Source organism: Sciurus vulgaris (genome assembly GCF_902686455.1).
Source record: "Sciurus vulgaris genome assembly, chromosome: 13".
NCBI classification, from domain to species: Eukaryota; Metazoa; Chordata; class Mammalia; order Rodentia; family Sciuridae; genus Sciurus; species Sciurus vulgaris.
Window position 1 is genome coordinate 25580956 of NC_136474.1, and position 120022 is coordinate 25700977.

At 51.1% G+C, this 120022-nt stretch overlaps 2 protein-coding genes across 13 annotated transcripts; both read left to right on the forward strand.

Annotated features, from left to right (window-relative positions):
* Nucleotides 1–5068: 5068 nt before the first annotated feature.
* Nucleotides 5069–81431, forward strand: FGD3 (FYVE, RhoGEF and PH domain containing 3). Of its 11 annotated transcripts, none has more exons than XM_079108946.1 (20): nucleotides 5069–5247; nucleotides 18106–18247; nucleotides 19798–19845; nucleotides 20416–20567; nucleotides 21114–21588; nucleotides 27310–27399; nucleotides 28079–28215; nucleotides 29935–30091; nucleotides 60709–60847; nucleotides 61566–61624; nucleotides 62780–62926; nucleotides 64138–64230; nucleotides 65806–65885; nucleotides 67061–67091; nucleotides 67571–67678; nucleotides 68679–68741; nucleotides 75788–75910; nucleotides 78183–78323; nucleotides 79591–79731; nucleotides 80334–81431. In XM_079108946.1, the coding sequence occupies exons 4-20, from the start codon at nucleotides 20551–20553 to the stop codon at nucleotides 80571–80573; spliced, it is 2241 nt and encodes a 746-aa protein (XP_078965072.1). In that variant the 5' UTR covers nucleotides 5069–5247; nucleotides 18106–18247; nucleotides 19798–19845; nucleotides 20416–20550; the 3' UTR covers nucleotides 80574–81431. The 11 variants fall into 11 exon arrangements, with proteins under 11 accessions (XP_078965072.1, XP_078965073.1, XP_078965075.1 ...); XM_079108947.1 differs by lacking the exon at nucleotides 5069–5247 and adding an exon at nucleotides 12121–12421 and having other exon boundaries at nucleotides 20419–20567; XM_079108949.1 differs by lacking the exon at nucleotides 5069–5247 and adding an exon at nucleotides 12121–12421 and having other exon boundaries at nucleotides 19798–19843.
* A 15097-nt stretch (nucleotides 81432–96528) lies between these two features.
* On the forward strand, nucleotides 96529–118267 carry SUSD3 (sushi domain containing 3). Of its 2 annotated transcripts, XM_079108956.1 has the most exons (6): nucleotides 96529–96645; nucleotides 107143–107294; nucleotides 109483–109671; nucleotides 111232–111379; nucleotides 111877–112029; nucleotides 116874–118267. In XM_079108956.1, the coding sequence occupies exons 2-6, from the start codon at nucleotides 107249–107251 to the stop codon at nucleotides 117064–117066; spliced, it is 729 nt and encodes a 242-aa protein (XP_078965082.1). In that variant the 5' UTR covers nucleotides 96529–96645; nucleotides 107143–107248; the 3' UTR covers nucleotides 117067–118267. The 2 variants fall into 2 exon arrangements, with proteins under 2 accessions (XP_078965082.1, XP_078965081.1); XM_079108955.1 differs by lacking the exon at nucleotides 107143–107294 and having other exon boundaries at nucleotides 96531–96645.
* Nucleotides 118268–120022: the final 1755 nt, after the last annotated feature.

A 120022-nucleotide genomic window follows, 5' to 3' on the forward strand; every position in this document is an offset into this window, starting at 1 on the left:
TCTTGGATTCTAGGTCCCCGATCTTCTCCCCTAAGCAGAGGAAGTGCCTGAAATTGAGGTTTTGTAACATGTCATCTTCTGAGGAAGAGTTGGTCCAGGTTTTAAACATCACAGTCCCAGGACATGGATGCCAATGTCACCCTCACCATTCTGGAAACATGGATAGTTGCAGGGAAGCCCAAGTGGAAACATGGCCTGTTTCCCTGTGCCTAGGTCACCTGGTCTGCATGGCTGGCAGTGGGTTGTGGATCAGGTGTGTTCGCAGAGCACAGGAGCGTGCACAGAGCTGGAAAGCAGACCAAGAGGGCCTAGGTGCTACAGGGATGTCATTTCATCAACTCCTGCAAAGCTGAGTGAGGGCCTCGCAGAGGCAGCAATGCAGGTGTCAACGAAGTGTCTTTCCCCTGCCATAGACGCAGCATCGGCAGGGTTTACCTCCTGGCATCCCTGCCCCAGCCTCAGTGGTCACCTCTACACCACTGGTCAGCGTCCTCAGGTCTCAGCCCTCAAGATGAAAGCTGCTGCCATTCTTGGAGGAGCTGGGAAGTGGGGGGATGGGACATTCCTGGGGAAGGGTTTTCCTGCCTGGGCTTTCCCAGGTGCTGATGGGGCCAGCCAGGGATCAACCAGTCTGGAGTCCTGTGGTCAGCCAGGGAGCCAAGCATTGGCCTTTACAAACCAAGCAGGGAAACAGTTCACGGGAACTGTCACGAAGCCCAGCAGTTTGGGGGACAGGGGCTTTCTTTATCCATTTGGTTCATGCGTCTTTAGTATCTAAAACACTTTTTCTGTTTATTTTTCTAGGTATGTTCTCTTAGAAAATTCTGGGTTCTTGATGAGCATGCTGGCACATGCCTGTAATCCCTGACAGGCTGACACAGGAGGATCGCAAGTTCGAGTCTAACCTGGACAATTTAGTGAGGCCCTGTCTCAAAATAAAAAATGCAAAAAAGGGCTGGGGATGTAGCTCAGTGGTAGAGCACTTCAGAGTTCAACCCCTCACACCAGAAAAAATTAAAAAAAGAAAACTCTGGGTTCATAGTCATAGAACCGTGAGATTGAGGAGTACATGTAAGGCACGTGTACACGTGATGTGCAAGTATACACATACACATGTGTGTGCAGACACGTTTAATAAAGGAATCCACTGGGCTATCTTTAGACCCAATAGATAAAGCTTGGAGTTAAAACCTGTGTGGACAAGTGTAGGGATGCGTATGCATGTGTATGTATGTGTGTCCACACGTGGCCCCACTCACCCTGGCTATCAGGATGGGAGCCTCAGTGGCACTCAGGTGGGCTGGCTCCAGAGCCTTCTAGGGCTGGAGCTGAGGTCAGTGAGACCAGGAACCAGGAAGGAGAATCTGGAGCTGTCTTGCAGGGGGACCCTCATCACTCACCTCCCCTGGAACTGCTGTTCTGGAAGCATCCTACACTGCTGATGGGGATGAGCCCAAGCAGGGATGGCGAGTCTCATGACTGGAGCAGAGACTGCCATCCAGCACTGCCACATGCCAGCTGTGTGGCCTCCGCTGAGGAGCCACCCTGCTCCTCCGAGCCTCGTTTCTTCATCTGTGGACTAGAATTGAAGAGGCACCTTCCTGAAAGTCAATGACCTCCTTATGCAATGGCCTGGCATGTGCCAAGTGTTTGAAGCTGTTCATTCGTTATTCAGCATGGAAATATTGAGTGAGCACGTCTTATCTAATTGTGTGTTAACTCCATGATAATACCTTAGTCCTTCTTTTTGACCAACTCATACAGAAAACAATCCTGCTTTGAGGCAGGTTTTCGTCTCCAGGGTTTGGTCTCGTCTGTCAGTGTCCTGGCAGGTTGATTCGGTGTCTGGGAGGAAGGCTGCCATGTCTGGACAACAGGCCTGGCAGGTCTGACCCACAAGTGCCTCCTGACTGTGTCTACATGCTCAGGTGCATTCCCAGCTCAGCAGACTGACTTGGGAGTTTAGAATAAGTTGGGGCCACGACCTGCTCCTTCTCTTCCAAGTTAGACCCAAGATGGGTGACAGGGAGAGGGCATGGGGCTGAGTTTGCTGGGGCCACAGGAAGTCCCCATTCATGCTTCCCTATAAGATGTCAAAAGAATGTGGTAAGTGCTGAAAAAAAAAAAGGACAGTCAGTGTGTTTGGCACTCTAGAGACAAGGCATTATCAGCCTTTGTGTCCTTTGATAGCAAAGGAGAAGAGTCCCACAGGCACGGGCAGCTTCTGGGATCTTTAAACCCAGTATATAAAGCTCCGAGTTGAAACAAGTCTGACTTTTTTTTTTTTTTTAGATTTTGAATAGGTTTTATTTTTCCCCACATTTTTTTATTAGTGCATTATTGTCATGACTGACATTTTTCTGCATGCCACAAGGAGACCCACAACACTCAAGTAAAGTTATTTTTTCTTTGCTGAGGCTTTGGAAGACAAAAGTCCACCACAGGCTTGGGCCCTGAGTTCTGAGTGACACGTGGCCAGCACCCTTGGCAGGGGGTGGGGGGACTTCCCTGTAGGGCAGCCATGGGGTGGGTCCTGGAAATTTGGGAAACCCTCACATCGCTTCCCTTGAAAGCGTTTGGAGTTGTGCAGAGGACTTTCTCAGAGAAGTGACTCAGTGTTAGTTTGGGGTAAAAAGACCCAAATTAGAATAAGTAAATGAAGCCATGTAGGGAAAGTGCCTAGAATGTACCGAGTGCTCTGAAAACAGAGGAGATTCCCTTCTTCCTCGGTGTTTGTTTCTTACACTATTTTTCATCACAAGAAGAGGAGAAAGAGGGACATATGAACACGGTGCCCCGTATGCACTGGCCCCCACCCAGCTGCATTTCCAGAAATCGGCTTCACAGAGGGGTAGCCGCAGCTTCTACACTTCTGACTTTTTTCCTCTGTTGCTACATAACCCTCCTGTTTTTCTTGGCAGTCACATAATACTTGGCGCATCAGCTCTTTAGGAGCAGAAGGCTCTTCAGGAGACAAAGGCATCTATCCTGGACCACAAGCCAATGCTTTTATTTGCGGGGATTTCCCTGGCACGGCAAAGGCCAGATGGGGACATCTAAAGCTAGCCAGAGCTGTCTCTAGGAGAAGGGATGAGGAGAAAGCATTTTCCTGGTGCCAAGCACCTCCCCTAGGCGTGGCCTCCTGTCCTAACACTGTGTGGAGTTGCCTACTGTGCGAGCCCCTTAGTGACTGTAACAGCAGCCCTGCTGGGGTTGGCACTATAACATCAGGGTGCGGGCCACCTGGCCATACTGCCTGTCCTTCCCCAACACAAAATTCAAGAACAAGTCAGAAATGTGGGCCTGCAGGAGGGGCCCCAACTCGACAGACCCATGTCTTGGGTGTGTAGAGAACATGGGATCCAGAGGGGCGGAGGTCCCCATGCTGTGGGCGGTGTGACATCTTGGGCTTGCAGAAAATGATCCATCTTTAAAATAGCCGTGTGAGTGTGTAAAAGTGAGTCATTGTTCACAGTCATTATCCAGGACAGCAGCTAGGGCTGGGTGGGGTCTGTGGCTCAAGGCTGGGGAGGAAAGAAGTACCCACTGGAGAAGGGAGAAAGTATTTCATCACTAGTTTTCACCCTCTTCACTCCCTTCAAGGGTTAAAGGGGTGGAGGGTGGAGAAGCCCCAGGAGAGAAACATGCAGGAGCCATGGTGGACTTCGTGGGAAGTCCTCCTGGCCATAGGAGTGTAGTTATTAAGAAGAGAAAATTTGTAATAGGTTGCAGGGTGAAAAAAAAATATGTAAAACAACATGCAGGTTAGATTCTCGTTAAAAAACAAAATGCACATGTAAATGTTGGAGTCATGGCAGTAGCAGCTGGCATTAAGTAGGATGGCGGTAAACTGGGCTCTGCCTCGGAACCATGGGTGTTAGTAACCCATGGAATCCTCCAGTAGCAGTGGGAGGCCCCACCTGAAGACCTCCACTCCAAGTGGAGGATAATGAGGTTATTTGCTCAGCCTGGAGGCTGAGGCTTGGACCTGGCTTCTCCTGCTCTTAGGGACATCCTTTTCCTTTAAAATATTTTCTTTTCATTGCATTTATTTTTAATTGCAAAAGTAACATAGTAGGACGTTCTTATGCAAGGTATTAAACACCACACACACACACACACACACACATACACACTTTGTAGAAGTAAAGATTGCTGAATTTCTGGTCTCCTCTGTGTCCTATCAGCAATCCTGTGGGGGGTACCACAGTGGGTGTTTGTGGATCTTTGGACAGTTCTCTGATGACTTCTGAATGTTCAGTGAGATGGTGGGCGTGCGGATGAAGGGACCATACCTGGGAAGCTCTGGGATTGGAGACTGACAGCCAGGCTGCTCTGGTCACCTAGAGCTACCACTTTATGACCTCTTTCAGTCGGCTGGCAAGCATTGTAGGGGTGGCTTCCTACAGGGACAACTTGCCTTCCCCACTTAAAACCAGTGCATGCCATGGCAGGGACAATCAGGGCTCCTCACTCATTCCCCTGCCTCTGTGCCCTCCACATGCATCTCACACACACACACACACACACACACACACACACACACACACACTGGTGTACCATTCAGCACAAAGATCTTAAACAGAAGCACATTTCCCAAGACAGCCTCCCTATGCCAGGAGTCAAGTGTCCACACACTATGAAAGGGCTTACCGGCAAAGCAGGAGTATTTCACGACCCCTGCAGCCTCAGGACTCTCTAAAGAGTCTGCCGGAGGTAGTGGGTGGGGTGGGGTAGTGGTATCGAGATAAATAGGTAGCTGCCCTCCCGGATCTTCCCTGAGCCCCAAAGCCACAGGGACCCAGTCTGCTCCTCCAGACCCCTGGCTGCCTGCTCACCACCAGGCCAGCGCCTGCCGCGTTACCATGGGGACCAGTCTGCGGCATCCTAGCTGAGTGCCCGCCCCTTCTCACTAACTCTCCACGTGCTGGCTTTGTCAGGGCGCAGTGTGTGTCTGCAGCTGTGGCCAGCAGAAGACGAGGGGCTGCCAGGGAGGCAGGACCACCCGGCCGTCCTCTAGCCAGCTTCAGTTCTGGGCTGATCGGCACCTGGAAGCTCCCTCCAACCCTTGGCGTCCCTGAAAAGACTCTCCCTGCATTCTGGCCCCAGGTGACCCACCCGGGGCTCCTCCGGAAGCTGTCCCTGGGCAGGAGCTCTGGCCAGCCTCCAAGTTTCCCCTGCTCAGGCCCGTGGGGCGCGACGGGCTCTGCTTGTTTTTAAAAAGATATTCATCCCCAAGGGAAGGTGGTGAGTCTGTTAGATTTCGGGTGGCTCTGGGATACTGTGGGGGTCATTTTCTCCACTACTGATTTTCCAGTGGGTGGAGCTGGTGGGATCCTTCCTCAGGAGGGGGTGGCTGCCTGGTGTGTAATTCGAAGAGGGGTTTTAATCTGCCACTGCCCTCTGAGCACGCTTGAGTGAGGCTGGGCTGTTAGGAGACCACCATGGCTGTCCTTGTTGTGGTTCTGGGGTCCCTGGCTCCCGGACAGAACGATCTGTATATTTATTCAATGATATGTACTAGGTTGGAGGTTGTGATGAGATAAGATTTGATTTCTTTCTGGATTTCCCCATCCTCACCCCACTCTTCCTACTTTTTTTTTTTTTTTCAAATGAATGGGAAGGGAAAATAATGTGCTTAAAAAATATACCATTGTCTGTGAGGTTCCCATGACAACAGTACCCATGTCAGATGCCAGGATTGTTTTTTCTTTTTGTTAGTGTTACTAATGCTTCTTGACATCTCCCAAGTGTCACTTCTTACAAGGGAGAAAATAAACAGGCGTGAAAAGGGCTCTTTTGCATTGCTGCGTGAAAGTTCAAAGTTCATTAAGGAAACTGGCTCCTGGGATGATCAGGGGCGAGAATGTTATAGGAAGACGATGCGGCAGTGGCCCCTTTTATAGTTTGTGCCTCAGATCCCTGTGCACTCCAGATTGTTCTGGGCTCTTTTGCAGTTTGTTTCCTGTGCTCTACATTCGTGAGTTAGGACAACTAAAATGACGACATTTTCCAGATGACTGGGCACAGAGGCATCATCTTCTCAAATCAGTTTGAAGCAAAAGAACGATGTATGTGCTGGTCTGAGTCCCTGTGTGCACGAGTGGATAGGGATGAATTTTGTAGAGTGTGAAGATGACAGCAAACCCCCGCCTAGTGAGGTTGTCACAGACTTCACTGTGTGCCGAAAGATTAGGTGTTTCTCAACAGCAGCAAATCCTGGCTGTTCCCTAAAGCCTGTGGCTTTCCCTTCTCTGGCCTCTGTGCTGGCTCAAGGGGACATCCTCTGAGGGCCAGCTGGCTTTGGGGCCTGAGGGACAGGGTTCCAACCTTGCTCACCCAGGGCTGGCAGCTTGCTCCCACTCCATCTGCTCTGGGGTCAAGCTGTGTCCCAAGGGCAACTCTTCATCCTCAGGCCTCATGACTCACAGAGACACTGGTGGGTCAGTAGGGCTTGAGCTGGGGCCAGAGGCCTGTTTCCTTATCTAAAAAATGAGGGCTCGTCCCTCGGGGTCCTTAGTGAGGCTTGTGGATGACCACAGGCTTCTTTGGGGTTGTTGGGAGCCTGGAGCTGTGTAGGTGTTACCCAGGAAACTGGATCTCACATGGTCTAGGGGGTCAGAGGGGAGCATATCCACCTGACACTCTGCAGCACATGCCACTGTGGGGTTGGTGCCTGGAAGGGGGTTAGGAATCTGTCCCTCCCCTGCAGTGTAACCATGCACAAGCACCCCGGTTTCCCCAGCTGTAAATGGGGTCATGTGTCCCCACTGGCAGCTTTCTGTGGGGTAGCGGAGCCAAGGGTGCATTTGTACCCTGTGTGGCCTGCAGCAGAAGTCTCACATCTACAGCTGTGTCTGACAAGCTTCCCCTGCCCTTGAGGGACACCAAGCCCCTCTGTTCCCTTCTCAAGTTTGTGAGCACGGGGGCATCTCAGTTCTGCAGCTTCAGGTCAGTGCTGGCCTTCGTGGGTCTCCAGGGCATTCTGGAGAGGGGGGACACAAAGGGAGGTGTTTGGGGATGCTCGGGGATGGGATGGGTTTGGAGTGGGGGCTTGGCTCAATGTTCCCAGTCACCCAGGCCTCCAGGGGTGCATCTGAGGCCCGTGATATGTCTGCGTGGCCAATGTTCCCATGAGACAGAAGGTGCTCGTGTGCAGAGATATGCCCAGGAAGATCAGAGGGTTAATATTGTCCTACCCCTACCAGCTCCCATCCTTGGGGTACTTGTTGCTATGCTGCATGTGCCGTGAAGGATGTAGTCACCTGTCCTACCGTGGCCTTTTGAGTAATTTGAGTAGTTCTCACTGTCCCTGTGCCTGCAGAACCCGGTGCCTTCTGCAGGGTCTCAGCCAACCAACTAGCCAACTGCTGACCCGTGAACCAACTAACAAACCAACTTCTTTCCTCCCTCCCTCAGGACAGTGCTGCTGTGGGCATCCTTAGGTGTCCCTCATTCTGTCCTTTCTAGTGATCTTCTTCCCTCAAACCAAACCTCCCTAAAAGAAAATCCTCTAAATGCGCATGTGCTATTGGATTCTGAATAGGCTTTGGTTAGTCAGGAGCAGAGACTAAGGACTGAACAATAAAGGGTGGATCCAAGTGATGGTGAAAATACCACTTGGCAGAATTTGATGTCTGGATTGGACATCGAGAGCATAGGAAGGGCCCCTGCATCTCTCTGGGCTCTGGAACCTTCCTGGTTGACGCTGCGCAGCTGCCCCATAACAATGCTGGAATTATCCTCTATTCAGGGCCTGATTGAGTGGGGGCGTGGCCACCCCTTTAATGGCTTAGTTTTTATGTATCACTCTCTATTTACGCATTGATAATTTTTTCTTATGGCATTAAAAAAGAAAGTACCAGGCACAGCTTTTGCATAAGGGTAGACACATCAGAGCTTTTTGTTAAAGATAAGGAACAATTGCTTCCACTTCAAGCTCAAATATTACAGCTGACTACCAGAGCCGCCCTGTAATTACGCCCCCTGTCTGGGGAGCTCTCAAAATGTCACTTGTCCCAGTGTTGAAGCTGGATTACCTCTCTGGTTCAGTGCTAAAGGATCCTTTGGCTAAGAGGATTAAACTGTCAAATACTTTTTAATGCAGCTCTTCCTCCTCCTCCTCCTCCTCCTCCCCCTTCTTTCCCCCCTCTTCTTCTAAAGAAGGAAAATGAGGGATGAAGAATGAGTTACTCACTGCTTTCTGCATTTTACAAGCATTTCTCCAGGGAACCCCTCAGTGGCCTGGCGTTGAAGGACACTTGCTCTGTGTTGGGGCGAAAGGGTTCATCCAACACCACTGGTCTTGACTGAATTTGCACACAGGCCTCGGGGGTCCCAGATCTGGGCTTGTCCACCCTCCAACTGCCCAACCAGGGAAGGCACCTGAAGGTAAAGGTGATTAAAAAGTTCAGGAAATATCATCTATCTTTGAGTCAAATGTAATTTCAGTTTAATGCAACCCTGAAAACTTTTTGCAAAAAAAATGTGTTTTTGGAAAACAAAATTACACTCAGCGTCCTTCCTTTTTGGTTTCTTGACCACATTTTTCCTTAGAGAGATTTAGGACAGCTAAGTAGAAATTAAAATTTCCATATGTAAACAGACATGGAGACAGCTGGCTTTCATTGTGTGAAGAGCTCTGGGCTGGGAATCTTGGATGAGTGATGAGAGTTTCATTCTCTTATTTTTCAACAGATTGGCATTTCTCTTGATGACAAATATCATAAATGCTCTTTGTTGAAATTTATATGTTATGTGAAAATTCCCGGAAGCTCACCACCCAGACAGCTACGTAAGCTGGTCCAAGCTGCCTCCGGGAGTTTTTGCTTCTCTGGGTCTAGTCTATCATTAAGTCCAATGTCTCGGGGTGCTGACAAAAGTGCTCCCCATCCAATTGCGTTGGCATATTCAGAAGTCTTTCCACCCGACAGACCAGGGAGGGACTCGAACCGTGGTCCTTGCGTATGCTAGGTGAGCGCTCTCCAAGAGGAGCCATCTCTTCAGCTTCTCCAAATGTGTTGGAAATGACCGCTCTGGTTCTCACCCGACTCCTGGCCTGCTGGTCTGATATTTCTCTTGTCTTTTCCAAAGATGAGAATAACTGGTTCCAGGAAGGGTTCCAGGAAGGATGTGGGATCTGTGGCTCTCAGTTCCCCAAAATAGGTGGGTGATTGGAAGCAGTCAGCCTCTGAGCACCATGCCCCCGTGGCTGGAGTGACCGTGACTCTAACAAATGAGCAAAAGGGCCAGTACTGGGCCCACTGTGCTCAGGAGGAGTGGCAGACTCAAGGGCCTTTCCTTCTGTGGCACTGTCTTCAGAGCCCGAGGTATATTCCTCTATATCCAGTAGCTGCTCCCAAAGGATTGTTGACTGACTGACTGAAGGCATTTGACTTCCCTTCATGGCAGCTGCAGACTGTCTCCCAACCAGTGGACAATCCCCAGGGACACTCTCTAAAAGAGTGGATGCTTCTTCTCCTTGGCAGTCGCTGCCCTCCTGTTCCTACTATCCTGACCTCTGTAGTTCCACCCAGGTCCCTGGGGGTACCCACCTTTACAGATGGGTGTAGACCAGAAGCCTATCTGTCCCCAAGTCATTGCTGGTTTTCCTGGTAGGGAGGGCTTAGGGTGTCCCTTGGAAAGAACACGGATCCAGGAGAGCCCCCTTCCTCATTGGAGCCGCCAACTCTAGGCAGTGAACTGTTGGGGGAAGATGAGTGCAACCCTGAGGGAGGGGCAGGCTGAGGGGGACACCTGGAGGAGAGTGACCCTCCTCTGAAGAGTCTCCAACTCCACAGAGTGATTCAGGGTCCTGGAGACCAAATAGCACAAATGGATCTTCACTGTGGCCTTCAGGAGTCTTCTGTGGTCCCTAGGAGACATTCAGGGTTGAGGACCCATTTGGACCATTGAGACACGAACACAGTAATTAGAGAAGTTGGAGTGCACACTGTTCTCCCCGGTGGGTGCTTCTCTGCTGTGAGCTGAGCCTCCCTTCTTCCAACCTCAGGCCATCCCTTGCTCTTCCTGATGAAAATATTGCACTGCTTAACTCTTGCTGTCTAAAAAATTACCTAAAATGTGGTGGTTTAAAACAATAGTAAATGCTTATTAACTCTGTTTAGTTTGGTGGGTTAGAAATTTGAGTGCAGCTTGGCTCTGGCATGGGGTCTCACGTGACTGCAGATCAGTGGCGGCCTGGGCTGCAGTCTCATCCGAAGGCCCATCTGGGGCTGAAGATCCGAGTCCTAGGTGATTCACACATTCATGGCAAGTGGTGCTGGCTGTTCCCGTGTGGGCCTCTCCTCAGGGCTGCTTGGGCATCCTCCTGGCATGGTGGCTGATCTCCACCCCGATTCCCACCTCTACAGAAACTGCAGTGTTTTGTGTGACCTGGTCTCGGAAGTCACCTTTGTCATTTCCGCAGGTCCTATTGGACACCAATGTCCATGGGTCAGTCCTATTCATGATGGGAGGGGCTACACAAGAGTGTAGCTATCAGGATGGGGCAATTGTTGGTCCACCCACAATAATTTCTTTTCAGATGGTGCCACCTCTAGGTAGAGGCACCATTTCCTCCCCTCACCCCTATTTAGGAACAAAAGGACACTTGACCTCAGTTCTGCTTTTAAGCTATGGATTCCCCAACACCCCACACTGCCTTTGTGCCCTCACCTATGACAAATCTTCACCTTGTGGGTCTTCACACCTGGCCTGCCACTGACTTCCCTAAGGCATCCTGACTTCCTGAAGTCAAGGCCGTACTCCTGGTGAGCCCTGATCTAGGTCCCTGGTCCTGATGAGATCTCATACCAGCCTTCTGGCTCAGGATATATCAGCAGAGGGGCAGCTGTCCTGAGAGTGATCTCTATCCTTCCTGGCTTGTGTTAGAAGCATTGAATGGTCCAGGGCTGCCTCCTGGTGTGGGAGCTGTCCCCTCAGGGCATGGACGCTAAGGCTTTAGGGCCTGGGCACTGGAAAGTTCAGCAGTGGTGATTCAGATGACAACTGCTGAGATTCCTTGAGCACCTATCAAAGAATGCCATGGGCCCGGTTGTCATTCCTCACAATTCCAACACGTATGTCCTGTGTTTTGCCCATTTTATGGAGAAAGAAATGAGGCTCTGAGCAGCTCTGAGATGTGCCTAAGTTCATACCACTTGTGAGCCTGGGCACAGCAACTCTGCATCCTCAGACAGGGGCCCAGCAGAGTCAGACAGAATCTGGGGACAAGCTCTGCATCACCTGCATCTCCAGGGTGGACACACAAGGACCTTCACTGCATACTTGTCAAGGGGAATGAATACATGCTCCGTCATGCATCACTAGAACGTTCGTCCAGTCCCTGGTCAAAAGGAAGATGACCTGGGAGAGTGAAAGGGGTGGCATCTCCCAGCCTCGCATCTTCATACCGCCCAACGAAAACCAGTCAACATTCGGAGGAGCTGAGTTGTGGGTGTGAGACTCCGTTTCCTGCCAGGATAGACATTGTTGGGGAACTCATGAAGCACCCCTCTATTTCACACTCTGTTGAAATGTTCCAGGAAGTCACTGTGGGTTGCAGAAATGGCCCTTTCCCAGGTCCCCTTATGCTTTCTGCAGTCGTAGCTTTGGTTTTGTTTGTCACACACCCACAGGACATTTCCCTGGTTCAAGGAGCTGCCACAGGTGCTTTGAGGATGGCTGCTTATGAGAACCCCCTCATGCCCTGCAAGGGCCTTCATGATCACCCACCTCTGACAACAAGGAGACCAAGGCCCAGGGAAATTGTTTTAAAAATAAAAATAAATTTAGAGCTGGATTAAGAGGGCATTAGTACAACCAAGTCAGATTTTGCAGTCTAAGTCTTTCAGAATCCCTGTTTTATTTTTTATAGACTTTCTCCCTAAAACAAGGGAGTCTCCTGGGGTATAGTTGGGGGCTCTGTCTAGGTCCTCTGGTGGCACCTTGAAATAATCTGCTTGAGGCGGGGCTTCTCCATTTTTCAACCTTGTGTGGCTATTTCGATTTTTCCACCCACAAAGGTCTGGAAGGCTCTGACAGGGCTTCTGGGTCTGTCGGGTCTGGGCCAACCCTGCTGGACTCCTCCCCACCAGAGACATCTGTGGCTGCAGAGGCAGAGGCAGGAGGGTGGTGGTGGTCCTGGCCCAGCGCACCTAGGGTCCCTAGAAGCGCAGTGGGCCAGTACAGCTGTGGCTGAGGACTGTGCTATCGAGGTCACCCCCACCAGCCAGCAAGTGAGGGCCCTCCAGAACCACCAAGCCAAGCTCTTCTCATGCTGCGTAATGATACGGAAATGCAAATACGCCATCATTTTGTGACCCATGTTGTGGAAATTGGAAAGAGGAAGTTGTGCTTTGCTGTTGCATGAAGTTCGGCCCCGGAGGAAACAAACACTAGCCTGGAAGAACGTCGAGCGGTGAGTGGGGATCGGCTCCCTATCTTCGCTGAGCCCTAAGGGGTGGGAGGTTTTGTGAGGGAGACTTTGGGGTGGTGGAGGCATTTGGAGCAAAGCAGAAGCCATTTGAGATTGGTGTTTTCAAGGCAGGAAGCTCCTCCGTGGTACTGAGCGGTGTCTCAGGCAGCGGGACCACAGCCCAGGCCCCTCTCATATCATCCAGGCTCAGGGGCAATACAGGTGTCCCTCTCCTTGAGCCCAGGAAGGTAGTCCCAGATGCAGGCCTTCTCACTCAGTGTGGCTCCAGAAGCTTCCTCTGAAGTCCAGGGTTTAGACATTAACAGACAGGGCTCTACTAGTGAGGTGCTACCAGGAAGGGAAACGGAGCCCACCAGGGCCTCCAGGGGATCCCGGGCAGCCTGGGGCAATGGGGAGGTCACCTTAGAGGCAGGCGGCCCAAACGCAGGGTCGCAGCAGCAGCAGTAGCAGCACAACTTGATGCCACAGTAATTGTGCACATTGTGCAGACAGGACAACGATGCCGGAGGGTCCAGGGCAAGTTCCGGGATCGCTGGCCTCTGGATCTATGGAGTTTGCAGAGCGGGTCCTTATAATTGGAGACGACCATATCATTTCCATTTTTCCTGAGGTTGGTGAGAGATGTGGGGGAAAGGGCACCTGAAGAGGGACAGAAAGGAGGGCCTGGGGTTTTCTAAGACCCCACCGAAGCCAGGGAGCCAGGCACAGGGCAATGGGGGATAGGAAGCTCTGTCAGAGCCATTCCTAGCACTGCGACTTTGGGCTCAGACTCTGCTTTGATTTCCTTGTCTCCAGAATGAGCTCTGAACAGCTCCAGGTTCACTGAGGTTCAAGATCAGTGTGGCTCTGCTGCTATTCAGATTGGCCCTTCCCAGCGCCCAGAGGGGCTGTTGGAAGCCTTTTTTACAAGAGAGGAAATGGAGACAGTGCACTCTGACAGCTTGCCCCAGGCACCCTGGCCTCTGAGTTGACTGGCTGGGCCTCCACACAAATTTTCTGAGAGGACAAGTTGTTCAGCAGCCTGGGGGCTGGGTGGGGCAGGCCACAGTGGGGAGGGGAGGAAGTGGCTTGTCTCAGATGGGCTGTTACCAGTGCTGGGGCCCAGGTTCCGGTCTTCAGGGGGGCTGGCGCCTGTCTGCACAGAGACTAGCACCTCACACTGCGTCCGGCCCCTCAGAGGCACACTGTACTGTGAGTTCTGCACAGAGACCTGGAGCATGTTGTTCTTTGAGGTTCAAGCTGGCATGGCCTCGTTTTGCGAGGCCTCCCATAGCGTGAGGGTCTAAGGTTGTGCTTGGCTTTTCTGCCTTGTGCCCTCAAGAGTGGCTCATGGGCTAGAATAACGACCTCGGGAATCTCTGAATGTGTGCTGGGCGCTCCCACTGCACCCTCCTTACCTGCCCCAGGTGGGCCTATCATGATCCCCATTTACAGATGGGGAAACAGGCTCCATAGTAAAAGGAGTGACCAAAGGAGTCCAGTACAGCATTGGGCAGATGCGAGGTCCAGATGAGACAGGGTTTGCGGAGTGCTCGCAGCTACAAGGAGGCTCAGGGGTGAGCGTGTGCGGCAAACAATGAACAAGGACAGAAGAAAGCACAGAGCGGCCACTGCAGAGACAGCCTGTCCCTACCTGTCCCTGGACAGGATGAGTGACAATAAGGAGGGGCCAAGCCAGCCCAGAAGGAGACGAGAGATGAGGGGACCTTCATTCCCTGCCATCATCTGCCTCTGGTCACTGGATCCTCCCTTCTGCAGATGTCTGTGGGTCCTGGTAGGTGACGAGGGAGTTGGTGTCCCCTGGGGGAAATGGGCCACCACCAGGCTCGAATGCATCTTTGCTGATAGCAAAGAATAGGGAGGGGGCAGACGCTGTGTGAAATGAGGGCAACCATGTGACAGCTTGGGGACAAGCCTACTGTAGCCTGGTGACATGTCCCTGTGCGCATGGCACCTCTGGCTCTGCAGGGGTGAATGCTTGACCTCCCTGTGTCCTGCTCTTTTCCCTGGGTTCCCTGAGTCAGGTGCCAGGACTGTAATCAACAGACTGTCTGTGTGGCTTCCAGGGACCCACGTATGGATCCTCCATGCATCCTACAACATTTTAAAAATCAGAATACCAACTGGGGCCCCTGTCTGCTGGCTCTGGGGGATCCATCCTGGCCCTACCAGTCTCTGCCCCTCTCCCACCTTTTTGGGACCCCTGCCCACTCAATGCAGCCTCCACGTCACCTGGCTTGCTCACTCTTCCTGCCTTTCCTGCTGTCTGCAATGCTCTTCCCTCTACCTGAGCCCCAGTGAGGGATGACGCACACTCAGATCCATGAAGTGGGATGACCTGGTCACTTAGGTCCTGTGAAGTGGGGTAGTCTGGTCAACTAGGCCCTGTATTCTGTCTGATGATGGACTTTTAAGATCTATGCAGGTTCTGTGGGCCGGGGGTGGGGAGTCACATTTTGTTCTTACGAATTGTAAATGTGACTTAGTGAGGTGAATTTGCCACCTGGACCTCCCTGTCTCGGCTGTGGCCTGACTGGTCACTGTGTGTTTAGATAAGACGGTGAGATGACGCTGGCCTAGCCGGGACTGCTTGGAGGTAAAATGAGCCTTTCGTGATCACAACATGGATTTTGTATTTTTGAAATGTGGATTCAGTCAAAGCACATTTTTGTGTATGGGAAAGTTCATTTGAGAAGGGATATAAAAACTCCTGGCTCTGCCAATTCCAATTAATTCATTTATTTATTCACCAAAAATATCGAGTCCTACATACCAGGCCAAGGGCTGCAGGAAGGAGACGAGGCTCTTCCTACATCACTTACATCCCAAGAGGGAAGAGGACAAGGAGGGGGAATGTGTGAGGGAAGGAGATGCTCCAAGGGAGAGCAGGATGTGGGGACAGGTGCCGGTGGAGGGCTGTCTCTCTAGGGAGCAGAGAGCTGGATAAAACAGGGAGTGAGTGGGGCCAGTCCTTAAAGCCACACAAGCCACACAAGGAGGGGGCTTCTGGAAGGAAGTTGGATCCAGGAGAGGTCAAAGTGGACGAGTATTGGAGAATTTCAGTTTAGATTGGAGGCTACTGAGAAGTTCTTGTTTATTTATCTTGTTTCATCTACTTTTTTTTTTGGAGGGGGGTTAACAAGAATTGAACCCAGGGGGCACTTTACCACTGAGCCATATCCCAGCCCTTTTTATTTTTTATTTCGAGATAGGGTCTCACTAAATTGCTTAGGGGCCCTCTAAGTTGCTGAAGCTGGCTTTGAACTTATGATCCTCCTGTCTTAGCCTCCTGAGTTGCTGGAATTATTCATTTACTTTTTTTTAAAATGGGAATTATCAAACATCATTGGAGGTGGAATTGTCAGGAGCCTAGGATGCTCACCAGGAGAGGTTGCCTGAATGTATGGAAAGAAAGGAATTCAGGATCTCTCCACCCCTACAGAGGGACCTGAGGGGCTTGGGAATTGCAGGGTAAATTATTTGCTCCCAGTACTTATTATGAAAAATTTTCAGAGGTATAACCATGCTCAAATAATTTTGCAGGGAACACCTGTGTGCCCACCCCTGAGATTCTACTTGCTTTACCATACACCTAGCTACTTACACAGGGAAGGAGTCTTATTTTATTTTAAAGGTCGAATCTTAATTTTTCTGATTGCTTTTTTTTAATGTATGACAATGAACAGTAATGTTGCATTCATGGCTGTAATGTTGGTATTTATGTTCCTTCTCAATGAAAGAAAACAAAATAGAAACTAAATATAGGAAATAAATATAGACTATAAAAGTAGAAAATTTAAAGAGCAAATAAAAATAAAGCAAACAAGAAGTTTCAAGTAAACATAAAAGTAAGAAGATGAGGTAAAAATGGTACTGCTTTTGGTTTCCTGGACACAGCAACCCTGTGTGAAGGGGGCCCTGTCAGTGGACATGCTAGAACTTCTTGCTGCATTTCCATGTATTGACCCTCATGCGTTCCTGGGCTTACAATCCATAAGTTTCTGCTATTCCAACCTTGGGCAAAAATCGTTATTTCTGCACATTTTGCATGATTTTACCATGTTCTGCTGCAGTTGAATAGAATTTGCAGCCTCTGCTTTGTCAGAGGCCTGGAGATGCCTTAGGAGATTGAGGCTGGGGGACGCTGGGCTTGTCCCCAGTTGTCCAGACAGTGAAGGGTAGAAACAGGGTCACACTAGGTGCAAACCCTGGGCCAGTGATGACTATACTGCCTCGAGATGGAAACAAGGCATTGAGGTTGGTCGTGCCATGTTCAGCAGCGGAGGCAGGGGCTGTCAAGTCCCCAGGGAGATCCCAGGAAATGGGCCTGGAGTCAGAGCAGGGGAAAGTCCAGGCACTACCTCCTATGAGGCTGGGGTTGTCTGGAGCCTCTGGTTAGCTTGACTGACCCTCCTGAACGGGCAGGGGTCTCTATTCCTGCCCTTTCCTCTCCCTCTGCATTTGTCACCCAATGAGGTGTCCTTGGTCTCAGGAATGTTGACTCACCAGAAAATCATTCCTGCATTTCCTACAGTCATTGACTGAGCCCCTAATAATAAGAGGGCTACCAGGATGGAGCCCCTATGCTGAGCTGCCATGCGGGCTGCCTCAGGACAGTCTGGACTTGACCTTGCAGAGGGGACCTGGGGAAGGAGGGCAGTGGCATGGGGCTGGGGCTAGGTGCTCAGGCCTTGGAAAGGGGTTGGCAGATGTGCACCCAGCACGACCTCATCCTCTGCAGACCATGCTTCCATGTGGGCATGTGTGCAGCAAAGGTGGTGAGAGACCCTAGGTGCCAGGCACCCTTGTGAGGAAGTGCAGGTGCCTGAGTTGCTGTCATCTTGGTGTGAATTCACAGACCATTTTTTTTCCTCTTCCCAGTAGAAACTCCATCCTCATTAAACACTAACTCCCTCTTCCTCCCTCCCCTGACCTCTGGCAGCCACCATTCGACTTTCCATCTCTGTGAATTTGGCTACTTTTCAGGCCCTCAGATAATTGGAATGATATGCAATTTGTCCCTGTGTGTTTGGCTTATTTCACTCAGAATGATATTCTCGAGATTCATCCCCGTCGTTGCCTATGTCAGAGTTTTCTTCCTTATTAAGGCTAAATACCATTCCGTTGCATGGATAGACTGCATTTTGCTTATCCATTTGTGTTGGTCAGCTTTTCATTGCTGTAACAAACACCTGAGATAAATCAACTTACAAGGAGGGAAGGTTTATTTGGGCTCATGGTTTCCGAGGTTTCAGTCCATGGTCACTTGGCCCTGTTGCTTTGGGTCAATGGTGCCACAGTACATCATAGTGGGGGCACATTAGTGGAAGAGGCCTATTCACCTCATGGCAGGCAGAAATTAAAAAGAGAGACAAGAAAAAGCTGGGGTTCCCTTCAAGGGCAGACCCCCAATGAGCTAACTCCTAGCCCTAGGTCCTGCCTCCTAAAGCTTCTACCACTTCCCAATAGCACCACAGGATGGTGACCAAATGTTTAGCACGTGGACCCTCGAGAGACATTTAAAATACAAAGTATAGCAGATTCGCACAGTTTTAAACAGTACACGTAGCTTTTAGAGGTGGTAGTGTGAGCTGGACTTGTGAGTATCTGACCATAGCATTTGAACAGAGGCAGATACAGTATTGTCTCCTTTTCTCCCCATCCAGCTTGCCCTTGTGCCCCTTTCCTGTTCTGACCCCCACCCCAATTCCAAGGCATGAGGCACCCCACTGAGTTCTCAGCAGTGAAGACAGAGGACCCCAGCTACATCAGTGACTACCAGAGCATTTCCCAGGCTGAGACCCCGAGGTGAGTACTCAGTGCTTCTGGGCACCTCTGGGTCATGAGGCAGCATTAATTTGGCTGGCCATCGATCATCTCACACAGCATGGTCAGGGTATCCTGCGCCTTGCTTGCTCACTGCTGATAGGATCTTGCTGGGGTTTAATGTAAAGTCACTAAACTAAGTCAGGAAAAGCTGAGCTGGGATCACAGTGACTTGCAGCCGGCAACCACTCTGTCATCATCATTCAAATACAGACATAATAAATATTTTTATGTTCCTGCCTGCTATTTCCATCATCTGTGTCAGTTATGGGTCAGTTTCGATTGATGGAGTATTGTTTTGTTTGTTTTGCTTTGATTTCTCATTATGGCTTGAATAGTCCCTTTGTGTGTCCAGTAATTATTGATTGGATGCTAGACATTGTAACTTTTGCTGGGAGCTGAGCTTTTTTCTTCTTTTCTTTTCTTTTTTAATTCCTTAACCATTTTTGAGCTTTCTTTAGGGATGCAATTGAGTCGTAAACAGTTTGGCCTTCCTGTTAAGATTTTTTAGGTGGGACCAGAGCAATGGTCACTGTAGGGTTAATTACCCCCGACTATTAAGGCATGTCCCTCCTGAGCCCTGGACCTAAGGCCCTGCCAACCTTGGGACTTTTAAGACTGGCTGGTAGAAACAGGTATTAATTTGGCCAGTGTGAGCTTCAAGGAATGTTCCCTCTGGTTCTTTCAGGCCATTCCTTCTCCAGTCTCATTTGTTTGCTCACATACACCTGCTGAACAGTCCTCGAGGGACCCCTTTCAGATCTCCAGGTTCTTGTGTGGCTCTCTCCTCTCCAGAGCTCTTTTCTGTAAGTCTCTGTCACCTTGGTCTCCCAGACTCCTACTTGGAGAGTACCCTTCTCCACTCCTCAGCCCAGAAAGGTCCACAGACGGTGAGCTGGAGCAACAGGGAGGCTTTTCCAATTTGTTCCTCCCTCTCAAGAGTCACAGAGCTTTGCTGCCTGACATATAGTGTCTTGTCCACGTTGTGCTGTTTCAGGTGAGAATCAGTCTGTTTTCTGTTGTTCCATCTTGACCAGAAGCATCATTCCTCCGAGGTGGGGTTGAACCAGACCCTGCCCTGCCGGACAGCTGCCTCTGGACACAACCCACATTCCTTCTGTGTACTTTTATCACGGTGTCATGTCTGACTTCTGGAAACTTGAGTTTATCTCCCATGCTATGAGAAGAATGCAGCAAAACACGTATTTTCTGTTGGGAAATCTTAATATTTCTGTCCATTAAGCTAGTTAAGAATGTGGCAGTAGCCAATGATAAATGTCCACCTGAAGTCACTTGAAGAAAGGTCCACTCAGAAGTAGTCTTACCACAGGAAAGTAAATGCTCAGGAGTTTGTATGGGTGGGGAGGAGCTCTGTCCAGGCATCCATTGGCTCCCACAGCCACAGGGGACGCCACTGGAACTGGCCCTGCGATGGGCTGTGTGCTGTGTTCTCTGGGAGGTGAGGCGGCCGGGTGCAGGCTCAGGGTAGACAGCTGGTTTCTGCATTGATTGCAGTTTATTGTGCTTCGCAGTGAGGAAGGAAACATGTAAAGAAGCTCCTGGAAGAAGAATATCTGGGTGTGAGTGTGTGCAAACCAGTGTGTCAGTGTGAGCATGTGAGAGAGCTAACGTGTGTGCGTGTGCTACTGAGTGTGTTTGTGATCAAGGTAGCTACTGTGTGAATGTGAATGTGTGTGGGAGATACTGTGTGTGTGTGCGTGTGAGTGTGAGTGTGTGTGTGTGTGAGTGTGAGCGTGTGTGTGAGTGTACAGGGGAGCAGCTGTGCGCCTGTGTCCCAGAAGGTGTCCAGGTGAGGAAGGGGTGTGGGCCGGGGAGAGGTGTGGTGGTACCCCTGGCTCTCCTCATCTGGGTACTTCCTGCATGTTTTTCCTGGTTGCAGGGCACTGCCCACACATGGGGTGTGGCCACTGGTGCCCTTCTCTGCAGTGCGTGTGGCTCTGGAGGTCAAGGATAGGCTGTGCTGTGTCCTGCGTCCATCTGAAGACCCCTGTGCCCAGCCTGGGGGTCTGCTGTGCCAGGTGCAGGCCTGAGCTGCCCTTCTCTACCCCCTGCTTTTAGAACGGGGTCCTGGGGCTGCTCTGAGTGCCAGCTGGAGGGGTGGCTTTCATTCTCCTCCACTGCTTTTCCAGTAGGTCCCAAATGGTTCCAGTTCAAAACTGCTAGGCAAAAGATCTCCAGGGAGTCGACACCTCAGCTGGCCAATCCCGGGACCCAGCAGGAAGCAGACACTCGCCTGTTAACCTTCAGTGCCCTCACGGAGGGGCATGGCATCAGCTAAGGGGTAAGAGACCATCACCGAGCCAAAGGACTCGGCCCATATCCTGGGCAAGACCCACCTCCCCACCTCCCGTCTGGCCCTCCTGCAGGGAGGCAGTGGGACTGTCACTCACCCATGCGACAGGCAATGGCAGTGGCCAGGGGAGGAGGTGAGGGTGCTGGGGATACCAGTCTCGTCTCCTGGGAGTATCATCAGTTCCCAAAAACCGTGGACACAAAGGTGATCATAACCGGAAGCCACTGTGCTGTGCTCCGGCTGTCACTGCTTTGCGTGCGTATTTTGAACTGACTGAGCACTGGGTGGCCTTACCCCACAGGAACGTCACCATTGCATGGAGGATGACTTTGTTTTTCAACGTAGAAGAACTTTATTTTAAAAGAAAATATTTTCCATGTGCCATTCTCAGACAGCCTATCCAGACAGGACCCTGCTGGGGTCCACCAGGGTGTGGACATTTTGAGAGCAGCCCCGCCGGCCTCCTCGAGGCTGATTTTGTCTTGGAGCTGCTTCCGGGGACTCCACTGAGCTGGGTTCATTTCTCCCCGACAGCCTCCCACAGAGTCCACGGAGTTCTGCTTCCAGGATGGAATCGGGTGAGGGATCCTCAATGTCCCTGGAAGCTGTTACTCCTTTAGGGGTGCCCAGTGCTGGGCCTGGCAGCTCCTCCCTAGGGAAGCTGCGAGAGCTTCCCATCGGAATTGGCACCCACCAAGGGGACCCTGACGGCCCGGCTGCAGCAGGAGATGGCCCTTCCAACACCTGCCCCTTGGGGGAGCCAAGAACCATCACGAAGATCCCCAACCGGGACAGTGGGATCGACAGCCCGTCCTCCAGTATCACCTGTGAGAACTTCCCCTGCGAGGAGGGCAGCGAGGTCCCCCCAGGTCCTACCATGCTGGGGCTGCACCCTGAGACCGCTGTGGACAGTCAGGCGTCACAGGACAGCCCCCAGGAGGAGGCTGACAGTGATGTGGGCGAGGAGCCTGACACTGCGAGGGCCGAGGAGGACATTGGCCTGGCCCAGGTAAGCCTCTCTTCCTCCATCTCAGGTTTGGTCTGCTGGGTGCTCCTGGGGAAGGGCTGGAGATTTGCCGTCGATGACATCTGTGCCTTGTTTTCCAATAAGAAGCATACACGCGGGGAGGTTCCTGGGATGAGGTCTGCTGGGAAAAACCAGGCCAGTCCCCCCCTGAAACCTTGGGCGATGACCTTAATCCTGAGCCTCAATTTCTAGGTCTGCATGGTGGGCACATCCCCCACCCAGGAAGGGGTGAAGGTCAGTGTTACTGGAGGTACCATCCACCAATGTGGAAGGCAGCAGGAGCATCATCCATTTTCTAAATACGGAAACTGAGGCACAGAGAGCATAGTATTTGCCCAGGGTCACCCACAGGGCATGGCCCAGGCTGAGTGCCCTGTGCTCCCAGAGACGAGGCAAGCTGCCAAATGACCAGGTCCAGGAGTCATTTGACCGGGTGGGGCCTGCTGTCTCCTGGTAGCAATTTTGTGCTAACCGTGTGGGCTTGGCAGGTGAAAGGCAGCTGTGCCTACGCCACTGTAAGCCAACTTTGCAGAGGGAAGGCTGGCTTTGGGGCAGAAGGCCCTCCTGGCTGTCTGCTATCTGGCCCTGGGGTGATGAGCACAGGCAGAGAGTGGCCCAGAGGTAAGAGCCCCCAAAAGGAGCTGGTGGGTGTGGACTGGAGTTAGTTGATTTGCATTTGTAAGGTGTGATAAAAGGTGAGTTCTTTACTATCTCTACGAATTGGTGGGCCTAGGGGTGGGGGTGGGGTCAGTCCCTGCAGGGTCAGAAAGACCTAGAATACAGAAAAGAAAGGGTGCAGCTAAGGCAGGTCACACCACCCAAGACTCTCAAAGTGCGCTCCAGCCCAGCCTGAACCAACTGACTCAGCCTCCTGGGGACTGGGAAAACTGCAGACCCTCAGGCCTGCCCACTGGTTCTGGGGAAGGACTAGGTCTCAGTATTCATAATAGAAAGACTCCAGTGGCTTGGGAGGCTGAGGCAGGAGGATCACAAGTTGGAGGCCAGCCTCAGCAACTTAGAGAGGCCCTCAGCAACTTAGCGAGACCCTGTCTCAAAATAAAAATAAATAAATAAAAAAGGCTGGGGGTGTGGCTCGGAGGTTAAGCTCCCCTGGGTTCAATTCCCAGTACCAGAAAAAAAGGAAAGACTCCAGTGCCTCTGTGACCCACACCAGGTCCTTGGGGCTAGTGTTGGCCAAGGAGCCCAGGACCCTGTGCCTCGTCCCTTGTTTTAGTTGGCTTCCATCACTACAAACACCCGAGATAATCAACTTACAAAAAGAAAAGGTTTATTTTGGTTCATAATTTTAGAGGCTTCAGTCCATGCCTGCCCATCAGTCCTGGGGTGGCCCATCTTGGCAGGGTCATTTGCCGAAGCCACTCACCTCATGGCAGGGAAGTGAAAGGGACAAAGAGGATGGGACTGGGGTCCCACAATCCCCTGGGGGGGCAGTTCCCCGCTGGGCTACAGACCTCCCACCTCTTAATGCTTCCACCTCCTCCCAGGAGCACCGAGCTGGGGACCTAGTCTGTAACACAGGAGCCTTTGGGGGACATTCCAGGTCCAACCGCACTCCCCCACTCAACCTGGGTCACGTTAGGAGACTGTGTGGGGTAGGGGTGACACATGCATACCCGTCAAGCTCAGCCGCTAGAAGTGAAAGTCATCAGGGGGAGGCAATTGGGAAAGTTTGGGGACACGTGCAGTAGCACTCTTCTTGGCCCCGTGGTTGCCCAGCTCAGGGGGACGTGTGAGGTCGCCTGGTCAGATGTGAAGCAGCCATTCCCACAGGGACTGGAGGGGTTCCAGGGGACTGGAGACCACTAGGGGAACAGGAGGGCTGGACTGGCACTCCTGGATTCACGAGAGTCGGGCCAATTCCCAGAGAGGAATTTCTCCCAGGTGAATCTCCACCCGTCCATCACCCTTCATGTTTTTAAAAGGGTGGTGTTCTTCCAGGGTTAGCAAAACACTTGAGGCTCCATCAAACTTCAGCATTTAGCACTCTGAGTTTTCTGTCCCCCGGTAAGAGCAGGGTGAGGCATTGAGAATGATAATTCCTTAACGTTTGGTAGATTTCACCAGTAACACCATCTGGCCTTGGACTTTCCTTTGTTGGGAAATTTTGAGTACTAATTTAATGTCCTTGCTCATTATTGATCTTCTTAGATTTTCTATTTCTTCATGATTCAGTCTTTATAGGTTATGTGTTTCTAAGCATTTATTTCTTCTAGATGGTGCAGTTTGGTGGCATATGATTGTTATGATCTTCTCATGATCTTTTTTTTACCATGGTATCAATTGTAGCGTTCCTTCTTTCTGATTTTAATTATTTGAGGTTCTTCTCTCTCTCTTTTTTTTTAAGTTTATCTAGATCGGGGTTTTCTTAACTTTGTTGACCTTTCAAAAAAAAAAAAACCCTTTTTTTAAGATTTCTTTTTTAGTTGTTGATGGAATTTATTTTATTCATTTTTTATATGTGGTGCTGAGAATCGAACCCAGTGCCTCACACATCCTAGGCAAGTGCTCTACCACTGAGCTCCAATACAACCCCAGCTCATCAACTTGGTTTTCTCAATTTTTTTCTATTGTTTTTTCTATTCTCTGTCTTTATCTCTGTCTGATCTTTACTATTTCCTTCCTTTGGCTAGCTTTGGGTTTAGTTTGCTCTTTTTCTAGTTTCTTGAAGGTAAAGTTAGACAGTTGCTTCAAGAACTTTCTTGAATATTTGCACATATTTACAGCTAAAACATTCCCTCTGTACCATCCATAGGTACATTAGCATTTCATTTAATTTCAATGTATTTTTAAAATATATTGTGACTTCTTCTTTTACTCATTGGTTGTTTGAAAGTATTAGTTAACTTGTACATATCTGTGGATTTTCATTGTGCTACTGTTTTCTAGTTCTAGATTATTCTATCCATCCAGGTATTTGCCTTTATTGAAGGACCTTATATTATCATATTCTGTTTATCATCCTTCATCAGTTTTTGGAGAGCAGGTCTAGTGGTAAAGAGCTCCCTTAGCTTTTGTTTTTCTTTATCTGGGAAAGTCTTAATTTCTTTTTTATTTTTTAAAGGCAGTTTTGCCTGACCATATATATATATATATATATATATATATATATATATATATATATAATTTTTTTTTTTTTGGTACTAGGAATTGAACCCAGGGGCACTTAACTACTGAGCCACATCCCACATCCCCAACTCTTTTTTGTATTTTATTTAGACACGGGGTCTCACTGAGTTGCTTAAGTCATCATTAAGTTGCTGAGGCTGGCTTTGCACTCGAGATCCTCCTGCCTCAGCCTCCCAAGTCTCTGGGATTATAGGCATGTGCCACCGCACCCTGCTCTGATGCTATATTCTTGATTGACAGTTTTTTTCCTTTCAGCACTTTTTTTTTTCTTTCCTGGTACTGGGAATTGAACCCAGGGAAGCTTAACCACTGAGTCACATCCATAACCCTTTTTATTTTTTATTTTGAGATAGGATCTCCCTAAATTGCTTAGGGCCTTGCAAAATTGCTGAGACTGGCTTGAACTTGTAATCCTCCTGCCTCAGTCTCCAAGTTGCTGGGATTACAGGCATGCACCAACATGTCTGACTCTTTCAACATTTTGAATTTATCATCCCACTCCTTTCTGGCCTACGAAATTTCCCTTGAGGAATCCTCTATTACTCTTATGAAATACCTATATATAAAATAATTGCTTTTTTTCTTGCTGCTTTCAAGATTTTCTTTGTCTTCAACTTGGGACAGTTTGATTATAAGCATGTCTCCATGAGGTTCTCTCTTGATTTATTCTAGTTGAAGTTCTTTGAGCTTCTTGAATTTGTCCATTTCTTTTCTCAAATTATTTCAGCCATTATTTCTTCAAATAAATTCTCTGTTCCTTTCTCTTTCTTATCCTTTGTGGTTCCCACATGCATATGTTGGTCCATCTGATGGACTTTAAGTCCCTTAGTGTCTTTCTTTTTTCTTTTATGGTTTTTATGCCTTTGTAATATTTTCATTTTGCTCATGCATCACTTCCTGATTTTGTTTAGTTTCCTGTGTCCTTTTAGTTCATTGAGCACCTTTGTAAAAAAATATATAGATATTTGTTCTCAAGCAGCTTATTAATGTGTGGGTTTTTTTAGGGTTGGTTTTGAGGTTTTTATTTATTCCTCTGATTAGGCCATATTTCCCTGTTTCTTTGTGTGCTTTGAATTTGGTGGCAGGGAGGGGGTGACTGAAACCTGGGCATTTAAAAAAACAATTGCCTCTCGCAATCTTTGTGTTCTGGCTTTATGGAGGGAGTCCTTCATGAATTAGCCCAGTCAGAGGTCCTAGAACCTCTCAAACCTACTCCCATCTCTTGGTACCTTGGCATCTGCCTGCAGAACTGAGGATCTAATGTACTGTTAGGCTTAGTTTTCTGTGCCTTTCAAACTCTGATCTCATTAGTTCTGCACTCAGATAAGACAGAGTCCAGTCCCTTGGGCAGCCCTCAGACAAGCCAGAACCATGGGTATTTATTCTTGTCCTGCAGGAGGAGCCCTGGTATGGGAGTTGCCTCCCAGTTGTTCCCTGCTATGTTGTATTGGGAGAGGAGTACTAAACGGCACTTCTATGGACTGAATGTGTACTCCCAAGTTTACATGTTAAGACGTAATCACTAAAGTGATAGTACTGAGAGGTGGGGCCTTTTTGAGGTGAATAAGTCATGAGGACAGAGCTTTCATGGATGGGATTAAGGCTCTTATGAAAGGGAGGGAGGAAGGGCAGGGGCTGTAGCTTAGTGGCAGTGAACTTGCCTAGCATGCCTAGCATGAGCCCAGGGTTCGATTCTCAGCACTATAAAAACTAAGAAGTAATAAAATAAAATGAAGAAAGGAAATTTATGGGTTCATTTTCCTCTGCTCTTCTGCTACTTGAGGACGCAGCATTTACCCGCCTTTTGACCTTCTATCCCTTTGTCATGTGCGGGCAAGCATTCAAGTCATCATTTTGGAAACAGAGACTGTGACCTCATCCAACACCAAATCTGCTGGTACCTTGATCTTGGACTTCTAGTTTCCATAACCGTGAGAAATAAATTTCTGTTTTTTTATAAGTTACCATTCTCAGATATTTTGTTATTGCAGCACAAAGAGACTAAGGCAGGCATGCCAAATGCCACATGCCACCAATTTTCTTACACTTTCCGCGGGAATCCCTTCTTGATTTTACAATTGTGGATGCTATGGCTTCTTCACTGGTCTTTAGCTTTCTCCTAGAGATTTTCTAGTCTGTATTACTGTTCAGTCTGTGTTTCTCTGGAGGAAGGAGGGCCTGCAGCTTCTTAGACTGCCATTTGATATTGCTCTGCAATTACTTTGTAATTTTTTTATTTTCTAGTGCTGGGGATCAAACCTAGGGCCTCATGTATGCTAGGCAAACACTGCCACTGAGCTACATCCCCAACACTGCAATATAGATTTTCTGTGGTCACTGCATCTTCTCTGCAGTCACAGCTCCAGGAATGGAGAGTCATCTCTGGAGTATGGTTGTTTTGGGGGGACCAGTTGTGCTTTTCCTGGATCCCTCTGGGGAAATAGCATCCATGAGAACCGACGCCTGTCCCAGTCCCAGTGGCCTACTTTGGTCCTATTGGCTCCTGGTCATCCTGGTGCACTGCAGGTAACCCAGCTGCTTTCCTCCTCCCTGCAGTATTCTGACCCGCAGAAGCTGTTCCATATTGCCCAGGAACTCCTGCACACCGAGGAGACCTACGTGAGGCGGCTGCACCTGCTGGACCAGGTAGCTCTTGGCTCAGGGACTGGGTTTTGTCCACTTGCAGAATTCCTGTGGGCAGTTTCAAAGACGAATTCTTCATCCTTACAAGGATTGGGCATTACAATTGGAGTACAAAATGCTAAAATTCAGACAAACTTAAGTCTGGTCTAGAAACATACGTTTTACTTTCAGTGCTGGTGGCTTTGGGGCAAAGGTTCTGTCCAATCACCTTTGGGACTCTTCTTGGTGGTTGATAATCTGAGCATGGAAATGACTGCTGGGTATTTTTTTTTTTTTTGGCATATATAAGTTGGGGTGGGAGAGTTCATGAGGTAACATGGGGCCTCTGAGCACAGGAAATAAAGTGCCCGGGGAAACCAAGACTTGACAGGGTGTGTTGCTTCTGCGTGAATCTCAGAAGCCAAGGAAGGAAATCTTGACCTTTCATTTCTTGTGAGAAGGGCAAGAGGAAGATGTCTTGGTCCTTCCCCAGGGGCTGCTCCTGTGTCACCCACAATTCTGAGTCATAAATAAGCTTGTGTTAAGACCACCAGGATTTTCAAGCCAGTTTGACAAAGGAGGACAATGACTCTGGCATTCATTAAGAAGACAGGGTGGAGACTTTGCCCAGTGCCCCCTACTCTCACGGAACTGCCCACTGTGGCCCATGCTCCCTGGTTGACGTGAGCTTCTTCATGCCCAGGTTTTCTGCACCACGCTGAGGAAAGCGGGGATCCCCTCAGAAGTCACCACTGGCATCTTCTCCAACATCTCCTCCATCTACCGCTTCCACAGCCAGTTCCTGCTGCCTGAGCTGCAGCGGCGGATCACGGAGGAGTGGTGAGGACCATCCAGGGCCACCCCCGCCCTGTTCATGTGTTTAAGAACCAGGCAGGCACCTGGGGGAATTGTCTCATGGTGGCCTGGGCGCCTCCCTTCTCTGTTTGGTCCTAGGTCCAATCCCAGGCCCACCCTTCCTTGATGGGCCACTTAGAGTTTTCGGGGCCTTAAGTTTTCAGGGGGAGGTACCAGAGATTTAATTCAGGGGCACTTGACCACTGAGCCACGTCCCCAGCCTTATTTTATATTTTATTTAGACAGGGTCTCACTGAGTTGCTTAGCGCCTCACTTTTGCTGAGACTGAATTTGAACTTGAGATCCTCCTCCTCAGCCTCTTGAACCGCTGGGATTACAGGCATCTACCACTAGGCCAGGCCCAAGTCTTAAATTTTGAGGAAGCCAATGATACAAAATGAGGGCTTTTAATACCACTCAGGGATCCATGGAATTTAAATGAGGCTTGATATCCAGAAACACAAAATGGTGAGCCAATGGTGCTAGTCGGTCTCATTTTTCCTGCTACCATGTACTCCCCCTTAGCTTTTAAAAAGAATGAGATTTTCTACCCCTCAACAGTGGGTCACAGATCTTCCTCCTTCGGCCCCTCAGCTGTCCCATTTTTAGCAAAGGGACAGCTCGGTTATAGACACAATTAATGAAAAATCACAGATAAGGCCCCCAACCCACCACTTCTCCTTATTGTGTGCACCCCCATCCCAAATTCTGGGAAACCTAAAGATTGGCTTAGGGTCCCTGCTGTCTTCCTCCTTCACAGGCCTGGCTTCCTCTTGGTGTCCCCAGAGCCCAGAACCAGGGGGCTTGACTGGGGGTTCGTTCACCTGTAGCTCAGGGTGGGGATGAGTCACTTTGTGAATATTCAGAAGGACAGAGTCCAGCTGTGGAGCAGGTTACACTGTGTCCCCAAGGTGGTCAGGACTGGGTGTGTCCTGGCTGACAGAGTCCATGCCCGTTAGAGACAGACTCTGCTTTCACGCTGCCGAGATTCAACCGTAGTGTATCAGGCAGCCTCCTCAGCTCCCTTTCTGACAAAGGTACAGGGGTCCAACCACTGATCCACCCTCCCTGGGTTGCTGGGCCTTTCAATCAAACCCACATGTACACTTTCAAAGGAGCACCCCAGCTGTGGCTGTGTGCCTAAGGCCTTTTCCTTTCCTTGTAGTTATTTACTTAGAATAAATCTCCAACAGAGAGTTCCAAAATCAAAGACTATTAGTATGCTTTTCACTTCTCGCAACTTTTTTGCAAAGCCCTGTCTCAGCAGCAGTATGTATGATCAGTACTGCAAAGTGCTAGTGTCCTGTGACTTTGTCAGCACTGGATAGAACCATGGTTTCCAACCTTTGTTCACTTAAAAGGTGTGAAATTGATCCTCTTATAAACCGTGCCCTGTTCCTCTACTGTGAGTGCTCCCGTGTTTGGGCTCTGGTTCTCAGCCTGAGCTGTTGAGGTGTTTAATAGACATCTTCTCCTTAAATATCCAGCAACATGTTATATTCTACCCTCCAAAACAAAGGGGAGGAAACAGGCTTGGGGCAGGTGACCCATGTGCCCACCATCACACAACACAGGGACTCAGGTTGTTGCCCTTGGCTGCCCCATATACCCCGATACAGTTCATGGGTGAAGTTCATGTCCACTAACCTCAGGAGCCCCCTCCCACCCTGGCTGCTTCTCTGATGACCTTACTCCTCTACAAAGGGACACAAACCCCCGACTTGGGGACATCTTGCAGAAGCTGGCTCCATTCCTGAAGATGTATGGAGAGTACGTCAAGAACTTTGACCGGGCAGTGGGGCTGGTGAGCACGTGGACCCAGCGCTCCCTGCCATTTAAGGATGTCATCCACAGCATCCAGGTAGGCGGCTGCAGTGTGTGGGCACAGATGTCCTCGAGGCTCCTGGAGCTGGGTGTGTTTGGAACACGGAGAAAATCAGTGAAATTATGGGATGTGTCCTGGTGTCCCATGGACACTTTGATCTGACTCCCAGGGATAAATTCTCATTCCCATTTCACAGATGGAAAAATCATGGCTTAGTGACACAAATGATTTGTTTGATAGCACCTGGATTCAGAGAACTGTCTCTGACTCCAGGCATCCCTTAGTGTGTAGGGCAGGCATTGAGAAGGTGTCCTTTTGATCTTTTCTTTTTTTTTTTTAATTGTAAACAAATGGGATACACGTTGTTTCTCTGTTTGTACATGGAGTACCATTTGTGTAATCATAAATTCACATAGGGTAATGTTGTTTTCATTCTGTTATTTTTTCCCTTCCCCCCACCCCTCCCACCCCTCTTTTCCTTCTATACAGTCCTTCCTTCCTCCATTCTTGCCCCCCTCCCTAACTCTAACTATAACCCTAACACTAACCCTAACACTAACCCCTCCCACCCCTCATCATCTGCTTATCAGAGAGATCATTTGGTTTTTTGAGATTGGCTTATCTCACTTAGCATGATATTCTCCAATTTCATCCATTTGCCTGCAAATGCCATAATTTTTCATTCCTTATGGCTGAGTAATATTCCATTGTATATATGCCACAGTTTCTTTATCCATTCATCAATTGAAGGGCATCTAGGTTGGTTTCACAATCTGGCTATGGTGAATTGAGCAGCTATGAACATTGATGTGGCTGTATCTCTGTAGTATGCTGATTTTAAGTCCTTTGGGTATAGGCCAAAGAGTGGGATAGCTGGGTCAAATGGTGGTTCCATTCTAAGTTTTCTAAGGAATCGGATCTTTTCTTTTTCTTTGTCTGCACACAGCCTGTTTACAACCCCTGTGCCCTTGTCTCCTGACGTGTTGATCTTTTTCTTACTGATTCACAAAGTTTTGTATGTTAAGAACATCGACTTTTATCTATCACACCTGTCATGATTTATTTTTCCCCATCTTTTATTTTTTAGCTTTATGGTGGGAATGACCATATAGAATTTTTGGTTTTTAAGTACCTATGTTCACCAATTAAAAAAAAAAAGTTGTTTTTTTTTTTTTTTTCCACATAAGGGAGTTTATTAAGCAAACAGAGTGTCTCCCTGCCCGGTAAGAGAGAAAATGAGAGGAAAAGAGAAAGGAAAGAGAAAGGGCACACGCTAGAGAGGGTGGAAAAGCGAGGAGGAGAAAGAAAGTGAGTCGGGGGAGAGAAAGCATGAGAAAAGATCGAGTTATGCTTTTTTAAAAGGTAGATCAATATAGTGTCCCATGTGCATGGGAAGAACCCAGGTCCGTAGTCCGCTGCTTGTCCCAGCACAGTAGTGACCCTGAGTGTGCACGCACCACACATCTCTTCCCCTGGCCTCACTGTAGCTTGGAGGGGTCGTGGGCCCTGAGTGCTCACTGCTGGGTATGGAAGCAAGGCCTGGATTTGGGGTGGCCCCTAATACCTTTTCACCGGGCCATCTCACGAAGGCCGTGGTTTCCTAGTGCCCCTGACTCAGTAGCGGAGTCAGGCCCTAGAGAAGACAGCCATGGCCTCCCCCTGAGCCTCTCCTTTCCCCTTTGGCCTCTCTCCTCTCTGGTTCTCACCCTGGCTGTATCCAGGGAACAGCCATGTCCAGCCTCCATGAGCTGTATTTTTGCTGACACAGCAACTCCCAAAGGACACTCTCGTCACTCACCCAGCTTGCATTGTCCACAGATGCGGTGACAGCCAGGCCTCCGGGGCAGACAGGGACCAGCCTGAGTGTGATTTCTCAGAGGAGGGAACATTTTGGCTGGTGGAGGTGCTGGCTTCCTGAGTCCTACAGGGGGACCAGGACAAAAGTCCACTTTCCAAGACACAAGTGACAACAAGTTTTCTTTCCCAGAAAGCGTGTTTCCCTTAAAGTCATATTATCAATCAATGCACCATAAAGTATCCAGAGGAACCACGACTGGGGTCCCCTCCGCTCCTCCCTGACCCAAGCTGCACGTGGCCTGAGTGTCCTTCCTAGTCCTGCTGCTTAGGTTTGCCGTTTCCATCTCTTTCCCCTCCTCTGCCTCCTCCTCCCCCTACACTGTCATCATCGTCTTAGCGCAATAACTGAGGAAGCTGACCTCTGGCTAAATTTGCATTGGCCAGTTGAGCTCTGACTTGGTTATTTGAGAAAGAACAGAAAAAAGATTAAATTGGGGTTCATTTGGTTTGTTCCCCAGGTTGTCCGTCAGCCACATCTCCCCTCTAGGTCTCAGAATGCAGGAGGGGGAGGGACACTGGGGAGCTTGCTTTCTTCCTGGGAGATGGGACACTACTCAGGCAGCCATGCACCATGACATGTGTGCCATGGAGCTCCTTCCTGAGATGAAGACAGATGCTCAGCCTGGTACAGTCTGCTGTCCCCACGTTGGGCAGGCCAGCTTGTTGCATCTGGAAGGTCCCCAGTGATAAGAGGCTTTCAGGATTGGGAGGTCAGACAAATGTGTCTAATGACGGTACCAGCACTTCATTGTCTCAAGCAGCATCTGCCTGGCAGACATGACCCACAGTCACATGTCCCCATACCCTGGGCAGACCTCTGGTGCTGAACCAGGCAGGCTGTGGGAAGGTCTACCCCTTGGTACCAGCCTGGTCTAGTTATTCTCTGCAGGTGACATTGACCCCCAGGGACCTAAACCGTGTCTGTAGACATTGATGTTGTTCCTGGTATCAGGTGGGTGGAAGCTGGAGATGCCCTGCAGTGCACAGGACAGTCCACAAAGTTTCTCACCCAAATGTCCATAGGCCAAGGCTGAGAAGCCCTGGAGTGGACAGAACAGGATAGCACCACGGTCAATTTTCCTGTGGCCTCTGGAGATTTCCTTTGTGCAATCCAAGGCACATTTAAAGTAAAACTTTTATTTTTAAATAATTTTAAACATTTTTTAAAAGTTGCAAAAATGACAAACTGTTACAAACCTGTAGCATTTTTTGTCCTGTCCATTATTCTCTCTAGACACATAGGTATGGTTGTTATTTTCCAAGTCTTTGAAGACTAAGTTACACTGTTAGCCTTTTTCCTTAAATGTGAATGAGAATGTTCAGCACAGGGATCAAACCAGGACTTTTGCACTGATGTCACACTACTCCGAAATGCACGCCCAAATGTCACAGCTGACCCAGTGATGTTCTTTTCCTTCCTTCCTTCCTTCCCTCCCTGGTCCATCACCCAAGCCAAGACCACACATTGTGTTCATTTTCAGGTTTGTCTCCTTTCTACCAGAACAGGCTTCTGTCCGCAGACTGTCCCTCAGTTTGGGTCTGTGAGCTGTTTGTCTGTGATTCAACTCAGCGGTTCCTTTTGTGAGTTTCACTGGAGCGAGGCTGTGTTCTCACTGCGTCCTGCCTGGCCAGATGCCGTTCCCATGTGCCCCACTTCTGAGATGCTCATTTGATTAAGGGCGTGTCTGCCAGGTCTCTCCATCAGGAAGTTAGATTTTTCCTCCCTATTATTAAGCTACCTCCTAGGGAGACACCTTGATGCTATAGGAGTACTCTCTTCATCATTCTTGATGATTCTCAAACAATTGTTTTCATGAAGTTGTAAATGAGAGTGTTTCTAGCCCTGTTGTATTCAGTCTTACCTGAGTTGAAAACCGTGTCATTCTGGGTCCTGAGGCAGGTGAGGCCATTGAGTTGCTGGCAAGGGAATGGTGGAGCAGGTGGACAGTGCAACAGAAGCAGCAGGTCCTCTTAGCCAAGACATTGGCCTTATGAGCATGGTTGAGAGAGGAGCAAAGAAGGTGGTGTGGGGCTGGGGATGTGGCTCAGTGGTTGAGTGTTTGCCTAGCATACATGAGGACCTAGGTTCAATCCTCAGCACCACAAACACACACAAAAAAGAAGGTGATGTGGCCTCGGGGGTCCCAGATCTGGGCTTGTCCACCCTCCAACTGCCCAACCAGGGAAGGCACCTGAAGGTAAAGGTGATTAAAAAGTTCAGGAAATATCATCTATCTTTGAGTCAAATGTAATTTCAGTTTAATGCAACCCTGAAAACTTTTTGCAAAAAAAATGTGTTTTTGGAAAACAAAATTACACTCAGCGTCCTTCCTTTTTGGTTTCTTGACCACATTTTTCCTTAGAGAGATTTAGGACAGCTAAGTAGAAATTAAAATTTCCATATGTAAACAGACATGGAGACAGCTGGCTTTCATTGTGTGAAGAGCTCTGGGCTGGGAATCTTGGATGAGTGATGAGAGTTTCATTCTCTTATTTTTCAACAGATTGGCATTTCTCTTGATGACAAATATCATAAATGCTCTTTGTTGAAATTTATATGTTATGTGAAAATTCCCGGAAGCTCACCACCCAGACAGCTACGTAAGCTGGTCCAAGCTGCCTCCGGGAGTTTTTGCTTCTCTGGGTCTAGTCTATCATTAAGTCCAATGTCTCGGGGTGCTGACAAAAGTGCTCCCCATCCAATTGCGTTGGCATATTCAGAAGTCTTTCCACCCGACAGACCAGGGAGGGACTCGAACCGTGGTCCTTGCGTATGCTAGGTGAGCGCTCTCCAAGAGGAGCCATCTCTTCAGCTTCTCCAAATGTGTTGGAAATGACCGCTCTGGTTCTCACCCGACTCCTGGCCTGCTGGTCTGATATTTCTCTTGTCTTTTCCAAAAGATGAGAATAACTGGTTCCAGGAAGGGTTCCAGGAAGGATGTGGGATCTGTGGCTCTCAGTTCCCCAAAATAGGTGGGTGATTGGAAGCAGTCAGCCTCTGAGCACCATGCCCCCGTGGCTGGAGTGACCGTGACTCTAACAAATGAGCAAAAGGGCCAGTACTGGGCCCACTGTGCTCAGGAGGAGTGGCAGACTCAAGGGCCTTTCCTTCTGTGGCACTGTCTTCAGAGCCCGAGGTATATTCCTCTATATCCAGTAGCTGCTCCCAAAGGATTGTTGACTGACTGACTGAAGGCATTTGACTTCCCTTCATGGCAGCTGCAGACTGTCTCCCAACCAGTGGACAATCCCCAGGGACACTCTCTAAAAGAGTGGATGCTTCTTCTCCTTGGCAGTCGCTGCCCTCCTGTTCCTACTATCCTGACCTCTGTAGTTCCACCCAGGTCCCTGGGGGTACCCACCTTTACAGATGGGTGTAGACCAGAAGCCTATCTGTCCCCAAGTCATTGCTGGTTTTCCTGGTAGGGAGGGCTTAGGGTGTCCCTTGGAAAGAACACGGATCCAGGAGAGCCCCCTTCCTCATTGGAGCCGCCAACTCTAGGCAGTGAACTGTTGGGGGAAGATGAGTGCAACCCTGAGGGAGGGGCAGGCTGAGGGGGACACCTGGAGGAGAGTGACCCTCCTCTGAAGAGTCTCCAACTCCACAGAGTGATTCAGGGTCCTGGAGACCAAATAGCACAAATGGATCTTCACTGTGGCCTTCAGGAGTCTTCTGTGGTCCCTAGGAGACATTCAGGGTTGAGGACCCATTTGGACCATTGAGACACGAACACAGTAATTAGAGAAGTTGGAGTGCACACTGTTCTCCCGGTGGGTGCTTCTCTGCTGTGAGCTGAGCCTCCCTTCTTCCAACCTCAGGCCATCCCTTGCTCTTCCTGATGAAAATATTGCACTGCTTAACTCTTGCTGTCTAAAAAATTACCTAAAATGTGGTGGTTTAAAACAATAGTAAATGCTTATTAACTCTGTTTAGTTTGGTGGGTTAGAAATTTGAGTGCAGCTTGGCTCTGGCATGGGGTCTCACGTGACTGCAGATCAGTGGCGGCCTGGGCTGCAGTCTCATCCGAAGGCCCATCTGGGGCTGAAGATCCGAGTCCTAGGTGATTCACACATTCATGGCAAGTGGTGCTGGCTGTTCCCGTGTGGGCCTCTCCTCAGGGCTGCTTGGGCATCCTCCTGGCATGGTGGCTGATCTCCACCCCGATTCCCACCTCTACAGAAACTGCAGTGTTTTGTGTGACCTGGTCTCGGAAGTCACCTTTGTCATTTCCGCAGGTCCTATTGGACACCAATGTCCATGGGTCAGTCCTATTCATGATGGGAGGGGCTACACAAGAGTGTAGCTATCAGGATGGGGCAATTGTTGGTCCACCCACAATAATTTCTTTTCAGATGGTGCCACCTCTAGGTAGAGGCACCATTTCCTCCCTCACCCCTATTTAGGAACAAAAGGACACTTGACCTCAGTTCTGCTTTTAAGCTATGGATTCCCCAAACCCCACACTGCCTTTGTGCCCTCACCTATGACAAATCTTCACCTTGTGGGTCTTCACACCTGGCCTGCCACTGACTTCCCTAAGGCATCCTGACTTCCTGAAGTCAAGGCCGTACTCCTGGTGAGCCCTGATCTAGGTCCCTGGTCCTGATGAGATCTCATACCAGCCTTCTGGCTCAGGATATATCAGCAGAGGGGCAGCTGTCCTGAGAGTGATCTCTATCCTTCCTGGCTTGTGTTAGAAGCATTGAATGGTCCAGGGCTGCCTCCTGGTGTGGGAGCTGTCCCCTCAGGGCATGGACGCTAAGGCTTTAGGGCCTGGGCACTGGAAAGTTCAGCAGTGGTGATTCAGATGACAACTGCTGAGATTCCTTGAGCACCTATCAAAGAATGCCATGGGCCCGGTTGTCATTCCTCACAATTCCAACACGTATGTCCTGTGTTTTGCCCATTTTATGGAGAAAGAAATGAGGCTCTGAGCAGCTCTGAGATGTGCCTAAGTTCATACCACTTGTGAGCCTGGGCACAGCAACTCTGCATCCTCAGACAGGGGCCCAGCAGAGTCAGACAGAATCTGGGGACAAGCTCTGCATCACCTGCATCTCCAGGGTGGACACACGGACCTTCACTGCATACTTGTCAAGGGGAATGAATACATGCTCCGTCATGCATCACTAGAACGTTCGTCCAGTCCCTGGTCAAAAGGAAGATGACCTGGGAGAGTGAAAGGGTGGCATCTCCCAGCCTCGCATCTTCATACCGCCCAACGAAAACCAGTCAACATTCGGAGGAGCTGAGTTGTGGGTGTGAGACTCCGTTTCCTGCCAGGATAGACATTGTTGGGGAACTCATGAAGCACCCCTCTATTTCACACTCTGTTGAAATGTTCCAGGAAGTCACTGTGGGTTGCAGAAATGGCCCTTTCCCAGGTCCCCTTATGCTTTCTGCAGTCGTAGCTTTGGTTTTGTTTGTCACACACCCACAGGACATTTCCCTGGTTCAAGGAGCTGCCACAGGTGCTTTGAGGATGGCTGCTTATGAGAACCCCCTCATGCCCTGCAAGGGCCTTCATGATCACCCACCTCTGACAACAAGGAGACCAAGGCCCAGGGAAATTGTTTTAAAAAATAAAAATAAATTTAGAGCTGGATTAAGAGGGCATTAGTACAACCAAGTCAGATTTTGCAGTCTAAGTCTTTCAGAATCCCTGTTTTATTTTTTATAGACTTTCTCCCTAAAACAAGGGAGTCTCCTGGGGTATAGTTGGGGGCTCTGTCTAGGTCCTCTGGTGGCACCTTGAAATAATCTGCTTGAGGCGGGGCTTCTCCATTTTTCAACCTTGTGTGGCTATTTCGATTTTTCCACCCACAAAGGTCTGGAAGGCTCTGACAGGGCTTCTGGGTCTGTCGGGTCTGGGCCAACCCTGCTGGACTCCTCCCCACCAGAGACATCTGTGGCTGCAGAGGCAGAGGCAGGAGGGGTGGTGGTGGCCTGGCCCGCACCTAGGGTCCCTAGAAGCGCAGTGGGCCAGTACAGCTGTGGCTGAGGACTGTGCTATCGAGGTCACCCCCACCAGCAAGTGAGGGCCCTCCAGAACCACCAAGCCAAGCTCTTCTCATGCTGCGTAATGATACGGAAATGCAAATACGCCATCATTTTGTGACCCATGTTGTGGAAATTGGAAAGAGGAAGTTGTGCTTTGCTGTTGCATGAAGTTCGGCCCCGGAGGAAACAAACACTAGCCTGGAAGAACGTCGAGCGGTGAGTGGGGATCGGCTCCCTATCTTCGCTGAGCCCTAAGGGGTGGGAGGTTTTGTGAGGGAGACTTTGGGGTGGTGGAGGCATTTGGAGCAAAGCAGAAGCCATTTGAGATTGGTGTTTTCAAGGCAGGAAGCTCCTCCGTGGTACTGAGCGGTGTCTCAGGCAGCGGGACCACAGCCCAGGCCCCTCTCATATCATCCAGGCTCAGGGGCAATACAGGTGTCCCTCTCCTTGAGCCCAGGAAGGTAGTCCCATGCAGGCCTTCTCACTCAGTGTGGCTCCAGAAGCTTCCTCTGAAGTCCAGGGTTTAGACATTAACAGACAGGGCTCTACTAGTGAGGTGCTACCAGGAAGGGAAACGGAGCCCACCAGGGCCTCCAGGGGATCCCGGGCAGCCTGGGGCAATGGGGAGGTCACCTTAGAGGCAGGCGGCCCAAACGCAGGGTCGCAGCAGCAGCAGTAGCAGCACAACTTGATGCCACAGTAATTGTGCACATTGTGCAGACAGGACAACGATGCCGGAGGGTCCAGGGCAAGTTCCGGGATCGCTGGCCTCTGGATCTATGGAGTTTGCAGAGCGGGTCCTTATAATTGGAGACGACCATATCATTTCCATTTTTCCTGAGGTTGGTGAGAGATGTGGGGGAAAGGGCACCTGAAGAGGGACAGAAAGGAGGGCCTGGGGTTTTCTAAGACCCCACCGAAGCCAGGGAGCCAGGCACAGGGCAATGGGGGATAGGAAGCTCTGTCAGAGCCATTCCTAGCACTGCGACTTTGGGCTCAGACTCTGCTTTGATTTCCTTGTCTCCAGAATGAGCTCTGAACAGCTCCAGGTTCACTGAGGTTCAAGATCAGTGTGGCTCTGCTGCTATTCAGATTGGCCCTTCCCAGCGCCCAGAGGGGCTGTTGGAAGCCTTTTTTACAAGAGAGGAAATGGAGACAGTGCACTCTGACAGCTTGCCCCAGGCACCCTGGCCTCTGAGTTGACTGGCTGGGCCTCCACACAAATTTTCTGAGAGGACAAGTTGTTCAGCAGCCTGGGGGCTGGGTGGGGCAGGCCACAGTGGGGAGGGGAGGAAGTGGCTTGTCTCAGATGGGCTGTTACCAGTGCTGGGGCCCAGGTTCCGGTCTTCAGGGGGGCTGGCGCCTGTCTGCACAGAGACTAGCACCTCACACTGCGTCCGGCCCCTCAGAGGCACACTGTACTGTGAGTTCTGCACAGAGACCTGGAGCATGTTTTCTTTGAGGTTCAAGCTGGCATGGCCTCGTTTTGCGAGGCCTCCCATAGCGTGAGGGTCTAAGGTTGTGCTTGGCTTTTCTGCCTTGTGCCCTCAAGAGTGGCTCATGGGCTAGAATAACGACCTCGGGAATCTCTGAATGTGTGCTGGGCGCTCCCACTGCACCCTCCTTACCTGCCCCAGGTGGGCCTATCATGATCCCCATTTACAGATGGGGAAACAGGCTCCATAGTAAAAGGAGTGACCAAGGAGTCCAGTACAGCATTGGGCAGATGCGAGGTCCAGATGAGACAGGGTTTGCGGAGTGCTCGCAGCTACAAGGAGGCTCAGGGGTGAGCGTGTGCGGCAAACAATGAACAAGGACAGAAGAAAGCACAGAGCGGCCACTGCAGAGACAGCCTGTCCCTACCTGTCCCTGGACAGGATGAGTGACAATAAGGAGGGGCCAAGCCAGCCCAGAAGGAGACGAGAGATGAGGGGACCTTCATTCCCTGCCATCATCTGCCTCTGGTCACTGGATCCTCCCTTCTGCAGATGTCTGTGGGTCCTGGTAGGTGACGAGGGAGTCGGTGTCCCCTGGGGGAAATGGGCCACCACCAGGCTCGAATGCATCTTTGCTGATAGCAAAGAATAGGGAGGGGGCAGACGCTGTGTGAAATGAGGGCAACCATGTGACAGCTTGGGGACAAGCCTACTGTAGCCTGGTGACATGTCCCTGTGCGCATGGCACCTCTGGCTCTGCAGGGGTGAATGCTTGACCTCCCTGTGTCCTGCTCTTTTCCCTGGGTTCCCTGAGTCAGGTGCCAGGACTGTAATCAACAGACTGTCTGTGTGGCTTCCAGGGACCCACGTATGGATCCTCCATGCATCCTACAACATTTTAAAAATCAGAATACCAACTGGGGCCCCTGTCTGCTGGCTCTGGGGGATCCATCCTGGCCCTACCAGTCTCTGCCCCTCTCCCACCTTTTGGGACCCCTGCCCACTCAATGCAGCCTCCACGTCACCTGGCTTGCTCACTCTTCCTGCCTTTCCTGCTGTCTGCAATGCTCTTCCCTCTACCTGAGCCCCAGTGAGGGATGACGCACACTCAGATCCATGAAGTGGGATGACCTGGTCACTTAGGTCCTGTGAAGTGGGGTAGTCTGGTCAACTAGGCCCTGTATTCTGTCTGATGATGGACTTTTAAGATCTATGCAGGTTCTGTGGGCCGGGGGTGGGGAGTCACATTTTGTTCTTACGAATTGTAAATGTGACTTAGTGAGGTGAATTTGCCACCTGGACCTCCCTGTCTCGGCTGTGGCCTGACTGGTCACTGTGTGTTTAGATAAGACGGTGAGATGACGCTGGCCTAGCCGGGACTGCTTGGAGGTAAAATGAGCCTTTCGTGATCACAACATGGATTTTGTATTTTTGAAATGTGGATTCAGTCAAAGCACATTTTTGTGTATGGGAAAGTTCATTTGAGAAGGGATATAAAAACTCCTGGCTCTGCCAATTCCAATTAATTCATTTATTTATTCACCAAAAATATCGAGTCCTACATACCAGGCCAAGGGCTGCAGGAAGGAGACGAGGCTCTTCCTACATCACTTACATCCCAAGAGGGAAGAGGACAAGGAGGGGGAATGTGTGAGGGAAGGAGATGCTCCAAGGGAGAGCAGGATGTGGGGACAGGTGCCGGTGGAGGGCTGTCTCTCTAGGGAGCAGAGAGCTGGATAAAACAGGGAGTGAGTGGGGCCAGTCCTTAAAGCCACACAAGCCACACAAGGAGGGGGCTTCTGGAAGGAAGTTGGATCCAGGAGAGGTCAAAGTGGACGAGTATTGGAGAATTTCAGTTTAGATTGGAGGCTACTGAGAAGTTCTTGTTTATTTATCTTGTTTCATCTACTTTTTTTTTTGGAGGGGGTTAACAAGAATTGAACCCAGGGGGCACTTTACCACTGAGCCATATCCCAGCCCTTTTTATTTTTTATTTCGAGATAGGGTCTCACTAAATTGCTTAGGGGCCCTCTAAGTTGCTGAAGCTGGCTTTGAACTTATGATCCTCCTGTCTTAGCCTCCTGAGTTGCTGGAATTATTCATTTACTTTTTTTTAAAATGGGAATTATCAAACATCATTGGAGGTGGAATTGTCAGGAGCCTAGGATGCTCACCAGGAGAGGTTGCCTGAATGTATGGAAAGAAAGGAATTCAGGATCTCTCCACCCCTACAGAGGGACCTGAGGGGCTTGGGAATTGCAGGGTAAATTATTTGCTCCCAGTACTTATTATGAAAAATTTTCAGAGGTATAACCATGCTCAAATAATTTGGCAGGGGAACACCTGTGTGCCCACCCCTGAGATTCTACGTGCTTTACCATACACCTAGCTACTTACACAGGGAGGAGTCTTATTTTATTTTTAAAGGTCGAATCTTAATTTTTCTGATTGCTTTTTTTTAATGTATGACAATGAACAGTAATGTTGCATTCATGGCTGTAATGTTGGTATTTATGTTCCTTCTCAATGAAAGAAAACAAAATAGAAACTAAATATAGGAAATAAATATAGACTATAAAAGTAGAAAATTTAAAGAGCAAATAAAAATAAAGCAAACAAGAAGTTTCAAGTAAACATAAAAGTAAGAATGAGGTAAAAATGGTACTGCTTTTGGTTTCCTGGACACAGCAACCCTGTGTGAAGGGGGCCCTGTCAGTGGACATGCTAGAACTTCTTGCTGCATTTCCATGTATTGACCCTCATGGCGTTCCTGGGCTTACAATCCATAAGTTTCTGCTATTCCAACCTTGGGCAAAAATCGTTATTTCTGCACATTTTGCATGATTTTACCATGTTCTGCTGCAGTTGAATAGAATTTGCAGCCTCTGCTTTGTCAGAGGCCTGGAGATGCCTTAGGAGATTGAGGCTGGGGGACGCTGGGCTTGTCCCCAGTTGTCCCGACAGTGAAGGGTAGAAACAGGGTCACACTAGGTGCAAACCCTGGGCCAGTGATGACTATACTGCCTCGAGATGGAAACAAGGCATTGAGGTTGGTCGTGCCATGTTCAGCAGCGGAGGCCGGGGCTGTCAAGTCCCCAGGGAGATCCCAGGAAATGGGCCTGGAGTCAGAGCAGGGGAAAGTCCAGGCACTACCTCCTATGAGGCTGGGGTTGTCTGGAGCCTCTGGTTAGCTTGACTGACCCTCCTGAACGGGCAGGGGTCTCTATTCCTGCCCTTTCCTCTCCCTCTGCATTTGTCACCCAATGAGGTGTCCTTGGTCTCAGGAATGTTGACTCACCAGAAAATCATCCTCCTGCATTTCCTACAGTCATTGACTGAGCCCCTAATAATAAGAGGGCTACCAGGATGGAGCCCCTATGCTGAGCTGCCATGCGGGCTGCCTCAGGACAGTCTGGACTTGACCTTGCAGAGGGGACCTGGGGAAGGAGGGCAGTGGCATGGGGCTGGGGCTAGGTGCTCAGCCTTGGAAAGGGGTTGGCAGATGTGCACCCAGCACGACCTCATCCTCTGCAGACCATGCTTCCATGTGGGCATGTGTGCAGCAAGGTGGTGAGAGACCCTAGGTGCCAGGCACCCTTGTGAGGAAGTGCAGGTGCCTGAGTTGCTGTCATCTTGGTGTGATTCACGGACCATTTTTTTTCCTCTTCCCAGTAGAAACTCCATCCTCATTAAACACTAACTCCCTCTTCCTCCTCCCCTGACCTCTGGCAGCCACCATTCGACTTTCCATCTCTGTGAATTTGGCTACTTTTCAGGCCCTCAGAATAATTGGAATGATATGCAATTTGTCCCTGTGTGTTGTTGGCTTATTTCACTCAGAATGATATTCTCGAGATTCATCCCGTCGTTGCCTATGGTCCGAGTTTTCTTCCTTATTAAGGCTAAATACCATTCCGTTGCATGGATAAGACTGCAATTTGCTTATCCATTTGTGTTGTCAGCTTTTCATTGCTGTAACAAACACCTGAGATAAATCAACTTACAAGGAGGAGACGGTTTATTGGGCTCATGGTTTCCGAGGTTTCAGTCCATGGTCACTTGGCCTGTTGCTTTGGGTCAATGGTGCCACAGTACATCATAGTGGGGGCACATTAGTGGAAGAGGCCTATTCACCTCATGGCAGGGCAGCAGAATTAAAAAGAGAGACAAGAAAAAGCGGGGGTTCCCTTCAAGGGCAGACCCCCAATGAGCTAACTCCTAGCCCTAGGTCCTGCCTCCTAAAGCTTCTACCACTTCCCAATAGCACCACAGGATGGTGACCAAATGTTTAGCACGTGGACCCTCGAGAGACATTTAAAATACAAAGTATAGCAGATTCGCACAGTTTTAAACAGTACACGTAGCTTTTAGAGGTGGTAGTGTGAGCTGGACTTGTGAGTATCTGACCATAGCATTTGAACAGAGGCAGATACAGTATTGTCTCCTTTTCTCCCCATCCAGCTTGCCCTTGTGCCCCTTTCCTGTTCTGACCCCCCACCCCAATTCAAGGCATGAGCCACCCCACTGAGTTCTCAGCAGTGAAGACAGAGGACCCCAGCTACAATCAGTGACTACCAGAGCATTTCCCCAGCTGAGACCCCGAGGTGAGTACTCAGTGCTTCTGGGCACCTCTGGGTCATGAGGCAGCATTAATTTGCTGGCCATCGATCATCTCACACAGCATGGTCAGGGTATCCTGCGCCTTGCTTGCTCACTGCTGATAGGATCTTGCTGGGTTTAATGTAAAGTCACTAAACTAAGTCAGGAAAAGCTGAGCTGGGATCACAGTGACTTGCAGCCGGCAACCACTCTGTCATCATCATTCAAATACAGACATAATAAATATTTTTATGTTCCTGCCTGCTAGTTCCATCATCTGTGTCAGTTATGGTGTCAGTTTCGATTGATGAGTATTGTTTTGTTTGTTTTGCTTTGATTTCTATTATGGCTTGAATAGTCCCTTTGTGTGTCCAGTAATTATTGATTGGATGCTAGACAATTGTATCTTTGTTGGGAGCTGAGCTTTTTTCTTCTTTTCTTTTCTTTTTTAATTCCTTAACCATTTTTGAGCTTTCTTTGTAGGGATTGCAATTGAGTCGTAAACAGTTTTGGCCTTCCTGTTAAGATTTTTATAGTGGATCCAGAGCAATGGTCACTGTAAGGGTAATTTACCCCGCGACTATTAAGGCATGTCCCTCCTGAGCCTGACCTAAGGCCCCTGCAACCTTGGACTTATTAAGACTGGCTGGTAGAAACAGGTATTAATTTGGCCAGTGTGAGCTTCAAGGAATGTTCCCTCTGGTGTCTTTCAGGCCATTCCTTCTCCAGTCTCATTTGTTTGCTCACATACACCTGCTGAACTAGTCACGAGGGACCCCTTTCAGATCTCCAGGTTTCTTGTGTGGCTCTCTCCTCTCAGAGCTCTTTTCTGTAAGTCTCTGCACCTTGGTCTCCCAGACTCCTACTTGGAGAGTACCCTTCTCCACTCCTCAGCCCAGAAAGGTCCACAGACGGTGAGCGGAGCACAGGGAGGCTTTTCCAATTTGTTCCTCCCTCTCAAGAGTCCAGAGCTTTGCTTGCATGACATATAGTGTCTTGTCCACGTTTGCTGTTTCAGGTGAGAATCAGTCTGTGTTCTGTTGTTCCATCTTGACCAGAAGCTCATTCCTCCGGGTGGGGTTGAACCAGACCCTGCCTGCCGGACAGCTGCCTCTGGACACAACCCACATTCCTTCTGTGTACTTTTTCACGGTGTCATGTCTGACCTTCTGGAAACTTGAGTTGATCTCCCATGCTATGAGAGAATGCAGCAAAACACGTATTTTCTGTTGGGAAATCGTAATATTTCTGTCCATTAAGCTAGTTAATGTGGCAGTAGCCATGATAAATGGCCACCCTGAGTCACTTGAGAAAGGGTCCACTCAGAAGTAGTCTTACCACAGGAAGTAAATGCTCAGGAGTTTGTATGGTGGGGAGGGAGCTCTGTCCAGCATCCATGGCTCCCACAGCCACAGGGGACGCCACTGGAACTGGCCCTAGCGATGGGCTGTGTGCTGTGTTCTCTGGGAGGGTGAGGCGGCCGGGTGCAGGCTCAGGTAACAGCTGGTTTCTGCATTGTTGCAAGTTTGTGGCTTCGCAGTGAGGAAGGAAACATGTAAAGAGCTCCTGGAAGAAGATATCTGGGTGGGAGTGTGTTGCAAACCAGTGTGTCAGTGTGAGCATGTGAGAGAGCTAACGTGTGTCGTGTGCTACTGAGTGGGTTTGTGATCAAGGTAGCTACTGTGTGAATGTGAATGTGTGTGGGAGATACTTGTGTGTGTGCGTGTGAGTGTGAGTGTGTGTGTGTGTGAGTGTGAGCGTGTGTGTGAGTGTACAGGGGAGCAGCTGTGCGCCTGTGTCCCAGAAGGTGTCCAGGTGAGGAAGGGGTGTGGGCCGGGGAGCAGTGTGGGTGGTACCCCTGGCTCTCCTCATCTGGGTACTTCCTGCATGTTTTTCCTGGTTGCAGGGCACTGCCCACACATGGGGTGTGGCCACTGGTGCCCTTCTCTGCAGTGCGTGTGGCTCTGGAGGTCAAGGATAGGCTGTGCTGTGTCCTGCGTCCATCTGAAGACCCCTGTGCCCAGCCTGGGGGTCTGCTGTGCCAGGTGCAGGCCTGAGCTGCCCTTCTCTACCCCCTGCTTTTAGAACGGGGTCCTGGGGCTGCTCTGAGTGCCAGCTGGAGGGGTGGCTTTCATTCTCTCCACTGCTTTTCCAGTAGGTCCCAAATGGTTCCAGTTCAAAACTGCTAGGCAAAAGATCTCCAGGGAGTCGACACCTCAGCTGGCCAATCCCGGGACCCAGCAGGAAGCAGACACTCGCCTGTTAACCTTCAGTGCCCTCACGGAGGGGCATGGCATCAGCTAAGGGGTAAGAGACCATCACCGAGCCAAAGGACTCGGCCCATATCCTGGGCAAGACCCACCTCCCCACCTCCCGTCTGGCCCTCCTGCAGGGGGCAGTGGGACTGTCACTCACCCATGCGACAGGCAATGGCAGTGGCCAGGGGAGGAGGTGAGGGTGCTGGGGGATACCAGTCTCGTCTCCTGGGAGTATCATCAGTTCCCAAAAACCGTGGACACAAAGGTGATCATAACCGGAAGCCACTGTGCTGTGCTCCGGCTGTCACTGCTTTGCGTGCGTATTTTGAACTGACTGAGCACTGGGTGGCCTTACCCCACAGGAACGTCACCATTGCATGGAGGATGACTTTGTTTTTCAACGTAGAAGAACTTTATTTTAAAAGAAAATATTTTCCATGTGCCATTCTCAGACAGCCTATCCAGACAGGACCCTGCTGGGGTCCACCAGGGTGTGGACATTTTGAGAGCAGCCCCGCCGGCCTCCTCGAGGCTGATTTTGTCTTGGAGCTGCTTCCGGGGACTCCACTGAGCTGGGTTCATTTCTCCCCGACAGCCTCCCACAGAGTCCACGGAGTTCTGCTTCCAGGATGGAATCGGGTGAGGGATCCTCAATGTCCCTGGAAGCTGTTACTCCTTTAGGGGTGCCCAGTGCTGGGCCTGGCAGCTCCTCCCTAGGGAAGCTGCGAGAGCTTCCCATCGGAATTGGCACCCACCAAGGGGACCCTGACGGCCCGGCTGCAGCAGGAGATGGCCCTTCCAACACCTGCCCCTGGGGGAGCCAGAACCATCACGAAGATCCCCAACCGGGACAGTGGGATCGACAGCCCGTCCTCCAGTATCACCTGTGAGAACTTCCCCTGCGAGGAGGGCAGCGAGGTCCCCCCAGGTCCTACCATGCTGGGGCTGCACCCTGAGACCGCTGTGGACAGTCAGGCGTCACAGGACAGCCCCCAGGAGGAGGCTGACAGTGATGTGGGCGAGGAGCCTGACACTGCGAGGGCCGAGGAGGACATTGGCCTGGCCCAGGTAAGCCTCTCTTCCTCCATCTCAGGTTTGGTCTGCTGGGTGCTCCTGGGGAAGGGCTGGAGATTTGCCGTCGATGACATCTGTGCCTTGTTTTCCAATAAGAAGCATACACGCGGGGAGGTTCCTGGGATGAGGTCTGCTGGGAAAAACCAGGCCAGTCCCCCCCTGAAACCTTGGGCGATGACCTTAATCCTGAGCCTCAATTTCTAGGTCTGCATGGTGGGCACATCCCCCCACCCAGGAAGGGGTGAAGGTCAGTGTTACTGGAGGTACCATCCACCAATGTGGAAGGCAGCAGGAGCATCATCCATTTTCTAAATACGGAAAACTGAGGCACAGAGAGCATAGTAGTTGCCCAGGGTCACCCACAGGGCATGGCCCAGCTGAGTGCCCTGTGCTCCCAGAAGACGAGGCAAGCTGCCAAATGACCAGGTCCAGGAGTCATTTGACCGGGTGGGGCCTGCTGTCTCCCTGGTAGCAATTTTGTGCTAACCGTGTGGGCTTGGCAGGTGAAAGGCAGCTGTGCCTACGCCACTGTAAGCCAACTTTGCAGAGGGAAGGCTGGCTTTGGGGCAGAAGGCCCTCCTGCTGTCTGCTATCTGGCCTGGGGTGATGAGCACAGGCAGAGAGTGGCCCAGAGGTAAGAGCCCCCAAAAGGAGCTGGTGGGTGTGGACTGGAGTTAGTTGATTTGCATTTGTAAGGTGTGATAAAAGGTGAGTTCTTTACTATCTCTACGAATTGGTGGGCCTAGGGGTGGGGTGGGGTCAGTCCCTGCAGGGTCAGAAAAGACCTAGAATACAGAAAGAAAGGGTGCAGCTAAGGCAGGTCACACCACCCAAGACTCTCAAAGTGCGCTCCAGCCCAGCCTGACCAACTGACTCAGCCTCCTGGGGACTGGGAAAACTGCAGACCCTCAGGCCTGCCCACTGGTTCTGGGGAAGGACTAGGTCTCAGTATTCATAATAGAAAGACTCCAGTGGCTTGGGAGGCTGAGGCAGGAGGATCACAAGTTGGAGGCCAGCCTCAGCAACTTAGAGAGGCCCTCAGCAACTTAGCGAGACCCTGTCTCAAAATAAAAATAAATAAATAAAAAAGGCTGGGGGTGTGGCTCGGAGGTTAAGCTCCCCTGGGTTCAATTCCCAGTACCAGAAAAAAAGGAAAGGACTCCAGTGCCTCTGTGACCCACACCAGGTCCTTGGGGCTAGTGTTGGCCAAGGAGCCCAGGACCCTGTGCCTCGTCCCTTGTTTTAGTTGGCTTCCATCACTACAAACACCCGAGATAATCACTTACAAAAGAAAAGGTTTATTTTGGTTCATAATTTTAGAGGCTTCAGTCCATGCCTGCCCATCAGTCCTGGGGTGGCCCATCTTGGCAGGGTCATTGCCGAAGCCACTCACTCATGGCAGGGAAGTGAAAGGGACAAAGAGGATGGGACTGGGGTCCCACAATCCCCTGGGGGGGGCCGTTCCCCGCTGGGCTACAGACCTCCCACCTCTTAATGCTTCCACCTCCTCCCAGGAGCACCGAGCTGGGGACCTAGTCTGTAACACAGGAGCCTTTGGGGACATTCCAGGTCCAACCGCACTCCCCACTCAACCTGGGTCCGTAGGAGACTGTGTGGGGTAGGGGTGACACATGCATACCCGTCAAGCTCAGCCGCTAGAAGTGAAAGTCATCAGGGGGAGGCAATTGGGAAAGTTTGGGGACACGTGCAGTAGCACTCTTCTTGGCCCCGTGGTTGCCCAGCTCAGGGGGACGTGTGAGGTCGCCTGGTCAGATGTGAAGCAGCCATTCCCACAGGGACTGGAGGGGTTCCAGGGGACTGGAGACCACTAGGGGAACAGGAGGGCTGGACTGGCACTCCTGGATTCACGAGAGTCGGGCCAATTCCCAGAGAGGAATTTCTCCCAGGATGAATCTCCACCCGTCCATCACCCTTCATGTTTTTAAAAGGGGGTGTTCTTCCAGGGTTAGCAAAACACTTGAGGCTCCATCAAACTTCAGCATTTAGCACTCTGAGTTTCTGTCCCCGGTAAGAGCAGGGTGAGGCATTGAGAATGATAATTCCTTAAACGTTTGGTAGATTTCACCAGTAACACCATCTGGCCTTGGACTTTCCTTTGTTGGGAAATTTTTGAGTACTAATTTAATGTCCTTGCTCATTATTGATCTTCTTAGATTTTCTATTTCTTCATGATTCAGTCTTTATAGGTTATGTGTTTCTAAGCATTTATTTCTTCTAGATGGTGCAGTTTGGTGGCATATGATTGTTATGATCTTCTCATGATCTTTTTTTTACCATGGTATCAATTGTAGCGTTCCTTCTTTCTGATTTTAATTATTTGAGGTTCTTCTCTCTCTCTTTTTTTTTAAGTTTATCTAGATCGGGTTTTCTTAACTTTGTTGACCTTTCAAAAAAAAAAAAACCCTTTTTTTAAGATTTCTTTTTTAGTTGTTGATGGAATTTATTTTATTCATTTTTTTATATGTGGTGCTGAGAATCGAACCCAGTGCCTCACACATCCTAGGCAAGTGCTCTACCACTGAGCTCCAATACAACCCCAGCTCATCAACTTGGTTTTCTCAATTTTTTTCTATTGTTTTTCTATTCTCTGTCTTTTATCTCTGTTCTGATCTTTACTATTTCCTTCCTTTGGCTAGCTTTGGGTTTAGTTTGCTCTTTTTCTAGTTTCTTGAAGTGTAAAGTTAGACAGTTGCTTCAAGAACTTTCTTGAATATTTGCCACATATTACAGCTAAAACATTCCCTCTGTACCATCCATAGGTACATTAGCATTTCATTTAATTTCAATGTAATTTTTAAAATATATTGTGACTTCTTCTTTTACTCATTGGTTGTTTGAAAGTATTAGTTAACTTGTACATATCTGTGGATTTTCATTGTGCTACTGTTTTCTAGTTCTAGATTATTCTATCCATCCAGGTATTTGCTTTATTGAAGGACCTTATATTATCATATTCTGTTTATCATCCTTCATCAGTTTTTGGAGAGCAGGTCTAGTGGTAAAGAGCTCCCTTAGCTTTTGTTTTTCTTTATCTGGGAAAGTCTTAATTTCTTTTTTATTTTTTAAAGGCAGTTTTGCCTGACCATATATATATATATGGTCATATATATATATATATATATATAATATATATATATATATATATATAATTTTTTTTTTTTTTTTTTTTTTTGGTACTGGGAATTGAACCCAGGGGCACTTAACTACTGAGCCACATCCCACATCCCCAACTCTTTTTTGTATTTTATTTAGACACGGGGTCTCACTGAGTTGCTTAAGTCATCATTAAGTTGCTGAGGCTGGCTTTGCACTCGAGATCCTCCTGCCTCAGCCTCCCAAGTCTCTGGGATTATAGGCATGTGCCACCGCACCCTGCTCTGATGCTATATTCTTGATTGACAGTTTTTTTCCTTTCAGCACTTTTTTTTTTCTTTCCTGGTACTGGGAATTGAACCCAGGGAAGCTTAACCACTGAGTCACATCCATAACCCTTTTTATTTTTTATTTTGAGATAGGATCTCCCTAAATTGCTTAGGGCCTTGCAAAATTGCTGAGACTGGCTTGAACTTGTAATCCTCCTGCCTCAGTCTCCAAGTTGCTGGGATTACAGGCATGCACCAACATGTCTGACTCTTTCAACATTTTGAATTTATCATCCCACTCCTTTCTGGCCTACGAAATTCCCTTGAGGAATCCTCTATTACTCTATGAAATACCTATATATAAAATAATTGCTTTTTTTCTTGCTGCTTTCAAGATTTTCTTTGTCTTCAACTTGGACAGGTTTGATTATAGCATGTCTCCATGAGTTTCTCTCTTGATTTATTCTAGTTGAAGTTCTTTGAGCTTCTTGAATTTGTCCATTTCTTTCTCAAATTATTTCAGCCATTATTTCTTCAAATAAATTCTCTGTTCCTTTCTCTTTCTTATCCTTTGTGGTTCCCACATGCATATGTTGGTCCATCTGATGGACTTTAAGTCCCTTAGTGTCCTCTTTCTTTTTCTTTTATGGTTTTTATGCCTTTGTAATATTTTCATTTTGCTCATGCATCACTTCCTGATTTTGTTTAGTTCCTGTGTCCTTTTAGTTCATTGAGCACCTTTGTAAAAAAATATATAGATATTGTTTCTCAAGCAGCTTATTAATGTGTGGGTTTTTTTAGGGTTGGTTTTGAGGTTTTATTTATTCCTCTGATTAGGCCATATTTCCCTGTTTCTTTGTGTGCTTTGAATTTGGTGGCAGGGAGGGGGTGACTGAAACCTGGGCATTTAAAAAAACAATTGCCTCTCGCAATCTTTGTGTTCTGGCTTTATGGAGGGAGTCCTTCATGAATTAGCCCAGTCAGAGGTCCTAGAACCTCTCAAACCTACTCCCATCTCTTGGTACCTTGGCATCTGCCTGCAGAACTGAGGATCTAATGTACTGTTAGGCTTAGTTTTCTGTGCCTTTCAAACTCTGATCTCATTAGTTCTGCACTCAGATAAGACAGAGTCCAGTCCCTTGGGCAGCCCTCAGACAAGCCAGAACCATGGGTATTTATTCTTGTCCTGCAGGAGGAGCCCTGGTATGGGAGTTGCCTCCAGTTGTTCCCTGCTATGTTGTATTGGGAGAGGAGTACTAAACGGCACTTCTATGGACTGAATGTGTACTCCCAAGTTTACATGTTACGACGTAATCACTAAAGTGATAGTACTGAGAGGTGGGGCCTTTTGAGGTGAATAAGTCATGAGGACAGAGCTTTCATGGATGGGATTATGGCTCTTATGAAAGGGAGGGAGGAAGGGCAGGGGCTGTAGCTTAGTGGCAGTGAACTTGCCTAGCATGCCTAGCATGAGCCCAGGGTTCGATTCTCAGCACTATAAAAACTAAGAAGTAATAAATAAAATGAAGAAAGGAAATTTATGGGTTCATTTTCCTCTGCTCTTCTGCTACTTGAGGACGCAGCATTTACCCGCCTTTTGACCTTCTATCCCTTTGTCATGTGCGGGCAAGCATTCAAGTCATCATTTTGGAAACAGAGACTGTGACCTCATCCAACACCAAATCTGCTGGTACCTTGATCTTGGACTTCTAGTTTCCATAACCGTGAGAAATAAATTTCTGTTTTTTTATAAGTTACCATTCTCAGATATTTTGTTATTGCAGCACAAAGAGACTAAGGCAGGCATGCCAAATGCCACATGCCACCAATTTTCTTACACTTTCCGCGGGAATCCCTTCTTGATTTTACAATTGTGGATGCTATGGCTTCTTCACTGGTCTTTAGCTTTCTCCTAGAGATTTTTCTAGTCTGTATTACTGTTCAGTCTGTGTTTCTCTGGAGGAAGGAGGGCCTGCAGCTTCTTAGACTGCCATTTGATATTGCTCTGCAATTACTTTGTAATTTTTTTATTTTCTAGTGCTGGGGATCAAACCTAGGCCTCATGTATGCTAGGCAAACACTGCCACTGAGCTACATCCCCAACACTGCAATATAGATTTCTGTGGTCACTGCATCTTCTCTGCAGTCACAGCTCCAGGAATGGAGAGTCATCTCTGGAGTATGGTTGTTTTGGGGGGACCAGTTGTGCTTTTCCTGGATCCCTCTGGGGAAATAGCATCCATGAGAACCGACGCCTGTCCCAGTCCCAGTGGCCTACTTTGGTCCTATTGGCTCCTGGTCATCCTGGTGCACTGCAGGTAACCCAGCTGCTTTCCTCCTCCCTGCAGTATTCTGACCCGCAGAAGCTGTTCCATATTGCCCAGGAACTCCTGCACACCGAGGAGACCTACGTGAGGCGGCTGCACCTGCTGGACCAGGTAGCTCTTGGCTCAGGGACTGGGTTTTGTCCACTTGCAGAATTCCTGTGGGCAGTTTCAAAGACGAATTCTTCATCCTTACAAGGATTGGGCATTACAATTGGAGTACAAAATGCTAAAATTCAGACAAACTTAAGTCTGGTCTAGAAACATACGTTTTACTTTCAGTGCTGGTGGCTTTGGGGCAAAGGTTCTGTCCAATCACCTTTGGGACTCTTCTTGGTGGTTGATAATCTGAGCATGGAAATGAACTGCTGGGTATTTTTTTTTTTTTGGCATATATAAGTTGGGGTGGGAGAGTTCATGAGGTAACATGGGGCCTCTGAGCACAGGAAATAAAGTGCCCGGGGAAACCAAGACTTGACAGGGTGTGTTGCTTCTGCGTGAATCTCAGAAGCCAAGGAAGGAAATCTTGACCTTTCATTTCTTGTGAGAAGGGCAAGAGGAAGATGTCTTGGTCCTTCCCAGGGGCTGCTCCTGTGTCACCCAACAATTCTGAGTCATAAATAAGCTTGTGTTAAGACCACCAGGATTTTCAAGCCAGTTTGACAAAGGAGGACAATGACTCTGGCATTCATTAAGAAGACAGGGTGGAGACTTTGCCCAGTGCCCCCTACTCTCACGGAACTGCCCACTGTGGCCCATGCTCCCTGGTTGACGTGAGCTTCTTCATGCCCAGGTTTTCTGCACCACGCTGAGGAAAGCGGGGATCCCCTCAGAAGTCACCACTGGCATCTTCTCCAACATCTCCTCCATCTACCGCTTCCACAGCCAGTTCCTGCTGCCTGAGCTGCAGCGGCGGATCACGGAGGAGTGGTGAGGACCATCCAGGGCCACCCCCGCCCTGTTCATGTGTTTAAGAACCAGGCAGGCACCTGGGGGAATTGTCTCATGGTGGCCTGGGCGCCTCCCTTCTCTGTTTGGTCCTAGGTCCAATCCAGGCCCACCCTTCCTTGATGGGCCACTTAGAGTTTTCGGGGCCTTAAGTTTTCAGGGGGAGGTACCAGAGATTTAATTCAGGGGCACTTGACCACTGAGCCACGTCCCCAGCCTTATTTTATATTTTATTTAGACAGGGTCTCACTGAGTTGCTTAGCACCTCACTTTTGCTGAGACTGAATTTGAACTTGAGATCCTCCTCCTCAGCCTCTTGAACCGCTGGGATTACAGGCATCTACCACTAGGCCAGGCCCAAGTCTTAAATTTTGAGGAAGCCAATGATACAAAATGAGGGCTTTTAATACCACTCAGGGATCCATGGAATTTAAATGAGGCTTGATATCCAGAAACACAAAATGGTGAGCCAATGGTGCTAGTCGGTCTCATTTTTCCTGCTACCATGTACTCCCCCTTAGCTTTTAAAAAGAATGAGATTTTCTACCCCTCAACAGTGGGTCACAGATCTTCCTCCTTCGGCCCCTCAGCTGCTTCTGCCCATTTTTAGCAAAGGGACAGCTCGGTTATAGACACAATTAATGAAAAATCACAGATAAGGCCCCCAACCCACCACTTCTCCTTATTGTGTGCACCCCCATCCCAAATTCTGGGAAACCTAAAGATTGGCTTAGGGTCCCTGCTGTCTTCCTCCTTCACAGGCCTGGCTTCCTCTTGGTGTCCCCAGAGCCCAGAACCAGGGGGCTTGACTGGGGGTTCGTTCACCTGTAGCTCAGGGTGGGGATGAGTCACTTTGTGAATATTCAGAAGGACAGAGTCCAGCTGTGGAGCAGGTTACACTGTGTCCCCAAGGTGGTCAGGACTGGGTGTGTCCTGGCTGACAGAGTCCATGCCCGTTAGAGACAGACTCTGCTTTCACGCTGCCGAGATTCAACCGTAGTGTATCAGGCAGCCTCCTCAGCTCCCTTTCTGACAAAGGTACAGGGGTCCAACCACTGATCCACCCTCCCTGGGTTGCTGGGCCTTTCAATCAAACCCACATGTACACTTTCAAAGGAGCACCCCAGCTGTGGCTGTGTGCCTAAGGCCTTTTCCTTTCCTTGTAGTTATTTACTTAGAATAAATCTCCAACAGAGAGTTCCAAAATCAAAGACTATTAGTATGCTTTTCACTTCTCGCAACTTTTTTGCAAAGCCCTGTCTCAAACAGCAGGAAGTATGTATGATCAGTACTGCAAAGTGCTAGTGTCCTGTGACTTTGTCAGCACTGGATAGAACCATGGTTTCCAACCTTTGTTCACTTAAAAGGTGTGAAATTGATCCTCTTATAAACCGTGCCCTGTTCCTCTACTGTGAGTGCTCCCGTGTTTGGGCTCTGGTTCTCAGCCTGAGCTGTTGAGGTGTTTAATAGACATCTTCTCCTTAAATATCCAGCAACATGTTATATTCTACCCTCCAAAACAAAGGGGAGGAAACAGGCTCGGGGCAGGTGACCCATGTGCCCACCATCACACAACACAGGGACTCAGGTTGTTGCCCTTGGCTGCCCCATATACCCCAATACAGTTCATGGGTGAAGTTCATGTCCACTAACCTCAGGAGCCCCCTCCCACCCTGGCTGCTTCTCTGATGACCTTACTCCTCTACAAAGGGACACAAACCCCCGACTTGGGGACATCTTGCAGAAGCTGGCTCCATTCCTGAAGATGTATGGAGAGTACGTCAAGAACTTTGACCGGGCAGTGGGGCTGGTGAGCACGTGGACCCAGCGCTCCCTGCCATTAAGGATGTCATCCACAGCATCCAGGTAGGCGGCTGCAGTGTGTGGGCACAGATGTCCTCGAGGCTCCTGGAGCTGGGTGTGTTTGGAACACGGAGAAAATCAGTGAAATTATGGGATGTGTCCTGGTGTCCCATGGACACTTTGATCTGACTCCCAGGGATAAATTCTCATTCCCATTTCACAGATGGAAAAATCATGGCTTAGTGACACAAATGATTTGTTTGATAGCACCTGGATTCAGAGAACTGTCTCTGACTCCAGGCATCCCTTAGTGTGTAGGGCAGGCATTGAGAAGGTGTCCTTTTGATCTTTTCTTTTTTTTTTTTTAATTGTAAACAAATGGGATACACGTTGTTTCTCTGTTTGTACATGGAGTACCATTTGTGTAATCATAAATTCACATAGGGTAATGTTGTTTTCATTCTGTTATTTTTTTCCCTTCCCCCCACCCCTCCCACCCCTCTTTTCCTTCTATACAGTCCTTCCTTCCTCCATTCTTGCCCCCCTCCCTAACTCTAACTATAACCCTAACACTAACCCTAACACTAACCCCTCCCACCCCTCATCATCTGCTTATCAGAGAGATCATTTGGTTTTTTGAGATTGGCTTATCTCACTTAGCATGATATTCTCCAATTTCATCCATTTGCCTGCAAATGCCATAATTTTATCATTCCTTATGGCTGAGTAATATTCCATTGTATATATATACCACAGTTTCTTCATCCATTCATCAATTGAAGGGCATCTAGGTTGGTTTCACAATCTGGCTATGGTGAATTGAGCAGCTATGAACATTGATGTGGCTGTATCTCTGTAGTATGCTGATTTTAAGTCCTTTGGGTATAGGCCAAAGAGTGGGATAGCTGGGTCAAATGGTGGTTCCATTCTAAGTTTTCTAAGGAATCGGATCTTTTCTTTTTCTTTGTCTGCACACAGCCTGTTTACAACCCCTGTGCCCTTGTCTCCTGACGTGTTGATCTTTTTCTTACTGATTCACAAAGTTTTTGTATGTTAAGAACATCGACTTTTATCTATCACACCTGTCATGATTTATTTTTCCCCATCTTTTATTTTTTAGCTTTATGGTGGGAATGACCATATAGAATTTTTGGTTTTTAAGTACCTATGTTCACCAATTAAAAAAAAAAAGTTGTTGTTTTTTTTTTTTTTTTTCCACATAAGGGAGTTTATTAAGCAAACAGAGTGTCTCCCTGCCCGGTAAGAGAGAAAATGAGAGGAAAAGAGAAAGGAAAGAGAAAGGGCACACGCTAGAGAGGGTGGAAAAGCGAGGAGGAGAAAGAAAGTGAGTCGGGGGAGAGAAAGCATGAGAAAAGATCGAGTTATGCTTTTTTAAAAGGTAGATCAATATAGTGTCCCATGTGCATGGGAAGAACCCAGGTCCGTAGTCCGCTGCTTGTCCCAGCACAGTAGTGACCCTGAGTGTGCACGCACACCACACATCTCTTCCCCTGGCCTCACTGTAGCTTGGAGGGGTCGTGGGCCCTGAGTGCTCACTGCTGGGTATGGAAGCAAGGCCTGGATTTGGGGTGGCCCCTAATACCTTTTCACCGGGCCATCTCACGAAGGCACGGTGGTTTCCTAGTGCCCCTGACTCAGTAGCGGAGTCAGGCCCTAGAGAAGACAGCCATGGCCTCCCCCTGAGCCTCTCCTTTCCCCTTTGGCCTCTCTCCTCTCTGGTTCTCACCCTGGCTGTATCCAGGGAACAGCCATGTCCAGCCTCCATGAGCTGTATTTTTGCTGACACAGCAACTCCCAAAGGACACTCTCGTCACTCACCCAGCTTGCATTGTCCACAGATGCGGTGACAGCCAGGCCTCCGGGGCAGACAGGGACCAGCCTGAGTGTGATTTCTCAGAGGAGGGAACATTTTGGCTGGTGGAGGTGCTGGCTTCCTGAGTCCTGCAGGGGGGACCAGGACAAAAGTCCACTTTCCAAGACACAAGTGACAACAAGTTTTCTTTCCCAGAAAGCGTGTTTCCCTTAAAGTCATATTATCAATCAATGCACCATAAAGTATCCAGAGGAACCACGACTGGGGTCCCCTCCGCTCCTCCCTGACCCAAGCTGCACGTGGCCTGAGTGTCCTTCCTAGTCCTGCTGCTTAGGTTTGCCGTTTCCATCTCTTTCCCCTCCTCTGCCTCCTCCTCCCCCTACACTGTCATCATCGTCTTAGCGCAATAACTGAGGAAGCTGACCTCTGGCTAAATTTGCATTGGCCAGTTGAGCTCTGACTTGGTTATTTTGAGAAAGAACAGAAGAAAAAGATTAAATTGGGGTTCATTTGGTTTGTTCCCCAGGTTGTCCGTCAGCCACATCTCCCCTCTAGGTCTCAGAATGCAGGAGGAGGGGAGGGACACTGGGGAGCTTGCTTTCTTCCTGGGAGATGGGACACTACTCAGGCAGCCATGCACCATGACATGTGTGCCATGGAGCTCCTTCCTGAGATGAAGACAGATGCTCAGCCTGGTACAGTCTGCTGTCCCCACGTTGGGCAGGCCAGCTTGTTGCATCTGGAAGGTCCCCAGTGATAAGAGGCTTTCAGGATTGGGAGGTCAGACAAATGTGTCTAATGACGGTACCAGCACTTCATTGTCTCAAGCAGCATCTGCCTGGCAGACATGACCCACAGTCACATGTCCCCATACCCTGGGCAGACCTCTGGTGCTGAACCAGGCAGGCTGTGGGAAGGTCTACCCCTTGGTACCAGCCTGGTCTAGTTATTCTCTGCAGGTGACATTGACCCCCAGGGACCTAAACCGTGTCTGTAGACATTGATGTTGTTCCTGGTATCAGGTGGGTGGAAGCTGGAGATGCCCTGCAGTGCACAGGACAGTCCACAAAGTTTCTCACCCAAATGTCCATAGGCCAAGGCTGAGAAGCCCTGGAGTGGACAGAACAGGATAGCACCACGGTCAATTTTCCTGTGGCCTCTGGAGATTTCCTTTGTGCAATCCAAGGCACATTTAAAGTAAAACTTTTATTTTTAAATAATTTTAAACATTTTTTAAAAAGTTGCAAAAATGACAAACTGTTACAAACCTGTAGCATTTTGTCCTGTCCATTATTCTCTCTAGACACATAGGTATGGTTGTTATTTTCCAAGTCTTTGAAGACTAAGTTACACTGTTAGCCTTTTTCCTTAAATGTGAATGAGAATGTTCAGCACAGGGATCAAACCAGGACTTTTGCACTGATGTCACACTACTCCGAAATGCACGCCCAAATGTCACAGCTGACCCAGTGATGTTCTTTTCCTTCCTTCCTTCCTTCCCTCCCTGGTCCGTCACCCAAGCCAAGACCACACATTGTGTTCATTTTCAGGTTTGTCTCCTTTCTACCAGAACAGGCTTCTGTCCGCAGACTGTCCCTCAGTTTGGGTCTGTGAGCTGTTTGTCTGTGATTCAACTCAGCGGTTCCTTTTGTGAGTTTCACTGGAGCGAGGCTGTGTTCTCACTGCGTCCTGCCTGGCCAGATGCCGTTCCCATGTGCCCCACTTCTGAGGATGCTCATTTGATTAAGGGCGTGTCTGCCAGGTCTCTCCATCAGGAAGTTAGATTTTTCCTCCCTATTATTAAGCTACCTCCTAGGGAGACACCTTGATGCTATAGGAGTACTCTCTTCATCATTCTTGATGATTCTCAAACAATTGTTTTCATGAAGGTTGTAAATGAGAGTGTTTCTAGCCCTGTTGTATTCAGTCTTACCTGAGTTGAAAACCGTGTCATTCTGGGTCCTGAGGCAGGTGAGGCCATTGAGTTGCTGGCAAGGGAATGGTGGAGCAGGTGGACAGTGCAACAGAAGCAGCAGGTCCTCTTAGCCAAGACATGTGGCCTTATGAGCATGGTTGAGAGAGGAGCAAAGAAGGTGGTGTGGGGCTGGGGATGTGGCTCAGTGGTTGAGTGTTTGCCTAGCATACATGAGGACCTAGGTTCAATCCTCAGCACCACAAACACACACAAAAAAGAAGGTGATGTGGCCAGGAAACCCCAAGTCGGGCAGAGGTCATGGGGACAGCATGCAGCCCTGCACGTCTGGAGCTTGCATGCTGTGTGAGGGTCCGGATCTCCCAGGCAGCAGTAGTGAGGAGGTGCTGAAGGGCTGGAAGAGGGGAGCTGTTCAGAGGCAGGGTCCAGGGAGGAATGCAGAGAGCCATGAGCACTGTCGGACAGGGGCCTGGCCTCCAGGGACTTAGCACACCACCTGCCCACCTGATTGTTCACTTTTGTGGGATTTAAAATTTTTATTTTATTTTATTTGGTACCAGGGATTGAACCCAGGGGCGCTTAACCCCTGAGCTACGTGCCCAGTCTTTTTATTTTTTATTTTGAGACAGGGTCTCACTAGGTTGCATACAGCCTCACTAAGTTGCTGAGGCTGGCTTTGAACCTGCAATCCTCCTACCTCAGCCTCCCAAGCCACTGGGATTACAGGCATGCGCCACCGCGCCCAGCCACTCTTGTGTTTATAATGAAAGAGTCTGCGGCACTCCGAGAGCAGCTGTAGGTGTGAGGGGAGATGCTGGCCTGATTCCCTGTAGGAAGAGTTAGGAAGAGCTCTTCTCCATCTCCCAGCAGAGGGGAGGGGGCTCAGCTCAGATCCACATATGAACATGGTGCAGAAAGCTCACTCTTGCCGGCAGGGGGCAGCCTTGTCCGGTGTTCATTTCTCCACTGAGGATGCATCCGGAGAGCAAGCTCTGGGTCCACAGCCATCCCCAGGTGGGCTTCTGCTCCTGGCTTCCTCTCTGCCCCTCTCTGAGCCTGAGCTCCCCCATTACAAAGTGTGGTCAGTCCAGTCGTGTCTTCAAGGGCAGGCCGCTCCAGGCAGCCTGCTGGGATTGTGGTGGCCAGAAGCAGCGTTGACGTGCATGTCCTCAGGGTGCCCCGCACTGCCCTTTGTCCCCACAGAAGCAGGATGTGTGTGGGAACCTGACGCTGCAGCACCACATGCTGGAGCCTGTGCAGAGGGTCCCCCGCTACGAGCTGCTGCTCAAGGACTATCTGAAGAGGCTCCCCAGGGATGCCCCAGACTGGAAGGATGCCGAGAGTGAGTGGAGGCGGCCGTGAAGTGAGGGGCCTTGGGATGGGCGAGCGACACCTGCTGAAACCTGGGGTGCAGGAGAGGGAGAGGGGCAGAGACACAGAGACACGGAGCGAGCAGAGAGATAGAGAAGAGAGAGAGGCACAGAATCAGAAAGACAGAGGGGCAGGGAGGGAGAGACAGAGACAGAAACAGAGGAGGGGGAGAGAGACATACAGAGAAAGAGAGACGGGAGAGAGAGAAAGAGACAGAATCGGAGAGTCCGACAGGGAACCCCTTTAGGAGGTGACTTAGTAAATCTCCTCCACCAGACGTGTGAGGGGGGCACTGAGTCTGGGGAATGTGCTGCCAAACGCTGGCCCCACCCAGAGTTTAGGACACAGGAAGGACCCAGTGGGGCTGATGAGGGTCACTCCTGGTCCACTAGCAGTGACCATTGTGGCTGGTGGCAGCACAGGACAGGAGTCCATGCAGGAGAGTGGGGGTCCCACTTGGCGTTGGCCCTAGCAGGCAGCCAGCAAGTGAGGTGTGTCTGCAGGGCCTTGGCCCCTCCCTGTTCCTGGGCTAGGCAACCGGAGCAGACCCAGCACCTTCAGAAAGGCTGAGTGTAGGAACAACACCACCCCACTGGAGAGCTGCCCGCAGCCCCAGAGTCAGCCTCTCCTGTAAGAGTGTGTACCCTGGCCACTCTGTGCCCAGGGTAATTTGGCTCCTCCTCCTGCAGGGTCCCTGGAGCTCATTTCCACAGCTGCCAACCACTCCAATGCAGCCATTCGGAAAATGGTGAGTGAGGGCTGCGGGGGGCGGGGGCTGTAAATAGCAGAGCAGTGCAGGAGTCGGGGCTGGTGGGCTGCTTTAGCGAGCACATGTACCCTGTTCCCAGGGGGCCCCCAGGGAGCACCTTCATCCCCTGCCCCTAGAGTGGTCAGGGGCTCTGTATTGTGCTGGGCAGGCCTGCCTGGTGTACACCTTGCCTCCCTAGTACATACCAGGTGCTCAGCCCCCTTAGAACAAGCCAGGTGGGTACACCCAGCCGGTTCTAGTACAGCCCTAGGCACACCATGTCCAGCTTCCCTCAAATCTGCCATGTGTAAGACCTGCCCCCAGTACGTGCTGGCTATAAGCTCAGCCCTCCTAGTACAGGCCAGGTATAAGCCCTGTCCTCTGCTAGGGTGCCCACCCAACTTCCCTGTATATACACCTGATACCTGCTTGTCCCTAATCCCCGCAAGGTCCTCAGCCCTGTCCTATCCATTCCTTCAGAATCCCCCACATCCTTACTGTGTTTTTCAGTCCACTTGCATCTACTGCATCCATGCCAGAGATAGGACAGGCCAAACCTCCCTGATCCTAGGTGTGCAGGACAAGGTCATTCAAGGCCAACAACAGGAGCTGCTGAGTCATGGCAGGTCCAGGCCCAGACCATGTTGCCATTGTCAAGTCCCTTCAGGATCAGTCCTACCTTCTGCTGCCTTGGCTTCCAGCTCAGAGCTGAGACCATGAGCTACTGACCCTATCCCATCACACCTCAGGGTTCTGGTTGGCTATGTGACCACCCTATCCATCACCAGGGCTTGGGAAAGGTGACATATGGATTGATTCTTTCTGAATCATGGCCGCTAAACTGATCTCTTCATGCTTCATTTTTCCTGTCTAATGGTGCCCACTTCATACAGTTGATGTCAGAATTGAATGAGTTAAACAGATAGCAAAGCAGGTAGCTGTTATTTATTATTACTATTATTTTGCATGATGAACTTCTGTTCGTCCTTTAATACCCAACTCAAATGTCCCCTCATATTTCCCTCCCACTCCATTGTCAGCAGGCCCATTACCCTATTGGGTTCTGGGTCACAATTTGCAGTAAAGACACTGTTCACCTGGGTTCCCAGCAGCCCCTGGAACTTCACTCCTGCCTGAGTCCTGTGTCTCTTGCAGGAGAAAATGCACAAGCTCCTGGAGGTGTATGAGCAACTGGGTGGAGAGGAAGACATCGTCAACCCCGCCAATGAGCTGATCAAGGAGGGCCACATTCAGAAGCTGTCAGCCAAGAATGGCACCGCCCAGGACCGCCACCTCTTCTTGGTGAGTCCAGCTGCCACCCTGGCGTCAGAGCTCCCTTGCCTGCCCCTTCAGTCCCTGAGAAGAACTGACAGGGCTCCTGTGGCTCAAGGACATGGCTCTCCTGTGCCCTCTCCTCTCAGGACTGAAGGCACCATTTTCGCCAGTGGCTCTGCCCTGTTTGCTACAAAGTTCTCGTATTCTTATCCCTTACGTCCATCTCTGTGCTCCCTGGTCTACCTTTGCTGGAGCTGAGCAGTCTCCAGCAACCGGGAGAATGTAAGGAACTGGAGTCTCACATTGTGATTCCAACGATGTCAGAACCAAACTCTGATTCGGAGGGAGGAGGAAAGACAGGAAGGAATTACAACGAGAGAGCCGTTCCAGGCACCTGATCATTTCCCCTCGCTTCTATTCTTGAAGAAGCAGTTAGATCTTTGCAAGTGCCTTTAAGTAAGTTTTAGAAATTTACATTCAGAAAATCACTTTTGTGACACAGTTCTGATTTTTGACAAATTCAGTCCATGTAACCATAATCAAGTTACAGAAGAACACAATCACTGCCTCCACATCCCTTGTCCTGTCCCTGTGTAGTTAAGTGTTCCTGCAGCCCCTGGCTGCCATCAATCTGTTCTCGGTTTCTATGGTTTCACTTTTCCAGAACAGGACATAAATGCATGAGACAAATCTGGCTTCATTCCCTCAATATGTGAATTTCTGGGATTCATTCATGTTTGGGCATATGTCAGTAGCTTATTCAAAAGTTTTGCTTTCTTATTACACGATTAGCTCATGTGCCTGGTGGACTAATGAAAAACTAGGAATTCAACAAAAATAAAGCTATTGTCCATAGTCATCTCCTTGCTCAAAGATAGATGTAGCCAAAGCTAAAATGATTGCACATGTCTTTATTTATTTATTTATTTTAAAAATAGGATTTCACTAAGTTGCCCAGGCTGGCCTCAAACTCATAATCCTCTCACCTCAGCCTCTTGAATAGCTGGGATTACCACCATGCCTATCTCAGTTTATTTATTTATTTATTTATTTAATTTCCTTCAAGGTACTGGGGATCAAACCCAGGGCTTCACACACTCTAGGCAAGTCCTCTACCACTGAGCTACACCCCCTGCCCCTGTCTGATTCTTTTAAAAAATACTCTTTACTTTGTGACCTTAAAGAAGAACTTAGGAGTCAGTGTCCTGGGGCCCCTCACCATGCTGTCCTTCTTTCAGTTCAACAGCATGGTCCTCTACTGTGTGCCCAAACTGCGACTCATGGGCCAGAAGTTCAGTGTCAGGGAGAAAATGGACATCTCCGGTCTCCAGGTGGGTGAGCCCTTATGTCCCAAGCCTGCCACCCACATACTGGGGGTGGCACCAAGTAGGGGTGGGGACACAGACTCTGGCCACTAGCTCTATAGGTGACTAAGAAGTGGCTGGAACATTATCGCGGCCTGGGCATCTTGGGCTGGGTGGGCAGGATTCTGCACTCTCTTGTTTGACACATCTGCCAGGTCCCTGCTGGCCCCATGTGGAATAATGAACTGACACAGGAGGTGATTAGGAATCTCAAGTGCACAGCCTCAGGAGCTGCAGGGGTTGTCAGCGGGTCACCTAAGGCCAGGTCACAGGGCCCCATTTACAGGCCCAAAGGTGATGCTCAGGTTGAAGGAACAAATTTGAGATGGCTCATGGGTCTTTTTCCCCTTCCTGGACCCTGGGCCCTGAGTTCTGTCCTTTCTGCACCCTCTTGGAGCCAGCAGAGAGTTTAGGTACCTGTAAGTCCTTGCTGTCCCCCTGTTCTGTAAGCCTGTTCCATGTCTCATGGCACTGGATGAAATGAATGCTGTCCCCTGTGGGGAAGGCTTTGAATTAGCCAGTGCTCCAAAAATATTGGCTACATGAAAGTGTTTAATCATTTCAAAAGTAAAGTTTTGCTTAAATGACACACACAAAAAAATTCCTTCTTTCCTCAAAATTCTCTGAATCAAGGTTAAGAAAACACAATTACTACAAGTGCCTAACTGGAGGGGAGAAAGATACCTTTTTCCATAGTTAGAAGAAACCATTTTCCCAATGTTCTTGATAAGAAATCAGCCCTGTTAGTGAATTTGATGTGTTAATGCAGTTCTCAGTTCATGGGTGGGGGAGCCCAGAGGTTCTGAGCAAGGTCCAGAGTAAGTATTCCTTAAAGCCACCAGCTGGCAGGTGCCGAGAGGGGATGGATTCCGATGGGACCTGAGGGCCACAGGGATCACCAGTTCTATTCTGCCACTGTGCTCTGTGGTCTGGTGAGGAGACCTGGTGAGGAGCATGGGGACAGAATGGAATCTGAGACTCTAGGAAAAAGCAAAGCTGTCACCCATTCTGTCTGGGTGCGTGCTCTTCTGTTTATGTCTTTATACTGCGGATGCACCTGCCTGTGTGAACTCAGATAGCTGCAAGGTGGCCGAGGCCTTCCTGGCTCTTCTTGTAAGATCTGCATCCCTCTGGAGGGGTGCATCTGCTGCAGGGAGGTGGTCCCTGGAAGGGCCGGTGGGAAAGGCTGGGCTGGGACTGGCTGGGGGCCACTCCAGAGGAGGCCTGATGGGCAGGTGCATTTGGATAGGTATGTGGTCAGCTGTGTTCCAAGCACAGGGTCCTTAACCCTCTGTGGGCAGGGAAGATGGTCCACTATCCCCCATGGGTCAGCTTGTGCAGCAGTTTCCATCAGCCACCCTGACCCTGAGTCTCAGTCTAGAGCTGAGAGCCCACTGGGTCACCTCTGACCTCTCCTCAGGCAAAAATTTCAAAGATTATTCTCCATGGGAGAAAAAAGGAGCACGTGGCTGGTGTTAAGGAAGAGCTAGGACCACGGACTGGCGTTTGTTTATGTTTGGTTCTGTGTTCTTGTTCCTGCAGGTGCAGGACAGTGTCAAGCCAAACGCAGCACACACGTTCATCCTCACAGGAAGGAAAAGGTCCCTGGAGCTGCAGGCCCGGTATGGCTCTGGCCTCGCTGGTGTCTGCTGCTCTGTGAACATCTTTGACCTCAGCTTGTGGCAGATGGTGTAGTTTTCTAAATGCAATAAACTTTCAATATGTTTTTATTTTTTTCTTTTATCCTTAGTTTAATATTTCACAATACCAAGGGGAAGTCAATGAAAATTAAGCTTCTGCCCAGTTCCTATTCCCCAGGGCCAGCAGACATTCTTAGCCAGCTCTTAAGTATCCTTCTGGAAATTTCTGCACTCACCCACTTTTCCAGAACTTTTTATCAGGATTTATTTTTATTTAATTTTATTTTTTATCAGCCCTGGGAACTGAGCCCAGGGCCTTGCAAGTGCTAGGCAAGTGCTCTCTCACCCAGCCCCATGTACGCTGTTTTTTTTTAAAAAGAAACTTAGTGTTTTTTTTTTTAATTTACTTTATTTATCTATTTTATTTTTTTACGTGGTGCCGCTGAGGATCAAATCTAGTGCCCCACACGTGCTCGGCAAGTGCTCTGCCACTGAGCCGCAACCCCAGCCCCCTAACCCCACTTCAAAAATCACCTCTCCAGATGTGATGGTCACAGATGCTATTACTGGATCCGCATCCTCCTTCTTCACTAAATTTCCCAGGAATCATCCCCTATCTTCTCACCATTTCCTAAGCAGCGTGATTCTCCCTCATGATCGTTAACGTGTTCCCATGGATGGAGCCCTGGGCCTCCCTGGATCTTGCTCTGGCCAATGGTGACAGCGTCCTCATACTTAGGTTTTTGTGTGTATGTGTCATTGTATCCATCCGATGCATCTCGGACAACTTTGCTGTCAACGTGCAGCGTGCCCATTCTGAATTTCAGTGGCCGTGGTCACATTGCCCTCTAAGGCCAGGGTTGCACTTGGTCAGTGTGTGGGAGGTCCACCTCCCAGCTCCCACCAGTGACTTGAGAGTTTGTGATCATCTCCTGCGGCACAGAGAGGTGTTTACTGGCATTGCTGCAGCTGGTCCCAAAGGCAAGCCTGGCGCTACCTGGCTACGATTGTTTCGGGCCCATAGAGCCAAATTTCCAAGCCTCGTGCCACAGTTAGGAGAGTGAGTGGCTCGGAGTTCACTACAGGGCTGAGGGAGGCTGGAGTTTACAGTCAGTATCCAAGGCTGTATTAGTAAAATACTGTTTTTGTTTTCACAGGACAGAAGAAGAGAAGAAAGAATGGATTCAGGTAAAGCTTCTAAAGTTTTGAAATAACCAGATCCCCAGGTTATTGAGCAGTGCGTCCATTTCCTGTTGGAACAGAGGTGGCCCTGTGACTGTCTCTCCCCCACCCGCACACACCATGCTGCTTCTCCCAGTGTCCCCCCTGAAGTTAGGCAGGGATCGATGTTTCTTCATTTGCACCCGCAGATGCCATAAGCCTTTCAATCCATTTGCCAGTTTGAGCTCCTCCCCCATAAATAAGTAGCATAAATGGGCCCAGAGGGTCTGCAGGTGAGTGTCCTCCCTTCAGAGGGGGTCTCCTTGGTCCCCATGGCTCCAGGGCAGAGCCCATGCTATTCGATGAGGAGAAATAAAATGGTCACAGGTGTGGGCAGTGTTCCAGGAACACTGACCCCATCCTCGAGGACAGAGGCAGGCTGGTGTCCCTGCAGCGTCCAGTCCTCCTCAAGCTCTGATGGCCCTCTGGCTCTGCTCTGGGCCCAGGTCATCCAGGCCACCATTGAGAAGCACAAGCAGAACAGCGAGACCTTCAGGGCGTTCAGCAGCGCCTGCAGCCTGGACGAGGACCCTGGCCTCTCCCCAGACTCTCCGGTGAGTCAACAGTGGGTGCCAGGGAGGGTGGGGGATGGCGGCCTGCAAAGGAAAGACAGGCAGGTGTCCAGGCGGGGAGCTCAGACATGCTTTCACCTGCCCACCCTTGACTGAGTGCCCCCTGCAGTCTGCTGGACCCTACAGCCTTGGGGGTCCCCGCCTGCGTGGAAGAAGTATCTCATTGTGTTTAGTCACTTTGTCACTTAGGCATGCCGGCCCTGTGCATGGAGGGGTCTTGTCTTATGCCTGTGGAGCCTGAGTCTCATAGAAGCTCAGGGACACACCTAGACCACGGTCATCACCATCATCACCGAGCCCCAGTGCCCTTCCTGCATGCCACTCTGACCAAGCCAGGGTGTCCAGTGACTACGGACATCTTTTTACAGCTGTGTTTTCTCCCCGAACGCCATCATGCCCCAGGAGATGTGAGCTCAGAGCCCTTTGGGGACAGTGGCAAGGGCAGCTCTTTCCATTCCCTGCAGAGTTGCCCTGAGGGGCAGGGTGTAGACTCCACGTGGAGATTTGGGTCCATGCAGGAGGCAGGCTGCAGGGTGTCCACTGAGCAGCCAGGAGGAAAGACAGGGCTGAGACCCAGGCAGAGCCCGGCCATCCCTCCTGTCTGGGAGAGACAAATGGACAAGGAGGCTGACCACAGCCCGCTGGGAAGAAGGCCTGGAAGTGTCTGCTCCTGGGTAGTGTGCTGGGGGCTAGAGGAATAGCAAGGAAGAGGTGCTCAGGTGCTATCCTGGGCCTGTGCTGCCCTTCAGACTGGGCGGAGGCACCTCCTGCCAAGCCTTGCTCAGCAGCCCCATCCATGGGAACAGCTCACTCCCGCACCTCACTCCCGTCCCAGAATTTACCAGACTTTGCTGATTCTTTCTCTTGCACCTACCCCAATGCACAGAGGCGCTGGGTTTGAGGAAGTGACCCCTGCTGCCCAGGACATGCAGCCCTAAGGCCTTGGAGCCACCTTATACTCAGCCTCTGAATTCCTTTCTAGATGATGAGCACAAGCTCCGTGGAACCTGCAGTGGTGACCGATGGCAGTGGGGGTGCTATAGGGGTAAGTGACCCACGCCCAGCAGTCAAGAGGGGCAGGAGGTGGCGGGGATCAAGCAAGGCTCAGAGGCCAGCCTCCCCCACCCCCAGTTTGTTCAGGGCCAGGTGCGCAAGTGCACGGCTCTGTCTGAGGCCAGGCTCTGGTGACATGGGTCCTGGAGGAGGACACTGCTGGGGCTCTCGACAGAGGCCACGAGGGAGCCTGTTGGTGGTTGTCACACGGCGGTGTGCCTGTGTAGGAATTCCCTGAGGCTGATGTGAATGTCTGTGCGCTTGTTCCGTGTAAATAGGCCTTGATAAAATGTGTAGTCATACTGAGCCCAGGTCCAGAAGATCATCCCACGGAAAAACCAGTGTCAAAGAGGCGAGTGTTGGGGAGAAAGAGAGGCTTTAGTTAGTGGCCAAAGAATGGAGAAGTGGGAACTTTGCTCACAAAACAGCTTTTCCACTCCAGGAACTTGAGGAGTCCCAGAGAGAGGCTAGGAATAACAGGGGAGAGGGACAGGCCATTAAGGGAAGGAATATTCTTGTCTGGGTATCTTGGAGGAACTCTGTGCCACCTCTTTCTATTCCTTCTGTGGTTTGGTGTTTCTGGTCATGGTGGCTGGCAGGTCCCTTTAGCCTTGAAGGGGAGAGAGAGAGAGACTGGGCAAATCTAGTTCAGGTTAGCCTACATGATGGTTTTGGACAAAACACTTTTCAAATGATCAGCATGTCTACCTCAAGAACTGAGTATAGAATCTGACCCAAAGGTTAAAATGGAATAAAGGAGAGGGGCATATCATGAAGATGGACGCCAAGCGTTCTCATCTCGTCCACTACCCCATAGAACGTGTGCCAGGCCTCGGTGGGGAGTCCGTGTTTTCAGCATGGGCTGCCTTCCAGTAAAGCACCCTGACCTCAGACCCTCACCCTGAATTGAGCTCTCCCCTCTCTCCTCCTGTGTTCTCCTCCCCCTTAAGGCAGTGCAGCCCCCAAGGGTGAGACTCAGAGCCAGGCCACATGCCTGCCATCCAGGGACTCCCCTGAGGCCTTGGAGAGGCCCCTCTCCCTCCATTTAATATGGGAGATTAAAGAGGTGCAGTAGATTTCCCAGTGAGCACCAGCACCGGGGCCACGTCATTAACTGTGGGGCCCAGCAGTCACCAGCACTGATGCCATAGGTAGCCCAGGAGCACCCTCTCAGACACCTTGCTGGGTCCTGCTGTTCTCCTGGCTCAGGAGAAATGACGGGACGCTCCCTTGGGTTGGCTGCCCCTGGCCCCAGCCTAGACGTGGACTCTTGCTCCTCCTGGGAGTCCTCCAGAAACCCCCTCAGAGTACAGCCCTACGTTCTGTCCACACCTGCCTCCTCCCTCGTACTTCCTCTTGTCTCCCTCTCTATCCCTCTGTCTCTCTTTCACACACCCCAGAGGTCTCACTGCGTCTGGGACAGGTGTGGGCCTACCTGGAGGAGGCCTAGACCAGAGGAGGACTTAGCCTGAACATTGGTGGCCAGCCCTTGAGGTCTCTGGTACGGCCGTCCTGTTAGGTTGTCACTGCTACTCTGGAGTTTTACCCTGGCCAGTCCCACTGTGGAGGAGGAAGCAGATTCGGGGCAGTGAATTGTGTTTGCCCTAAAGCAGATGTCAAGGACTCCCATGGGGACAGAGCCACCCTGTGGCGAAGAGCAGGGAAGGGCTGGGAGGACAGGGGCACACCTCTTTGGTAGAATGATGTCACTGCCCACTTCATGGGGCAGTGTGAAGCACTGGCCAGGTAGGCCTGGTGGGCCTGGAGGTGTGGTCCCCTTCCCTGGGACCTGAGCTTTACCAGGTCTCATGGGGTGTGTGCTCAGGCTGGATGGGCGTCTGAAAACCCTGAGGCTTCACGAGGCTTCAGGAAGGGTGAGGCACTTCAGGGGTGGGCGAGAAGGCGAAGGGGAAGCCTGAGATGAGCAGGCAAGAGGAGAACCCCCTTCCTCAGTGGCACTGCTGCCTGCTCACACGCTCTGCCCCACAGAGCAAGCACCCTGAGGGTCAATTTTGTTGAAACTGAAAGTCAGGAAGTCTGAATGTGGCACAGGCAGCTGACAGGGAAACAAATGTCTAAGCTCCCCCCAGTGGCTTCCTGCTCCCTTCTGGCTGTGCCCACTTCCTGCCTTGCTCCCTGAGGTGCCCCGGACTCCCCCTTGCTCTGCCAGGCCCCAGGGCCTTTGCACCTGTTGTCTGCTCCACCTGCATCTGTGAGGCCCTGTGCTGCCCCAGGGTCCTTGAGAATGCTTATCATGCGAATCGGCCCACGGGCAACTCCTCATATTGCTCAGCAGTGCGGACGAAGCTGGCGGTACCCAGACCCATGTGGTTACTTTCCTGGGGCATTTGCAGGTCTGTATGGAAAGCAGTGTGCACTAGTGGGTGTGTGGCTACACCCACAGACCGTGCTACCAGTGGGGTGCATGCTTGCACAAGTGTGTGTGCCCAAGGGGCATTGGCATGGGTCATCTGCAGGAGGGACAGTCCTGTGGATAACTGTGGGTCAGTGCTCAGATCAGAGGTGTTCTAGCTATAAGGAACCAGAAAGGCCATATGTTAAAATGGTTTACCCTGCAGAGAGACACGGACTCAGAACTGGCCAAGGATTGCAGCCTCAGGCAAGTGCTGCTCCTCCAGCCTCAGTTTCTCCTGGCAAGAGAGATCAGGGAAGCTGCTGGCTGCCTAACATAGTAGGGGCTTCAATCCCGCCCACCTCCTTACCTCAATCTGTGTCTGAAGACTGTCACCATGGTCACTCTTGAGCACAATGGCCACTCTTGGCCAAGTGGCTGCTTGGTCTACACCACCTGCTTTGTCTTCTCCTGTCTAGCTCAGCCTTCTGCAGGTTCTATAGTCAGGTACTTGGGGTCACAATTGCTATTCTGGTTTCCCTGTCTTTGTTCCTTCACCTACACCAGGCTGGGGCCTGCCCCACCTCCAACAATAGGCCTCTGGCTTGAGCTGAGGCCTCCCTGCCCCCGGTATGTATCACTGTGCGCTTTCTGTGGGTGTCTCCACCCCCACCCCACCCCCAGCAGAGCTGAGCTGAGCTGAGATTTCGTTGAGACCAGGATGGTGCAGGGTGCATCTGTCCACCTTGCAGTGAGCAAACAGGGTGGGACACACATTTTCAGTGAACATTTACAAGGTTCTCAAAAGAAAAATTTAATTCTGACACCCAAGAGTGATCTTTGCTCCAGAATTCCAAACTTAAGCTTTTTATTAGCATATTTACAGAGGAAAATAAATTCACCCATGGTACAATGGCTTCATTTCCTGGGCTGAGGTACTGTCCTGTAAGCCCCTCTTTCCACAGAGAAGCCAAACCCCAACCCAGGAAGCTTTGTATGGGGCCTTGCAGAATTCAAAGCTTTCCTCCTTCTGCACAAGTCCAATTGCTATCAACAGAAGCACTAAAAGTCAGAGTATGAAAGTCCCCCCGGGGTGCCAGGCCTACTGTGGGTGACACAGAGAGCCAAGGCACCAGCAAGGCCCCCACCCTGGCCACCCTTGTGCCAAGGCTCCCCCACAATGCTGGACTTGCCTTTCCTGGAGAAGATCCCACCCTGGGCTCACCCTTGTGCTCCAGGAAAGAGTAGAGGGGCCAGGTCTGGCTTCTGCTGGCTGCCTCCTGTCGGAATGACCCTGTGCAGTGCCCTTGGCTTGTGTCCACTTGGATTTCCCATGTGTGTCATTCACTATTGGACATAAGTGATGTGATTCCCTCAGGTGGGATCTGAGTCTGTCTGCTGGGGCTGCGTTCCCAGTTCCCTGATGCGTAGCAAACTCCAACGAAGAAGACTTGCTGAGGGGACAGCCCTGTTGGCCCTTGGTGGAGACCAACTTCTGGTCGATGCTGGCACGTTTTTGGTGCTTTGGGGTGGGGATCTTGACCAGTCACTGTGGCCAACGTCCCGGAAAGGCTTGGGCCCAGCCTTTCAGACTTCCTGACATCCGCACACAGAACCTGAGCCTCCTCCTTTGGCCAACTGCCTGGTCACCTCATCCCTGAGAGGAGTGTGTTTGTCCGGTAGACCCATCCCTGGCCACACAGGTGGGGTCCTCACCCCTTGGCCACCTGGTCACCTGCAGTCTATGAATCAAGCCAGATCTCTGTGTTGGGGAGCTGGTGTGGTCAGGGGCAGAGTCTCATCAAGGATGGGCCATGGCCTCAGCATTGTAGGAGCCAGGAAGTGCCCTGTCCCAGTGCTTGGCTTGACTCTGCTGTGCTGACCATGGCAGACTTGCTGATGAAGGACCCATGGCTCTGTCCCCAGCCCTGAGCAGGCCTCCTTGCCCCAGGGATTTCCTTCAGAACTTTGGCTGGGACTGGCTCTCCACTGATGCTGGGGCCTCAGCTGTTGGCCACACACCCCAGCACATCTCAGCTTTTCCTCCAGCCCCCTGATTCCCTGATGGCCCAGATGGCATCCTGTGTTCTCAGCTGCCAGGCGGGGCTGCCTGCTGGGTGCTGTGGCAGGGGTCCTCTGCCCTAGGACCCCCCCAAGAGTCCCATGTCAGAGCTGCCTGGCCGCCTGTCTGCCAACCACTCCTACCACCTGGGCCTTCAGATTTCTCACCTGAAAAACAGGACTGCAGACACCCTGAAGGTGGACAGGGCACAGAGGCTGCAGAGCCATGGCTGACCCCGAGGATGGCCCCTTCTTGTCTGCTGTTTCCCTCTCACTGTCCATTCCTTGCCCTGGGCCTCTCTCTTGCCTCTGCATCTCAGTGCACATTTGGGTCCCCCACTCTGCCCAGCAGTCCTGAGAGGCGATCACGGGGGAGAAGCCTGGTCTGGCGAGGGTGGTGCTCAGGGAAGATGCAGAGTGTGGGGAGGGAAGGCTTTGCTTTGTGTCGGGTCTGGGATACCCGCTCTCCCTGGTGGCTCAGCGCCCTGACTGTGGTAATGAGCCTGAGGTACCTGGCAGTTCATCCTTGGAGCAAGTTCTCGTGACATGGAGGAGCTGGGACTCTGCAGTGCGAGCGTCCCCATCACCTCAGAGAGCCAGCCCTGCCCCTGGAGCCTCTTGTGCAGGTGGCTGGGTGCTGGCCTCATGGTAATGGGACTTGTGGTGGCTATGGCACCAGCCCACACAGCTGGAAGTGCAGGGCTAGCATTTGCATGAGGCAATGGTATCAGTTTGACACCGCAGACAACGGATGTTTGTTCCTTCATGGATCTGGAGGCTGGAAGTCCAAGATCAAGGTGTCTGCGGTGCTGGTCTTTCCTGAGGCCTCTCTCTTTGGCTTGTACGTGGTGTCCTCACGTGGTTGTTCCTCAACGTGTGTCTGTATTAACGTTCTCTTTTCAAAAGGACACCAGTTGTATTGGATGAGTGTCCACCCGTAGGACCTTATTTTACCTTATCACCTCTTTAAAGGTCCTCTTTCCAAAAGGCCACTCTCTGAGGAACTGGGGAATTAAAATAGGAATTTTTCAGGGGACAACTCTGGCCCATCACAGCCTCAAGCCCAGCCCCAATCCCCTGCTGGCTCCCCACACCCAGGTAGTTCACCTCTTTCTCCTGAAACCTGGAGAGTTTGTGCTAACCACATTTTTAGCTTATTTTGTCTGACCTTTTGTTCTGGAAGGTTTGGACCCAGGTATGTAGGGATAGAAGTACAGTGAGTCCTCTGAACTTCAACTTTGTGCTGTTCTTGATTCTGCTTTATGCACCCTCACCAACACCACATATACACATTTTTTTTGCGGTGCTGGGGATTGAACCCAGGGCCTTGTGCTTGTGAGGCAAGCACTCTACCAACTGAGCTATCTCCCCAGCCCCCACATTTTTTTGCTATAATATTTTCAAACAAATTCTGGACCTTGTTTTATTTTGCTCAAAAATACTAGTAATAAACTTTTCTGGCCCTCAGTTTCCTTGTATGTGTACAGAAAGGTTGAAATAAACATGTCCAGAGGCTGTTCCAGCTCTGACATGCTGGGGAATTCAATAAATATCTTTGATATTTCTTAACATCATCTTAATGTTGATGGTTTCTGCGTCAGCAATAGGAGCCTCGAGGGAGACTATTCTTCCTCCCCATAGAGGAATTGTTGGGTGTGTGTTTGTAGGGTCGGTTCAAAAGTACAGGAAGCTGTTTCATCCCATGATAGGCATTTCTAGAACTCACAGGCCACCATAACATGAAAGGGTAATTAGCAACTTGCCCAAACCAGCCAGGACTTTGTGTTCTGGAACAAGGCTTACTGCCCAGAGAGCAGTTACTCACTCCATTTTACAGGTGAGGAAGCTGAAGCTCAGAGAGGAGAATTGACTCATCCAGGGTCTCCTGGTTGCCGAGGGGCAGGGCAGGAGCCTGGGGTCTGTCTTTGGCCTTGCACTGCTCATAGTCAGACAGGGAGACCGAGGCTCGGCTGGAGCCTCCGTAAGGCTGCTCCTGTCCTCCATGCCACCAACCTCTCCAGGAAGTTCAGGCAGCATCGCAGGAGACAGAGTGGGGAGTCAAGCCCCTAAGCATGGCCTTGGCTGGCCCGGTTTCCTCCTGTGTGCTCCCCATGCCTGCACGCTGTCGTGTGGGCTCCTATGTGTGTTTAGGCAGGTAGAGCATGTGGCAGGGGGACCATGTGCCTGAGTGCCCAATGCAGAGCAGGGGTGTGGCCGGGTGAAAGATGTGCTCAGAATCTCCACACGGCTGCAGAGTTGCAGGTGGGGACACCCCAGTCCCTTTTGCCACATGCCATCTGCGCAGACTGTGCCCATCCCAGTATGCACCATTTCCCTCCAGCTTTGGCTCTGTTCATATTTTTTTTTTTTTTCTCAGACAGACCAGATAAAGTCATTGGCCAAACGTAAAGTTCTTGATCCACTTGGAATATTGCTCTATGTGATGTGATGCACTCGGGTGGATGCTGGGGGGTCAGGGCTAGGAAGGGGACGTGGCCATCGTGATTCTAACTCATTCCACTCCACATGGTCCCCAGCAAGGCCACCAGCTGCCCCTCTGCACCCCAGTGGGGCAGGGTGCTACACACACTTGGAAGCTGATGGCAGCCTGTTCCTCTTTGTAGCTCGAGTCCAGAAAACTCTCCTCCAAGGCCAGACGTGACAAGGAGAAGCAGAGCTGTAAGAGCTGCGGGGAGACCTTCAACTCCATCACCAAGAGGAGACATCACTGCAAGCTGTGCGGGGCCGTGAGTGGGCCGGAGGGAGGGAGGGGCTGGATGAGGAGCAGGGGGTCCCCACACGTCCCCGGAGTGGGCGGCTGAACTCTGCCCCAGGTTGAGGGCTGTGCAGCTGGTGAGTTCTCTGAACCACACAGCAGCCCCACAAGGATGCCCCCAGATCCCACCTCTTGGACACAGATGCCCTTGAGCTGAAATTGTCCCTCTGAATTGTCCCCCTCTAGTGTTTGGTAGATATTCCTTGCAACTCAAAACGTGTTAGATTTGGAACCCCAGCGCCCCTAGCTGGGTGCTCTTGAGAACAAAGGGATGATAGTGTCCTTGTGCAAGGAGTGAAGGAGGCAGGGGAAGGTGAGGGCGTGGCCACCGTTGAGTGCTGTCCCGCTGACCTTTGCCCCAGCACCCCAGTGGTGAGGAGGGTCTGGTGGGCCTCTGTGAAGAGGGGCATCTCTGACAGCACCGCCTACCCATGCCCTCTCCCCTCCTCTTCACACACCTCCAAAGCCCTCGATCTTGAGAAAATGGACTATCATTTCTGAATACAGAACATATAAGTATCTCTGAGGAGCAGGTGCTGTGGAGGACACCTGTAATTCCAGGGACTTGGGAGGCTGAGGCAGGAGGATTACAAGTTCAAGGCCAGCCACTTATTGAGACCCTGTCTGAAAATTAAAAAAATTAAAAAATAAATAAAAGGGGTTAGGGTTGTAGCTCCATGGTAGAGTATCCCTGGGTTCAATCTCCAGTACCAGAGGTGGGGGTGGGAGGAAGAAACCAATGGTTCAAGTATTTTGGGGTTAAGATATTAAAATTACATATACGTTAGCAAGTGGATCTCACCACAGATGTCTTAGAGATGTTTTTCCAAAGGGTACCAATGGTCTGTGCCTGGACAGGTGTTCCTTGTCACATCTTTATGTAACAATAAAGATGTTGCCTTGCTGGCCAGAGTCTTGGGATGCAAGGGAGAAATGGACTGGTCCTGGGTTGGGTGGGTGGGTTGGTAGACACAGGGATGGAGGGATGATGGATGGATGGGGGGTGGGATGAATGGATGGGTGAATGGTTGAGTAGATGGGGAGAAGGGTCTGGGAGTACAGTCTGGCCCTGAGGCTGTGGCCTAGGCCCTAGGTGTGCATGGGTCAGGGAAGCCAGCAAGGTCAGGTGGAAGATGGGGCTCCTGGAAGATTTGCACTGTGGGTTCCAGTGTTGGCATCTGGGATGGAAAGCAGAGGAAAGAGGGTTGGAGTCTCTAGTGAGGAAGGAAGGGAAGAGGATGTGAGGGGTATGAGGGCTGCTTGTCCAGAGCCTGGGCTGCAGGGAGGAGCCCAGACCAGCTAATCAATGTGGAGGGGGCAGGGGGCTGACATGTGCCAGTGCACAGGACAGGGGGAGGGCTCAGTTGGCCATGCCCAGGGAGGGAGCCATTAGGAGGCAGAGGTGATCGCCAAGTGTCCCAGTTTAGATGGGGCTCAGGAGAGCACAGGAGATGGCCCAGGGAGTGGGGAGCATCTCCAGAGGGGAGGTCCATGCTGCGAGCACTCACAGGTGCTGACACCAACATCATCCTTGCATTTGGCTGCAGACTGTGCGCACGTCTCTCCGAGTTCCTGTTTTTGGTTCTTTGGCATGTGTCCCGAGGGGCTCTGCTGGATCCTGTGGTAGTTCTGTGTTTGATTTCCTGAGCAGCCACCACACTGTGCCACGGCAGCTGTACCCCAGTCCACATCCCTCTAACTGTAAAACGCTTCCAATTTCTGCATCTCACCGACACTTGATTTTTGGGGGAGCATTGAGGATTGAACTCAGGGGTGCTCTATTGCTGAGTTGCATCCCCAGACCTTTTTATTTTGAGGCAGTCTTGCCGAGGCTGGCCTCAAACTTGGAATCCCTCTGCCTCTGCCTCCCTGGGATCACAGGTACTCATCACCATGCCCAGCTATTTTCTGTTTTGTTTGGTTGTGTGTTTTGAATAATAACCATCCTGAAGGGCGTGAGGTGGTTTCTGCTTATATTTTTTGATTTGCATTTTCCTGATGACCAGTGATATGGGGTCTTCTCATGCTTGGTGGCTCTGCCCACTCTTTGCATGCAGATCTTGAACTCTGGGTCACCCAGGTAAGGAGAACAGGACACAGTGGGGACCAGCCTCCCTCTGCCCTTAGATGGAGTTCCCAGCCCGCTTCTCATTCTAGGCCAAGCTTTTATTCCTCCCCCATTGTTGAGTCTCTCCTTCTCCTCTGGCCAGGTGGTGGGGTCACAGGTGCTCTCTGTCTTGCAGGTCATCTGTGGGAAGTGCTCAGAGTTCAAGGCCGAGAACAGCAGACAGAGCCGGGTCTGCAGAGGGTGTTTCCTGGCAGAGCCGGTGGCCCCTGCAAGTCCCAGTGCTGAGTCTCCCTCTGATCCCAAGCAGAACACAGAAGTGGGTGATCCTGGTTCCTGGGATGGGGAAAGATGAGAAAGGGGTCTCAGTGGACTTCACAGGTCCTGGAATTCGGGGGAGCTACTTGGAGTCATTGGCAATTGAAAGCAAAATATCCTACAATACGTGCACATTGGGCTTCCGAGGACCGGTCAGGGCAGAGGCTTGGGAATGATCCCTACCAGGGGTTCGATGGGAGCACACATCAGCTCCTTGTGGCCCTGATTAGAGGGCACAGTATGGAGCTGCCCCCAAGCCAGGACCTGAGGTCTACCCTTAAGACAGGCAGGGTCCTGGATGCAGGCAGGAGGTCCCAGCTCCCCACCCTACTTTCCCCTGCATCTCCCTGAATGTGGCCACTGCTTTTTCCAGCACAGTCCCTACTTTCTGAAGTCCTAGGGAATCTGAGAAAGGGCAAACATGGTTTTCCAGAAAAATGTATTGCCCTTCCTCTCCACTTGACATACCACAATGTTCTCAGCACCGGCTGCAAATTGGGGCCTCTTGGAACCTGTTTATAACATTGGTTTTCCTCCTAAGGTTCCAGTGGGGTGGCCAGATAGACTGGGTCAATGTGTTGTGGAAGCTCCTGGCCATCCTGGCTCACAGCTGTCGGGGTCCCTGATCTGGGTCTTGCTCTAAGAGGTCACAGATGTAGGGATGTTAGGACCAGGGCAGAATGGAGACCCATTGGGAAGCCCCAGACCCTGCCCACTCGGGCTCCCTCATTCTGCATTTTCAATACTGACGTGTATTCTGGGAGAACTGTGAAGGGTGGGCTCAGGCCTCAAAGGGACACCAGGTCTTAGGGGGACCAGCCCCAGCAGGTGGTGTTGGAAGCACACGTAGGGGTCTCAGAGACTCGTCTCCATAGTGGCTCTAGAGCACATCACAAGGTCTGTGTGTGATGTGTGTTTGTGGCTTGGGAAGTGCGTGTGTACACTTGTGTGGTGTGTCTGTGCTTGTGTGTGGTGCGTGGTGTGTGAAGAACTGAAACATGCAGGATCCTCTAGTGGTGGCCCACGCGTGCTACTGACCGTTGGGCTTTTCTCCTGACATTTTGACTCAGTGGTCTTACTGCCTGTGTTCTACAAAACCTTCTTGAGACTCCATGACACCTGGGCGCTTCGGACTGTCTGGAGTGAGCCCTGGGACCTAGCGAGGCTGTGTCTCAGCTGCATCTGGGGCCAGCTCCTGAGCAGCTCTGGCCCCTCAAGGGAGAGTGACCTCTACAGGTTAGTGACCTCACTGGTCTCTCTGTTCCTAGAAATCCCCAACTATGGATCCCCAGCCCAGCCTCATCTGCAGCCCCCTGTGGCTGTCGGACAATGGTACATCATGGAAGGAGGTGTGGGCCACCATCCCCGCGTCGGACCCCCGGGTGCTAGACCTGCGTGGCAGCAGCGAGGTGTGTGTTCCCTGCCCCCAGGCTGTGTGCCTTTCCTCACAGCCCAGTCTCAGGCCTGTAGTGCCCACGGCACGTCTGGGTCACCCTCCTGGTGCTGACCGACTCCATCAGTGTGATCGTGGGCCTCAGTTTTCCCACCTGCCCAGAATAACCCTCTGCTCCCCACCCCAAGGAGGAGGACCCCGCAGTGCCAGGACCCCAGGACCAACAGGGGATGAGGGGCAGGCAGGGTAAGAGGGACCGGCCCCTCCCTCCCACCTGCACCCATTCATCACGCCCCCAGCAGCTGGGGGACAGAACCTGCTGGCATGGCTCAGAAGCCCACACAGCCCCTCATCATCAGGGTCCTTGCCCAGTCCCTGTCAGCCCTTGTTGCTGACTGCCAACGTCACAGGGACTGTCCTGACTCACCTCTCCTGGGACTGGGGAATCAGAGGGAAGCCATGGGGTCCGGGGGCTGGTGAGGTGGGCAAGGCCCCCACCAACACCCTCCCCTGGGCCACCTGTGCTGTGGATGAGGGCGTGCGGGCATGCTTGCCTTGCACCCAGCATGGCTGCCTAGGCAGACCTGCTCATGCGGCGACCCTCTCTCTTGGCTGCAGGGTGGTCCGCTGCCGCGTGCCATCCCTCTCTCTGGCTGCAGGGTGAGCGTGCCAGACCCTGAGGAGGGGCACCTGTGGAAGCTGCAGCAGGGCCAGCAGCGCTGGTTCCTCAGGGCCCCCTCCAGGGAGCTGCAGAAGAGCTGGCTGGAAGCCCTGCATGCTGCTGCCCAAGGGGACACCGCCCAGGACAGCCCTGGTACCCCACGGCCCCAGGCCCCAGCTGGCACGGCCACTCCCTGAGCAGAGCTTTCCTGCCCTTTGTGACAAGGCCACGTCGGGCCCCTGTCCTCCTGGGAGGTGCCGAGACCACGTGAAGAAGCAACATACTCCTGGGGCTGCTGAGGGCAGGCCGACGGCTCAGACCCCGGAGGCTCTCTCTGCTTTGAAGAGGAGAAACTGAGGCCCAGAGAAGAGCATCCACTTGCCCAGATCACCCGGCAGGTCTCAGGAAAGAGCTCAGCCGCTGACTCTAGCCCCCCGTGTGGCTGGAGCAAGGAGCATGGGCTGCGGCCAGAGTTCACGTCCTCCGGGGAGGCCCTGTGGAGGCTTCTAAGACAGAAGGAGGCTGCGTGGGTGCTACCCAGGGATGACACCTCCGAAGGGTCCACTGTTGCCCCGGGAGTGGGCAGTGCTGCCCGGGGTCTGTCCTGGCCTCTGCCTGTCATGTCCACGCTGTGTGAGCTGGACCAGGACGCGCTTCCCAGGGCTCCCCTCCCTTCTCTGCCCTCTCCCAAGTCCCAACCCCGGGACTCACAGTTCCTGAACAACCACACTCAGAAACTCTGCGGGGAGGCTGGCCCTGGCCCCCGTGTGGCAGGTGTGGGAGACTTGTGGCTGGCCCCTTTGTGGGCGGATGCCATGTTGTCCGTGTAAATAAACGCCAGCTGGCAGCAGGTGGGCACAGCCCGGTCACTCTGCTGTGCCTCCCTGCAGGGCCCCCACGAGGAACGTGGTGGCAGGGGCAGGGTCCAGGGTGACAGAATCGCACGGGCTGTACACCTGGCCCCGCAGTTCTACATCCCTGGTCCCGCCAGGGGTGTCGGTGGGTGGCTGTGCTGTATGATGGTGTGGGGTCTTGTGTACAACATGGGGGACATGACACAGGTCACAGGGTGAGGGTGCTGTGCACCAGAACCCTGAGGGCCACTGGGAAGGTGGGGGAGTTGGGGGCCGATGACCGGGGTCTCACACCACGTGGCACTGTGTCGGGGCACCTGGGCAGATGTGGGCACCCACCTGGGAGGCCGAGAGGGTGGGTGTGATCCAGAAATGGGTGATTGTCACAGGTGAGATGGGGACACAGGTGAGGTGGGACCAAGGCCCAGGTGAGCTGGGACGGGCGGAGGTGAGGTTTGTGAACCCAGGTGAGCTCATGCAGGAGCCGGCTGGGCTGTGCGGGTTGCAGGTACCAGGGACTGCTGGCAGCCTCACCTGGCACACCAAGTCTGGAGTCAGGTGCTAGCTGCATCCTCACAGTCCCAGGAAAGAAGCAGCAGCCCACAAAACTGCCTGAGAAGAGAATCATGATGCAGAGGGTGTCTTGGCAGTAGTAAAACTGAGGCCCAGAGAGGGGAGTACACCCACCTGAGGTCACACATTGAACGAAGGGCCGGCCAGGAGTCACTCACGCACTATTCATCCATTTGCTCATGCCTCCTGAGTGCCAGCCCCTTGAGGGAGGCAAGTGTGCTGGATGTCCCTTGGGTTTCTGGAACCGGGGGATTGAAGGCCACCTGTGCCCCTAGCTCTGTCACACTTCCAGCCTGGTTTCCACCTGCCTCCCCACCCCATCAGGCTCAGTCCACCAAGCTGCTGAACCAACAGCTTCCTTCCACCTTGGGGCCTTTGCGCCGGCTCTTCTCTGTGCTGGGGCTCTGCCTGCAGGTCCTCCTTCGTGGAGGCCCGCCTTCCCAGAGAGCCCTTGTTCCGGTCTCTACACCCAGGGCCTCCTGCTGCTAGGCAAGCATTCCACCACTGAGCTATGTCCCCAGCACTTTTTTTGATTTTGACACCGGGTCTTTCTAAGTTGCCTGGGCTGACCTTGAAATTGCACTCTTCCTGCCTCAGCCTCCTGAATAGCTGAGGTTACAGGCGGCCGCTGTGCCTAGCTCCACTTTTCTTGTTTGGCTCCTTACTGTCTTGTTTAACCTGCTTCTCCAGGAGAACAGAACCTTCAGGTGGGGAGTGGGGGGTGCGTGCAGCCCCTCCAGCCGAGCCTGGCACAAAGGAGGAGCAGACAGCCTTGGGAAGGCAGTGGTCCTCCCGTTGTGTGGCATGGCTGCTGGACACTCTGGGTCTGGAATCCTCATCTTCAGATGGAGAAATGGAGGCTGCCTGAGGTCGAGGAGGTCAGCACTCTCCTGCTTTACCTCTGGTCTCTGTGACCCAAGGACACCAGGGACATATCCTCCTCCTCTGGAGACAGGCACACTGAGACCCAGACAGGCCGTCCCTCCCCCAGAACAAGGCAGAGGGGAATTTGGAGCCGGGTGGATCAAACACCACCTGTGCTTGTCTCCCAGCCTCCCATGGGGGCAGCAAGTCAACTCGAAGCCCCAGGTCTTCCTACAACCCTTGGCCACCTGTGGAATCCTTGGGGTCTCCACTGTGAGCACCAGCTGTGCCAGGGGCCTCTCCTGCCTCCTGGACCCAAAGAGGTTGCCCCTGCCCTCTGAGCAGCTGGTCCTGGCTCTGGACATCAGGGAAGGAGGATGGGCTCACCTCTGTCTCTACAGATAAGTACCCTCTGGTCCTATAGGGAGAGCCATGGGCCCAGCTAGCAGCTATGGTGGCTGCATCGTGATCCCATGGCCTGATCCTGTCTGGTACCTGCTCTGAGATGCCCTCCTTGCAGAGCTGCAGTGGGCAGGGCCAGCTGTCCGTGCAGAAAGCACCTGGCACAGGGCAGTGGGGTTCAGGCCCATTCACCCTTCCTGACATCTCCCGCTCTCCCTGGGATGAGGCAGCCATGGTCCCTGAGGGTGCCAGGTGGCCCTTGCAGCAGTCGGTAGCTCCTGGTCACCACACCTCTCACTGTAATGGTTAATTTGAATTGTGGACTTGATTGGATTAAGAGATTTTGAGGATTAAAGGCTTCTGGGTGTGTCGATGAGGGTGTGTCTAGGAATGATTAGCATGTGGGATAGCAAACTGAAGGGGAGACCCTCCCTAAGCAGGAGCAGCCCCATCCAATAGGATGCTGGCTTGGATGGAATAAAAGTTGAAAGAACAAGGCTGCAGCAGCAGATGCAATCTCGATTCTTCTTGAAAGGGTTCTGGATTGCTGCTCTGATCACCTGCGGAATCGGACTCTCTCTTCTTTGCTCTTCCAAAGTGGATTCTGTCAGTGATTCTCTAGGGAGCTTCCAGAAGCCTTCCATCTCAGACTAGGGATCCCTCTTGTTCTGGGGCTTCCACCTCTTGGACTGTGCAGTTACTGGTTCCTCCAGCTCTTCAGCCTGCAGACGGCCATGGTGGACTGTCCAGTTTCTGGTCGTGTAAACCAATCTTATAAATCCCCTTTTATAATCACACTTCCTGTTGATTCTGTTCCTCTAGAGAACCCTGACTACTACAATTACTCTGGGTGGAGGATTCCTACCTCCACTCATTGAGGGAGAAAATTAAGGAGAGACTCAGCAGAGGCCACAGACTCTTCCTCTGAGACCAGGTTCTTCCTCAGCTCCAGGGATGCTGGATGAAGCAGGAGTCTGGGGGGCCAAGGAGGGAGGCAGCTGCATCAGGACAGGCCCTGGGGGAGCAACTGGCTCCCCCCTACATTCTGTGCATTCCATCCCATGTCTCCAGGCCTCTCTAGCCTCCCCTGGGCCAGGGCCTGTTGCCCCTGTGGGTTTCGGGGCTCCATGCCTGCTCCCAGCTGGGAGCTCTGGCTGAGGCTCCTGCAATCCTCAGGAAGGCTGCATCTTAGCCACAGCAGTGACACCACGTGGTTCCACAGGAGCCTCAGTGGCCTACAGCCTGTCAGGTTTCCCTTGAACCCTGAGGGCTCTCAGGCCCCTTCCTGCTGGGCAACAGGAAGCCCACACTCTGATGCTGCCCTGGGGTCTCCACTGGTGCCACCCTCTCTGCTGTCCTCGCTCCCTGGAAGCCTTTTCTCCTCTTTACCAGTGGAAGCCGCATGCTGGTCCCAGTGTGGACTCAGACCTCTCTGACCAACCAGAACCACATGAGGCTATGCCATGGGGCTCAGGGACAACAGTGGGAATCACCTCAGAGGAGAAGAGCTGGAGCCTGGGTTTGGGGTGTCTGGGACATGAATTTCTGGAAAGTCAAGGGTACACCAGGAAGTGGACTCCATCTTTAACAGCCTGTGACATGGGCAGGCCCATGAGCATCCCAGTTCTTTCAACCACAGGGGTTGGCTCAAAATGGTCATGTGACCCAAGACTGAAGACATGTTAGTTTTTTGTCACTGTGACAAAGTAACTGAGAAAAAGAACTTAAAGGAGAAAAGATTTATTTTAGCTCACGGTTTCAGAGGTTTCAGTCCCAGGTTGGCAAGCTCCATGGCTCTGAGCCTGAGGTGAGGCACGGCATCAGGATATGAAGAGTGTTGTAGAGCAGAGCTGTTTCCTCATGGTAGCCAGTAAGAGAGGAGGAGAAGAGGAGGAATAGACTAGAGGGGAGTGGAGGGGAGAGAAGGGACGAAGTGGCAGGAACTAGGTAGAGTTCCCAAAGACCTTGCCCTCAAGGACCTTCTCCCTTCAACAAGGTCCCACCTCCTCCCAATAGTCCTTTCAAACTATGAGTCCACTGATGAGAGTTAGGGTTAGGGTTAGTGTCATGGCCCTTGACCCTCCAGCACAGTGAGCTAAATAAACATCTTTTCTTCACAAAGTAGCCTGCTTCACGTATTTCATGACAGTAGTGTAAAATGAACTATTACAAGGGGCTTGATAGAAAAAACCTAGTACCTTGGTTTGAATATGTCCCCCCAAAAGCATGTGTTGGAAATGTAATCACCATTGTAACAGTGTGAAGAGATGAGACCTTTAGGAGGAGATTAATGTTGTCATCATGGAGTGGGGTCTTATGAAAGGATGACTTAAGCCTGTCTCTTTCTGTCTCTCTGCCCTCTGCCATGTTACAATACAGGAGGAAGGCCCTTGTCGATGCCAACACCTTGATATTAGACTTTCTAGCCTCCTGAGCCATGAGAGTTTTTTATTGTTTATGAATCACCCTAGCTGTGGTATTCTGCTAGAGCAGAATTGGATTATCTTCAAGTGATTGTTGGTGGAAATACAGACATTATTTTAGGTGCTCCTTGTGAGGGTTTAGAAAGAAAAGAGGAATACCTTGGCAAGAGCTCTTATTGTCTCAGAGAATGAATTTATCATCATGAACAGAATATTCGTTGCAATGTGAACATTCAGGTGCTTCTGATGAGAGCTCAGCAGGGACAAATTATTGGGTACTGGAAGAAAGTGAGCTTTGTTATGCAGTGGCAGAAAACTTGGCTGTTGAGTGAAAAACTGAACTTGTGAGCAATGAACTTGGACATTTGGCCAAAAAGATTTCCAAGCAAGTAGAGGTGCCCTGGTTCTTTCTTGCTGTATTAAAAAGAGCAAAGAGATAAATTGAGGAAGGAAATGTTGAGTAAAAAAGGAACCAGCGCTGGGTGATTTGGGAGGTCCTCAGCCTGTCCAGATTGCTAAAATTAGGAACTTCCCTGCTGAGAAGGTGTGGTCTGAAGACAACACCAAAAGCATTCTTGGATATTTTGTTGAAGGATTAGGGATGTAACTCATGGGTCCAGTCGACCATCTCAGAATCCAGGAACACAGGTGGGATTATCCAGGAAGGACTTGTGCCAGAGCCTCTTGTCTGAAGTCATGGACCTCTGTGGTTTACACATGACACCAACAAGCTCTCTGAGAATGTCACACCAGCAGAAACCTTGCCAGCCTGGGCTAAAAGGCACAGAAATGGGTGATGGCATACTGACTTTGAGGGCAGAACCACGGATGCAAAAGCAAGCCAGAGAAGGCAGGACTTACAGCTGCTGCCAAGGCCCCAGAAAGCAGACCACTACCCCAGTCCCAGAGGACAGAGCATTCAGTCACAGCACCTAAATGGGGCTGCCGGCTAGATTTCAGATTGACTTTGGATCAAGTAATCCTGTGTTCATCAGCTTTCCATCACTGTAATGAAATACCTGAGAAAATTAACTTACATAGAAAAAAGGGTTATTCTGGCTCCCAGTTTTAGAGTTCCAGTTTAAGATAAGGTGGATTTATTGCTCTGAGTTCTGGTGGGCATATCAGATGGCAATGGCTGGCGGGGAGATCATGTGGTGGAACAAACTTCTCACTTCATGAGCTGGAAACAAAAGAGAAAGAGGAAGGGGCTGGGGTGCCACAATTCCTTTTGGGGGCACAGCCCTGGGGACCTAAGAACCTCCCACTGGGCCCCCACCTTCTAAAAGTGCTACCACCTCCCAATAGAGCCACTGGAGAATGTCCTTGAACACATGGGTCTTTGGAAGAAACTTATCCAACCCTCCATTTTTCTATCTTTTGGAATGAGTTAAGGCTTTGGGGGATGTTGGATGGGTAAATCTATTTTGAACATGGGACCAAAATGACTTTTTTGTGGGTCAGATTGTAATGAATTGAGTAGTGTCCTCCCTAGCGGCAAATTCATATTCACCCAGAACTTCTTATTTATAAACTTTGCAGATATTATTAGTTAAGAAAAAGAAGTCATACTGAATGAATTAGGATGGGTCCTAAATCCAATAACTGACTTCCAGATAAGAAGAGAAGACAGAGATGTGATAATGGAGGTAGAGATTAGAGTGACTCAGCTACAAGCCAAGTAGTATTGAGGATTCTTTTGTGGTGTTAAGCTCTCCGTTCATGGAACTGTATGGCAGCATCCCCAGGACACTTAAGTTTGGATAAATGTCCCCAAAGGCCCACGTGGTTAAGACCTGGTCTCCAGGCTGTGGTCCTATTGGAAGGTGGTGGAGTCTTTAGGAGGTGGGGCCCGTGGGAGGAAGTTAGGTCATCCAGGGTGTATCCTTGAAGGGAATGTCAGGACCCCAGCCCTTCCTCTATCTCTCTCTCTGCTTTCTGGCTGCTGTGAAGTAAACAGCTTTCTCTGCTGTGGGTTCCCCACCATCATGTTCTGCCTTAGCACAGGCTTAAAGGCCACAGGGCCAAGCAACCAGGGACTGAGACCACTGAAACCATAAGCCATAATAAAACTTTTCTCCTTATAAGTTGATTATCTCAGGTATTTTGTCACAGTAATAGAAAGCTAACTAATACAGATGCTAACAAAGCAGGGTTTGTAAGTAAGCAGCTCAGGTCTGGAGGCAACTGGAACTCAGTCTGCAGAGGGACTCTAGAAGCTGTTACTCCAACCCACCAAGGACTCCCAGATTCACATTGATAAAGTTGGGTTTCTAGACTTGCTGCAGGGAGTGAGAGCAAACTCCACGGGAAAACCTAGGGCATCCATGGAGGGTGGTACTAAGAAAGACTTACACTAGGATTTGGGCTTGCATTGGGTGCTTTTGAGGGGGTCCAAGGAAGCAGAACCAGACAGGATGTTCTTAGGAAGTGGGAGCAACCCCATGCTTGGGTACCTGCAAGTGGAAGGAAGTAGCAGCTGCTCATCATGCTCAACAGAGGAAGGATGCTGGGTTTTCATGGTGTGCCTGGGGCTTGGTTTGTTCAGTGCCAAGTCAAGATTAGGAAGTGGCTTTATCTGATACTGAGCTGTGAGATTGTTTATGTTCCACGGGAGCTGAGAGCACCAGGCCCGCTCTGGCTTCTTGCTTCCCAGGACGATCGCGCCAGGATCATCCTACCTGAGGGGCAAGGGAACGGGGTGCCCATCCACCAGCTCCTGAGAGTGCTGAGGAAGAGCTGCTCCAGGGAGCATTCGCTGGTCTGCCTTACATGCCAGGGGGCCTTTGGGCCTGCTCTTGTTATTTTATTTTATTTTTTTTTAATTTCTGTTGTGGTGGTTGTGTTGGGGATTAAACCCAAGGTCTTGTTCATGCGAGGCAAGCGCTCTACCACTGAGCGACATCCCCTGCCTGAAGCTGTTTTTAAATCATCCATGTTTTATTATTATTCAGCATGGTGAGGCCAACAGGTCAGGAGATGGCTGCCAGGGAAAACATAGTTTGGGGCCCCTAGTTCCCAACAGAAGGCGGCACGGCAAGCCATGGAGGTCTCATGGGTCTGCACTGGGGTCAGTCAGAAGCAGAGGGAGGGAGGGAACTATGGGTGGGGTCTTTGTCGGTCTCCTCGGGAAGGAGCAGGAGAGGCAGGTAAGCAGGTGCAGGGTTGCTAGCTGGAAGAACTCCAGCAGGCCTGGGGCAGAAGGCTCTCCTGGCCGTCTGCTCTTTGGGCCCTGGGGGGTGAGCACAGGCGGGGAGTGGTCCAGAGCACCAGAGCCCCAGAACCCCAAAGAGGGGGTGGCGGGTGTGAGCTCAGGATGGGTGTGTTGCATTTGAGAGGAATGCTTCCAAGGACTCCTTTACTAATTCTAGGAAATGGACGGAGCCAGGAGGGGCAGGGGTACGGTCAGTCCCCAAAGGGTCAGCAAGTCTCAGAAGTCAAAGTATCAAAATAAAGAGAAGAAAAAAATATATACTGATACAGGACCTCAGAAGGAGTCTCCTTCAAAGGGTGTTGGTTTGAGGGGCCCCCCAAGTGGGCATGGCTGAGGGGATACACTGGGTATTGTCTGGGCAGCATCTGTTGGCTGGCTGGCTGACTGACTCAAGGTCACCTGATGCCAAATTCCAGGTTCAGAGTCACAGCTTGATTTGGTGAGTGGAGAGAGAGGAAGAAGAGCAAGAGTTTGCCAGGGTGTTGTCAGTTTGACCTGGGTCTCATTATGCTTTCTGCCCCGTACCTGGTCCCATGGGGCACTCCCAGTTGGTTCCTATCCTGGAGGTACCACCCAGGGAGTAGCCCAGCCCGGGTCAGCAGAGGAGTCCTTCCGGGAGGAGGCAGCACTGAGCTGCGTGTGGACGTGCCAGCAGAGCTTCTAATCCAGCAGGGCAGGAGAGTCAGGACAGCTGGGACACTGTAGGCAGAGCACTGGGGGACTGAGGGGCTGTGGGACTGCTCCAATAGGGCTGAAGGAGAGGGGTCAAATGGCTTCACGGGGCCTTACTCCTGGGATTTGAGGGATCAATGAGGCTGGTGCATGGAACACAGAGCCAGACACACAGAATCCCTTCCAGAAATGGTGGTCGTCAGCAAGGGTGATCTGTGGCAGAAAGACCTGTGCACTCTCAGCTCCTGGAAGCTGCAGCAACGTGCCCCCCACTGAGGATGGCTGATGGAGATCCAGCCATGTACTACCCTCAGGGAGGTGGTCTTCTCCAAGTTTGCACAAAGTCACCATGTGGGCTAGCCTTGGCTCTCCCTTGTTTTCTGTGACTCTCTCAGAGGAACTAAGAATGAGGTGGTTTCTGGGAGGGCTCAGGGCAAAAATGAATGCAGAAGGACCCTGGGTGACCATGGAGCTTGGACTCACCTGGGTTCATCCAGGCCTCAAGGGGGAAGAAAAAGTCCACACACCAACATTGGGATTCCAGATGTGTTCATGACTTTTCCTGTAGTGGCTGTGCTCATGCCCTTTCAGACAGTGTCATTACAGCATAGGAGATCAGACAAATGTCCATTCCTCTAAACAGTTTTGAAAATGTGGGTAAGCACCAAGAATGTCCATATTACCTAAGTATCTACCCAGCATAGCACTGAATATTTAGTGTCGTCTAGACTTTCTGGGGTTTTGTCATTACTGTTGTTTGTTTATGGGTTTTTTAATTTTTTGGTTCTGGGAAGTGAATCCAGGGTGCTTTACCACTGAGTTACATTCCCAGTGCTTTTTATGTTATTTTATTTTTTAAACTTGAGATAGGATCTTGCTAGTCTTGCTGCTTGGGACCTTGCTAAGTTGCTGAGATTGGCCTTGAACTTGCCATCCTCCTGTCTCACCCTCCCAAGCTACTGGGGTTACAGGTGTGCACCACTGCAGCTGGCTTGCCTTCCTGCTTTTAATCTGTCTTGTGTGTGTCTTGTCAAAGAACCACAGACCATACTGACATTTGGGTTCTCACCCTGAACTGAGTTCTGATTTGGAGGAGGCCTCTGGTGTTTAGGTGCTCAGCAGGTACCCCAGAAGAATGGAAACAACCTGGTCTAATAGTTTGGTCCATATCACAGGCTTTGGCCTCCATAAGGCTCTCAAATTTGTTGATACTCCTCCCATGGAAAGGTGAGGTTTTCGTTTCTTCTTCAATCTGAATCCAGTGCTTGATGAACAGAATACAAAAGTGGCATCTCTGAACTAAGGTCTTGAGAAAGAGATTCTCCCACTTTCTGTCTTCTGGAATGCTGGTTCTTAGAAGCCAGCCACCATGCTGTAAGGAAGCTCAAGCAGCCCTGTGATCAGCACCAACTGGTCAGTCCCATGATGAGGCATTGGAAAATGGATCCTCCTGCTCCAGCTGAGCAGAAAAGAAATACTGAGACATGCCTAAACTGCAGGTTTAAGCAAAAGAAAGGAAGGGGCCATTTCTAGTCTAAGAAGTACCAGACTGAGAATGTAATTTAGTGTTAGAGCATGCTCAAGTCCCTGAGTTCAATCCCCAGCACCATAAGCAAAATAAAACTAAACTAAGAAGAGTCTGTTATGTAGCAATAGATGTGAGAGCCCTGGTCAATCTAAGCACCTCTGCCCAGCCACATGGATTAGTCGAGGGTAGTTGGTCCAGGGCCATCTTGGAATGAGGGCTTACGATGCCAGAAAGGATGCTCAGACAGAGGAGTGGAGATATCGAGGACAGAGCTCTGACGACATGCCAGGCAGGATGGTCCTGGCTGCTTTCTCATAAAACAGGTATAAGTTAGGTTTCTGTCCCTGGAAGATAGTCATCGAGCAAATGTGTGACTCACAGGCCTGAGCCTCAGTTTCCCATCTGTAAAATAGGGCCAGAGGAGGCCCCATCAGCAGCAGCCGCGTGCTTTTGGCACAGACAGACTGAGGGGAACATGCAGACGTGGTGCCTGTGGGCCACCCTCCCACCTCCATCTTCCACCAGAGATGCTGGCAAAGCTCCCCCTCACACAGTCCACTGCCGGCATTCAAGATCACCTTTCATCCTTCCCTCAGCCTTGGGGTAGAGGACCCTACATGTTGGTACCCTAGGTGTGGAAACTAAGGCAAAAAGAGCCCTGGTAACACACCCAGGTCCCACATGCAGAGCCCGACAGACCCCAGAGCCCAGTCTGTCGGGGAGGAGTTCTGGGATGAGCTAATGCTACTTGGGGCAAATTCTCACCCCCAGGTCTCATCTGTAAAACAGGAGACCATCAAGCAGCTTCATGAGCCAGAGTCTCTCTGATGTCTCCATTTGGTTGGGTCTCACTAGTCTTGCAGGCCATTGAGAGTCACTCCCAGGAGACCTCAGGAAGGCCTCCCCCAAGGTGCCAGCCAGGCCCACGTGCTCCTGCAGGCAGCAGGTATGACTCCCCAGGTTGACAGGAGTTTCCTGTTCACCCTTCTTCACAAGGAGGTAGGGAAAGAGACTGGAGCTCAGAGAGCTGTGGGAGCTTACCCGGGACCAACCAGAGGCTAGGCGGGCTGGGCCGGACTGGTAAAGACGCAGGACCAGAGGAGCCCAGAGCCGGTCAGGGCTGAGCAGCCACTGGACTGGGGTGGAGCCGGAGGGAAGAAGGAGTCAGGCTCTCAGGCTTCTCTGGTGACCAGGCACTTGGGGCCAGCCCTGCTTGTTGGGCAGGTGCTAGGCATCAAAGAAGATTAATGGGCTTCTGAGCATTAAGTCTCAGGTTGCCCTTGACCCTGCGTACCTTCTTACTTCCCAGCTTAGCTGGGAGCAGCTCCTGGCCAAGGTAAACACAGACACCCCACCCCACCCCCACCTGGAACTTTATCCTTAGAAGGGAACTCCTAAAGCATGTTAATGAGGCATAATCCTAATGGCCCAGTGACCTCGGACAGGACAGTTCCCTTCTGTAAGGCTCAGTTTCCCCATCTCTAAAATGAGAGGTCAGTTTGAACCTCTTCCGAAAAGTACAAATTGGAATTGGAGTGTGTGTGTGGGGGGGTGAGATTGCAATTGTTTACACTTACAAAGTAATGAAAAGCTTTGTTTCTGTCTTCTAATTTGAGAATAGCTACGTGTTCATTGCGGCAAATTTAGAAAATACAGAAGAAAGCATCAAAAGGCAGGAAGAAGGATCGCCCATTACCTGATAGCCCAACAGTGGCCAGGTGAAGGTCCTGGGGGAGGAAGAGAATCCAGGGAGCAGCCCCAGACCAGACTTTGTCTCTCCTGTGCCCTGTTTTGTCCCCAGCACCTGCACTGGCCTGGCATGCAGCACTCAGCAGTGTCAGTTCTGTGACTCTGTCAGGGTCCCTTACTGTGTCCTCAGTTCATGATTCTAAACTAGAGGTTGATGGATCCCAGGGGCACTCATCTGCCTTCGCCAGGTAGGACGTCCCGGTGATCAGAGCCTAGGTCCTGGCAGGACAGGAGTGACTCCAGGCAGGACCAGCACCCCAGTCACCTCCTTTGCTCCTACTTGCATGAGGCTAGCCAAGAGAATTAGTGGTGTGCACAAGGGCTCCAAACAGGCTGGCAGAAAGAGTTTTGGGAAAATTCTTTTTTCTCCAAAGATTCAGTTCTTCGGAGTTAGTTACAAGTGGAGGTTACTTTCTTTTTAAAAAAAGTTCTTTTTAAACAGATGTCATCTTAGAAATTGCATTTTAAAGTGCAAATAAATCATCCCAACTTGCAAGTCGACATGTTTTATTTTTAATTCCTTAGTATTACAGAATATTCTGCATTATTAAATACATATTTAAGTTGCCAGGTTTTGTTTTTCAGAATGCTGTATTTTCATATTGCTGTAACTAGTTTACCTACAAGATGCAATTGAATTGTTCCTTAAATAAATGACACTTGATGCAAAAAAAAAAAAAAAAAAAAAGTTCTTTTTAGTTTTAAAGAGTTAACATTTTTCAAAAGAGAGGAAACCCAGGAGTCCTTGTGCCTCCTTGTTTTTACCCTTTGGCAATGGAACATTCTGGAACTGGTCCATTGTAAAAGATTTTTCAGGATGAAAAATCTCATTTTTCTATGGGGTGGAAACTGAAATAAAGAAGCAAAACAAAAAGCATTTAATTGGGAGGCAGGTGTAACTCAGTGGTAGAGTGTTTGCCTACCATATGCAAGGCCCTGGATTCCATCCCCTACCATTAAAAAAAAAAAAAAAAAACCCAAAAAACAAAAAACACAAAAATAAAATTAAAAATAAAGGCAAACAAAAAGCAGTTTACATTTCGACAATTATTGTGCAATTTAAGAGAACACACCAAGCCAATTACCCCACCTCCACTAGCAGGCTTAGGCCTGGGTCATCTCCCAGGCCATGAGGGCCTATGGGTGCTAAATGGTCAATTAGGGTGGTTGAGGAAAGCTTTGTGGGCGAGGTAATGCCCTAGAGCTAAGCCTTCTGCCCATGCCAGACCTCGCCTTCCCTTGGGAATTCCTGGCAGTGCACGTGGTGGCCATTTTATAAAACAGCATACTGTGAGACAGGGCTTCCGACCTCCCCTGCTTCCTGGATCCTTCCCCACCAGTCTGTCCGTTCAACAGAATTCACAAAGTTTACTGTAGGCTCCCAGTTGCAAATCGTTGTGAGGGAGGCTGTAGCTTTGCCAGTTTCTAGATGGCTGTGCCTCACTTCACCTGCTTCTCCCAGGCTCCCTGCCAGCAGCCCACACCTTCCTCTCAGCCTCTTCTACCTCCACCAAGGTAGACCTGATGGCTAAGCTTGGAATGGTTCCTCAGTGGCATAGCATCAAGGAGGTATCCCTGGAGGGGGAGGCTCAGGCCTGGAGCTTGAGGGCTACACAAGGCATAGCCCAGGCACTGTTCTCATGGATCCAGAAGTGTTGAGTCTGGGAACCTGCGCAACTGGGAGAGCCCAGTGGGAACTACCTGGTCCAGCACTGAGACCACTGCTCCAACCTGAGCATGTCACAGTTTCTTACTAACCCTGGGGGATGGCAGGGCCATGTCACCCTTTGGATGAGAACGTCAAGGCTCAGTACAAGGTCCCCAACTCTGCCCAGGGTACCACAAGGCCTGTCAGAGAAAGGCCCATGGAAGGGGGTGGCCCGGGTAGTCTGTTGTCCTTGGTGGCTCGTGCCATCCTCTGCATAGCCTCAATTTTCCTCCCTGTCGGTGATTAGTGTTGCTGGGTTTTGCAGGAACATGCTACACAACAAAGGGCCCCATAAAAATGGATGGGATGGCTCAGATTATGGTTCAAAGGTCCTGGGTCCATTTCCAGTTCCTTCCTACTGCTTCTGAAGGTGGTTTTGGTGGCAAGTGGGTATTCTGAGGCACAACAAGGTGTATGGTTTCTTGTAGAACATAACAGAAGTCCTCCTGCCACCCTTTGATTCTCTATCAGGACAGATGGAGGCCCAGTAAGCCAAACTGCAGCTGTATGAAGATCGAAGTGAGTTGCTACAGGCCAAAGGACTTCCAGAAGCTGGAAGGGACAAGGAAGAACATTCCCCTGGAGACTTCGGAGAAATGGTCCTGTGCTTACCCTGATCTTGGACTTCTGGCCTGCTGTTCAGAGAAATAATAAATTTCTGTTGTTATAAGGCACTCTGTCTGTGGTCCTTCCTTGTGCAGGCCTAGGAAACAGACATGCCCTATATGGTCAGGTGGTTACATAGACTGTGCTTGCAAACAGCAATATGTGCATTGTTTGACTCCTGGAGGCCCAAGCCTTAGCATGCAAGTGTGAGGAGCCACAGACAGACCAGTGTTTTTACATGCCACATAGCTCCATCCTCAGTTCAGGGCCACCCCAGACCTCCCCTCCTGGCCCCACCATGTACCTACAGGTAGCTACCCTCCACCTGGCAGTGCATGGGAAGGAAGGAACTCTGAGAGGGGTCCACACAGACCTAGGTGGTGGGCTCAGAGCCACTGTCAGGGAATTCTGGGGACCTGAAGTGTGGTCTGGAGGGGGCTGGGGTCACAGTGGCCCTGTGAATGTTCCTATCCTTCCCCATGGGGTGAAGAGGACACATACGCTTGATTATGCGTGAAGGAAATTGAAGAAAGCCATCATGTGTGGCCCACAAGTCCAAGTGGAAACAAGATATTAGGGGCAGAGCATCTCCTTATGGTACTCAGAAAGCAGCAGGCAGGGCTGCCTTACTGGAACCCTGCTCTGTTGTCCACCAGAGCACCCACATCTGCCGGTCCTAGGGTGCCAACCCCCACCGGGGCCATCTTCCTAGGCTGCTCCTCTTGCTTCTGCTGGCCACGCTGGGATTCTGGCTGTCCCTGGAGCTACTAAACACATTTCCACTTCAGGGCCTTTGCATTTCCAAGCTCCACAGAGGTGGGTCTCAGTTCAAATTTCGCTAGCTCAGGAGGTCTTCCCTGAGCATTCTCAATTCTAGGGAGCCTGAGAGCCCCTACATGGTCGTGCCCACTCAGGGGCTGCTGCAGGTGGAGCTGGGTAGAAGGGCATCAGGCAGGAGGGGGCAGGTCTCCAGGGGTGTGTGTGTGGCCTGGAGCCAGACTCCAGGGGGTTGAATCCTGCTCTCTTCAGCGAGGATTACTATAAGAGCAACCTGCTCAAGGAGCCTCAGATGGCCTGGCTCACAGTGAGCCAAGGGTTGGCGTGGGTTCCGCCTAAGATTGGTGAGATCAAGGGAGTTGGAACGGGCAGAGGAAACGGGGTTTTACTTTTTGCCTTATGGTACCTGCAGAATTGTGCACCCTAAGAACGCAAAACCCTACACAAAAAATAAACATGAAAAACTATGCTAGGAGAGATGGGAAGAACCGGGCAGGAGGGGCCAGGTGAGGGTCGAAAGGCGAAGGGCGGGGCTGAAGCCCTGGAGCGATACTTTTCAGGGCCCGCTTTGGCGGGTCTGGATATAGGTTCCCCCTGGTTGTCCCAACCCTGAGCCCCGCCCCACCCCGGCCCCGCCCTTACATCGGGTTCCAGTCCCCGCCCCACCCCAAAAGTAGGTGTGGCCTGATTGGTGCAAGGTACCGCGCCCTTGGAGGGCGTGTCTGGGGCGGGGACTTCGCCCCGCCCCTCGAGGACCCGCCCTCCTTCAGACTCCGCCCCCACACCGGCGGGCCCAGCCGGCAGCAGTGGAACGCTCAGGATGCCCGCGACCCTCAGCAGCAGGGCGAGGCGACGGGGCCGGGCGGGGAGCGCTACGTCCGCCCCGGGGAACCGCACAGGTGAGGCTTGGGTCCGCAGGGTCCCGAGGTGGGGCTCTGTGCCCTTTTCACAGACGGGGAAGCCGAGGGGCGAGGGACGGGCTGCGGGGCTGCACAGCTGGGGTTGTGCGCTGCGAGGGGCGCGTGAGTCGCACAGCCGACGGCCTCCCGGAGGACCGACCTTCCCGACCTTCCGCTGGCCCTGCGGGAGCCCCAACGGGTCCAAAACCTTGCGGTGAGTGGTTAGAAAACAGCTGCTGCTCCGGTCGGCGCATGTGGTAGTCCCTCGGTGGCTCCAGACGCCTGCGGAAATTCGAACTGGCCTCACCTGACGGGCGCGCAGTGCTGGGGGCGGAAAGGACTAGCCCCGGAGCCCTCTCTGCGCCGGGGCCTGTTATCTTCGGGGTCCCTTGGAAGGCCACCCCAGCTTTTACCAATGGGGAAACTGAGGCTGCGAGAGAGAAGAGGCCATGCAGCAGCGGGGTCTGGGGTTGGCCGAGGCCCAGAGACCCAGAGGTCTCAGGAAGGAGGGAAGCTGACTTATTTTAAAATGTATCACTTGAAGAATGTGCTAAAGGAGTTTCACCTTCCGCGCACAAGGCACTGGGTTCCAATGCGATCTTTGCTCCATGAATGCTTCTAAAGTCTGACCCTTTCAGAAGCATAACCAAACCGGAACCCTGTTGTATCTGATCTTCCAAAACCTTACTTAAATGGTCACTGCCCACCAGGGCAGCACCTGAGGGTTTTGGGCTATTCAGGCTGGGACTGGGTTTAGCCACTTTGTAAAGGAGGAAGCTGAGGTTTGGAGTTGGGGGTGGGATCTGGTTCCTACTGTGCATTGAAGGTGAGACTTGCTCCTGGCCCTGATGGGTTTGGTTTAAATCCCCATAGTCCCTAAGTTGATACTGGGATCACAGATGCTTTGCTCCTGTATTTAAGGAGTCAGCCATGGACCTGGTACTGCCTGGGCACTCACAGTAGTGAACCTTTTCTGGGCATAGCAGCTTGGGGGAGTAGGAATCTAGGGCAAGGCGAGGTGGAGGAACTTACCCAAGGTCAACTCAAGGCAAGGGAGTGGCTGGAGGATCTGATACTGTTGCACACAAAAAGCTGTTTGCTAGGAAAATCAGTGTGTGTGGGGGGGGTCTCAGAGTCCATCTCATTTGGTCTGGTCCCAGCAAGCTGCCATTGCAGCTTGGTCATCTTTAAGTCACCTGTGGATCCCAAACTCTGTGTGCACTCCTGGACATGAGTCCCCTGTAGAGTTTGGGGTCTCTCTGACCCGGGTCTCTCTATACCCGAGTTTCCCCATGTTCCGAGTGGTGAGGACAGTATACCTGTCCCCAGGCTGTGAACAGGCTAGGTGGAATCAGGTCCTGGGTCTCCTTGTCCTCTTGGGGGTAAAGCCATCATCTGCACTCTACGCCCTGCTGCCATGCAGCCTCAGCCTCTGGTGCTGTGAAATGGGCTGCGAAGTGAAGGGATGGGACTTGGGGTGTCTTGGAGATAACCCACGGTGGATAGGATATCCAGAGTGGATATCCTAGAGTGGATAGGAAAGAGCAGAGTAGTCCGGATGACTTGGATCCTGAGGGTCCATGGTCTTCCCCTGGGAGGGTAGACTGGCTCAGAGGAGGGTTTATGTTTGTTGAGTGGCCAGCACCTGGCCCTGCTCCCAGGGCAACTCCTGCACTCCCTGATCTGGGAGGTTGTCCAGGAACACAGGGTTCCAGTGGCTGAAGGCAACCCCCAGGCACTCCTGGAAGGGACTTTGAAAGGTCTGGAAAGGGAGGCATCAGGAGGTCCAGTGGACAGATGAAGGTATGCTCCAGGTAGTCCTCCTGGCTTTCCCCTGTAGCCACAGAGCTGGGCTGTGCCCATTTTATAGAGGAGAAACAGAGGCCCAGTGGGAACCATTATGAATTAAAGTGAGGCTTACCTACCCCTGAGACCTGGCTCTGGCCTCCTGCTAGGGGTGCGGCAGAGCTGCTGGGTAAGAGGCATAGCTCCCTGAAGCCTCAGCCTCTACCCCAAGGGATTTTTTTTTTTGGGGGGGGGGGGGGTACATCTTTTCTCAGTTGGATTCATCCTAGGTTTGTTCTGGAAGAGACTACACATTCTGCAGTGTGAGAGGTCCAGCCTGGGAGACCCAAGGCTTCAGGGGCTCTAAAGCCTGTGCCCCTGCCTCTATGGGGACATGGGCTCAGAGAGGGCAGGTGACATGCCTGAGGACACACAGCTAGAGTTGTGGACCTCTCACACTCAGTGTTGGAAACACAAGCTATCCCTGTTGCTGGGGCTTTGGGGGTTCCTTAGAGCACATGTGTTTGTACAAGTTGCCCCTCTGAGCTCTCTGAGAAATCCCTCCTGAGAATTCTCATTTTGCATTTGGAGAAACTGTGTCCCAGAGCAAAGTCACACAAGGTCTCACTGGCGGGGGGACCCAAGCCCTGCTGTTAAGTCCCAGGAAGGCACGGTCCAGTGGCCACCTCTCCCCCCCACCTTGCACCCTCACTGCCTCTGCCAGCATAAAAGAGAGCTTATTAAAAAGGTCAGAGTGTGGGGGCCTGTGAGCTCCAGGAAGGAGGACAGAGGAGCTGGCCCATGGTCCAAGGTTCCAGATAAAAAATTAACAATGAGGATCTCTCCCCATGCTTGGCCAGTCTCTGGTGGCTGGGAGGACCAGGGCCCCACCCAGGTCAGGCACTGTGTCCCTTAGCTGCAGCCTATGGGCTGGGCAGAGGTGTGAGGTGGGGCTCAGGGTCCTTGTGGGCCAGGAGGCAGCCCTACAGTGTCCTTGTCTTCACCTCCTTCCTCCCAGCCGTGAGAGGGCCAGGCTGGGCCTTATGTGTTCTTGTCTTTCTGTTTGCCTTAAACTCACTCTTCTTCCTGTTTTATCCTCTCCTTGAAGATTTGCTTCCACATAGTGAAAAAAAGGGGTCTTGAGGGTGCCTGAGTAAAACCGCACTGGAGGGGACCCGAGGGGGAGACCCGAGGCCTGGACACAGCAAAGGACGGGAGACGCAGTGGGCAGTGGGGGCCTGTAGGGGTGGCAGAAAGATGTCTGCCTCTAGGGTGGCTCTATGCCTCTGGTGGGCGGGTGCCTTCTCTTGAGCACGGGGTGTCTTCAAGGTCAGCTGGGGAGGGAGCATCCCTGCAAGGGCCAGGTTCTGGACATCAGGGGCATTTGGGCATTTTAAGTGAGGACAGGTGGGATTTGACCTTAGGCACCAAGCATAGGGAGGGCTGCAGGGACTCAGGGAGTGGTGGCTCTGGGCCTGCAGGACATGGGGACTGGTGGCTGTGGGTCTGCAGGCTGGGTCAGGGGACCTCGGAGCTGGTCTCTTGTTTGGTGGCTAGGAACATGGTTGTCAGAGCCTGTATGCCAGGCCTTGGTGACTTCTCAGAACCTCCCTTGGAGGGGCACGGGCTTCATCGACCATAGCCCTGGCACCATGCTGCCCACCCACCCCATCCTTTTTGCCCATGTCCTAAGGAAAGGGCCACCCTGAGGGGCCCAAAGTCTAGGCTCCCGATGTTCTGCTGATGCTGGCTCCAGAAGACTTGGACAGGTCTGTGGGCCTCTGTTTCCTCACCTAGAAAATGTGCTCAGCCCAGAGGAAGAGTAGGCTGCCTTCCCAGGCCCAGGGATGGGTGCCAGAGACCCTGATGGGTCTAAGTGATGGGGATCCCTGGGCACCATGGACTTGGAGGAAGGAGACCTGAGTGCCGTGAGATCGGTGCCCTGGGTCCCAGCATGTCCCGAGGTGCTTGGAGTGTGATTTAAGTCCCAGCACCCTGGGCAGTGATCTTGTGGGCCAGCCCCTGCCTACACAGTGCAGTGCTTCCTGAGTCACTAGAGGGCAGGTCGTGCGTTTTGCAGATGGGGAAACCTGAGGGAGGTGAGGAATCCATGCCCAAGTCATGCTGCCCCAAAGTGACCAGGTCAGGATCAGACCCCAGGAGCCCACTGCGGTCAGGAGAGGAGGCTGGTGGGTCAGAGGGGGCATTCCCAACTGGGACCTCTCTCCCTGTGGCCTCCAGCAAGTGACTCTGCCTCCCTGCTCCTGGCTTGGTAGATGGGTTCAAGGGGGCCTCCGGGCCTCCCTTCATGGGCAGAAGCCCCCCTAAGACACACAGGAGGCCGGGCAGGGCCATCCATGAATGAGGCTCATCCCTGCTTCCTACCACTGTTATTTCCACCAAATGCTTCTGTTTTATTTTTAAGGGATGAACCATTCCAACAATATGGCGGGGAACTGGGGTGGTCTGCCTTGTGAGACCCGCCCTCTGGTTTGGCTGACTGGAAATGCAGGGTCTGATGTCACATTCAGGACCCTGATTGCATTTAAAGCCCCCTTCCCATTCTGAACCTCCTGGAGGCTGCCTCCCTGACCCTTGCTGGGTACCAACCCTCTCTGCCCGCTGTGCACTTGAGGCCAGTGTGCGTCCAGCTTGGGCTCAGGCTTGGGCTCAGGCTCCAAATTGTTCTGTGCTTTTATTGAAGTCTTTAATTTGACCATACATCCTAGGGTTCTTATTGGGTTCTTACAAGGTTGCTAGTGCTGGCTGGTCCCCTTTCTTTGGTTGTGGGTGGTGACTTTACCTTTTAACCCTCGAGTTTGTGAGGCTCAGTGACAGGGGCGGATGTTCTGTCTTTCAAGATGTATGGCCTCTGAGTTGTGGGTGGCTTACACTGTGAGATGTGCCACAGGACAAGCACCTCCCCACAGCGGAACCCAGTGGCAGAGCACAGGATGTGGCTGTTGACAGAAGCAGCGAGCCCAGATGGGACATCTTGGTGCCCCCCCCTTTGTCCCCACTGCATTGTCCACACTGCTCTTTCTAAGACGCACTTAGGGGAAGTTGATGGTGTTGGTTTCCTTGCTGGGGCCACAGTCATCTCGTCTGGTCCGTGCCCCACCTTGTCTGGTGCGGCATTTGCATGTGGAGACACAGACCCAGGCAGGAAGTAACCAGGGTCCCCCGGCTGATAAGGCCTGACCCATCTTCAACCTCTTGCTCCAAAGCTGGGCCTGGCCACTTGGTTGCCCGGGAGGCCTTGTCCATCACATTCCTCTTGTATGGCAGAAATTTCTGTTTCCGGACCTTTGGCAGTGGATTGTGTGTCTGGCCCTGGGGTGGGGAGTGGGACAGTCACCCTCACCCACCAGAGCCCTTGTGGTCAAGAGGGGGCTGTGCTAGGAGTTAGTTCCATGGTGGCAGGGCTGCTGGAGATGTCCCTCACATTTTTATTACTTACAAGCATACAGCAGAGGAGGAAGCGCCATGGACCCTTCACCCTGCTGAGTTCCTGCTCTGTCTCATATCCCTCCATCCCGCCCTTCCTTTGTCCACCCCTCCAGGTCTTGTTTTTCCTGCAGGGCCTTGTGCATACTAGCTCACTGAACTATATCCCCATGCATGTTATTTTTTATTTCTATTTTTCAGTACTGGGGATTGAACTCAGGGGCACCCGACCACTGAGCCACATCCCCAGCCGTTTTTTGTACTTTTTTTTTTTTCTTAGAGACAGGGTCTTACTGAGTTGCCTAGGGCCTTGCTAATTTGCTGAGGCTGATTTTGAACTTGAGATCCTCCTGCCTCAGCCTCCTGAGCTACTGAGATCACAGGCATGCGCCACCTCGCCCAGCTGTGTGTTATTTTTCGATGAGTTTGAGTCCAGCCATCATCCTGTCATTGGGCAGACAGCCATGAGCGCTTCCACCCTCGCTGATTTCCCCTCCCCGCGTACCCGCCTTGGTGTGCCCACTCCCAAGCCTCTGGGGAGAATGGGTCTCCCTCCTCTCCCAGAACCAGCCACAGAAGAATGCGGAAGTTGCAGCTCTAAATTGAGGACTGGGAAGTGTTGACTGCCTGGTGTCCTGGGGGAGGGCCACATGACTGCTGCATGCCTGCTGTGGCTCCAGAATCCTGCATCCACCTCCCTGGCTGGCAGGATAGCACATCTCTAGATCACAGGGCTCTGAAAAAGTGGAGGGCCTCTCCTCCATAGGAGCACCCATCACCACTCTGTCTGACGTCGGACTTCCTTCTGACATTCCTGCACTGGTGCCTCTGGATACCAGGCTGGGAGTTCAGGAAGAGCCCAGACAGAGGCAAGAGTTTGGATCCAAGGGCCACTGAGGGTCAGCCGGTGGTTACAGGAAATTGCCCAGGACAGGGGTTTAGAGCTGTACCTGGCCCAGAGGGTACTCAGTGTCACTCTGATGTCCCCTCCTGCAGAGCAACTCCTGCCTTCCCTGCCTTGCACACCTGCCAAAAAGTTGTGCACTCCTCTCCCACCAGAAATTCAGGAGGCCAAGGCAGGAGGATCCCAAGTTCAAAGCCAGCTTCAGCAACTTAGTGAGGCCCTAAGCAATTTAGCAAGACCCTGTCTCAAATTTTTTAAAAATATAAGGATGTGCTCAATGGCTGAGCACCCCTAGATTCAATCCCCAGTATCAAAACAGAAACAAAAAATACCCAGCAACAACAACAAAACCTCCTCAGCCTTGAGGACTTTTTTTTTTTTTTTTTTTTTTTAAATGATGCTGGGAATTGAACCCAGGGCCTTGTGCATGATAGGCAAGCACTCAACCAGCTGAGCTATCTCCCCAGCCCACCTTGTGGACTTTTTAATCCTGAACAAGGTAAAAAGCAAACAGGTCTTGAATGTGCATAAATATTATCTTTTCAGCACTGGGGATGGAACCTAGGGCCTTCCACATTGCTAGCTAGGCAAGTGCTCTACCACTGAGCTACAGTCCCAACCCTTGCATAAATACTCTTTAATTGGCATAAATAGTTTCCTCTTGATTTTAATAGCTTTATTGAGCTGTTCATATACCATATAATCCACCCATTTAAAACTCAGTGGCTTTTAGATGTACAACCAGCTCAGTCAATTTTAGACTCTTTTCATTATACTCAGAAAAGCCCTCCTTCTGGGCCTTTCATGTAAGTGGGACTCATACAATATGTGGCCTTCTGCATCTCACTTCTTTTACTTGTCATGTCTTCAGTGTTCAACTGTGTCGTAGCATGTACCCGTGCTTGCTTCTTTTGTGATTGAGGGGTATTCCCTTGTATAGGCAGACCATATTTGGTTTATCCTTTTTTTTTTTTTTTTTTTTTGGGTGCTGGGGATCGAACCCAGAGCCTTGTGCTTACAAGGCAAGCACTCTACCGACTGAGCTATCTCCCCAGCCCCGGTTTATCCATTTTTTAAGTGACACATTTGGGCATTTCGACTTTGTGGCCGTATTAATAGTGCTGCTATGAGCATTTGCATACAAGTTTTTGTGTGGACATGTGTTTTCGTTTCTCTCGGGTGTTTACCTTGGAGTAGAATTACTGGATTATATGGTAATCCTGCGTGTAACATCAAGAAACCACGAGACCATATATAGTGTTTGCCTTGGTGGATGTAAAGTGGTATGCCCTTGTGGTTTTGACTTAACATTTCCCTGAAGGCTGATGTTGAGAATTGTTTCATGTGCTTATTTTATGGTGGTCTTTTCTTTAAGGAAATATCTGTTCAGATCCTTTGCTCATTTTAAAACTTTGTCTTTTATAATTGAGATGTAATAATTCTTTATATACTCTAGACGTGTCTTATCAGGTATATGATTTGCAGATGATTTTCTCCCAATCAGGAGGTTGTCTCTTCACTTCATTGTGTTCTTTGAAGAACACCATTTTTAATTTTGATGAAGTCCAGTTTTTTTTTTCCTCGAATCATTTATTTTTGGTGTCATATCTAAGAACCATGGCCTAAAGTTACAAAAATTTACCCTGTTTTCTTTAAGAGTTTTATATCTTATATTTAGGTCTTTGATTCATTCTAAGTTAATTTTTAGCATTGGTGGAGGTAGGGGTCCTACTTCACTCTTTTGCATGTGAATATCGTTTTCCAATCTCCAATTGTTGAAAAACTATTCTTTTCCCACTGAGTTATCTTGGTACCCTTGGCAAAATCAAATGACTGTAAATAGGAGGGTTTTTTCCTGAACCCTCAATTCTGCCATACTGCTCTGTGTGTCTATCCTTATTCTAGTACCACACTCTTTTAATTACTGTAGCTTCATAGTAAGTTTTGAAATTGAGAAGTGGGTCCTTCAACTTTGTTCTTTTTCAAGATTGTTTTGGCTAGTGTAGGGTTTTTTTTTTTTTTTTTTTTTAACATTTCCATATGAATATTCAGACCAGCTTGTCAATTTCCACAAAGATGGCAGCTGAATTCTGATAGGGGTTGTGTTGAGTCTGTAGTTTTGAGGGCATTACCATCTTAATAATGATCAGTCTTCTGATCCATGAACATGGGATGTTTTTCCATTTATTTAGGTTTTCTTTAATGTCTTTCAACGACGTCTTGTAGTTTTCAGAGTACAACTTTTCTGCTGCTTTTGTTAAATTTACTCCTACATAATTGTTTCTGTGGCTTTTGTAAATGAAATTGTTTTCTTTCATTTTCAGTTTGCTCATTGCTACTTTATAGAAACACAACTGATTTTTTCTGTGTTGACCTTGTATCCTGCAATGTTGCAGAACTTGTTAGTTTTAGTATTTTTTAGGGGATTTCTGAAGATTTTCTGCACACAAAATCATGTCAGCTACTGGTGATCTTTCTGACCTGGTTGCCTTTATTTATTTCCTTTTTTATCTAGTTGATCTGTTTTCTGTTTTTTTGAACCATTTGCTTCTCTTTTCTAATTTGCTTCTGTTGTTGTTATTGTTGTTATTTTGTCATTGTCTTGTCAATATGTGTGTTGTTTATCAAGAAAAGATACCCTCTTTTACATGTATGTTGCCTATCTACCTCCCACTTCTTGCTGTGCTATTGAGTTGGCTATCATAAACCCTGGTCCAACTCCCACCCCTCCATCAGTGGGTGTTGGGCTTCAGCCTGCCTGAGTCTTAGTTTTCTAGTTTTTAATAATGATTTCTTCCCTGCTACCCTGTTGGGAGTGTTATGAGTGTTGCTTGAGGCCAGGAACGTGGGATGCTTTTTGAACAGAGTTTTCTGTGCAGACATGTGTTGTTGATATGTAATGCTGATAGTGAGCAGAGAACCATCAGATTGGTCCTGCCAGACTGGAAGCTCAGCCTTCTCTAGATGCTGAAGGGACAGACAAGATGGCGGCTCCCAGTGGATGAACAGCCAAGTACTGCAGTTGACTCCTTGCTGAACTAGTGACTAACTGTGTGGCCTCAGTGTCGTTGAGTCTTGGTGTCTAGGGCTATCAGATTAGATGGCATACCTTATTTCCAAAGATCCCCATGGCTCCTAGGGACCTTCCAAATGCCTCGGCATTTCACTTCATTGTTCCTTAAACCAGCCTGAGGCAGGCAAGCAGCTGTGCTGCCTAGGAGACCCAGGAGGCTTCCTTGTCCAGGCCCCCACTTCTGTGGCCATAAGGAACTCAGAGCCCCACAGTCTAAGTCCATATGCTCATGTCCACAGCCATCAAAGCACTCAGCAGGAGGCCTTGCCCAGAGTATAATCTGGGTGTTAGTTTTACTTTATTATTACTGTCTTCTCAGAGATCTGCATGGGCCAGGCAAAGTCCCAGATACTAAATAGGGCACTGGGATGAACTATTCCTGAAATTTTGTTCAGGTTTTACCACAAAGATGGTGGCTTAACTCCAGCCAGAGTTTATTTCTCTCTCTTGTTAGGATTTGAGAGGTTGATCCTCCCTTCCATGCATCCGCCATCTTTGCTCCCCAGCCTGGAAGTGGCCATGGCCACCCATACTCACATCCCATTGGCCAGACAGTCACATGGGTGCTCACGGCTGCTGTAGGGCAGGCTGGGAAGTGTAGTTTTCTATGGCAGCCTTGTCCCCAGCTGCAACTGTGGGATGAGGAGAAGGGATGCTGGTAGGCAGCCACAGCCAGGGATGGAAATGGGGCTTGAGGCTGCCCAGATGGAGCTGGAGTGGGGTTCCTCACTCAGTATACTAGGTCCCAATTCTGTCCTGGCCCAGTGTCCTTGGGATGTCATTCAGCCTTGCTGTGCTTATAAGGAGAAATTACAGGGCTATCATACAAAACGACATTCATTAGGCACCCAGTTTTGTGCTGATCCTGAGTCAACTCTTCCCCCATGCCCCTGTCACACTGCTCTGGGTGGAAGCAGCATGGCTTCACCACACAGGTCACCTTGCCCCTCCCGAGGGCTGCCCCAGGCTCTACTCTCCCCCTTGTTGCCTCAGATTGTTGAGCGACCAGCGAGGGTTCTAGGTGGGACATAGACCCTGGACAGGGGGCTTTGGGCTCTGCTGGGGAGAACATTGATGTGGCCTGGCCAACCATAGTCAAGCGCTGTTCTGCACAGTCACTGCCACCGTGACGGACTGATGGAGCCCGGGCCTCCACTGCTTCCCAGACAGCAGAATGTAGGCCTGGGCTTGCTCTGCTGAAGACCCGGTAGTACCCTGGGCCCTAAGAAGGGCATTGCTGAGGCGAGGGGTTTAGACTTCTCTGAGCCTGGGTTTCCCCTCTGTACAGGCTGGTAAGTTCAGACACAGTGTGAGAAATAGGGAGCTGTGTCCCACAAGGGGAGAACCTACCTGGGAAAACAGCCAGCCCTAGGAGATGCTTCAGCCTACTGCAGATGAACTGGGCATACATTTTGAAATTAGAGCCCACAGAGTTTGAAGGTGAGTTGGTTGTGGATGAGAAAAGAAGTCTAAATAGACACTAAAGTTTGGGGCCCAAGAATTTGAAAGATGAAGAGCTTCTAATGAAAAATATTGTTCGAATCGGGAAGGCCATGTGAGGAGGGAGGGTCAGGCACTTGGCTGGATCATGTCAGGCTTAGTGGGCAGTGGAATATGTGTGCCCAGCCCCAGAGGGCATAGGGCACAGGATAGGAGAAGGTCACAGCAGGTCAGCATGGAAAGGTTCCACCAGCCTCCATCCCTGGCCTCCATCTCCATTGCCCCACATCTGGATGTGTGTCCTTGTCTGCATGAAATGAGGCCAGCAGGCACAAAGACGCTCAGGTGGCCGTTAGCACAGGCTACCTCTTTAGTCAGTGCTCAGAAATGCAGGAAATAGCAGAAGGAAGAGCCTCTTGCCCTTGGGCACCTGCTTGGGACATCCTTAGCAGTTTCATTGAGCATTCCCAAGCATGGAGAAGACGCTCGTGCCCATCAGCAGGGAACAGAGAAATGGGGTCCGTCCCTGCAGCGAGTACTTCACTGCTGTAAGAGGGACCCGCTGCTGGTCCATGCGGAAGTGATGACTCAGGTAGGTGCTTTGTGCAGGCAAAAAGAAACTGACAAAAGGGTGCGGGCTGTGTGTGTACGTGCATGAAGTTGTACTGGGGCCCCTGCGTGGTTCTGAGTCCACCGTGTGCCCTGCAAGCTGTTGACCTCAGGAAGTAACATAACCCCCCACCCCCATTCTTGGTTTTCACATGGGAATAAGGATGGTCATTCCTGTCGATGGGATAGTACAAGAGTGTGCAGCACACAAAGTCCCTTTCGAGTACCAACTTTTGTCATTGTTACTATTTTGTAAAAATCTGGGGACTTGGCTCTTGCTGTGTTGCCCAGGCTGGCCTTGAACTCCTGGGCTCAAGCAATCCTCCTGCCTCAGCCTCCCACGTAGCTGGGACTGGGCACTCAACTCTGTTCCCGGCTTCCTGCATCCTTATGTATCATTGCAAACCTGTCATAGCGTTTTGTTGTCTATATATTGTAGGATTGGCTATTTGTACCTTGATTTGTAAATCAGTGCCTAGTGGTGGAGACATAATTTCTAACTTTTCACTGTTTTTCGTAGCTCGGAGAGGAGCATCCTGCTACAGTCTTGGCAGAAAGTTCTTCAAGCCTTTGGCTAAGTTCTCAATGCGTGCACAGCATAGACCCTTGACACATTTATACCAGACCCCGATCTGGGAGGAGTCATTTCCCAGTCCTTGCTGATGTACATGTGATTGGTTTTCCTTTTACTTATTTATTTTTATGTTTATTTGGTTTTACGGAGCTGGGAATGGCCTGGCACAGCCTGGCAAGCGCTCCACCGCTGAGCCACATCTCCAGCCCTGTTGCTTTTACTCTTGCTGCTTGCTGAGGCAGAGACTGGTTCTCATTTGAACGAGCATCTCTTCGATCGCTATGTGCGTGAGCATGTTTTCGCGCCTGTTGGTCATTTGTTTCTCATGTCAATTGCTGTTCACACATTAGTTCATTTAAAAAGAAAATTGTGTGTTCAGCTCTTATTGACGTACGATTCTAACAAATTAAGGATATTGACCTTTGTCCTGTTTTCCAAATATCGTTTCCTAATTTTTCATGCGTTGATGTTTGTTTTTCAATTATTAGGGAGTCAAGCTTTTGCCTTTTGCTTTTCATGGAGTCAAACTTATTGATCTGTTGACTTTTTTTTTTTTTGGTAGTAGGTATTAAACCCAAGGGTGGTTTACCACTGAGCTACATCCTAGCCCTTTTTTTGTTCTTCCACAGAGGGTTTTGCTAAGTTGCTGAGGCTGGCCTCAAACCTGCAACCCTCCTGTCTTAGCCTCCCAAGTTGCTGGCATTACAGATGTGCACCACTGTGCCCAGCTTCCTCTGTTTTCTTGATGTCTGCCTTTGGAGCTATGCTTATACCCGTGTGTTTGCCCGATTGTCTACTGCTTGTTTCTGTGTTAAGAGATGAGCCTCAGAATGCAGACTGTTCTTAATGTAGGGTCCAGTTCTACTTGTCCCTGAACTGGATGGCCCATGTGATTCTCCCAGCATCCTGCAACCTGGAGGCTCCTCCCCACTCCCCAGTGGGCGGTCCCTCCCTGTGCCTACCCTGCGTGCTGCCCTTGCGCCTCACAACCATCTCTCTCCCCAGGCACCTGTGCTCGGCTGCAGCTGCCTCCAAAGGGCACCTTTCAAGTCCTTCATGGCGATGGCACTTCTGTGGGGACTGTGCTCGTTTTCCACTGCCCCTCTGGCCACCAGATGGTGGGCTCTGGCCTCCTCACCTGCGCCTGGAAGGGGAGTATCGCTGACTGGTCTTCAGGGACCCCCACGTGCAAATGTAAGACCTCCGGCTCCTGGGCCACCCGCCTCAGCTGCGGGGGACACCATAGCCTGTCACATGGCCCCCATCACGTGGCTCTGGGCTGGTCAGGGCTTGGGTCCTGATCCCCATCTGGTGTGCCTCTGGGCAGCATCCTGGAGGCCCTGGCAGCTCGCCAGCGTGGACTCCAGTCCTGGCTGCTGGCTTCAGGTCCGGCTCTGCCACTGCTGTGGCCCCCGGCCACCAGGGGGCCACTTGTGCTGTCTGAGTGGGCGCTTGGCCATGTGCTGAGCAGGAAGCAGCGATCATTCATTCTGGCACACCCTGAGGGGATGCTCCATATGCCAGGAATTCTGGGTACCGAGAACCCAGCACCAGGGAGGACCCGGCCCCAGGGCACCCAGTCTTGGGAAGGGTTGTTTGTTGGTGATCTGGTTATCGCTGTCGAACAGGGTGTTGACAGTCCATGAGGCAGCGCCGTGGAATGCCCTGCACGCGCTTCCAGATGGGAGCCCTGAATGCTCTGTGAGTGGCAGAAGCTGGGTATGTGTGCTGCAGGACTTCTCAGGGCCTTTCCACTGTCCTGTGGCCGAAACTAAGAAGCAGGGAGTCATCGGATTAGGCTCCAAGAGGCAGAAAACCCAAAATAACAGGGTTAACTGAGGAGGTGCTGCTGCCTCGGGGACGGGGGGCCAGGCTTGGAGCAGGCTTACCGCTGTGGGACCTGGGACCCTGCCCTTCTGTGGCTGTGTGTCGTGGCCCCAGCACTGTGGCCCAGTGTCACAGTTATTATCCCAGGCAGGGGCTTTGGGGGGTGAGGGGGTTCCTAGCAGCAAAGGGTGCTCCCCAGTGTTTCAGAGAAGAGTGATGGGGGTTGTCCCGGTCACTGTCCTTGTCCACTGTTGGCCAAAACATGGTCATGTCACCACTCTGTGGAGCCTTCACTCTGGATGGGCAGTGTCCAGCTGGAGAGTAGGGGAATGGAGCTCGGCATGAGCCATGTCTGCTGCCAGGGGAGGGTACAGCTCAGGGTCTGGGACCGCTTTCCCCATAACATCCCTTAGAATCTCATGTAACTCGTTCTTGGTGCTTAGTTGAGGTCACACAACTCACATGCGTGGATGCCCTTTGACCCCACCGATGGGCATTTTTCTTGTTTTTGCCCTTTCCTGGAAAGTGACTTGAGAAGGCCCCGGAAGGGTTTTGCTTTGTGAGAACTTAGGAGTAGACAGGACAGATCCTCACAGAGGCTGTGTCCACCATCATCTGTTCCACAAGCCACCCTTCTAGGAGTAAGGGGTCACTGCTCCCTGCCAGAGCTTTTCCAGTTGGCTGTATTGCAAACTCCTACACACCCTGCAAAACCCTGCCCAAATATTCCTTCTTGGGGAAAGTCTTCCCTGATGCCACCCCCAATAGTTTGCCCAGACCTTTGCCTCAGCCATCAGTGCTTCACTGCCTCCCCAGGAACAGGGCTCACCCAGGGCCAGTCAGGCTCTGCCCCCGTCTGGCACCCCATCCTGGGCCTTGCGGGTCTGGGAGAGCCACAGCAGGAGCTGGTGGTTGTCTCCCCTCCAGCTGTGCCACCACACGAGGCCTTCGGCTTCAAGGTGGCAGTCATCGCCTCCATCGTGAGCTGTGCCATCATCCTACTCATGTCTGTGGCCTTCCTCACCTGCTGCCTCCTCAAGTGCGTGAAGAAGAGTGAGCAGCGGCGCTCCAACAGGTACGCGGTCCTCCAGGCATGGCCTGAGCCCTGTGCCCTGCCCTGGCCTGGCGCCTGCCATGGGCCCTCACTCCTCCCGCGGCACCTGCCCCACAGGCTGTCGGGCAACCATGGCCCACGGGCGGGCGTGGCCCTCGGGAGGCCGTCTCCTTTCTCCCCACAGTAATGCTTTTCTTATTGTTTGTATTTTTCTTTATTGTGGGTAAAACACAACATGAAATTCATTTAGCTGTCGTTAAGTGTGCGGCTCAGTGATGCTAATTGCATTCGTGGTGCTATGCAGCCATCAGCACCGAGCATTGCTAGAACTTTCTACCACCTGCTCTTGGCACAGACCACTCTCACCCTCTACTACTCCTCGTTGCTTCTGAGCGGCAGTGGTGGAGTTTAGTGGTGGCGTCCCCTGTCTGGCTGTCAGAGCTTTGTCAAGCTGCACCGAGGTGCACATGGGGACGGGTGGCTGCTTGGAACTATCTTACCTGAACTGTCTCCTCCAGGACGGCCCAACTGTGGCACCAGCTGAGAGGAGAGGACCTGGAGACAGTGCAGGCCGCGTACCTCGGCCTCAAGGTCCACAACCAGAACAACAGCAGCAGCAGCAAACCCAGGAGCCAGCCCAGCCAGGCGCAGGACAACCGCAGCTTCACCACGTGGGTGGCCTGGGCCCACAGGCGTGGGGCGGGCAGGGGGTGCAGGCCCCTGGGAGCCTCTCCTGAGCCCAGCACTGTCAGGTCCCGGGGCCTCGCCTCCCAACCCTCAAAAAGAGGCTGGGGTCCTTCTAGTACTCGGTACCAGCCACGACCTGCTGTGGTGACAACTACCCCCTGCACTCACTTATCTTAAGAATTCCGACCTCCAGGATTACAGAAGCTCTGGGGACCCATGTCCCCTCCCTGGCCCAGCAAGGTGCAGAGCCGATCCTCTCTCCGCCTTCCCTCCCTCTTTCTCTCTCAGTACACGCACTCTGTTTTCTCTGAACCAATCCATGGACGTTCCCTTCCTGACTCGAGTGCTGACCCTGGGGTCTCACAGTTAGAAAGCACCCACATGTTGCTGTCAGCATCCGGGCACCCGTCCTGCGCTCTAGGATCACATGCAGCACTTGGCCACCAGCTCTCTGGGCTTCTTAAACTGGGACAGGCTTTTAGTCCTTGGCGTCTTGGCCTTCTGAGGGCTGCAGGTCGGGGGGTCTTGAGACCACCCTTCTGCACCCCTCTGGTGTCTCTACACCACGCTGCTGTTTGCATTTGTGGCCTGGATGTTACATGAGCAGACAGGGTCAGGCTGCCCTTGTGGGAAGTGAGACTAGGGTCTCTTGACTAAGAGGAGTCCCGCAGATCAGGGTATGACAAAGGAGCCGTGGCCCGTGGGCTCCAGGGTGACCCTTCTGCCACGGCAGAAAGGTGCCTTTGTTGAGTGTGATTCTGCTGTATCTCCAGGAGGAGCAACCATGAGATCTATTTTATTTAATCTTTATTTTGTTTTGTTGCTCTGATATCACTACGAACTCATAGATATTCTTTTCTAGAACTGTCGTCAAGAGAAAAGTATCACAAATACACAAAAGTAGGGAGACTGGTGTCCCGGATCTCCGTCCCACCTTCCATCTTCTGGGGTTGCCATCTGTCCCTCCCCTTCCCCACCAGTGTCCTGTGGGCTCCGCTGTCCTTTGATGGAGGAGCCTGTGGGCTGCACTGTGTTCTTCTGATACATGCCTGTCCTTCTCTGAGCACCTCCTGCTGGCACCAGGTGTTGGGCTTCCCTAGTGCCCTCCGTGCCTGGCTTGGTGCTGCTCTTTGTCCCACCTGTCTCCCGAGCAGCAAGTGCTTGCTCCAGTCCTGTGGACCCATGTAGGATGATGACTGCTCTGTGCCTCAGCTGCCTGGCCTGTCGAGGATCAGGTAGTGCCCAGGTCCTGGCACTGTTAAGATGACCAGGGTCCATGTGTGTGCCCCTGTCCTTGCCCCGGGCTGAGAGTGCAGAAAGTACTTGTCATTACTTGCCCTTCTTGTGCAGAGGAAGAAGCCAAGGCACTGGGGTGGGGACCAGTGTGGTCCTGTGTGACGTGCAGTCACCGAGCCTGCCAGTGCCCACAGGGAAGTGATCCATTTTCCTGCCTCCTTTCCTCAGGCCTCAGGGTCACTGTGAGTCGGAAACTGTACGTGCCTTTTCCATTTAAGGACACATTCCTCTTTACCCTGGTGGTCTGAGGCCTTCGGAATCCCATTGTTATCAACAGTCTTAATAGTTTTAGACAGGTTCTCCCTGTGTTGCCTAGGCTGACCTGGAACTCCTAAGTTCAAGGGATTCTCTTGCCTCAGACTCCTGAGCAGACTACAGGTGTGTACCACCACACCTGGCTAGAAACCTTGTTCTTTTTTTTTTTCTTTCTGGTACGGGGGGTGGGGGGGGCACTTAACTATGGAGCCACATCCCTAGCCCCTTTTATTTTTTAGGTTTTTTTTTTTTTTTTTTTTTTTTTTTGCAGTGCTGGGGATTGAACCCAGGGCCTCATGCTTGCAAGGCAAGAATTCTACCAACTGAGCTATATCCCCAGCCCTTATTTTTTATTTTGAGAGAGGGTCTTGCTTGCTGAGTTGCTCGGGGGTCTCACTTAGTTGCCAAGGCTGGCCTTGAACTTGCGATCCTCCTGCCCCAGCTTTCCAAATTACTGAGATTATAGGCATGCATCTCTGTGCCTGGCTCGGAGTCTCCTTCTGAATAGCTGTCCGTTAGGCCAAATGCTCCAACGTCTGTCAGACCCTCTCCTACTGAACAGTCAGAGTGGGGTAGATCTCTTTGTGCTTAGAGCTGTTTTTCTTTTTGTTGCTGTTGTTTTTGTTTTTAATTTTCTATTTCATGGTTCTGGGGCTTACTCATGTTGGTGAGCACTCTTTATTGAGCTACACCCACCCTAAGCCTGTTTTTTGGTTTTTTGAGCTGGGGTCTCACTACGTTGCCCAGGCGGGCCTTAAACTCCTGGGCTCAAATGACCCTCCACATCAGCCTGGCAGGTAGGTGGGACTACGGGCATGTGCCATCACACCTGGCAGTTTCTTTGAGACAACATATTCAGGGTGATCCTAGGAGTCAATTATTTAGGCCAGAGTCTGAATATTTTTATTACCAAATTTTTCTCTGAGAGCTCTGAAGAAGCTCATTCAGCCATATTTTATATGAGAACCCACATCCTCATTGAAAACTAATGATATATTTACTGCTTGCTTAGCTTGTATAAATTTTACAGGTCATTTTTATTGGCCTTTCTTTGCTTAGTCTTGAGGGTGAATATTTTCCCAAACCCTCCTTCCAGGGGCGTTGCTGATGTCACTCCTTCTCGGTTTCTCTGCATGACGAGGAGGTCCGTGTCATGGGAGAGCGCTTGACCTGCCAGCTGGCCACAAGGATTTTACAGGCTCTGCTCCTTCTTCCTATTGGTTTGGTTGGACCGTTTTGACTAATGTGTGTGTGTGTGTGTGTGTGTGTGTGGTGCTGGGGATGAACCCAGGGCCTGGCACAAACCCCTCCCCACTGAGCCTCGTCCCCAGCTCTTTGTACAGAACCTCACTACCTTGCCTGGCTGTCCTTGAATTTTTTCTTTCTTTCTTTTTTCACATTCTAATTCTTTAATTATTTCTTATTGGTGTGCTATAATTGTACGTAACAGCAGGACTCATTGGGACGTATCTGCACGTGCACATCACATAACTGAGTCAGCTGGCCTTGACCCCTGGTCCTCCTGCCTCTTCCTCCTGAGTCCTGGGGTCACAGGTGAGCGCGGCTGCGCCTGGCTGTGTTCTTCCTCCTGTCTTCAGGTGGCCGAGGCTGGTTCCACACTTCTTTGCTGCCTCCACCCTGTGGCACTGCTCCCACTTCAGAGCTGTGACCAGACTGTCCTGTGTCCTAATCAGGAAAGTGGGGAGAGCTGCTGCTGTTGGGACGACATGGTGCCCTGGTGAGGCAGCTGTGCTTCCGTGGTGAACGCAGGAGGCCTAGGGGCTCCCAGGGGTGCTGCGGGGACCATGTCTGCCCTGTCCCTGCCCCACAGACACTAGCTCTTAGGCCTTGGGGTCAGACAGGTACCCTCATCCAAGGGTGGTCACAGAGCTGTGTAGGGAACTATGTCCCTCCCCAAGGAGTGGGAGACTCCTGGATCTGGGGGGCTGCCCTGAGGGGGTCATGACAGGCTAGAGGAGGCTGGCTTGGGGGCCACTTTGACAGCTGGCTCTAGGCAGTGTAGCTTAAGAGACAGGAAGTAGGAGATAAAGCAGAGAGCAGGTTGTCTGGGGGCACTTGGGGCAGAGCCCCTCCCCTGAGCTGTCCCACACATGGCACCCTGAGCACTCATTGAGCCAGGCTCAATGGGGACTCAGAAGGCAGCTTCTGCCCAAGGCTACACAGCATGATGGGGACAGAGTCCCCAAACCCCTGTCTCTGGCTCCTGGTTCCCAGACAGGGTGGTCTGGATCTGAGGCCATCACCCCTCAGCCAAGGCTGGGCTTGCCCCTGGCCCTGGCTTTATGTCGTAAATATTGCCCAGCATCAACAACGTGCCTGACTCTGTGCTAAGCACTCCAGATATTAGCTCTTAAACTTAGGTGTGGGCACCACTTTTACAGATGAAGAACCAGACAGGTTAAGAAACTTGAGCAGAATCTCACACAGCTAGTGTGCAGGAAGCTTGTTTGACTTCAGGCTGCCCATCCAAAGTCTGCATCCTTACTCACGGAGCTGTCTCCTCTCTACTAATTAACTAATCGATTCATTCATGTATTCACTGAACCACTGCATTATTTATTCTATTACTTTCCAGAATTTTCTTGAGCATGAGATGTGGGTGGGAATGGTGATCTTGGAAGGCTTCCAGGAGGTGGTGAGGCCTAAAGTGAGCATACTGGAGGAGCCTGCCTCAGGAGTCGAGAGGGGGCAGCAGGCGAAGGGATGGGGCAGCCTGGCAGCCTCCAGGGAGCAAGGACAGCATGTGTGGAGGCCAGAGATGGGGGGGCAGCTCTGATCAGCCCAAGGGCATCTCAGCTTGTGTTGGGGTTGGGGAGCTGCAAGGGCACTGAGGGTGTGGAAGGTGAGTGATCCAGCTCCAGGTCACTAAAGAGGACAGGCCTGGAAGGAAAGGAGGTGTCCTCTGGATGTGCCTGGTCCCCTGTCTCCAGGTCCTGGCCAGGCAGCCAGACTCCCAGCAGTTTATGCACACTCTGAATAAGCCTCAGAAGGCCCCTTCTCACCCCTTAGGAAGATGACCAGGACCCACCCTGGCCACGTGGGTGAGGGACCTGAGGCCTGTCCAGTAGGTCCAGTAAGGAAGACAGAGCAACTTCCACACGCCCCAGGGAACAGGTAGCTCTGGCGGAGGAAGCAGTGTTCTCCAGCCTTGGGGGCAATGGTCTGTCCCAAAGACCACAGGACCAGGACCAGGCCTGGATACTTGGATGTAGCTAAACCTCATCCACTCTCCAGCTCATGCCTACTCTCCCCACAGAGACCTCAGCGAAGGCATCAGGCAACTGGCTGGCGTGACCCCCAGTGTGGACAAGGATCCCGGGCCCAGCAGCCCCTCCTGCTCATCCTGCACCCGTGTGGTTGTCCACACAGTGAACCCAGGGAAGGTTCTGCTTTCCTCAGGGCCAGCCTCAAGAATGCCCACACGATCCACGATGTACCTCCCAGGGTGACGTCACCAGCCCGGCACCTGCAACTCCACGTGTCCAGCTGGGGATCTGCCAGTGGAAGCCGCCTCCAGGTGTAGAGACCCCTCAGGGGTCAAGCTGACAGCAGAAGCTGGGGCCCCTCGCAGGCTAGGGGGCCTAGTGAGGAGCCCTGGGCCCCAAAGGAGCCCAGCTGTGGTGATTTTATAGTAATGGCGCACTTGAAACAGCGGCTGAGGTTAATGTAGTACCATAGCCTCCCTCTAACCAGGGTCCTTTAAAGAGACTGAGAGGTATTTTAAACAAATCTAGTTTTGCATAGTAGAATAAGAAAAGAGCAATAAACTTTTCAGCAACTATAGATGACCACCTTGGCATCTTCCTGGGCAGGATGTGCTGTTTCCAAGCACGGAGGGGCCTGTATCCCTTATCTATGTAAAGCATAAGTGTGGGAAATAATTCTATAACTAAAAAGGAAAAAAAAGTGTATACCACGGTCCCAGTTGTCCATCCCTACATAACCACAAACGGTGGCCTGAAGCTACAATTGTTCCCTTCAGTGCTCTGGGCCTGCCAAAGCTCGGTCCCTCCTATGGCAGCTGGGTCCCTTGCAGATCTGGGGTTGCTGCTAGAAGTCAGCAGGGACCTCGTGGAGTGTTGGCCAGCAAGTCTACCCCGTCCCGGTCACCCATTGTCGCTGCCTCACATCACAGTGGCTGCTTTCCAAGGTGGGAGTCATCGCGAGCATTAGAGAGGCTGTTTCACCTGTAGGCCTTGGAAGTCCTTCTGTGGCTTCTGCTGTGTCCTGTTCATCAGGAATCATGGTGGCCCCATAGGCCAGGATGGGGTGTTAGATTTCACAGCTAGCCAAGTGGGAAAGAAACGAGGGACACACTTTAAGACCATCATAGGAGCCTGGCACAGTGGCACATGCCTGTAATCCCAGTGACTCGGGAAGCCGAGGTAGGAGGATCACAAGTTCAAGGCTGCCCTGGGAAACTTAGCAAGACCCTGTCTCAAAGTTTAAAAGGTTGGCGGTATAGCTCAGTGTATAGCACCACTGGGTTCAATCACCAGTACAAACTTAGAAAAAGGAGCTCAGCATGGGTAGCCACACTGGTAGTGGCAGCTGAGATAAACCCTGGGTTTGATCCCTAGCACTGAAAAAAAAAAAATCATCACAAAACTTTAAGTCAGTTACTTACCAAGACAATTTGATAGAAGAGGATCCTAGCTCCTGCTCTCAGAGGGGACAGTTTGAACAGCTCAGCTGTGTGTGGGTACGTACGGCCAAGGCACTCCTGGCGTTAGATGTTTGCTGCTGCTGCACCTCTTATTTGTTTGGGTTTAAGGTGAACTTGGGAACTGGGCATGGTGGTGTGTGCCTGTAATCCTGGTGATTGACAAGGTTGATGCAGGAGGATTCCAAGTTCAAAGCTAGCCTCAGCAACCTTAGTGAGGCCCTGAGTAACCTAAGAGAGACCCCTCAAAATAAAAAAGGGCTGGTTAAGCACTGCTGGGTTCAATTCCCAGCATCAAAACAAAAGGTGAACTTGGGACTCATTTGAAAGCTCCAGGCCCCATCCTCTCTTTGCCTCTGAGCCCCATATTTATCTTGGGTCAATTAAAAATATATGCAGTCTTCAAAAATTTGGAGTGTGACCTGTCTCTGGCCATTGAAGAAAGTTGACTCTCCTGCTTCCAACCCGGAGGCTCAGCAGGCACACGGGAGCCACGGGGAAGCAGAAGAGGAGCTGGAGGTCTGCACTCCAGCTGCTCCCTGCCTGCTGATGGCTTTCCAACTGGGACTGAGGTGGGGGACGTGCCTGCACACCCTGTGTGGGGTATCCGGTAGGACACTCAAGGGGAAAGCTCAGACAGGAGTACAAAGGTGGCCTCTGCTGTGGATCTGTATGCAGGGGTCAGAAACCACGAAGCTCCTGGGTCTTCAGCAGCTCTGGCCAGGGATTGCCATGGGCAACCAAAGGCTCCAGACTCCTCATGCCAAGTTCCAGCCTCACCAACTCCTCTGGGTAAGGTGGGAACCAAGATGGCAGAGGCTGTAGACCCCGGCCACATGGAGCAGGCTGGGGACAAAGAGGCCTGCCCTGAAGGTGTTCCAGTGGATGACCCTGACCACAGCAGCTCTCAGTAGCCAGGAGTTACAGAAATGAGTGTTCAGATTCCCATGAAGGGGCTGCAGAAGGTGAAAGGCAAGAGCAGTGGAAGTAAGGAGGGGCCTAGTAGGGCAGAGCAGCTGTCCAGGGGAGCTGTGGCTCATGGGCCACCCCCAAGCCTGCAGCATGGCCTGGGGGTTGCAGCCGGACCAGAGATACTAGCGATACCCCAACAGTAGAATAGCAGAGAGCTGTTCTCCCTCAGGGTTGTTGGAGCTGTGGGGCTCTCCCTCTAGGGATAAGCAAAGGGGGACTAGCCCCCAACTCCCACCCTCCAAATAGAACCCCTAGATGTCCAATTCCTGGGAGGAGAAGGGACCACTTACCACCATGGTGTTTTTGTGGGTTCTTGGACACACCCACTTTGCTTTCCACAAAGGTCTGAACAGCATCCTGTCTGGTGGCCACGGTTGTCCTTCCCCATTTACCTACTGGTTATTTTAGTCAGCTGTTTCACTGCTGGGCTCAAAAGCCCTGATAAGAACAATTTTAAGGAGGAAAAGGTTATTTGGGGGCTCATGGTTTCAGAGGTCAGTCCAGAGATGGCCTGTTCCACTCCTTTGGGCCTGTGGTGAGGCAGAGGAAAGCAGCCGGGACACAGCACCAGAAAGCCGAGAGAGAGCTCTGATCACCAAGAAGAACTGTACCCCAAAGGCACACTTCGCAATGACCAGCTCTTCCATCCACACCCTACCTGCCCACAGTTACCACCCAGTTAATCTCTAGTAGTGGATTAATGTACTGATTAGGTTAAATCTCTCATAACCCAGTCATTTCACCTCTAAACTCGCATCTTATCACACATG

Coding starts and splice junctions, on each gene's coding strand:
- FGD3 (XM_079108946.1), top strand. Junction 27,400..28,078: donor GGCTGCACCTGCTGGACCAG/GTAGCTCTTGGC, acceptor CTTCATGCCCAG/GTTTTCTGCACCACGCTGAG. Junction 30,092..60,708: donor ATGTCATCCACAGCATCCAG/GTAGGCGGCTGC, acceptor TTGTCCCCACAG/AAGCAGGATGTGTGTGGGAA.
- SUSD3 (XM_079108955.1), top strand. CDS start 96,567: ATGCCCGCGACCCTCAGCAGCAGGGCGAGGCGACGGGGCCGGGCGGGG. Junction 109,672..111,231: donor AGGGACCCCCACGTGCAAAT/GTAAGACCTCCG, acceptor TCTCCCCTCCAG/CTGTGCCACCACACGAGGCC. Junction 112,030..116,873: donor GACAACCGCAGCTTCACCAC/GTGGGTGGCCTG, acceptor CTCTCCCCACAG/AGACCTCAGCGAAGGCATCA.